General features: G+C 39.9%; 2 protein-coding genes across 4 annotated transcripts in view; both read left to right on the top strand.

The window, feature by feature from the left end:
• ankrd12 (ankyrin repeat domain 12) overlaps positions 1–20,841 on the top strand; it is a 275,819-nt gene extending 254,978 nt beyond the window's left edge. For all 3 annotated transcript variants that reach the window (XM_051928869.1, XM_028803702.2, XM_051928868.1), the window contains 3 exons: positions 285–428; positions 1,218–1,313; positions 18,306–20,841. In XM_051928869.1, coding sequence (XP_051784829.1) covers positions 285–428; positions 1,218–1,313; positions 18,306–18,491 — 426 coding nt within the window. In that variant the 3' untranslated portion in view covers positions 18,492–20,841. The remainder of the gene's footprint in view (positions 1–284; positions 429–1,217; positions 1,314–18,305) is intronic.
• Positions 20,842–40,339: 19,498 nt separating this feature from the next.
• Positions 40,340–123,916, top strand: twsg1a (twisted gastrulation BMP signaling modulator 1a). The gene is made up of 5 exons (XM_028803698.2): positions 40,340–40,486; positions 43,283–43,458; positions 103,967–104,066; positions 113,447–113,716; positions 123,353–123,916. Exons 2-5 carry the CDS (start codon positions 43,336–43,338, stop codon positions 123,532–123,534), a joined length of 675 nt encoding a protein of 224 aa, XP_028659531.1. The 5' UTR covers positions 40,340–40,486; positions 43,283–43,335; the 3' UTR covers positions 123,535–123,916.
• Positions 123,917–144,179: the final 20,263 nt, after the last annotated feature.

Genomic DNA, 144,179 nt, shown 5'->3' with positions numbered 1-144,179 from the left:
AATAAAACTCCTCAATGATATATGATACGTATGTTTGTGAGTAGTATATAAACTGTGTTTACATACATAATTTCAACGAATCTTACCTAATAACTAAGAATGTAAAGGGTTTATGCTGTATAACTGTATGGGGAATATTTATAAACCATGTGGGAGAGTTTATAAGGACTTAAAATATATAAAAATAACCATATAAACATATATGTATGTGTGTGTGTGTGTATGTTAATTGCCACATGATATATGTGATTAGCAGGAATGCTAATTTGTTTTCAATATTTCAGGATAAACTTACTGTATCCAATGAGCAAGAAGTTCTTCGTGTCCATTACCGAGCTGCTAGAACACTGGCTAATCAGACACTTCCTTTCAGTGCATGTACTGTTCTCTTGGATGCTGAAGTTTACAATATGCCACATGATTCACAGGTAAAATTATTTTACTTATAAGACGTTTTGGTTATATTTAGAAGTTTTATGCTATTAACATATTTACTGAATTGATTAGGTGAAAAATTATTTGACTTTTTCCTCTTTCTTAAAATGTGTATGTCATCAGATATTTTTAAAGTGGGGTAAAAGATTCAGTCAGTCATCATCCAACCCGCTATATCCTGTCATGGGGGTCTGCCGGAGCCAGTCCCAGCCAGCACAGGGCGCAAGGCAGAAAACAAACCCTGGGCAGGGCACCAACCCACCGCAGGGCACACACACCCACGCACACCAAGCACAAACCAAGGAAAATTTGATTGCCATTGCACCTAACCTGCATGTCTGTGGACTATGGAAGGGAAACCGGAGCACCTGGAGGAAACTCACGCAGACATGGGGAGAACATGCAAACTTCACACAGGGAGGACCCAGGAAGTGAATCCAGGTCTCCTTACTGTGAGGCAGCAGCGCTACCACTGTGCCACCCTAGGGTTAAAAGATTGGCCTTCCTTAAACTTGACTAACTCGTATACAGCTACTGATTTTGAACGTTTACCTCACCAGTTAGCTTTCAGAACAATGAGATCTACATAAAGAATTTTAATAGTTATTTGCATGGAAAAAATATTCTCTTTACATGTCAGTTTAGATCTGAATAAACACCAAAAATAAGATCAGTTCCAGTGTTTTTGAAGTATTTCAAAAATACCTTATTATTGATATTCATGGCTTCCAGAAGAATGATGTAGCCTGGGTTTTAATTTTTTTTTTCTTTTTTGGAATTAGACTGATGACAACAAGACATCTGTTAGAGATCGTTTCAATGCTCGGCAGTTTATGTCATGGTTGCAAGATGTTGATGACAAATTTGACAAACTTAAGGTAAGTACAAGATATTGTCAAAATAATTAAGTAGACTATAGTCTGGTACACCAGTGTTTATTATTTATCATTTATTTAAGTAGCATTTTATACAAAAAGGGCTACAAAACACTAATTGAATGAGTCTTGTGTGCGTTATTTTTTGCATTTTAACTCTGTCTTGGTTCTAATCTCTGTTCTGAATTTTTTTTTTTTTTTTTTTTTTTTTTTTTTTAAATCTTAAAAAAAATCCTAAACTTAGTTCCAGCAGCAACATGAAAAATCATTCTGTCCTCATACCAGCACTTTATTTTATTTTTTTAATGAATTGCATGTTATTCTGGTATTTATAAACATCACTAATGTTCTGTTGCTTCTTTCTTTTTAAGATAAAATCCTGAAATTGTCTGAGTTTGCTTTCTTTGATCTGTGACAGGCATCTTATTTCTCTTTTTGGTTACTGATTCACAGTTGCAATTTTGTCTCAGCATAAAATTAGTAATGCATTGGAAAGCTTTCATAAAAGAACAGCATTAAAATGCAATAGGCCTTGAGATGCTATAAACAACATAAATTAAATCAGTGGTTGTGAAAATTGACAATACGTCCTTTGTATGCACAGAACTCTTTAAAAGCTAGTCAGCCTTTCTAAAAAAATTCAACACTGCTTTCAAGGTGTTGAGATGTGTTGTGTGAAAAGAGTTTGTGAAGAATATAAGCAGCACCGCACTCAAAAAATGTTAAGACAGGAACAAGAGAGGTAAATGTATCACTCTAGCCAATATTTATCATTATTTATTTTCTGGCTGAATGGCAATAATACAAGCCTTTCAATTAAAAAAATGTGTAAAACTAAATAAAATCTTAATATTTGACCAAATGTAATGAAATGCTGTGGTGCAATTTACATCTGTAAGTTTGTTTAGCCCCCATTTCCCTCATTAGAAATTAGTTAATTTATGGTTGTTTTTTTCTCCTCTTCTGCAGTACTGGGTATATATGTATATATGACTCTACATTTATTTTTAATGGTTAGCATGTAAACAACAGCAACACTCAGAACACTAGTCAAGTTGTGCCCTTTTCATGTACAAATATGGCAAAAAAAAGCACAGCCTGCATATTTTTTCACATATCTGTCATATTTTATTTTTGTAGATCCAAAAAGAACCACCAAAAACTTTGTCATGTGTAATCTGGAACACTCATTTTACCAGTTAGATTAGGAGAGTTAAAATTCAACTCTGTTCTTCCTCTGTGCTGCTGTTTAACCCTAATCGAACAACTTTTTACATAACATCACAGCTTATGTAAAGTAGCAAAAAAGTGCTTACAGTATATTAAGTATAGGAACAAGTACCCTAAGTTCTTGTCAATAAGCCGCGGCTTATCTAAGGAAAAAAGTTGTGAAAATGAAAAAACAGAATATCGGCTTATACATAAGTCCGGCTTATACATCCATCGCGGGGGTTGCGTTCCAGAGCCACCCGCGAAATAAGAATATCCGCGAAGTAGAAACCATATGTTTATATGGTTATTTTTATATTGTCATGCTTGGGTCACAGATTTGCGCAGAAACACAGGAGGTTGTAGAGAGACAGGAACGTTATTCAAACACTGCAAACAAACATTTGTCTCTTTTTCAAAAGTTTAAACTGTGCTCCATGACAAGACAGAGATGACAGTTCCGTCTCACAATTAAAAGAATGCAAACATATCTTCCTCTTCAAAGGACTGAAGCAAACAAATCAATATGTCTGTTTGGCTTTTAAGTATGCGAAGCACCACGGCACAAAGCTGTTGAAGGCGGCAGCTCACACCCCCTCCGTCAGGAGCAGACAAAGAGAGAGAGAGGGAGAGTTTGTTTTTCAGTCAAAAATCAATACGTGCCCTTCGAGCTTTTAAGTATGTGAAGCACTGTGCAGCATGTCTTTTCAGGAATCAGCTTTACAAAAGATAGCAACGTGAAGATAATCTTTCAGCATTTTTAGACGAGCGTCCGTATCGTCTAGGTGTGCAAACAGCCCCCCTGCTCAATCCCCATACGTCAGGATCACAGATAGTCAGCGCAAGAGAGACAGAACAGTAATCCGGGTAGCTTCTCAGCCATCTGCCAATAGCGTCCCTTGTATGAAATCAACTGGGCAAACCAACTGAGGAAGCATGTACCAGAAATTAAAAGACCCATTGTCCGCAGAAATCCGCGATATATATTTAAATATGCTTACATATAAAATCACAATTTAAATGACCGCTACGCGCTCGTGTTGACTCGGCGACGCCCAGAGCAGAAAGAACGCGCTCCGGCCGCTCCAACCGCGCCATGCGGGGAGTGAGAGAGACGGCAATATCTCACACTCTCTCCCCCCTTAAAGAAATTAAATGGGCGCGAGTGAGACCACTGACCTCCCTCCCTTCTATTAGTTATAGGTTATAGTACGTTCGGCTTATCCATGAGTCCGGCTTATCTATGATACGATTTTATTTTAAAAATTCGTATGATTTTTGGTCTCCGGCTAATACATGAGTCCGGCTTATAGACAAGAACTTAGGGTAATTAGATGAGGAGAAAATAATAGCTGCCATTCACAATACACTGAGATCCAGAATCAGTAATTATTTCTTATATACACATAAAAAATGCCTGTCTAATACTGTGCAAGTCTCCCTCACTCCACCAAACAGCTCTTACCCATCAAGACATAGACTCCATAAGACCTCTGGAGGTGTCCTATGGTATCTGGCACCAAGATGTTGGCAGCAGATCCCCAGATCCCTGTACTGTAAGTTGCGAGCTGGGGCCTCTATGGTTTGGACTTGTTTCTCCAGCACTTGTTTTTCCGGTCTATGGATACGTAGCCCCATATGCAGATACACTGTGTATTCTGACACCTTCGTCTCTTGACCAGCATTATGTTTTTCAGAAATTTGTGCTAAAGTAGATCCCACAGAAGAGCCATCGTTCGCTCCCCACATGCATCAGTGAGGCATGGGCTCGCATGACCCTGTTGCTGGTTCACTGATTATCCTTCCTGGGACTATTTTTGTAGGTGCTAACTACTGTGTAACCTGTTTGAATAAATACACTACCTTTTTTGATTAGAATAAAGTTGGTTTTCTGAAAGCCTCTGGACTCTGCATCTTCTCTCAGGTGCAAGACAGTGACGTACACATCAAAATATGTGTATATGTGTATGTGTGTCTGTATCTGTATATACATAAATATAAAATATTGTCCATAAATGTCCATAAATATTTGGACAGAGACAACTTTTTTCTAATTTTGGTTCTGTACATTACCACAATGAATTTTAAATGAAACAACTCAGATGCAGTTGAAGTGCAGACGTGAACAAAACGATTGCTTAAAAATGTGAGGCAACTAAAGCATTTTTTTTTTTTTAAAAAAAACAATCCGCACTGAATTAAAGCTGAAAGTCTGCACTTCAACTGCACCTGAGTTGTTTCATTTAAAATTCATTGTGGTAATGTACAGAACCAAAATTAGAAAAAAGTTGTCTCTGTCCAAATATTTATGGACCTAACTGTGTGTGTGTGTGTATGTATGTGTGTGTATATATATATATATATATATATATATATATATATATATGTATATATATGTATATCTATAATAATAAAAGGCAAAGCCCTCACTGACTGACTCACTCATCACTAATTCTCCAACTTCCCGTGTAGGTGGAAGGCTGAAATTTGGCAGGCTCATTCCTTACAGCTTACTTACAAAAGTTAGGCAGGTTTCATTTCGAAATTCAAAGCGTAATGGTCATAACTGGAACATATTTTTTGTCCATACACTGTAATGGAGGAGGCGGAGTCACGTATCGCGTCATCACGCCTCCTACGTAATCACGTGAACTAAAAACAAGGAAGACATTTACAGCACGAGTCACACGCGGGAACGAAGGTAAATGACGTTAATTTTTGACTGTCTTTTAATACTGTGTAACCATACATATTAACACATGTCCAATTAAACGTGTGCATTTACGGGGTGATTTCTCAGGCTTAAAAGCTCGCCTTTTACTAAAAAGGTAAATGCAAAACTATTTTCAATCAGTTTATTGAAACTCTCCCGTTAAGGATTGCAATAACATATTCGCGAGATAAAAGAACGAAGTAGGGGGAAATGGAGGAACAGCCGCAAATAGCGAAGAGCAAAAAATTAATTAAACAATTGAGAACGGAGCGAGTTAAGCATACAAGCATGTTCATAAGGGAAACAAAGCACGGTGTAAAACGTAAGTTTCAATTAAGTTTATAGAAACGCTCCCGCTGCGGATTGCAATAACATATTCGCGAGATAAAAGTTTAATGAGAAGACACGAGGTGTAAACGAACCACACGCCGTGGCGCAACGTTAGGGGCAACAGTTTCAACCATTCTATGATCTGCTTCTCGCAACTGAAAGACGGCACATGGCAGATGTTAGCCGACTTGCTCACCGCAACATTAGGGGCTTCAACTATGGCGCTGACGCCACATCTCAGTGCCAACACTTTGCAGACTGTACTTAAAAGACACGCCCTCCTCACTGGACAGTTAAAAACATCAATCAAACTAATGATGACATCAAGTATTACCCAATCCAAAGTAGGAAAGGAGGCATCTTCATAAAATGCATGTGGGATGATTTGCATGAGACGCTGCTTTAAAAAAAAAATGATAAAAAAAATACGGGATAAATCCCGTCCAGTATTGATTCAAAACGCGACGCGCAATTTCATTCTCAAACGCGGCACGATTCCGTATTTTAAAGGACGGGTGGCAACCCTACAGTGCCAGGTAACCACCCATACAATCAGATTGTGATTCAGACTAGGAATGCAATGAATGTAATTACCCCGATCTACATACAAGGCGAAAGTCTTGCAACATTCAAAGATGATGGTTTGGGATAAGTACACCATACAACATAAAAGAGCTTATGAAGCCTTGAACCGAAAAAAGCAAGATCTCAGAGATCGTAAAAAAAAAAAATAGGAGGTAATGTCGTTTTACTCGCTGTACATTTTAGTCAAACATTACCAGTTATTCCACGAGGGAGACCAGCAGATGAACTCAACGCGTGTTTAAAATCCATGCTTCTCCCACGCTCGGTTATATGTTGCGTGTTCTCGGGTAGGTGCACCAAAAAATGTATACATTTAAGCATGTAATGGGCAAACAAAAAATGAGGTATACCCGAAGGCACTGCAGTAGTACTTCATGTAACTTTACTTCTTAAATGTTAATGTTTTACTGTTTAATAATTTATACGCTTCTTATATGTTGTTCAAATTCTTTTATCAAAATACCACTGACAGCGCAATGCACGATAACATGGAGTGAATACACCATACGCATCCGCCCACGGCTGCCCTGCTGTGCGCAGATAGGAGTTGATTCTACAATAAAATAAAATAAAGATAAAAAGAGTAAAACAATCATCACCCATAAAGCGTGTGTGTGTGTGTATATATGTGTATATATATATATGTTGATATGTGGATGTGTATATATATATATATATATATATATATATATATATATATATATGTAGATATGTATATATATGTGTATATATGTGTATATGTATATGTATATATATGTTTATATGTGTGTGTGTGTATTTTATATATATAAAACACAGCAACACTCATAACAATGACAACACAATTACATTGACAATCATGTTACGTTATTTTTAAAATGTTTCCTTTTTTTTTCATAACCTCTTTAACACACTACTTCTCCGCTGCGAAGCGCGGGTATTTTGCTAGTATATATATATATATATATATATACACACACACACACAGTACTGTGCAAAGGTTTTAGGCAGGTGTGAAAAAATAATGTAAACAAAGAATGCTTTCAAAAATGGAAGTGTTAATCATTTATTTTCATCAATCAACAAAATGCAGTGAATGAACAAAAGAGAAATCTAAATCAAATCAATATTTGGTGTGACCACACTTTGCCTTCAAAACAGTATCAATTCTTCTAGGTACACTTGCACACAATTTTTGAAGGAACTCGGCTGGTAGGTTGTTCCAAACATCTTGGAGAACTAACCACAGATCTTCTGTGGATGTAGGCTTCCTCACATCCTTCTGTCTCTTCATGTAATCCCAGACACACTCGATGATGTTGAGATCAGGGCTCTATGGGGGCCATACCATCACTTCCAGGACTTCTTGTTCTACGCTGAAGATAGTTCTTAATGACATTGGCTGAAAGTTTGGGGTTGTTATCCTGCTGCAGAATAAATTTGGGGCCAATCATATGCCTCCCTGATGGTATTACATGATGGATAAGTATCTGCCTGTATTTCTCAGCATTGAGAACACCATTAATCCTGACCAAATCTCCAACTCCATTTGCAGAAATGCAGTCTCAAACGTTCAAGGAACCTCCACCATGCTTCACTGTTGCCTGCAGACACTCATTATTGTATCGCTGTCGAGCCCTTGACGAACAAACTGCCTTCTGCTACAGCCAAATATTTCAGATTTTGACTCATCAGTTCCTCCTGAATCCGAGGCTCGACTATCCCTCTCGACTGGCCTGGGAACACCTTGGGATTCTCCCGGAAGAGCTAGAAGAAGTGGCCGGGGAGAGGGAAGTCTGGGCATCTCTGCTCAAGCTGCTGCCCCCGCGACCCGACCTCGGATAAGCGGGAGACAATGGATGGATGGATGGATGGACTCATCAGTCCAGAGCACCTTCTGCCATTTTTCTGCACCCCAGTTCCTATGTTTTCGTGCGTACTTGAGTCGTTTAGCCTTGTTTCCACATCGGAGGTATGGCTTTTTGGCTGCAACTCTTCCATAAAGACCACTTCTGGCCAGACTTCTCCAGACAGTAGATGAGTGTACCTGGGTCCCACTGGTTTCTGCCAGTTCTGAGCTGATGGCACTGCTGGACATCTTCCGATTTCGAAGGGTAATAAGCTTGATGTGTCTTTCATCTGCTGCACCAAGTTTCCTTGGCTGACCACAGCGTCTACGATCCTCAACGTTGCCTGTTTCTTTGTGCTTCTTCAAAAGAGCTTGAACAGCACATCTTGAAACCCCAGTCTGCTTTGAAATCTTTATCTGGGAAAGACCTTGTTGATGTAGTATAACTACCTTGTGTTTTGTTGCTGTGCTCAATCTTGCCATGACATGAAACTGTCTTCCACAACCTTACCTTGGTAGCAGAGTTTGGCTGTTCCTCACCCAGTTTTAAGCCTCCTACACAGCTGTTTCTGTTTCAGTTAATGACTGTGTTTCAACGTACAAAACTGAGAAATCACATGTACATAAGTATTCACAGACTTTGTTGATGCACCTTTGGCAGCAGTTACAGCCTCAAGTTTTTTTGAATATGATGCCACAAGCTTGGCACACCTATCCTTGGCCAGTTTCGCCCATTCCTCTTTGCAGCACCTCTCAAGCTCCATCAGGTTGGATGGGAAGTGTCGGTGCACAGCCATTTTAAGATCTCTCCAGAGATGTTCAATCGGATTCAAGTCTGGGCTGTGGCTGGGCCACTCAAGGACATTCACAGAGTTGTCCTGAAGCCACTCCTTTGATATCTTGGCTGTGTGCTTAGGGTCGTTGTCCTGCTGAAAGATGAACCATCGCTCCAGTCTGAGGTCAAGAGCCGCTAAAAAATATCCCCACAGCATGATGCTGCCACCATCATGCTTCACTGTAGGGATGGTATTGGCCTGGTGATGAGCGGTGCCTGGTTTCCTCCAAACGTGACGCCTGGCATTCACACAAAAGAGTTCAATCTTTCTTTCATCAGACCAGAGAATTTTCTTTCTCATGGTCTGAGAGTCCTTCAGATGCCATTTGGCAAACTCCAGGCGGGCTGCCATGTGCCTTTTACTAAGGGGTGGCTTCCGTCTGGCTACTCTACCATATAGGCCTGATTGGTGGATTGCTGCAGAGATGGTTGTCCTTCTGGAAGGTTCTCCTTTCTCCACAGAGGACCTCTGGAGCTCTGACAGAGTGACCATCGGGTTCTTGGTCACCTCCCTGACTAAGGCCCTTCTCCCCCGATCGCTCAGTTTAGATGGCCGGCCAGCTCTAGGAAGAGTCCTGGTGGTTTTGAACTTCTTCCACTTACGGATAATGGAGGCCTCTGTGCTCATTGGGACCTTCAAAGCAGCAGAAATTTTTCTGTAACCTTCCCCAGATTTATGCCACGAGACAATCCTGTCTTGGATGTCTACAGACAATTCCTTTGACTTCATGCTTGGTTTGTGCTCTGACATGAACTGTCAACCTTACATAGACAGGTGTGTGCCTTTCCAAATCATGTCCAATCAACTGAATTTACCACAGGATGCACCTGAGCTCAATTTTGAGCTTCATGGCAAAGGCTGTGAATACTTATGTACATGTGCTTTCTCAATTTTTTTATTTTTAATAAATTTGCAAAAACCTCAAGTAAACTTTTTTCATGTTGTCATTATGGGGTGTTGTGTGTAGAATTCTGAGGAAAAAAATGAATTTAATCCATTTTGGAATAAGGCTGTAACATAACAAAATGTGGAAAAAGTGATGTGAATACTTTCCGGATGCACTGTATGTGTGTATACATGTGTGTATACATGTGTGTGTGTGTGTGTATGCGCACATGTATTTGCATATTACAAAAACCTGTAAATATTATTGCCACAAATGTTTTTGCCTAAAATTTAAAGGATGTTGCTTACTTCCTCGGCACACTCCCAAATGTTAAATATACAAATCACCTTGAACAAGATTTTTTGTGATTGATTTCTTAAATGTCTGGAATCAGGGGGTTCACATTGTTAAACATGGAGAATGCAATTTTAAATATGTGGTATATGGAAAGGGCACTGAATGGATGTACAGTAATCCCTCCTCCATCGCGGGGGTTGCGTTCCAGACCCTAACCCCCCCCCCCCCCCCCGCGAAAGGTGAAAATCCGCGAAGTAGAAACCATATGTTTATATGGTTATTTTTATATTGTCATGCTTGGGTCACAGATTTGCACAGAAACACAGGAGGTTGTAGAGAGACAGGAACGTTATTCAAACACTGCAAACAAACATTTGTCTCTTTTTCAAAAGTTTAAATTGTGCTCCATGACAAGACAGAGATGACAGTTCCGTCTCACAATTAAAAGAATGCAAACATATCTTCCTCTTCAAAGGAGTGCGCGTTAGAGAGAGAGAGAGAAAAAAGCAAACAGTCAAAAATCAATAGGGCTGTTTGGCTTTTAAGTATGCGAAGCACCGCTGGACAAAGTACTGTAGCTGCATGGAAGGGAGCAAGCATTTTTCAGCATTTTTTAGAGGAGCATCCGTATCCTCTAGGCCAGTGTGCGAACAGCCCCTCTGCTCACACCCCCTCCCATCAGGAGCAGAGAATGTCAGAGCGAGAGAGCGGAAAGCAAACAATCAAAAATCAATACGTGCTGTTTGATCTTTTAAGTATGCGAAGCACCATGCGGGAAGCATATCGCTTGCAAAGCAGCCACATGTAAGCCCAGCAAAGAAGGGAGCAGTGTGAAGGTAATCTTTCAGCGTTTTTTGAGGAGCGGCCGTGTCCTCTAGGGGTGCAAACAGCCTCCGTGCTCACAATATATTTAAGGAGTTTTATTTAATACATAATACGCGCTGTGGTTGGGTAGCTTCTCGGCCATCTGCCAATAGCGTCCCTTGTATGAAATCAACTGGGCAAACCAACTGAGGAAGCGTGTACCAGAAATTAAAAGACCCATTGTCCGCAGAAATCCGCGAACCAGCAAAAAATCCGCAATATATATTTAAATATGCTTACATATAAAATCCGCGATGGAGTGAAGCCGCGAAAGTCGAAGTGCGATATAGCGAGGGATTACTGTAGAGTCAGATTTAGTGGTGTGATGGATTTTAGTTTGGCAGGGTGATGTCCTATAGGTTATTCTGATGTCGCTGCTGAGAAAATCATTCATGAGAGCTTAGAAGTTTAAAAAGTAAATTGCTAGAATTTGTTACATAGACGTTGCTATCTAGGTAAGCCTCCCTACTAGATAATACAAATGAAGTAATTCAGTGGCTTTTATTTAGAATTATTCTTTGAGTAGTCTTCAGTACCATCATATCCTATAAATTATTTTGACAAACTTTAACTTCCATGTCTGTTAAAAGAAGAAAAATCTTTTTTTGAAGTCACTATTTCAGCACAAGAAATTAAAAGCTCCCTTAATGACATTAAGTAGTGCTGGGAGGTTTATTGGTTCATACTGAAAATCATGTTTTATTTTTGTTATGATATGGATTTTTCTTATACCGCAACACCAGTTTAAATAGCCTAAACAACGTTTGGAACGTGGCGCAGTGGGAAACTGTTTAAGGGGGGACCTTTTTCACTGCTACACTGCTAAATACGCATGCAACGGAGTACATGTGTTAGTGGAGTTATTGCACGGTGAAAATGGACAGAGAACATTCTGAAATTGAAGCTGTAGCAGACGATAAAGTTGAACATGATGAAATAGAAGAACCGAAAAAGGGAGTCATGTCTGTTGTCTGGAGATACTTTGGTTTTAAAAGGTCGGATGTGGATCGTTATTATTTTAAAATGTGTAACTGCTGTTTCTATAGTACTAGTTAATACTGCAAGCTGTGACAATAGGGGGTGCTGTCACACCTCCAAATCCGCAGACAACATGTCCAGACACCAGGTAAAAGTATCAGAAATAATTTAAATTTCTTCAATATTGTGCACAAAGCACCTCCACTCCCACAACACACAATAATAATCAATAAATCAACAATAATCAAATCCTTCACTCCACCCAGCAGCTCTGTCGCACTTCCTCCCAACTCCGGCTCAGTCTGCTGGGTTTCCCACAGTCCTTTTTATAGTGCTCGACCCGGAAGTGCTTCTGTCCTTCAGTCCATGTAATTCCATAGCACTTCCGGATCAGATAAAAACTCTTCCTTTTCTTCAGCCCGGAAGTACTTCATTTCTTATGTCCCCGTGACTAGGGAGTACTTATATATATATAAGTATAAGCTATAAGGAAAATATAAATCCCTGTGCCTCCCTGCAGCGTCCCCTGGTGGCCCCCACGGTATCCAGCAGGGCTGTGAAGCTGAACTCCATTGTCCATGATGCCCTGCGGGAATTCGGGGCACCTCCATGTTGCAGGGAGGACTCCATCTAGCGGCCTAGGGGTGTTGGCCAGGATAAACTGGCGGCCATCTCTCACAAAGCCAAGCTTTCCACCACCCCCCGCCCCCTCCCCTCCTCCAATACTTGAATACTGTGTAATGTACCTGGATACTGTGTAATAGTGTTATGATGCTGGTCCCCTACAGACTCCCTCTTCCCACGTGGGTCGACATGTTGAACCAACACTGTCGATAGTTATGACCAAGATGAGCTGACAAATCTCATTGAAGCCAGGGTATGGTGGAAAGTGCTCAAGAGCTTTTATTAAAAACAGTCAAAAAGTAAAACCAAGTGTCCGTTGTGCAGTGTTAACAAAAATACAGTACCCAAATAAATAGCAAATCCATAAAACCAGTGAAACGTGGGGATAAAATCCATAATAAATAAATCTGTTAAAATGCAGTCTCTGTCCTCGCCCTATCGCAGCCCACCACCTTCTGTCTCCCTGGCTCACCCATCACTGGTGTTGCCGGCGGAGCCTCTGCAGTACGAAGTTCTTTCTGCCAACCCCCGGCTTGGCTGCCGCCACATTGCGCAGCCAGACCATCCGAGGTCGGCACACCTCCTGTCTTCCTTTGCACTCACTCGGTCGATTCTGGGATCCATTGGGAGGCCTTTGTAGTCGCTGCTCCACGCCTCTGGGAAAAAAAAAAAAATACAGCTACAAGACTTTATTTAGGAAAGCATATTAATAAGAATGCCACTATTGTTGTTTTATCTCTGTTTTTATCTTGTTTTGTCTTTGTTAAATATTTTTATGTAGCACTTTGAGATTTACTACTAATGTAAAGTGCCTTATAAATAAAATTAATTATTATTATTGCCTTACATCTCGCTCGCCCCACTCTACACGCTTATTAGTCAGTGGGGCTAACCAGCCCCTAGAGCGCCTCAGCCTGCGCTCCCTCACGGAGCCTCAGGTCATGCTGTTTTCTCCTTCCTGGTGTCTGGTTCTTCTCCCATGACTGCCTTTTCCCTTCTTTAACCTCCTTCTGTTTTTTTTTTTGTTTTTTTTTTCTTTTTTCCTTCCCCCTATCCTGCTGGCCCATAAATATGTCTCCGTGGATGCAGTGCCTTAATCACATGCCTTAGGAAGCCGATGAAGCAATTGAGAATGATCGCACTGCACGTGCAGGTGCGACTCGCCCCAATTACCTGTTCAACTCCCCGCAGTCGTGCAATCACGCCCACGGAGACGGACACAGCTAACTGGATTTAAAAACTGGCCATTTTTTTTTTTTTTTTTTTTTTTGAAGCCATGGACCCGCTATATCACAAATAGCATTATAAATATAAGTTGCAGTTGTATTATTTATGTATATAGCTTAACTTGAAGCAAGGTCCATATTAATGCAATTTGCAATATGATGGATCAGTTGGTAAAGATGTCATCACCAAGTTGCATTTGTTTTTTATTTTTATTTGGTGAATACTGTGTAATGTACCTGGGCCTGAAGTAATAGTATTATTACTGGAAGTTGCACTGTTTATTGTATTGATATTATTTATTAGATTAAATATTAAGCAGTTTAATGATGGTAAAGTTGTTTAAAAAGTCATTTTAACGTGTCAGTGGACAGAGATTGTTAACATTATAACAGAAAGTGTAGTTGGTTTACAAAGAATCTTTACTATTTATTCCTTTTCTAAGATAGGTTCAGTGCAATACAACTTTTGACAAGCACCTCTGGATATTTTACTAAGTCTAAATGCCTCTTTGGATGGTTGAAAATAAATTGTCAAAATTATTGTTTAAGTTGTTTGCAAATTTTGTTCAATTAAAAGGTTCTATATTTTTACTGCAACTGTTGTGCAATGTGATTCCTTCTCTTCATTAGTGCCACCCCCTTGAAAACTATCACTTTATGGGGCCATGCAAACCTGTATTAATACTTGTGTGCACATTAAAATGTTTTTTTGTACAATGTACAATTCTCATGACAGTGGAATAGGTTATTCTTAGCCAGTCTACTGCAGTAATTGCAGTAGAAAATGTGGTTAACATCCACTCATGCATGGGAAAAAAATACAGTTGAATACAGTGAAACCGGTATAATTTTGAAAAATACAGTGATATAGAATTTTGGTCATACCGCCCAGCACTAACATGAAGTATTCAGATGACCTAGGGCTGTGTAATTTACCCCCAGAATTTCAGTCCAGCTGTGGGACCAACTATCTGCCCCTTTTTCCAGATGCTTCATTCTTTTGTTAACAAAACATTTCATTACTTAAATAAAATAGACACCCACTAAGGTTCAGTTTACAGACTGTCCTTGATGAGTTCTAGCACAAGACCTTTATAGATAGTGGCCCAAAGGCTGAAAATAGTAATATCAAAATTGCTGTATCTTGACAAAACTGGCTTTGTTCAAACAGAAATGGCAACTGATTCTGTCTAGTGGTTCATGTACAGTACTGTATATCTTTCACAGCCTTTATCCTTTTCCCTAAATGTGATTGTTTTATATCTTCATGCTGAGCAAGTTTTCGCCTGTCTGAATTGTCTTGCCTATGATAAATCATTACGTTTATGGATTTTCGCCCTGAGTTTATTAAGATGGTTGATTCTAGGCCACGGAGAAGAGTTATTTTTGTGTTGTTTCTCTCTCCTTTAGCATTGTTTCTGGATCCTCTGTGCATAGCAGCTTGAAGTTCTAAATAATTTCAACTATTAAAAGTTAAAAAAAAAAAAAAAGTGTACTTTGTTTCATTTTAATAATTTATAGCTATTTTGCAGTAATGCCCCTTTAGACTTCTCTTACATTACAGAATTGGTCTATCGCTGTAGTGCCAATTGGCCCTTATTCAGTTACCAGTTCAAAAAGTTCAGTTCCCCCCCATAATGCCATTCCCTGAACTGTTTCTCTTACCTGCGTGTGAACGTATGCACTTCTAAACAAAATGACCCCTCTTGAGTGTTCAGCCTGGTGAAGAAGCCACCATCACTCTTGATGAACTAACCCTTTTCTCAGGAATGACTTGCTGTCATAAAAATGATTATTGCCACACCTCTGTTTCCGTTTTTTTCTGTTTTCTCTTCCTTTTTCTCAGTTTGAGGTGACTCGACTAATTTTACATTTATTTTAAGCAATGAGACCTAAAGAACAAAGCAGGTCTTCCGTTTACACTGTAAAGTTCACATGATTGGGCATATGTTCTTTGTCTGGCCAGATCAACCCACCCTATACTTGCTCCAAATTTTCATTCACATTTTTTTTTAATACTTTCTCTTTTCAAATATTAAACAATAGACATATATCCCAATGTTACATGTTTGGAGAAACTGTTTTAAATGGTGCATGCAGTCTCCTATCCTGTAACTACTCTGTTTTGTTAGTAATTGACTATAGCAGTAGTTTCCATTTTTTGTTTAAAGTTGAGAAAAGCCAAGCAAAATGACACCTTTTATTGGCTAACTAGAAAGATTACAATATGTAAGCTTTTGAGGCAACTCAGGCCCCTTCTTCAGGCAAGATGTAATTGTTTAAAGTTGGAATGTAGACCTTAAATATTATTTTTGCAAGTTCAGAATGTTTTTCCCAGGATTGTTCCTTTGATTTCTACCTTCTGCTATCCTCTGTACGCACATCTTATGGGGGGTTCCCTTTAATTCTCCTCAGCCCTCTGTCTGGCATCTCCTTTCTTGCCTAATACTTGTAACATTTCTCATTTCCTCTCATATCTTTTTATAGCATTTGATGCATCATAGCACATTTTAATACTTCAAGTAAAGGATTATAAGATGACAATTGTGGGTGTAGATTAGCAAAGAATGAAGATTTCCAGGATGTAATTACTTTTCTACCAGCCTGTGCTGAGGAACATCACTTTCAGAAACGGAGAGTCAAAGTCTTGGCTGCTGCCATGCTTATAAGCTGATGTATACTGTGTATGTATAATACATAAAATAACTGATTTTCTTTTGTGTTTATCTGACTAGACATTTTTAAATCGTTGACAGTTTTCTTTGACTCTAAATGTTTTTTTTTCTGTTTGTCCATTTGGAGGCATTTCAGAAAAGTAAAAACTGTCTTCCTTGCACTCATTTTATTTCTTACATTAAATGAATAGAGCATACTTGACCATTCCTGCTCTAACATCATTACATTACTTACTTTTTGAATGTGACTATCTATTTACCGCTATTATAGGTTTTACATTCTAATATTTGCAGGTTAACTATTCCTTCTAAGCAGCCTTTGACAGTGTGTGTATACCTTCTTTGGGGGAGATAGTCATCACATTTCTCCTTAATTCCAAACAACAGAATTTTATAAAACATATATGTATAAATGGTACAGCTTCAGTTAATTTCTGAATTATCAGCAGCCAGTAGTATATCAGTGACGTTCTTTAACATTTTCTAGGTGTTTGAATGACTTTTGTTAATTGGTAAATGTAAAGGTGAGGTTTTGCATTTATGTGTATTTTAGTATGTTTAAATTAAGCATGCCAACCTAGACTTAATGTTGCATAGTGTAGTAACATACATTAGTGTTAATTTCATCAGAAATAAATTATCCCATCAGCAGTTGTGGTCTCTAAACTTACTGTCATCATAGAAATTATGACTCCCCCCATTCTAGTATACTATGTGAACTGCGTTTTGGCATTTTTTTTTCTTCCTCTTCCCCAAAGAAATGAATTGTGAGAGCCTAGCCTACCTTCTAATCGAGGCCTTAAATTTTCTACACTTGCGTAACGTTAAAAATATAAGCACTTTAAAAAGGTTCAGTCATTCCTCCAAAATGAGCTCCATTTTTCTCTTAATCCATGGTTTTCTGTCTTAAAGACAGTCACAAATGTGCATTGTAGTAAGTATCGTATCTGTGAATATCCTTAGATGTACAAGATATGTCCTTATTTGCTAGATAAATTATCAGATAAACTCTTAAAAGAATGAGAACATTTTGTGTTGTTGCTGTCTACTGTACTTGGTAATAAGTTGTTTTAATTCAGCAATGTGGAGCATAGAAGTATTTGAGATGAAAAGTACAATTAAGGATATTTTATTTCTTACTAAGAATCACTGAACTTTTATTAAATTTGGCTTGTGCAATCAACCGCCTGTAGAATTAATGTTACATTTTTCATTAGCGGTCCTATGTGATATTCCATATCATCTTGGCATAGATGATCGTCACTTTCACGAGGCAAACAGCCATTTTTTACTTAACTGTAGCAGTGATTTTCCAAAGTTTATGTACTTGGTGTCTCACTAATGCCTTAATGATCCACTGACTTGCATTTTTGTCAATTTCCTATTCTTTATGTAGTGTCCTGTCCTGTGATTGCTTGGTTAGCCATAACAACTTGAGATTCACCAGGTTAGCATAATGTGTCTCCACTTTAGCTATTGCTTTCCATATATCACGCAAGTGTTTTCAATGGAAGAACCTTTACCTAAATGAGTACAGTAGTACCGTCAGTTGCTGGAAACAGCCTTTTCATTACACTGATACATCGACTAGAAAGAGGTAGTGCCTCATTTTCATAAAGTAAAAAAGTGTTGTATCATAACTAATGAAATAATTTAGAGGTAATGTGAATGCTGACTGATGCAAGAACAGCATGACCAAGAGAGAGAGTAGACTAATGATGGTGAGGAATTTGCATGTCAAGCAAATGCATAGTAATTCTGGTCTAGGAGTTGCCACAATGACCTATTTTCTAGTATACTGATTATTCCCTTATTATAATTTTGGGTTTTGCTAGTCAAAATGCCCAAGAGTTTCATAGTTTTATTTGAATATGTTTGATGGGTTGGGTAATAAGTTTGTGATCTAATTGTGTTCTGATAATATTTTTGTTTTCCTTTTACTAGACTTGCCTTCTTATGAGGCAGCAGCATGAGGCTGCTGCTCTGAATGCTGTGCAGAGACTGGAATGGCAACTCAAATTACAAGAACTTGACCCTGCAACATATAAATCTATTAGTATTTTTGAGATTCCAGAATTTTATGTTCCACTAGTTGATGTCAATGACGACTTTGAGTTGACACCTATATGATAATGGGAGCCCTACAGAGTGGAGCATATTGTTAAATAACAGTACAACAGACACCACTGTGATGGAAAAGTTGCAGGAAAACTACCCAACTCATCATACCGGAGCCCTTACCACACCCTGCACTGTTGCAAGCAAAATGAGCTTACAGTCCGTGAGCTCCAAGAGTAAGGTTCATGTTTTAAACATCAATCTTTGTTTTTACCTAATGGTAAAAAAAAAAAAAAAAAAAAACACTAAACAGAGTATCGGAAACCTTGCAAATGGGACCTGCTTGCAACTTGCTGAAGGCAGTGGAGAACAGAATACCTACGGCCCTGTAGGCAACAAAAGCACTTGGTTTGGAAGCTGAAGTTTGCGGCGCTGGAAGCTGCTGAATAAGGAGAGCCAGGAGAATGAATGGCTGGATTCAGCCATTAGTAAATGCACATGAGCACCTCGTGGTCAGGTAACTGCAAAAGTGTTTGCAGGATTCCTCACCACAATCAAGTGTCGCTCTATATTGCTACACAAGTTCTAAGAGCAACGAACTAAAAAAAGAAAATTCACTTAGTAGTGAAGATGTTTATAATTGTACAGACTATATGATGTTATCTAAATGTATTCTTTTTTTAAATAACTTATTTTATACATATGATTGTGCATTTGTAAATAAACATGTAATTATTGTTTTTAACTTGTAAAAAAGAGAATAGATATTTTGATTGTTAAAATGTTCAGATTGTCTAATGTTTTAATGGACCAAAGTTTTATATTGGTTGTCTTGTGTTGTTGGCCTAATTTTAAAGCATGTGTTGATTTTTACTTGTTCCATAATTGCAAACGTTTTAGATTTGTGATGTTTATGCTGTGCATGCATTACTGATTTCTACTCTTTCTACAAAGGTGTATTGTTGACTGTAGTGAAGTTTACATAACTATTGTTCCATACATAGTTATTGGTCTGCCATACACACTGAGCATCGTTCAGCTTTTTTTCTCAATTTTGTATGTTGACTAACACATTAAATACTGTAAAATGTTGCCTACTCACAGAGAAAAAGTTACTTTTACAGTGTGATGTGAAATCACAGCAAACCCTATTTTTGAATTGCCTTTGAATGATTGTTCTAAAATGATATGGTCTATTTTAATATTTTAAATTACATGTATATACTTGTAATATATTGAATAAATTTTATTGGTCCTGTGTATTGAATAACAATGAAATGTGTTTTTCATTGAATTGTTTTTATTAACATTGCTAATGTTGCTTTATAAAAAGCAATGTGAAGATCTGTAAACACTATATTACCTCTGCTAAAATCATTTTAAGCAGGTTAACATCTGCAGAGAGTCTTTGCTTTGCCTTGTCAAACATTCTTGATAATTCAGTTACCTTGTTGTCCTTGCAGATCATCCATGGTGTACTGTAGCATTTGTGTTTTGTGTTTGTATTTTTGTTTTCAACCCCCACCATAGCACTCTTGGCCTTTTCCCAGATGTTCACTGATAATGATCATCAACACAATGCATAAGCCCATGTAGTCTTCAGCTAATGTTACAAGGAAGGGATTCAAACCTGTGCTGCATATTATTGTATCTAGCCAACACCTATCTAGCAAATTTGTAATTTGTTAATATTCTTTTATCTCAGGTTTATTGTTTATTCTTGAAATGTTTGCTTTCAGCCCACATTAATGTTGAGACAGTGAACAAAAGTCATGACAAAGACAGTTGTGAAAACAGATCAAAAGTCTTTCTCAAACCAGTAGGTGGCAATATTTGTAAATCTAAACAAATTGCAAGAGTTTTTTGTATACATGAGTCGCTGATGTCTTTTTTTTTTTTTTTTTTAATTTGAACTTTGAAAACTAAAATTAATGTCTGATATTAAATTTTATTTTAAAGTTTTATTTCTTTTATAATTTAATGAGGGAAATGTACCTAAATCAGTTACACTCTCCATCTCTGTCCGTTTGCCTCATCCCAGTAATGAATACATCAAGTAATATCTACCAACAACTAAACCAGTCAAAAATTTGAGAAATGCTTTCCATTTTCTACAGTTTTCTTAAAAAGGACCCTGGGAAATCGGTTTTGGCCTCATTCTCTGCACTGTCCTTTTTACTAGTTGAGTACTACAGCAATTCAGTTTCTCACTTAAACAGTATGAATAAATTAGTTGCCAAGAAGCAGCAGTTAATAATGGTGAAATAGATGTACATTGTCCTGTATTTATAAGATACTGAGAACCTGAAAGGGAATTGATTGGCTTAAAGAGGACTGTCTCGTGTGATTTGTGGATCATAATAGATTTTTGTAAGTGTAATTAAATAATATTTTTTTAAATAAAATACACAGTAAGTAAAAAGTGTATTGCGTCTTATGTTAACTTTTTATTTTTTTTTATTTGCCTTCACAGCACTGTTGCATGAAATTGGGTGAAGTCCATTATAAAATATAAAGTGTTATGACCATAGCCCCTGATGCCAGAAGAAATCCACTGGGACTTGATCTCGCATCCAACCTTGCCATAGCAGTGAGCAGGCAAAACCGCAAGTTGTTATAGTACAGTTTATTAAAGAGGATCTTTATTATTCATAAAAAAGAATGTGAGACAGCATTGAGTTAAATATATAGTTCAGCAAAGTAGCTGTAGAAAAATATAACAATAAATACAAACTTCTTGGAAAATACCCAAGGAGATGGTAGCAAAAAATGAAGAACTCTCATCCAAGTAAAATTTAAATGTTCCCACGTGCAGAAATATGTTTAGGGTTTATTCTGCATTCATATGCACAGGAAATGTAGCTCTCCCAGTCGGAAATTTCACATGACTTGGTCAGCTTTTGATGGAATATTTGTATTGAGTTGTATTTGAAGTTACACAATATACTTTGAATGCATTGAGTTTGCTCTTTATTTTCACCAAACTTTTGTTTTCATTTGCTTTTTGTGCAAACCAATTAAACAAATCCTTAAACTGACATAGGCATGTGAATGTATAAGTACACCTTCCTGCCCACAATCAGCCATTTAAGTGTGATCAGGACATGTCCCAAGAGGGAAATCCCCAGTCTACAACTAAAACTAAGTAAAAGCACTCACTAAGAACAGATTTAACCAAAAAAAAATAGGAACAGTTCTAAAACTTGTAATCTCAATGCTGTGGCTTAGCTTCAGGCCTCTAACAAAGCCTGCCCACATGACGGCATCTTCAATCTTGACTAGCCCTCAACAACAGTCTCTCATTGCCATGTTTTTACCTCTGACGTTTATTAACCCCAGAGTTGCTTTTAGTTTATATACCATAAAATATCCATCTCGTACAGTAGAAACAAAACATTTCAACCTAAATTCTCAGGTTAACAGTGAGGGGTGACATCTGCTATTACAGAATCCCAACAGTAAAAATTACTTTGTATTCACCTTTCTGTTATTTTCAGTTGTGCTAAATCCATGTAAAAGTTGTAGGGCTCTTTCAACCCTCTCTCTCTCTGCCTCTCTCTCTGTCTGTCTCTGTCTCTCTCCAGAAAATACATTACCCAGCAGTTGGAGTTAAAGAGCAGTGTAGTCAATCATTAAGTACATAGGAATGCTCAAGTACAAGAAGTGGAAAGGTCAAGATGCTAGTTTAATGTATCTTGGAGCTTTTACTCAAGTACTTTTATCAAACAGGCTTTGGAGAAACAGAAGATGGGTAGACCATGTGGCCATAAAGTAGTGTGGGGTAGATTTTGGAAGGCTTTAGATTAGCAGTCTAGAAGGAGGTTTATGCATCCAGTTAGCAATCCATGATTTAAGACGTGTTGCTCCCCATTCTGTGTGCCTGCTCCTTATTCTTCGTACAGATTGCCTTACTACACAGTGATGGAGAATGTCATGAAAACACTTCCAGTAACAAATCTGAAGAATGGGGGCATTGAATCTTGTGATACTTCAGACAACTTTAACTGTCTCAGAAATAGCAGGTTCTTTTTTTTTTCTTTTTAACTCCAATGGATTTTGTGACATTTCATTTAGAATCTTGGAATTGGTGCATCACCACCACCACCACCACCTCTGTAACCTGACCATCAAATGTCAGTTTTGTTCCCTTGCCCCTGCATGTATACCGTCATTTTATCTTTTGTGATGAGCCCTGCAGTACAATATTTTTTCTTCTTAATTGGTTCTGCTATTTACATTTATTTTTTGATAGGTTGTGTAGTTCAGTTGCTCATGCTGTATTTGATGATTCCTGTCTGCCATTTTGTACACTCCTGGAGTGTACTGTTGTCTGTTTGTTTGCATAAATAGGATGCTATGGCAAGGAAGGCTGTCACAAGTAGCAGTTTTGGATGGAGGGACAGTAGAATTAGATAGATAGATAGATAGAGAGATGCATACGTTATTAATCCCAGGGGGAAATTCACAAATGCACCTCTTCACCAGACCACTGAGTTTATTACTCACTGTTATTTGTTTCTTTTGCACATACACCAGATATCAGTAGTTACTAAATTCTAGCTTCTATAAGAACAGGTAGAGTACAGAAGGAAAGCAATCTCTTGCTTTTTTTGGGGGGTGGTAGTAGTAGCACATGGGAACTTTCTAGTGTGTAACGTAGAGGTCTGCATTTCCACAGGACCCAGTTCAAGGTTATGTTTATGCAAGACCAAATTTAAGATTAGTGAGCAGAGGCAGATGGTTAGAAAGTTGCTTCTTGAAAAGGAGGTAAGCCATAATCAATTTTCTAATCATTCGTCTTTCATTGTAAAAGCACATGCAATAGGAAAACAAACAGGCTTCTTATATGATGATTAGCACAAGCAACTAAGAATTTTACACTCCTCTCTATACATAATTGGCCAAACCTATACATACATACATACATACAAAAAAAAAAAAGATAAACCTGTTGCCCCTTTGGGCCCACTTACACAGGATATTGAATTCCTGTGTAACTTGTGTAGGTTACAAGCAGTGACCAAATCAGTTCTGTCATTGACATCCTAGGATTTGATGCTATGCATATGGCAGTGTTTGTATTCTTAACAAATCTCTCAAAGAGCTGAAGTGTTAGCATTCTTGTTTAAGTGGGTGGCATTGTATAGTTTCTGAAATCCTTTTTGTTCCTCGACATTTTGCTGTGTTTGCCGTTTGGCTTTGGTTACTCCTGCTTCTTGCCTTACAGTTCCGTTATCTGCTTGTTTTTTGAATTCTGCAGTTCTGAAGTGCATTTAGCATCTCCTGAATTGTTTCCCTTTCTCATAAAAATTCTAAAATGCTGTCTCACAACATTTTCCCTTTCAGATGTCTTAAGGTTTTGATTCAAGAAAAATGCAATATATGTATAACCAGTTCAGATTTATTTTCATGTGTACAAAGTATACTGGAGCTCTTTTGTACACACGTGACCAATACAAACTTCATTGTCTAAAAGCTGCTTTTTCTTCTTTCGGCTGCTCCTGTTATTATCTTATTCCATATATTCTTGTCCTCTGCATCTTGTTCTGTTATACCCATCACCTGCATGTAATCTCTCACCACATCCATAAACCTTCTGTTTGGCCTTCATCTTTTCCTCTTCCATGGCAGCTCTATCTTTCACATCCTTCTCCTAAAATACTTGGCATCTCTCCTCTGCACATGTCCAAACCAACGCAATCTCGCCTCTCTGACTTTGTCTCCCAACCGTCCAACTTGAGCTGACCCTCTAATGTACTCATTTCTAATTCTAGCCATTCTCGTCACACCCAGTGCAAATTTTAGCACCTTTAACTCTGCTACCTCCAGCTCTGTCTCCTGCTTTCTGGTCAGTGCCACCGTCTCCAACCCATATAACATAGCTGGTCTCACTACCATCATGTAGGCTTTATCTTTCACACTTGCTGATACCCGTCTTTCACAAATTACTCCTGACACTCTTCTCTGCCCATTCCACTCTGCCTGCACTCTCTTTTTCATGTCTCTTCCACAATCCCCATTAACTCTGTATTGTTGATCCCAAGTATTTAAACTCATCCACCTTCACCAACTCTACTACAGTATGTAAAATTCACAGACTGTAACGGGCAAAAGAAAGTTAGCTTCCTCCACAATCCTCTTGCACTGAAGGTTCTGTCATTAATGATTTCAGTTAGGTAAAACCATATATAAAAACACCAGAATGATATTACAATATTTTCTACACTCTTGAGAGTATTAGAATACATGTGAAGAAAAGTGAAGATGATATAAAGTAGACGCGGCAAAGCTACATGTGAAGAGCAGAATGCTGAAAGGTGGTGCACTCACAGGAATGACGGGCCAAACAGGGTTTGAAAATGCAACATTAAGGAGTTGATTTTCTTTGCTTGATGCTGACACTCATCTACCATTGCACTGTGGTTGTGTCTAGAAAGAGAGATGCAATTTGAACTTTTCTGTATACCAGGCACTGTTGAGGACAAAAACAATTACATGATTTGAGTGTGATTTTGCCTTTAAAATCGTTACGTCTTTATATGATTCAGTATGTGCACCAGTGTTTCAAAAATACATGATTTGAGAATGCATGTGAGAGCCGATGTGTCCTCGGATGACTTTTGTACAGAGCATCATTTTTTTTTTTTTTTTTTTTACAAGCCATGACAGAAACAGTATTGGAGAGACAAAAAGAAGAAAGTATGTATGGGGACCATTGGTTACTGGTGGTGCACCTGTGGTAAAATCTAATAACAAACAAGACATGACACTTTTATTGATGGTTTTATTTGAACTTTGTGAGTGCTGATGGAAATTGTAGTCCATACTTTAACATATACACACAAGGTTGCCGATAAGGTGGACGGAGGGGTATTATATACAGTGGTGTGAAAAACTATTTGCCCCCTTCCTGATTTCTTATTCTTTTGCATGTTTGTCACACAAAATGTTTCTGATCATCAAACACATTTAACCATTAGTCAAATATAACACAAGTAAACACAAAATGCAGTTTTTAAATGATGGTTTTTATTATTTAGGGAGAAAAAAAATCCAAACCTACATGGCCCTGTGTGAAAAAGTAATTGCCCCCTTGTTAAAAAATAACCTAACTGTGGTGTATCACACCTGAGTTCAATTTCCGTAGCCACCCCCAGGCCTGATTACTGCCACACCTGTTTCAATCAAGAAATCACTTAAATAGGAGCTGCCTGACACAGAGAAGTAGACCAAAAGCACCTCAAAAGCTAGACATCATGCCAAGATCCAAAGAAATTCAGGAACAAATGAGAACAGAAGTAATTGAGATCTATCAGTCTGGTAAAGGTTATAAAGCCATTTCTAAAGCTTTGGGACTCCAACAATCCTGAAGGAGAATGTCCGGCCATCTGTTCGTCAACTCAAGCTGAAGCGATTTTGGGTGCTGCAACAGGACAATGACCCAAAACACACCAGCAAATCCACCTCTGAATGGCTGAAGAAAAACAAAATGAAGACTTTGGAGTGGCCTAGTCAAAGTCCTGACCTGAATCCAATTGAGATGCTATGGCATGACCTTAAAAAGGCGGTTCATGCTAGAAAACCCTCAAATAAAGCTGAATTACAACAATTTTGCAAAGATGAGTGGGCCAAAATTCCTCCAGAGCGCTGTAATAGACTCATTGCAACTCATTGCAAACGCTTGATTGCAGTTATTGCTGCTAAGGGTGGCACAACCAGTTATTAGGTTCAGGGGGCAATTACTTTTTCACACAGGGCCATGTAGGTTTGGATTTTTTTTCTCCCTAAATAATAAAAACCACCATTTACAAACTGCATTTTGTGTTTACTTGTGTTATATTTGACTAATGGTTAAATGTGTTTGATGATCAGAAACATTTTGTGTGACAAACATGCAAAAGAATAAGAAATCAGGAAGGGGGCAAATAGTTTTTCACACCACTGTATTAAATGCTGTTCTTACTGGATCACGAAATTGTCACAACTTGCGAAATGTGTCTTCTTTGAGGTTTGCCGAACTTTGCTCCATTCACTTCATGTCTGCAGATGGCCTTCATTTGCATAAACTGACATGCCCCAGTTCTCTGTGTGAACGTTGTCTGCACTGTGTTAGAATGCACTACTTGCTGGAGCATTATTAAGAACAAATATCAACAAATAAAAATTTTGTCTGCTAATTCTTTTTTTCTGTAACGTCATCAAACTTCAAATAAATCCATAAAGGCATCTTTGAGATTTTGGGATTTTGTGTTTTTTTCTGTTGTTAATATTTAGGAGTAAAAAAAACTAATATATTGAAGTGTCCTCTCTTAGTGGGTACCTACTGCGTTAGATGTACCATCCTGGCAAATTTCATATTTTTAACTTGTAGGTGCCACAAAGGAAGGACAGGCATCCTGACAGTGATAAATGTAGGATTCATATCTGGCCAGGAGGCCATAATAGAAGGAGCTCATTTCCTCCATACAACAGGTGGCAGTGTTCCTTAGGGATGGGTCACTTTAGGACACCCGCAGGGTGGCATGGGAGTTGGAGTCCACAGATGCAGCCATGTCGGGGTCTAGGGGTACCTTCAAAGGGCACTGCCAGGGGAGGACTGCCCTGGTTCATCGTGTATGACCCAAAAATGCTTCAGAGGACTGAGACAGGGAGCTGGAAGCAGTAAAGGGCCAACTTTAAAAGAAAGTCCGCTTAGATGAGTGAGTGTTGGGAGGCAGCAGGCAACATTTAACTGGAGGATGGAAGGAGGAAGATTTAATGTGATTTATTGTTAATTGGCTGATCTTAAAAAGGGTGATTATTGTAGCAATGTTGTGTATGAATAAACATCTTTTATTTTATCCCAGACACATGTTAAGTATTACTGTGTCTGACGTTTGGGCACAAGGGTGCCCTCTGGTGGTTACAAACTAAACAGGAAATAGTGTGTTTGTTAATAAATGAATGAGTCAGTCAGCTTTGCATTTTATTTACATTTAGATCTGATCACAGTCTGATATTTGAGTGGTTACCTACCAGGTAATGCTTGTGGCTGGTTGGCCAGTCGGCAGACATCTGCCGTACCCTCTCATTTGCAAAAAACATCACAGACATGATATATAATACCTGCCAAATAATGCAAAGAATACACGACGTGTGTTTCACCCTAATTGGGGCTCATCAGCTGTATGCACTTCTGCTTCCCTTGTGGGGATCAAACCTTGGATGTCAGCACCTGAGGCAAAGCATATATATATTTTTATTATATATATTGTATATATATTATATATAATATATATACTGCTCAAAAAAAATAAATAAGGAAACACTTAAACCACACATTAGATCTCAATGAATGGAGTATACAAGTGGAAAATCTTTACTGAGTAATACTGTGGAACTCGTTGAGAACAAAATGATGTAACAACATTCAATAGAAACCAAAATCACCAACCCATTGATTCAACATCAGTCAAACATTAAAATCACGGGCTGATCTAACTTGTGTGAGTTTTATCACGGCAACTCAGAATGGGACTCAGTAGTGTGTATGGCCTCCATTTCCTGTATGCACTCCCAACAGTGTCTGATCAGGGCATCAGTGAGCTTCTGGACAATCTGTGCTGCTACTTGGTGGTATCAGATGCACCAATACATAACGTCCCAGAGGTTCTCAATTGGATTCAGGTCTGGCAAACATGTGGACCAGTTAATGGCATCAATGCCTTCATCATCCAGGAACTGCCTGCACACTCTGGGTACATGAGGCTCTGCATTGTCCTGCACCAGTAGGAATCCAGCACCTAACTTCACCAGCGTAAAGTCTGATGGTGGCTCTGATGATTTCATCCCAGTACCTAATAGCAGTCAGGGTACTGTTGCCTAGTATATGGAGGTCTGTGAGACCCTCCAAGGATATGCCACCCCAGACCATCACTGACCCACTGCCAAACCGGTCATGCTGGATGACATTGTGGACCGCATTATGCTTACCACGGTGTCTCCGGACTGTTTCAGTTCAGTCACATGTGCTCAGTGTGAACCTGCTCTCATCTGTAAAGAGAATGGGGTTCCAATGGCAGAGCTGCCAATTGTTTATTCTCTGGCAAATGTCAGTCAAGCTGCACGATGATGGGCTGTGAGCACAGGTCCCACTAGAGGAGGTCAGGCCCTTACGCCACCAGAAGAAACATGCGTACCAGTAGTCGGCAGAGGTCATTTTGTAGGCAGCGCTCATCCTGTTCTTCCTCGCTCATAGGAGCAGATACTGGTACCGGTCTACTCCATGCTCTTGAGACTGTGCTGGGAAATACAGGAAACCTTCTTGCAATGGCACATGTGGATGTGCCATCAAGGATGAGCTGGACTACCTGTGCAACCTGAATCAGCTGCAGGTAAGGCCTCAAGCTACTAGAAGTGACAAGGATGCTACCAAAATACAAAACTACAGAAAAATCAGGAAGGATAAGGAGAGAGCAATTGTCTGTGATCACCACCTGGAAAACCATTCCCTTTTTATAGGTTGTCTCACTTTTGCACCAAAGCTGGTGAAGTTGATTCACAATCGCTTATGTTTCCTAACTGGACAGATTGATTTCCCTAAAGCTTAATTAACTTGGTCTTACGCTGTTCTGATTAATTGTCCCCTTAATTTGTTTGAGCAGTGTATTCACTGATATTCATATGTATAGTAACCAGCAGAGGACACCCCTGAGCTCCAAACCGCAGACACAGTAATAACCAACATGATTCTGAATTTAAAGCAAAGATATTTATGCAGCCAAAGCACCCTTCTTGTAATCACCTGTTCAAAGATCAACACAGTACACAATACAATCAAGTTTCCTCCTCCTTCTGTCCAGCAAGTCTGTTGCCTGCTGCCTCCTAACTCTGACTCAACTTAAGTGAGGCAGCGGGTTAGCCCCAGGAACTGCTTTTGGTCCCCTGTCAAAGTCTTCTGAAGCACTTCCGGGTTCTATAAAAACCAGGGCAGTCCTCTCCCGGCAGCTCCCTCTGGTGGTCTCCAAAGACCGCAACAGGGCTATCCAGCTCCCATGGCACCCTGCGTGAATGAACTGCTCCTGGTGAGCCTGTTTGTCCAATCCTTCTATTATGGCCTCCTGACCAGGTATGAATCTGTCCTTCCTCCCTGGCATCTACAATATATATAAAGTTCCTGCCATGAAACAGATGCACAATACAGCATTAGATGTAGTTTTAAACTTACCATTCATTTTGCTACTCAGAAAAAAAAATGTATGTAATGTCGTTGCAGTTATGCTAAGCTGTGTGTACTGACTAGGAACAGATGCGTCACTGCATCAATATTAAGGCAATGTATAAACTTCATGTACTAATCAGATTTGAATTGCTGGATACAAACATACATAAGGCCGTAGTGTATAACAAAATTCTTTTGATGGCTGTGATTCTCTTTCTCCCCTAGGCTTCATCAGTTGGAAAGCTGTGAAAAATCAGGTAAGGTTGTTGGTGTTTTGAATTTGAACCTAGAGGAGCACTACAGAAGCTCTTGTTTCAAGAATTTGCCATTGTTTTGGGTACCCCAAAAAGAGTGTACTCATCAACAACGCCTCCCAGAAGAAAAACAATACAAAAGAGTGAAAAGGGCTGTGACATCATACATAACATCACTGCCAAAACACGTGAGCAGCCACAAGATTCTTGCTAACAATTATGCCACAGAACCCGGAAGAAGCCTCAAAATGGTACGCAGTCAGGTGATTAAAGAAAATAACAGTTGTCGTGAATTAATAGACTTTCCACCACAAAAAGGAGTTGGGGAATGACCCCGTATATTGTCCAGCGGATAAAGCAAAGAAAATAGATGCAAAATGATCAAAAAAACTTCAAAAAAGAAATTGACAAATGGCAACAGAAAAATGGCATTTTTATACAAAAAAGATTGCTGGAGGAAATGATGTGGCAGGAGATGACGTCATCATTGGGAGACCGGAAGTGATGTTGTTATTGCTGTGACAGGAGTGACGTCATGAACAGGCGACTGGAAGTGACGTTTTCATCTGGGATTGAGTGTGGAAGTGACGTTGGGTGGCCATCTTGGGAATCGGGAAGTTGGTTTGGTGAGTATATTGGATTATTTGTCTTATTTTGGTCTGATCAAAAAGAGAGAGAGGCGTTAGTACCATAAATCAACCCTTCATCTCCTGATGTTTCACTCACCTCAGGGCTTGTTGACTACCTCCTAAGCACACGTGTGTGACACAGTAAAAAAAACGCACATCCAGTAACTAAGTAATTCTTGGAGGCAATTGAATTACAATGGCCTCATATGTTGACATCAGGCGACCATTTCCATACCAGCTTATTTCACAGCATGCACAGCACCACCAGTGATAGAGACACCCAGGTTTTAACTACAGTACATCTTGCATACAATATTCGGTTTACGGAGTTGCCGCCACATGAATGGCTTTTGGGAAGAGTGGACTATTTCTGGTAATAAGCAGATTAACTCTATAAGGCGTCACTGAGCATATACATGATGTGAAAGAAGAACCTCTTCAGGTGTCTCTCGATATCCAAAACAAAAAATTCAAATTATCTGGAAAGTACTTTTTGTGGCACTTGCCCCTGTCTTGACCCATCTTGATGATACCCTTGTCAACCAGGCCCAGATTAATCGAAGCATTTATTACAGCCCTTGGCACCAAGAATCAGTCTAAGGAAGCCAAAAGTAGACATAAATGCTGCCTTTACTATTGAATAAACACAAGGTACGACATGGAGCTGCATCTCAAGTCTCAAGTTCCTGACTCTGGTGGGTGGTTTGTCCATTTCCCACCTACCAAGTAACCAAGTATTCCCTTTCTTCTCTTCTCTTTCTCAGTCTTGATCTCTTTTTTAGTCCACCATTGTTATGATTCTCATTTTTAGGCTTATGATTTAAGATCTTAATCTGGTTTATTTTAATTGTATACAGTACGTGTAGTGGCTTTTACATTTTATCATTATGTTTTGACATCGTTGCAATGCTGTTTTGTTTATTTGATTTGATGTAGAAATTACAACACAATTTTCTACTAGCAGGATTGACTACTGCAATGCAGTGTTCACTAGTTGCTCGAATTGTTCTTTATATAACTTTCAGTTAATTCACAATAATTATTACAAGAACAAGAAAATATGAATACATAACTCCAGTTCTTAAATTCTTACACCTGCTCATGGTTAAGTTTAGGGCAGATTTCAAAATCCTCCTTTAAAAGCCTTAAATGGCCAAGGTCCAGCTTATGTGTCTGAACTTATCATTACTTACAAACCAGAGCACACATTAAGATCTCAACATGCTGGTCTGCTTATGATTCCAAGGATTAATAAAATAACAGTGGGAGGTCAAGCTTTTAGTAACAGGGCCCCGAAACTATGGAATGGTCTGTCTGATACTATAAAAGATGCCCCTTCAGTCTCAGCTTTCAAATCCAGGCTGAAAACTCACTAATTCAGTTTAGCATACCCTGACAAGAGCTGCTGATTAACTGTACAGACTGCATCTCTGTTGTTAGTCATTAATGCTAAAATATAAGTAAGATATTTATTTATAAACTGTTAACAACCCTCACCTACTCTGTTTCTCCTCTCAGTACTCACATGTGGCACTTGGTGCCACTGCTTTTCTGTACTGTAGAGTTGTTTGCCTCTCATGTAAAAGAGCACTGGAATCTTCAGGTAGCAGGGTCCCTTCATCAGATTGGCCAGTCCAGCACTGACTCGGTTACAGAACAGCCAATAGTGGAGAGTCACCAGGACTCTGACTGTGTCTGGCTTGTCTGACTCCTTTTCTACAATCTGGCAGTAGTTCTACAATCTCTCTATATATAAAATCCAACGTCTGTCTGTCTGTATGTCTGTCCACTTTTCACGAGAGAACTACTTAACAGATTTAGATCGGGTATTTTCTATAATTTGCTTGAACATTCCAGTTGAATTTGCAACCTCTCTCATCGTACTAAGTATCATAGTTCGCTTGTGGTACCGATTTATTTGTACGAATCCAAGAGATTCGCAGTGGGCTGAGGGGGGCGGGGCCCTCCTCACTCACACACCAGCCTCGGGGCATATCTTACATATTCGCTTAGCTAACGAATGAGAGACCTACTTAACAGATTTAGATCTGGCTTTTTTCTAGAATTTACTTGAAAATTCCGGTTGATTTTGCAGCCTCTCTCATCGTGCTAAAAATCATAGTTTGCTTACAGGAGCAATGTATTCACACCAATCCGAGACAGAGGCTGTAGGCCAAAGGGAGAGGGAAGCATGATGTCAGGAGCTGGGCAGGGCCCTCCTCGCTGTCCTGTTTCACTTTTACATGGGCGAAACCATGGGGGACAGCTAGTTAGTTGATGAACAAATATTGTTGTTTTTCATTTATGTTAATTAGTTTCTCCTTTGGTTTTGATGTTTTTGAACAAATCTGTACCCACATATGTAACATTTCTGTTTTTAGTGTGTTGTGTAATCTTTTCTTGCATTTTGCCTAGTAGTTTTTACTATTGTATGGTATTTATGAGGTGGCAATGATAGACTGGCCATCTAGCTCTGTGAAGAGGATTACTTGTGTTCTGTTTTGTGTATTGTATTGTATTTACCCCATTTTCTGACATCCAATGCACACCCAACCTGGATGGGGGTCTCTCTCTGACTTGAATTGAATTATTATTATTGTTTTATTTATAGGTGCCTTTCAGAGCACTCAAGGACACCTTAAAAACACATTAATATCAACAGTCACAATATAGAATTAATAAAAAAAAAATACAGTTACAATAAATGCAGTTAATTAAAATGAAATATATCAACTAAAATTTATGTCAAATGGCATAAGTAAGCTTAAAGAGGTGTGTCATAAGGGGGGATTTAAAGGTAGGAAGAAAGTCAATGTTCGGATGTCTTCTGGGAGAGAGTTGCGGAGACAAGGGGCCACTCGGCTGAAAGCTCTAAACCCCATAGTAGTTAGGCAAACAGAATGTATATTAAGGGTAATAGAGGAGGAGGAGGATCTAAGAATACCTGAAGGAGTAGAGATATAAAGGAGATCAGAGAGATACGGAGGTGCCAAAATGTGGAGGGTCTTGAAGGTAAAAAGCAATGCAGTGTTTAACAGGGAGTCAGGGAAGTTGCTGATAGAGGAGTGACATGTTCTGTGGAAGGGGTTCTGGTAATGATATGAGCAGCAGCTTTCTGAACCAGATGGAGTTTGTGAGGAAGGCCAGAAAGGATAGAATTACAATAATCAATATGAAATGTAACCAGATCATCTACAAGAACAGCAGTGCTATTAGCTGTAAGAAACAGGCGTAGACAGCTAATATTACATAGACGGAAATATGCCGACCAAATTGAACATTTCTTCCATTTTTTTCCCTAGAAGGTGTTTTTTTGGGGAGTTTTTTTTTCTAGTCTTCTTAGGGAATCAAGCTTTCAGGGCTGATAAAGGGCATTCCCTGTGTGATTTTGGGTTATACAAGAAATAAATTGTTGTTGCTCTTGATGTGAATATGCAAAGGATGTCAGGCAATGAATCCAAGGGCTGACAGCTATGGGTCACAAAATTTGCTACCAAGTCATCAACTTTTATAGATATATGATTCGAAAAGCTACAAATACAAATCTGGCTTTGCCCCATTTCCTAGACAGGGTTGCTAGCACACTTTGTAATAGACATTTCATTAGAACACCAAAGCTACTCCCGGCCTTCCAGAATTAAAAAGCTTTGCCTAGACTGCTCATTCCTAACACGGACCTACCTTTATGATCAGTCACACGGAAAAAGCAGAACAGAGTGATGCTGTTAAGGAGTGGAATTACAGCCAAATGTTCATGCTACAAAAATAAAATGTTGACATTTTTACAGTGCTGCCCTGTGACGTCTAACATTCACTACTGCACACCACACACAAACAGATTACAGTTCCTCAATACAATCTAAAAACTGTCAGGGAAGTCTTTATGTTATACTCACAGCACAAAAGTAGTACATAAAAACAAGAATTCCCAGCCTTTTTGGATAACTTCTCTAGTTTGTAATCAAAAGGTCTCTACTTAGGTACCTTTTGTTTGTTTTTGTGGGGTGTTTATCGAGACTCATTCAGTTCTTTCCTCTCTGTTTAGTGATTACAACATTGAAATGATGGGACGGTAAAGTCCAACAGGACATTTGGTAGTATAGTATCATAGACCTCTGCTTTCAGCCATCATGGGCAACACTCAAGCTAGACAGAAGTATGGATTCCAAAGCTCACACTTGATTCCTATCATTTATGTCAAAGTCATGGTGTTGTACTATTAAGTAACAAAATGTAATTCATAACTTTACTCTAGGGGTCTCAAAACTAAAAACAAAGTGACAATCTTTGTGTTCCACTGAGCTACTGGATTCATTTTTAACTGCTGCTGTTTGTATACAAATCACTAAATGCCTTGGGTCACTGATGGTCTCGGGAGTCATGCCTTTGGAGGGTTGCACAGACCTCCACGAGATAAGCAATGGTATCCTGACTGCTGTTAGGTACCAGGATGAGCCATTGTCAGACCTTATGCTGGTGCAGTGGGCGCTGGGTTCCGCCTGGTGCAGGACAATGCCTGGCCTGATGTGGCCAGAGTGTGTAGGCAGTTCCTGGATGACAAAGGCATTGATGGCATTCACTGGAATGCATGATCCCTTGACCTGAATCCAATCGAGAACCTTTGGGACATTATGTATGTATCGGTGCATCTGAGGCTGGCAGGTAGCGCCACAGACCGCCCAGGAGCTCACTGATGCCCTGATCCAGGTCAGAGAGGAGATCCCCCATGACGCCATCTTCCATCTCATCAGTAGCCTGCTCAGACGTTGTCGGGAGTGCATACAGGCACAAGGGGGCCTTACACACTACTGAGTCACATTCTGAGTTGCTATGATGAAATTCATGCAAGTTGGATCAGCCTGTGATTTCAATTTTTAACTTTGATTTTCAGTGTGATGTTTAATCAATGAGTTGGTGATTTTGGTTTCCATTGACCGTTGTTACATCATTTTGTTCTTAACAAATTGCACGGTATTACTCAGTAAAGATTTTCCACTTGAATATTTTGTTAATCAAGGTCCAATATGTAGTTTAAGTATTTTGCACATCAATTTGTTTGGTCTTTTCCATGTTGTGGTTTTTAAAATGTTCTAAATTGTAACAGGTATAAACGTGACCTTCAGCCACCTCCTTCAGCCTTCAGCCAGTGACACACTATGTGACTCCTTTCATAATTCTGTGAGGTTGTCATTTCATTTTAGGTTTAATTTTTCCTTTTTTGGTATTTCTCCAGGTTTCTGTTGGTTTGACTCATGCCAAATTTAATTATGTACTTTGTTTTTTACTCTCTGATTCATTTTGAAGGTATTATTGTTTTTTTATGTTCTATTTCATTAGAACATTAGTCCCACCCTACCTGCTGTGTTTCATGGGTGCTGACATTCTGGGATTGTAATCTGATGACTGCAAATCGTGACTCATGATGTCATTGGGTCACTAGTATAAAAGTCGGTGTTGTACACTTTTAGGTGAGTGTGTGATACTTGATTTAAATACCTAAGGTAAAGATGTATTGTGTTTTGAATATCCCTGGTTATAAACATTGGGCCTGGTTTGTGGTTACGATATTTCCTCTGGCAAAACCAAAATTTTTCATTAGGGTTTTCTTTGTATTTTAACCTTTTCTTTGTTCCAGACTACAAGTCGTGTTCCATCTCCTGATACTGAAACAAAATATTTTTCTCCACCATTTTCCATCAGTGGCATAACAGTCTCAGGTCAGACAACATGTCACACTTGATGACTGCTGAATCTCACATTGCCTTAGGGATGTATGATGCCACATCTAGGGCACAACTATATAATAATTATAATAAATTTCCTATTGTGCTATAAAAGTATCACAAGCTGGTCTCATTTTGACATCCAGTTACCGTGCTGCCTGACACTTCTAGTGGCTGTCCGAATGTCTTCCAGACATAGTGACTTCAGCTGGCCTGTGTTTCCCTTTTTTAATTTTGATGCAATACAACAAACGAGATACCAGACTGTTTGCCAGGTCCCACTTTCTTTCATTCCTTGTAGCTGCAATATACACGTTTAACTCCCAGCTGAGTGTCATTTCTTGTCGGGTCTCACAAACACAGGAGCCTAACTGTTTGACTATGTCATGGCAAGTTGCACAATTCTGTAACTGAATTGCTGGGAGTGTCACAATATACAGTACGACTGTGCACCACGACTTTCCGAAACTCACTAAGGTCATTTAAAAAATGGTTACAGCTGAAAATCTCAAAAAGACATCCCTTTCTTCTCTCTAGCACAGGATCACACACATGCACTTTTAGTAATTGAACTGCTAAAGGTCTCACACACTGGATGTTCTTACAGTACTATTTCCATTGTCTTTGGCCTTGTCCTATTTCACATTCAACCAGAAGATGGGTTTGTATTCTGAAGGAATAAACAAATTCTAATTTATAACAAACTAGCTGTGTAAGCCCGTGATGTAAAAAGCCCGGGGTCCTAGAAACTATTGAAATTGTCAGAAAAAAAAACTGAAATGTAGAGATGTCAGGTACTTGAAAGGCACTACTCTGGGCATCTCTCTCCTAGGAGGATTCGTTTTGCCGACGTGCTCGCATCACTTGTGCATTAGCGGTGGGTGGAAAAGTAAAAGGGATACTGTTTTGCCGATGTTAGCGGCTAAGCGACTTTGTCTTTCTTCTGAGGTTTCGTTTTGCTGACTTGCTGGCCTCACCTGTGTTATTAGTGGCTAAGCAAGTTTTCTGTTTCCTTGGAGGTGGAGCCCTTAACCCGACTCCACCTCTCACTTCCTGGCCGGACAGACAGAAACACACACTTCCACACGTAGACGTTTATATAGAACAGTGAAAGGCAACCTTTTTCGAGTTGCGGCGCACTGAGTCCAAAAATTTTCTTTCGCGGCGCACCTGAGGGACTGCCCATAAATAAAGTCATGATGACACAATCTATGGACAATCACCAATAAAAACAGTAGCGTTCGTATTTTCTCGTTCTATATTTGCTCCGCCTTCTTCTATCCGTACAGTGAGCGAGATCTTCTAACAACGAGACTTTTTAAGTCTCACGAGATGTGTTTTTGACACCGCTGGTGTTGATATTATGATGAATGGTGAACAGCAAAAATTTTAACTTGCATTCAAAATAAATACATTCGTTTATTCAACAATCTAATTAACCGTTATCTGTTTTTCCAACATAAAATATTTTTTTTAAACATTATCTTTTTAATCAACCAAAAGTTCAAAAACACTAGCAATTTTTAATATTTTACAAAAGTTTTCGCGGCGCCCCTAGAAAATTCCACGGCGCGGCGCACCGGTTGCCCGACAGTGATATAGAAGATGTCTTTTCAGATTCTACAGATAAGGAAGATTGAAGTTTGGAGGTAAACTGGTTCTTCTCACTAATTACAGCGCCAGAGAGTGTCAACTGAAATGTTATTAAATGAAAATTTGCACAAAGTCACATCATCACTCACCTAAGCTCCTTTCTCTCCCATTGTACTCTCAAGACAATACTATCGTCCCAGTTTCTGCTTTTCATGTCCCCAGGACCAGAAGGGGGTGACACTTCCTTCAGACCTTACTGCTGGGCTTGGTTGCCCTGACTGGGTATGTTTTCTGGGCTGTGGATAAAGGAGAGGAGACCATTAGCAACAGTACCCCCTTCCGGCCAGGAGTGGAATTGCTTATCTCTGGTGAGCTGTTCAGGGTGCACGAGTGGTATATATACTGTATATATCTATCTCTCTATTATATAAAAAAATCCTGGGAGAGACGAGACTTTGTGCCAAGAGATTTAACCACGCCTGGGGGAATTAAAAGATTTGTTGTTTGGTGAAAGTGAAATCCACATATTCGAGTGGCAGAGATGCGAAGTGGCTAGTGTATAGCACAGGCTGGGGGATTGGCAAGCGAAGCGAGCAGGGGGCAAAGCCCCCAGTATATATAAAAGTCAATGTATGTGTGTATGTATGTATGTTCCAGCATCACTTCTGAATGGCTAGAGAGATTTTCATGAAACTTGATACACATGTTTCTCATTGGTTGACTAAAAATACTGTAGGGTGAAATCAACTCTAACCCACCCCCTTCTGGGTAGGGTGGGGGGTGATCTTACGGTCTTGTATGCATGTTATCATCCATTTGACACTCGGAATGATCACCAGAAGGCGAACTGGAAATTACTGCCAGCATTCTTTATGTTTGAGCACCACCGCCCCCCTGTTGCTTTTGAAATTAAATAGAGTTGGCCGGTCCTGAGCGTCAACTGGATGATAACATACATATGAGACTGCAAGACAAGCACATTAGTGAGTCTTCATTGTTGTTAATTTATTTTTATTTTTAAAGTTGTGGGGTTTTTTATTATATTTTTCTCAAACAATTAAAAAAAAAACACTTTATTTTCCTCCCGAGCAACGCTGGGTATATCAGCTAGTATTTATACAGTATATAGTGTATGTATCTTTATCCAATGTAGTGAATTCCACAACAGAATTGTGTCTGTTGTTAAATCAGTGCCACATAACCGCCTGAAGATCCTGGCCATGCATTAATGATTTTCAACCTTGTCTCTTGCTTACAGAGATTTCTCTAAATCTTCTAATGATATTATGTACAATAGATAATGAAATCCCAAAATTCTTTGCAATTTTACATTGAAGAATATTATTCTGAAATTGTTCCACTATTTGCCCACAGTCTTTCACAGGGTAGTGAACCCCTCACCATTTTTGTTTCTGTTAGACTCCGCCTCTCAGGGATGCTCTTTTTATACCCAGTCATGTGACTGACCCATTACCAATCAACCTCATTAGTTGTGAGATGTTCTACAAGGCATGTTTATTAGCATTACACAAGTTTTCCAGCTTCTTGTTGCTGCTCCCCAACTTCTTTGAAACATGTTTGCTGGCATCTAATTCAAAATGAGCCAATATTTTTCATAAAACAATTACATTTCTCAGTTTCAAAATTTGGTATGTTGTCATTGTTCTATTTTTAATTAAAAATGAATTTAAATGATTTGTAAATCATCACATTTTGCTTTATTTACATTTTACACATCATTTCAACTTTGGAAATTGGGTCGTAATTTAAATTATTTTTATATATGTGTTTATTATTACTAGCTGTTCTACCTGTCTTAAGATGTGTTGAAATCTAAATAATCAACATTGACCTCAGTGTTAAGATTTGTGGTGCACAAACATCTATTGGAATGTATTTTGAGATGAATGCAGTAATAAAATGTATTGCATTTGCAATTCTAACGGATGGCACATCACAGGCTTTAACACTGCTTTTATGACTCCCATACCAAGTTGCATATGACAGAAACACATGCATTGCATTTGTAATTCCAACAGGTGGTGCATCACACACATTTATAGTAATAAAATCTGTCGCAATTGTCATTAAAACGGATAACACATCACAAACATCTGTCGGAATGACAAATGAAATGCATGTGTTTGTCATATGCCATTTGATGTTGGATTTGTAAAAGTGCTGTTAATGTTTCTGATGCGCCATGTGTTGGAATGACAGATGTAAAGTACTTTCTTACTATAAATGTGAGTGAAAAACAAAGACATGGCAGATATGCAGGCTCTTCTTCTTTTGTTAAAATTGATAGTTCCAAAAACTAAAACTAAGAATAATATTATTTTATAGTGACATAGTGACAAAGGCAAATGCTCACCTTAACATTTAATCTGAGCGATGGGATGTCCATGTCCAACAAATAGACGCGCCCAAAATGCCTGTTTGGTGTCAGGTTTGTTAATGGATGGATTCCTCAGCAGAGAGCGTTCGAGAAAAGCCTGCGTCTTTAAGGTCGCGCACGCGCAAACCCACACGCTCACGCTCACGCTCGAACTCGCACTGTTCAGGAGCAGCCAGGCACCGCAGCCCCGCTCGCGCCCGCACTATTTCATTTTTGCCTCCGAGGCAAAGGGAACTGGACGCGCGGGCCCATTCGTACCTGTGTCGAGAGGTGAGCCTTTAACATTTAGTGTTTGAGATGGTTGAACGGGACCGAGGTCGCCTTTGTCAAACGGTCTGCATCGAGGTTTTTTTGTTTGTTTTTTTTTTGGCATTCATGCGCTCCGAAGGAGAGGTGGAGAAACCTACCGGGGTTATCTAGTGGGCGATTTCTGGTAAGATTTGTAGAATGCTTCTGTGGAAAAATGTAGTGTGTAAGTTTGAGTTGGGGGCTTTCTTTGTTGTGTAGTGTCCACAGGTCGGTGTGCGTTTTAAGCAGGGCTCGTTTCACGGCTCGAAACAAAAGTGTCGATGGCTTTGGGATGTTTTGGCTCGCCGAATCGCACGGGCAGCATCTCCGGCGTGGAGGTGGAGAGTAGTCTCCCTACCAAAACACGTAACTCGAGGAGGCGAACGGACAAGGTGTGCGCACTGGGCATTACTTCACTTCTTCACGCATCAAGCGACTCCTTTTACTCGATCCTCTGCCCACCTTCTTTTATTTTTTTATTCGTTCTTTTGCGCAGGCACACGGCTTCGCCGCCGAAGTCCTCGCCCATAAACTTTATTTTTTCATTCTCCGGTGCCGTCAAGTTTGCCAGGGCAACCGCTTGAATTGTTCTGGAGGTAATGTACGGCTATTTTTTTAGCGCCTTTCTCTCTACAGTTGTCTTTTTTTTGTGATGCGTAATTTGGAAAATTTATTGGCTTGCATCATTGTGCAAGTTTTCGACGTGTTCCAGTTTGTTGTGTTAAGCTGATTTCCAGAGTTTGATCCATCCATTTTCAAAACCCGCATATCCTTTGTCGTGCTTCAAATCCGGAGATGGACGGCAAAGCATACGAGATCATAAGGACATCATTGGAATGTTATTAGGGTACCAAGAATCCCTGATGTCGGATGTTAACCTGAGGTTGTAAGAACTATATTTGTTATAATATATAGGCAGCATTTGTACCTTTCTTTGTCAGTTATTGTAATATTACATTACCAAACCTGTTTAATACAACTCTGAGTCTCAGGGGTTCATCAAGCGAACACCAGCCCACCATAGAACAAACTTGAGCACATGCCCATTTCCTCTCGCCGGGCCAGGAAAAGCCCCCAAACATGATAATGGTAATCCTTTGCACTTACTGTATATAGTGCTCTATGTAGATTTAGACCACCAATGTGTATCTCCTACCTGGATGATGCTGTGGCAGCCATTATTAATTACTCCAGTGTGCTCACCACACACAAGTGAAAAAGGGTTGTGAGAGAGTTGGCTAATAGGAGGTGGGGGGTGATTAGGGGGCCAGAACGGACAAAGTTGTGATGGGCAATTCAGTCAGGACATCAGGATGAAACCTACTCTTCATGAAATATGCCCAGGGATTGTTGATGACCACCGAAAGTCAGGACTTCAGTTTGACGTCTCATTCAGAGGACGGCGCTGTAGTTACAGCTCCGCATGTGCATCACTGCACTGGGGCATTGGGAACCACACACAGACCACAGGGTAAGCACCCAATGCTGGTCTCACCAACTCCTCTTGCAGGCTTTTTCCTAGATGGTCTCCAATCGAAGTGCTGGCCGGGCCCGAACATGCTTGCCCTCAGCAGGGTGACCTGTTTGGAAGCACAGGTTGTATTCTTTCCCCTCATGGATGATGGCCAGAACAGGACACAAACCCTGAAATGTTGGATCCATGAGGTTGCAGCACTTGCCACTGCTCTATCGTGCTGCCAATATTAAGAGCAATATTTCTATACGGTAATGGCTGATCCTGTGCACCACTGCTTTGGGATGGCGTTCTCTATAAAAAGCTGCTGTAAAGGTTTGTTTGTGCCTTGATCTTGTCTGTTAAGTGATGCAAAAATTCGGAATGCAAAGTTTAGAGCAGGGGTCCTCAATCACGGTCCTGGAGGGCTGCAGGTTTTTGCTCCAACCCAATTGCTTAATAAGAAGCACTTATTACTCAAGTAACACTTCTGCATCACTTTAGTTGTCTCGCTCATTAATATTTTGAACCTTTATTGCTTATTTTAGTCTTAAACAGCTGTATTCTTGGTTTTTTTATTGCTCATAATTAGCAATAACATGCAAATGACGAGACCAGCATTTCTCCATTTAGTTTTTTACCATTTACACCTGTGTGTATTTATCATGCAGTATTTGGTTTAATTACATACTTGGAAGGAAAGTGAAGGACTGAGAATTACTCTTTGTAACAAAGACTAATGTGACAAGTGCCTCACAAATCCTGCATCCTGAGGTCCAATTCAACACTTATGGAGTCTGTAAATTCTCTCTATGATGGTGTTTTTACTTTGGTATCTTGAAAGACTTGAATATTGCATTAATTTGGTGACTCCAAAATGGCTTGTTTGAGTGGGCTGTATGATGGAGTGGTTATTGTAACTGGGAGAACCTCAGAATAAGGTGACAACATCCAAGTACTGGAGAGCACAGTAACAAGATGTACATGCTGATGATGGTTTCCTTTTGAATGCCAAAAAAAAAAGAAAATCCTTCTATTTGTGTGTTAACTCAGTGAATGTAAAGGTTGTGGGCTTGAGCTGCCATCTTTTGTGCTGCCTTCCCAAGGTCATTGAGATCTTCAGCAGCCATCAGGTTGTTCGTTTTTACACAGAAGAGATTCCTGCAGTGTGCTCAAATTAAGCTGATAAATAAAAACAAAAATAACAAAAGCCCAAGTGTGAAGTTGCTTTGTTTTTGATCAGTTCAGTTAATCTTGCACTATACTGTAGACATCTTGGCCTACATTTCTTTTTTTAATCTAGTTTGTTTGTATTTTTTTTTTAGGCTAGTGATTGTGTTACACGTCTTTTGGAGCATCTACTGCAAAGTTAACAGCAATGAGGTCACCTTATGAAATTCTTTCAGTTTCGGCCATTTTGTTTCTTTTTTCTGGACTCTCTCTGACCACTGCCTGCAACAAGGCCCTCTGTGCCAGTGACGTGAGCAAGTGTCTGATTCAGGTATGTGCTCACCTTAGGCTCTTCTATGTATTTAAGGAGTTTGCTTTCCTTTTATTGCCGTTGGATGCTGAGTTTTGCATTGATCAGTCTTAAGTTAATGGACAGATATTGCTGGGTTCCATTTAACTTAATCAGTTTCATACTACAGTAATCCTTTGCTTTGGTGTTAGAGCCGCAGGACTCCTGCAAATACATTATGGTCCCATGATTGTTCTATGTTATAAGTTTATTGCACTAAATAACTTGCAAAAAGTTGTGAGAAGCACAAGGTAGAAGGATCATTGTGCAAGGAAATCACATGCGTGAGGCTGACTGCCGAGACCAAGATGCATGCCATCCCCCCAGACAAAGTGCATAGTTCAGAAATTCTTTAGTGAAAAGTACCTCTTTACAAAATTGAACATATTATAATGAATTTGTGTGTATATTTATGGTAGTAAAAGAGCAAAAAATGATTAATATTAGATTCCAAAAGAAATCCAACAAAACACTAAGCATAAAACGATAAACACTCACAATACAGCCCAATTTTACAGATGCGGATGATGATGGTGTAGTTAGGAAATGACACCCCCTGTGAACAGCCTCCTGAAAGTTATGTACATTTTTGTCCTACCGTGATTCTGGTGTATGTGAAGATCTGTAAACAAAGATGTTTTCTAGCCCAGATGAAATCACACGAACAAGCAGGCACAGGACAAGAACTTAACTCCTGAGAAAACTAATCCGCTGGGTGTAGCTGTAATCCAGCTGTGCAGTGAAGAAGTGCAACAAAAAGACACCACCGATTGCGATCCTGCTGGCTCACTTTTGAAACTAAAGCCCTCATCTTTCACCCAGCGGCCTTGCGGCAACTGGTGAAGCTGCCCAATCATGCAGTACTGAGGGTCTGGTGGGATTTACAGTTCTTTCAAGTAGTGCTGCTACAGCGATGTCTGTGGTTTTCTGCAGTAGGTCACAAAACTTGCAAATTTCTGTTTAATTATTGATGACAAACCTGCAAAAGAGGCAGATCAGCGAATCGTACCCCCAAACTGAATCGTAAGGGTTGACCTGTACTTTTTTTTTTTTTTTCCCCGTTTATTTAAAAAAATCTGACTTTATGTATTCACATTATGTACTTAGTAATTTGTAAAGTTTGCATTTGTATTGGGAACTTGTTATAGCGCTCTGTGCCTGCACTTGATGAATAGCATGGAATGGATACATAAACATGCGAGTCAGTGGTGCACTGTTAGTGAGTGATGGCAAAAACCTGTTCAGGGTGGATTTCACACAAATGGATAGAAGGTTCTTCTTTACACAGAGAACCATAGGCATGAGGACTAGATTGCCAAGCAGTGTGGTAGGGAGTAGCACTTTAGGGACCTTTAAATCCAGACATGTTGTTTTGGAGAATAGGATTGATAAACTTGTTGGGCTGAGGTGGCGCAGTGATAGCATTGCTGCTTTGCCGTAAGGAGATTATGGGTTCGCTTCCTGGGTCCTTACTGCTTGAAGAATGTTTTGAGTATTGAGAAAAGTGCTATATAAATGTAAAGTTTTTTTTTTTTTTTTTTTTTTTTTTAGTAATTGCTCCCTCTTGTCCAAATTGTTAATGTTCTACTGATTGATGTGCTTTCCTTCTTTCATTTCATGCAGTGTCATCATTGTATTTGTGTATTAGCTGATGCTACTAGGTGTTTGCCTAATTTGAATGTTCCCCCCCCCCAGCGTTTTTAGAAATACTCAAATTATTTTCTCTTGACCGCCCTAAATATGCCTAAAGAATCAGTGCAGTAAAACAGGATATCAGCACTGTGTGAACGTTCTGAAGATTGAACAATCCAAAGCACTTGAGTGCTACTCCGTGTCAAGCATCTGGTGTCTAATCAAGGCCTACACTTTATGTAGTAACAACAACCTTTGTGATAATTCAGTGACAAGGTTCTACAGTGAGCATTTTAATATTTAAATACTGCTTTGCATTAAAAATCTCACCTTGTTCTGAACTATACTAAAGCACTTTGGGTAAAAGTTTCGAAGTACAACTTTAACTGGGCTCTATTGACTAAATCTGCCATATCTTTTTGTGCCAGTTCTGTTAACTTTTTTTTTTTATAATAATAATAACTAGCCAACCCACGGCGTACCATAAACCGCATAATAAGGCCGCTTTTTTAAATGATTTTTAAGCACAGGGAGAAAATTAACATTTGAAAAGTGGGAAATGTAATAAATCACCAAGAAAAGTAACATTTCATGTGCCCACCCCCAACTCGTCACCTGAGTCATTTTCTTCTTTGCACAGTCCATATGCACGTGTGAGTCACGTAGAGTTTTCATTGTTGTTTGCGGTTTTGGCTGCTTTTCTATATATAATCCACCAAGTCATCCGACCATGGTAGTACTGAGGGGGGGCGTACAAAGGGCAGGGACATAATCAGTGCGAGCGTATGAGCGGCTAGCCATGTTTTTGAAAGTTTGGTCCTGTGCCTTATTAATTGTCATTGCAAAGGCAAGTCTAACAGGAAATTGTCTTCGTCTTAAAGTAAAAGGCAAATTATCCGCGACAAACTGTTTTACACGCTGCATACCAACTCGCGGTGTAGTATACGCCGCATAATCACGCTGCTTTTTTAAGCAGAGGGAAAAAAATGAACATTTGCAAAATCCGTAACGCTGCTTTCAGTAAGTACAATGCACACGCGTTTAATTTGTCAGCCACTTTTTGCCAGCCGTCTTTTCTGGTTTGGGCCGCTTTTACAGTGTTACCGCTTGTGTATATTAAATCTTGAAATCCTTCGAGTAAGTAATTAACTAACACCCACCCACCCAGCTTGTGTGAAAAAAATTAGCCCATTCTTTCATCATTTTGTTGCAACCTATCAAAGACTTGCTGATCATGTTTTATAGATTCAATATATATTGGCTTTTCACTCGGCGCGAGGGCGCGCATTCATCTCGGATTATTACATCCTGCTAGACTAATCTGCTACACGGCTGCGTTTGAAAAACCGACTTATCCCGGTTGAGTTTCAGCGGCATTAATGATTAGGAATCTGGTTGGAACAAAATCCTGCAGCCAGAGGGGTTCACCAGGACCGAGTTTGGCAAACACTGCTGAACAGAGATGAAACCGACTCAGGGGCGGGCAAAGTAGTTGCAGCTATTGATTATTCAGTGTTGTTTGCCTGGGTGTCTGATCTGCGTTGACTGACATGGCTGTTTTCTGTGTATCCCATGGTTGTCTTCTGGCAGTGTGAATGCCTCGAGAGACAGGGCGTCCTTGTGTGGTGAGTTGTTGCAGTTTGTGACCACGTCGCCGACATTATCCCAATGTTGGCAAACAAAGCCAACAGCCATGTTGCGAAGTTTGAGAGCAATAGTTTCGTCAGTAGCTAAGTTTCCATCCAGTTTTTTGCGACGTTTTGTTATCGACAAACAGAATATACGTAAAAAAAATGTGCGAAATTTGCTGTCTCCAGCCTGTTTCCATCAAACTGGCTTTTTATTGATAAAATGGTGTGCGTGATGACGTCACCCCCCCCCCCCCCCCCAAAACGAACTGTCGCATAACTTTTGTTGTATCGCGAAAAAAATCTGCCCTTGAGCCGTTTCCATACATAATTTTGTGTATGTCGCAAATTATCTACCTTTTGTTTTCCACGTTACACCCCCTCCACTAAACAAAGAAACAAAGAAATGGAGAGATTATTCAGACAGTTTTTTGAAATTTGCCAGCTTACTGTTATTTCAGTTTCACAAGTAATTGGAATTGTACATAATATCCGAAGACGACAGCAGAATGAAGCAGTTGCTTGTCTGATAGCCCTAGAGCTCGAAGAAAGTACCCCAGTGCGACGAAACCCACGGGTATGGGAGAGACGACGGAATAAGACCTTCTGGGAGGAGGTGGTGGAGAGACACTTAACAGAAAATCTCTGGCTGCAACATTTTAGAATGACACGGCCGACGTTTGAGATGTTGTGTGGATTCATCAGTCCTGATGTTGCGCCCATCACAGGTTGCCACCGACCACCGGTTCCAACCCAAAAGCGGATTGCCATTGCCCTTTACAAGCTGGCAACCTGCGCCGAGTATAGAGTAGTTGGAGAAACTTTCGGGGTTAGTGCCCTAGGTTCTTGTCTATAAGCCGGACTCCTGTATAAGCCGGAGACCAAAAATCATACGAATTTTTAAAATAAAATCGTATCATAGATAAGCCGAACGTACTATAACCTATAACTAATAGAAGGGAGGGAGGTCAGTGGTCTCACTCGCACCCATTTAATTTCTTTAAGGGGGGAGAGAGTGTGAGATATTGGCGTCTCTCTCACTCCCCGCATGGCGCGGTTGGAGCGCGTTCTTTCTGCTCTGGGCGTCGCCGAGTCAACACGCGCGCGTAGCGGTCATTTAAATTGTGATTTTATATGTAAGCATATTTAAATATATATCGCGGATTTTTTGCTGGTTCGCGGATTTCTGCGGACAATGGGTCTTTTAATTTCTGGTACTGTACATGCTTTCTTAGTTGGTTTGCCCAGTTGATTTCATACAAGGGACGCTATTGGCAGATGGCTGAGAAGCTACCCAACTTACTTTTCTCTGTCTCTCTTGCGCTGACTATCTGTGATCCTGACGTATGGGGATTGAGCAGGGGGGCTGTTTGCACACCTAGACGATACGGACGCTCGTCTAAAAATGCTGAAAGATTATCTTCACGTTGCTATCTTTTGTAAAGCTGATTCCTGAAAAGACATGCTGCACAGTGCTTCGCATACTTAAAAGCTCGAAGGGCACGTATTGATTTTTGACTGAAAAACAAACTCTGTCTCTCTCTCTCTCTTCCTGCTCCTGACGGAGGGGGGTGTGAGCTGCCGCCTTCAACAGCTTTGTGCCGCGGTGCTTCGCATACTTAAAAGCCAAACAGACATATTGATTTGTTTGCTTCACTCCTTTGAAGAGGAAGATATGTTTGCATTCTTTTAATTGTGAGACGGAACTGTCATCTCTGTCTTGTCATGGAGCACAGTTTAAACTTTTGAAAAAGAGACAAATGTTTGTTTGCAGTGTTTGAATAACGTTCCTGTCTCTCTACAACCTCCTGTGTTTCTGCGCAAATCTGTGACCCAAGCATGACAATATAAAAATAACCATATAAACATATGGTTTCTACTTCGCGGATTTTCTTATTTCGCGGGTGGCTCTGGAACACAACCCCCGCGATGGAGGAGGGATTACTGTATAAGCCGGATTTATGTATAAGCCGATATTCTATTTTTTCATTTTCACAACTTTTGTCCTTAGATAAGCCGCGGCTTATAGACAAGAACTTAGGGTAAAACTACCGTCCATCGATGTATATATGCTGTGTGCACCGCTATTAAAGAAAAATTAATGCGCCGTTATATCAGACTTCCGACTGTAGCGGAGGCCAATGAAATTGCATACCGCAATTCCTTGGTGCATCTTGTGCCACAGATTTACGGTGCGCTGGATGGCACGCATGTGCCTATTCTTCCCCGACGGAAGGCTACCGCGATTACATTAATCGCAAAGGGTGGCCATCTATTGTTCTCCAGGCCCTTGTTGATGACAGGTGCATGATACGAGACATTTGCGTTGGCACTCCTGGAAGTGCCCATGATGCAGCTGTGTTTGCAGCATCGGATCTGTACAGGTGAGCCTACCTTTCAACATCCCTTCACAGTGCGATAACAACTGAATTAGTACTGTAACCTGCTTCCCTTAAGGTTTTTAACTAAAACTGAAATTTGAATTAATACAAAATAACGACGTTTAATCAAAAAAAAAAACTCTCTTCATCAGACCATGCGAACCGCTCCGCCATTCTCGTTTTGATTGCACGTGTTGAAAATGTGACACATTTATTTGCGTTAAAGCCCTTTTTTCCGACAAAAACTGTTTCCAATGTAGTTTTTGCGACATCTGAAGTATCGATATGGAATTTATGCGCTAAAGTTAAACGGAAAAATATTATGTCGACATGTACAACATTTTATCAATAATTAGCATTTCCATCAGCTATATCGGTAAAAAAATTTGAAGCGCTAAATATTTTTTCACAAAAACTCCTTAAATGGAAACATGGCTAATGACATTTTTACATCCAGCTAGTCTGCTAGACTAATGTGCTACACGTCTGCGTTTGAAAAACCGACTTATCCCGGATGAGTTTCGCCGGCATTAATGATTAGGAATCTGGTTGGAACAAAACCCTGCATCCATAGGGGTTCACCAGGACCGAGTTTGGGGAACACTGCTGAACACAGACAAAACCGACTAAGGTGAGGAGTTGGGGCAGGCAGAGTGGTTGCAGCTATTGATTATTCAGTGTTGTTTGCCTGGGTGTCTGATCTGCTCAACAGGATCATAAATAAAAGGAAAACAATGTGAAGGCATGTCACAGGTGATCCTGTGAGGTAACTGGTCCACAGCTCCCCTTCAAAAGCCCATTTTTAAATAAATAATCATCGCACTCACAGTGTAGCGAGGGGCGTGGAAGTGTGGCTGAAACGTTTTCCGGGTAGACTCGTGCTGCGGGCATTTCTCCCCTGTGCAGTGTGTGAGCGAGTGAGGAGAGAGAGAGAGAAAACCGGTACGTTAGAGTGAGCGAGAGCAGGCTCAAAGGCAATGTGTTCCTGTGGTATAGCGGGTCCATAGCTCCCCTTCAAAAGGCCATTTTTAATCAGGCGACTGACAGTAGTGGAGTCAGGCACAGAGAAGGTCAGCTGCAGAGAGAGCGTCTCGACTGTTGCAGGGCCTGAAGCAGGTGAGACGCTAATGAAAAAGAGGCACAGGGCTTATTGGTTTTTAAAGACTGCTTCCTTCATTGTGTTTTAACTTCAGTTTTAAAGGATTGCGCGGCTCTCTCTTGCGCTGCCTGTGTATGCCTCTGTCTCTCTCTGGCGTTGCCTCTGTGTGTGTGTGTGTGTGTGTGTGCGTGTGGCTCTCTCTCTCGCGCGCTGCATATGTGTGCCTCTGTCTCTCTCTGGCGCTGCCTGTGTGTGCGCGGCTCTTTCTCTCTCGCGCTGCCTGTGTGTACCTCTGTCTCTCTCTGGCGCTGGCTCTGTGTGTGCCTCTGTCTCTCTGGCGCTGCCTGTGTGTGCGCGGCTCTCTCTCTGGCGCTGCCTGTGTGTGCGCGCGGCTCTCTCTCTGGCGCTGTCTGTGTGTGCGCGGCTCTCTCTCTTGGCGCTGCCTGTGTGTGCGCGGCTCTCTCTCTTGGCGCTGCCTGTGTGTGCGCGGCTCTCTCTCTTGGCGCTGCCTGTGTGTGCGCGGCTCTCTCTCTTGGCGCTGCCTGTGTGTGCGCGGCTCTCTCTCTTGGCGCTGCCTGTGTGTGCGCGGCTCTCTCTCTTGGCGCTGCCTGTGTGTGCGCGGCTCTCTCTCTTGGCGCTGCCTGTGTGTGCGCGGCTCTCTCTCTCTCTCTGGCGCTGCCTCTGTGTGAACCAAGGTTCCACTGAGGTTGACTAATGAAAAGTCAACGTGGCTCAGAGCTGCATGTGGACTGTGGCACAGACAAACAGAAATGGCGGCATGTTTTCCGAGGCGTCGCGTCCGAGTTAGTGGGCGTGGCTCTGTGATTTTTTTCGTCGTATCCAATGGTCTAAGAGTTGGTGGGCGTGGCTCCTTCCTGCGTGCGCCATTGATGTCTTTCTTGTCGGCGGTTTAGTGAATCCACGCCGCTTTCCATGGGTGGCTACTTGTCTCCCAGCTTAGTGAATTATATATATATAGATAATAATAATGACACAGGAATGGACCAGGAACAGCTTGACTGTGCTGTAGGTAGTGCTGGCCAATGTCATTTCCATAAATACCAGATGCAAATGTGCACTGCGGCTGATTGCACTCCACACCATGATGCCAGAATGGGCCCTGTGTGTTGCAGGCTTATACACAATGGATATGGCTGTTCTCCACCAGACACGTATATGACATCACTTACTTCCAGACAGAACCTGGTTTCATCACTAGAGAGGACAAAAATTCCTCCCTCCAACTTTCCATTTGAGGCATCTCTGTAGTCCTGCTTGGCAGTGATGGTCGAGTGTGTGCCCTGCATGCCAGGGAAAGCAGGACAAAGATCGTTACATTTGGTCTGAGTGGACACTTCTGGTCTGATTCATGCCACAGTTGCAGTTTGGTCTGCCAGAGCCTCCCTTCTGATATGTCAGTCTTGACTGGGCATTGGGTACTTTCCTATTGTTACCATTATCAACTATGCACTATGAACACCTCCTATCCTATATATATTTATATACTGTATATTGTCGCAAAAATGAGACATACACAGATAAAGGTTTAGGGCAGCCACCCATATAATCTGGTATCCTGGCTGCAAAGTCGTTTTTATCGATAAAGAGCACTGACGTGCATACAATGGAGTCCAAAACAAGACTGACAAATAGGGAAAAGGTGTAGACTTTTAAAGGGGAAGACAGGAAGTGAGGTCATAGGGATCTGGCTCATATTCTTCAGTCATTGGTTCGAGCCCGGAGGTGATATCACAGGGGCCGGAGCCGGTAAGGTCTTCTTTCATTGGCTCGGTCCCAGAAGTGACGTCAAGAGAGCCAGGTGAAATCTCCCGGAATTGGTCTACAGGTAAGGGGGGAAAAAAAAGAGTCGGTGCACTCTGCCACATCCCGGCATGCCTCAGAACTGCCTTCACTCAAGCCCTTTAGCTGCCTCCCATGCGCACATGTGTGACAAGATATATAATGATTTATGATGGTATCAAACACAGTGGAACCTTGGTTTGCGAGTGTTTTGCAAGACAAGCTAAAATTTTCAATAAATTTTAACTTGATAAACGAGTGAGGTCTTGCAATACGAGTAGTACATATACGCTTTGTCTGCCGAGCGTCACGTGATCACAACTGAGCTGATGGTTCTCTTCCACGTGTTGTCCCGTTGGGTGCAATCCTACAAGAGTTTAGAAACTCACTCACACCAGCCATGATTCTTTTCAAAGATAAATTGCAGGTTAATTTGTTTTATGTATTTTTACTTAATATTTTGTATTAATCATTTTGAAAAGAATAGTTTTGGGTTGTAAACGAATCATCTGAGTTTCCATTATTTCTTATGGGGAAATTCGCTTTGATATACAGTGCATCCGGAAAGTATTCACAGCGCATCACTTTTTCCACATTTTGTTATGTTACAGCCTTATTCCAAAATGGGTTAAATTCATTTTTTTCCTCAGAATTCTACACACAACACCCCATAATGACAACGTGAAAAAAGTTTACTTGAGGTTTTTGCAAATTTATTAAAAATAAAAAAATTGAGAGAGCACATGTACATAAGTATTCACAGCCTTTGCCATGAAGCTCAAAATTGAGCTCAGGTGCATCCTGTTTCCCCTGATCATCCTTGAGATGTTTCTGCAGCTTAATTGGAGTCCACCTGTGGTAAATTCAGTTGATTGGACATGATTTGGAAAGGCACACACCTGTCTATATAAGGTGCCACAGTTGACAGTTCATGTCGGGGCACAAACCAAGCATGAAGTCAAAGGAATTGTAGACCTCCGAGACAGGATTGTCTTGAGGCACAAATCTGGGGAAGGTTACAGAAAAATTTCTGCTGCTTTGAAGGTCCCAATGAGCACAGAGGCCTCCATCATCCGTAAGTGGAAGAAGTTCAAAACCACCAGGACTCTTCCTAGAGCTGGTTGGCCATCTAAACTGAGCGATTGGGGGAGAAGGGCCTTAGTCAGAGAGGTGACCAAGAACCCGATGGTCACTCTGTCAGAGCTCCAGAGGTCCTCTGTGGAGAGAGGAGAACCTTCCAGAAGGACAACCATCTCTGCAGCAATCCACCAATCGGGCCTGTATGGTAGAGTGGCCAGACAGAAGCCACTCCTTAGTAAAAGGCACATGGCAGCCCGCCTGGAGTTTGCCAAAAGGCACCTGAAGGACTCTCAGACCATGAGAAAGAAAATTCTCTGGTCTGATGAAACAAAGATTGAACTCTTTGGTGTGAATGCCAGGCGTCACATTTGGAGGAAACCAGGCACTGCTCATCACCAGGCCAATACCATCCCTACAGTGAAGCATGGTGGTGGCAGCATCATGCTGTGGGGATGTTTTTCAGCGGTAGGAATTGGGAGACTAGTCAGGATAAAGGGAAAGATGACTGCAGCAATGTACAGAGACATCCTGGATGAAAACCTACTCCAGGGCGCTCTTGACCTCCGACTGGGGCGACGGTTCATCTTTCAGCAGGACGACCCTAAGCACACAGCCAAGATATCAAAGGAGTGGCTTCAGGACAACTCTGTGAATGTCCTTGAGTGGCCCAGCCAGAGCCCAGACTTGAATCCATTTGAACATCTCTGGAGAGATCTTAAAATGGCTGTGCACTGATGCTTCCCATCCAACCTGATGGAGCTTGAGAGGTGCCACAAAGAGGAATGGGCGAAACTGGCCAAGGATAGGTGTGCTAAGCTTGTGGCATCATATTATTAAAGACTTGAGGCTGTAATTGCTGCCAAAGGTGCATCGACAAAGTATTGAGCAAAGGCTGTGAATACTTATGTACATGTGATTTCTCATTTTTGTTTATTTTTAATAAATTTGCAAAAACCTCAAACTTTTTTCACGTTGTCATTATGGGGTGTTGTGTGTAGAATTCTGAGGAAAAAATTAATTTAATCCATTTTGGAATAAGGCTGTAACATAACAAAATGTGGAAAAAGTGATGCACTGTAAGAGTGCTTTGGATTGCTAGCACGTTTCCGGAACGAATTATGCTCGCAGACAGAGGTTCCACTCTGTCTGTTTGTTTTATACAAACCTCCTGCCCACTAATACCTCATTCATTAGCTACCAAACTGCTTCAGATGGTTTCAAAATTTCAGAACATGTTCTGAGAAAGGTAAACAATAAAGAATTAAGAAATTAAAGAAGATCAAGTGAAAACATTAAAAATCCGTGTTCCCATTAGAAATTGTTTTTTTTGGTGGCATTGATTGCTATCCCTTGAGAGGTGGCCTCAATAAATAATAGTAGCAATAAGTAATTAAATAATGCAGAGTATGTCTTTTCAACAAAAACGGCATACTTAAAACATTTAAAATTTGAGCCACATTCACAAATGTCATATAAGATTGTAATGAATTCACATTTCTGGAGTAGTTATATAGTAAATATGTGTTCAGAACACTGCTATTTGCATTGCATTATAAGGTACTAAATTACTGAAAGGGGGTGAGAGCTGTGGGAATGTATTCATTTTATGATAAGGCAGGGATCATGTTATTACCTTCACATCTTAAAGCAAGTCGCCTTGAGCTTTTGAAAGAAGGCATGTCATGTTTGTGAACTACAGTTGCTGAAATCTTGCACTAATCAGTCACTAAAGCAAACCCTGAAGTGAAGTGCAGTGCAGTGCAGTGCGTTTCCATCCTTTCACACCAATTCCAAGTCATGTATTCATTCCACTGTGCATGTAGTGCAAGTTGTGGATTATTTCATAAGCCAATTGATGTAAAGAATGGCAGGGTAAGAGCAGGAGCACTTTGCAGAAGTAAATAACCACCATAGGCCGCTTGCGGGTCATGTGCTTCATCAAAAATTCACCGTGATATAATACATTAATTCAGTTTGTTTCAGGACTGGTGATGCCATGATGCATTTGACTCCCTTTGGAGTTTGTCTATGGATTACTCGGCAGATGATTGACATTACAGGATGGCCCACACCCTGATTTCAATAGTGGTGGAAAATACGGCTCATATTTGTGCATATCCAAAATGTTTTGACAAGTAGAAAGCCCATTCACTTGTGTAATTTCACAAACTGCCTTTGAATAACTCTGACGTGTTGCAGTTGTGGAGCTCATGAAACATCAGGGGAGCCAATGAGTATGCAGGACTCCTGGCCAGTGGGGAATCTTCACTTCTTTAGCTTAATTTCATTTGTCCACACTTCACTGTCACTTAAGACTTTTCCAGAATTTTTGTATTCAACAATATTTTTTGTAAAATTATATGTTTGGGATGATGTAAGCATATGACCAGATTCCTGACATCTGGAATCATAGGCACAAGTAATTTGAGATTTTTTTTCATCCCTGTTTTGATATTGTTTGATGTTCAAGTTAGGCCTCCATTCATCAAGAATTTTGTTATCTCCTTTCTTCAATTAAACATCAGATAAAAACATTTTGTAACTATCGCTATAAACAGTCTAAAGCGAGTCATGGGTACAAAAAGGATCATTTTTAGGTGGAATCTAAATAGCACTTAAACATCCTAGTAATTGTTAAATGCTGCACCTTCTACCATTGTAATCTTTTTTTAATCCTTCACCTTTTTAATGGTGAAATGTTCCCTCAACAGGATGCTTTCTGTTAGTTGGGAATGTGTGGAGGGGTTAATGGTTAGTGCAGCTCCTCAGTCTTAGGCTTACAGTCCAGACTGGTTGCTGTCTGTTGTGGTGTTTGAAACTTCTCCCTGTGTCTGCATGGGGTTTTCTGCAGCTACTCTGGTTTTCCTCCCACACTGTAAAGACATGCAGGTTAAGACCAAGTTGCATCACTTGACTTTTCCTGCAATTTTCAGTCATATAATGTTAGTGTGCCCCAGGCAGTCGTGGTGCGTTCTTGTGATGTAATGACCAGTCATGTTGTGTGACATGCCCAGTGACTCTGTCCATCCAGACTGTAATTCGCCGTGATTTAAATCTAATAGGTTTGATTTCATTTTGAGTTGTGGGATGGGGCTCTGTGTATGAAAGCTGACCAGCAATGAGCTCTCAGCCAAAAGTACAATGCCTATAACTGAGTGGTGACGAATAAGGGAAGTGGGTGTTTTGGATATCACAGTCATAAAAGAGGCTTATTTTTCTGATGTCTCATGTTTTGTTCACCATAAAAGAATCAAAAATGGCAAAGATTGTGCCTGAACTCTCTGTACCTGTAAACCCTTGCATGGCCACCTTCTCTGTAAGGCAGCATGTTATTGGGTTTTGGAAAAAAAGGTTGGACTTGCAGTACTTTGGATATTTGAAACTTTGCAGAACGTCGCCTTACAGATGGTTAATTTGACATCCCCATCGATTTCTAGTCGTGTCAATTGATGTACAATTGATCAGACGCTCAGTTATCAACTTTGACATCCCCTCCCACCAGCAGTCGATTAATGCAACATCGGCTTGAGGTAAATCAGTAACTCTGGCTCTGCTGTGGTTGTTACTTCGTGATAGGTGGGTTCCTGCTTTGTGCCAATTGTTGTCTGAACAAGTTTTGGTCCCAGTGACCCTAAAAGTGCATTTAATAATGGGTAGATTTTCCTTTTAGGTACTCTGTGATATTTTTATTTTTTCCCTTGAGGAATAAAATAAAAAAGCCTGTTTTACATTGCATTTTAATTGGCATCTGTATTCTGCTTCTGTTCAAATCCTCACACCTCCACACTATCAGCTAGGCCGTACTTCTTCTCCACTGCACCTTTCTGTACTTTACTTACGTATGTATATTTAAGTCGGTTTCATGTAATTTTACATTTATTCTTAATTACTATGTAAAGCATCTTGTGAGGGTGTTGTGTAAGAATGGTGCTTTATAAAAGAAAGATATTTATAAAAGGATATTCTGGACTTCAGAGAGGTTCAGTAATGACCATTCTTTGAGCTAACTGTCCATTCTCATCATGGTGGTTCTAATGTTCTACTGACTTGAATTTCAACAAATGTAATGTAGTGCAGTCATTTTTAATATAACCTAGTCAAACCACACCATGATAAAAGTAAATATGTCATATTAGGATATTGCAGATTTGTTCAAGGCTGCTTCTAGTTTTGTTCAGTTTCCATAATGGGGTGATTTTTGTGTTCGGGTATCTTTCGACTCAGTTGATCAAGCTGCCCTGTGGGACATCCTGGATATCATGGCCGGCTTCTACACTGGTACTGTGAGTGCTGTGCAGAGTGGAGGCAGAACCTCTGTTTTTCCCAGATGATTCTGGGGTTCATCAGGGGTGTGTTCTTCCTCCTTCTCTGTTCATTGCTTGTATGGACTGGGTGTTGGGCAGGGTCCAGGGGCTATGGGGCATCTGTTGGTGAAGAAAGAGTCACGGATCTTGACTTTGCTGACGATGCTGTGATCTTCATGAAATCAATGGAGGCTCTGATGAGGGTGCTCAAGAGACTGAGTGAGGAGTCTGAGTGTGTGGGCTAGCGAGTGTTCTGGAAACAAACCAAGATCCAGGCCTTTAATGACCTCTTGGGCACAGCCATCAGCAGTGTGTCTGTTTGCGGAGAGATTGTCAACCTTGGCAGTAACATTCATGTCTCTGGTGACTCTTCCTATGAAGTCTGCAGATGGATTTGGAGAGCATAGGGGGGGGGGGGGGGGGGGGGGATTTTCTGTCCAGAAAATCCTTGGGTACCGTTGGTTCGACACTGTGTTGAATGAGCAGCTGCTCATGGAGTCCCGAATGAGGCACATTACCTACATTGTGAGGGAGCGTCAGTTACGGTACTACGGCCATGTGGCACGATTCCCAGAGGGTGATCCAGCTTTGTAGGATCCTCATCGTTGGGGACTGAGTGGCTGGACCAGGCCAAGGGTTTGCCCACGTAACACCTGGCTGCGGCAGATAGAGGGTCATTTCCAGAGGGTGGGACAGGACCGTGTATCTGCCTGGGGGGTTGCCAACCGGGATCCCGAGCCTTTTCGTTGTGTGGTGGGTGCGGCAATGCACTGTACCAGTGCATGCTCCCCAGCTTGACTTGACTTGTATCTCTGTATATTTTACATTCCATGTTCCTTTTCTTTTTGGCAATCCTATGAGTTTCCACATTTCACTTTGCTCACACTGTTCACCTGATAAAAGTGACCTCTTCCTACATTGGCTACCTACAGCTGAATTAAATGTTTTTTTTTTTTTTACTCCTTTTAACACTTGGAATTTTTACATTTTGTGCAAAATATTATACTATCCACCCTTAGATCAAACCTCAATTTGTCCTCTACTTTTAATCGTCCAGCTTATTAGGATAGCAGATAGCATAACATCCGTTTATCCAGTTCAGTGTCATGTGGCTGCTGTAGCCTATCCCAGCAGCACTTGGCACAATTCAGTAGGCAAACCCTGGACAAGGTGCCAGGCCATTGTAGGGCCACTCATGCAGATGGAGCCAATTTGAATATTGCATGAGTCACTGCAATGTGGAAATCAGAAAACACAAGGAGACTGTGCAAGCTCCAAACAGACAATCACAAAGCACAGCATGTGAACCCAAGATGGTGGATCTATGAGGCAGCTGTGCTGTAATGGGCTAGTTTAATGCTTTGAAACTTTAAATCAACATAGATGAAAGGGTTAAGTCCTACTTTAAAAAGAATGGATTAATTTACAAGGTCAGCTAAACATCAACTGTGTTCTGTAGCTCTCGAATACTCACAATAGTGTGCTTGAGAAGGGAAGATAGAAGAAAAATGATACATTCAGACAATGAGTGGATAGTTTGTTTGGGTTGTTATTGTGTTTTCTTTGTCCTTTATTGCTGAAGTGATTATTAATGTACAAGAGTAGAATTATTGTCTGCAAAATTAATGCACTTTGGTGCGACATGAACAGATGTAGTACTGTTGGTCCTGCTTTGTAATGCGCTCTTTGTAATGTACAGTAATCAATAAAATTAAGGAAGAAGCTCACATCCTTTGTTTTAGCAATATTCATCCTTGAGGTTCTTATTTATGGAGGCAGTCATCAATTGTACTTAAAGAAATCTTTAGCTATGAACATGCATAGAAATAGCAGAACGATGTTAATTGAGCAAAGATTTTAAATGTTCCATAAAAAAGTGCTTTTTTTATTTTCACATCTGTTAAGCAGTAAATGGATTCTTTGTTTTGATTTCACCGTGACTACAAAGGTACAAACTAAATTCATTCCTTAAAAGGCCACATAAAGAAAATCATCTGTTTATTTCAATGCTTTGCAAGCTGAGACTCGCTGCTTAAGTCTTGGCAGGTCACTGACTACTATGCCTTATGGGAACTACAGAACCTGGAAATATTTATGTATAATATATAATAGTGTGTTTTATGTGTATATACTGTATGTATGTGTGTAACATAAAATATGTATAAATACACATACACCCAGTACCATTGGAAAGTTTTAGAACACCTCAGTTTTTCTTCAAATTTAATCCATTGAAATGGAAGAATGAATGAATGTCCAGTTTGCAGAAGTCAACAGCAGGTATTTCAAGACACTATTTTGTCCTTTAAGGAATGGCTTTCTTAATGCCACTCACTTTAGTAAACCTGCAGCACAAAGTCTCCTCTTTATAGTAGACACTGAGACTTAAAAATTTAACACCACTTTTGAGCTTTGCTTGAAGCTTTTGTGCTGTGAGGTGCCTATCAAGCAAGCTGGTGACCCTCAGAAAGTTATCTTCTGATTGGGTTGTGACAGTGGGTCCGCCAGATCTCTTTCCTAACAGTTTGTTCCAGTTTCCAATTGCCTTTGGATTGTATATGATTCCATACTCACTGCCAATTTTTTTTTTTTTTTGCAATTTCTCAAAATGAAAGGCATAAACTTCCAAAGATGATAATACTCTGTCTCATTTTGTTTGTGAATTGTTGTTTTCTTGCATTTATCACTGGAATTTACAACTTTCTAGGGTATAGAGGGTGTAGTAACACAATCTGGTCAAACTTGGCTTTAAGCCCAAGGGTTTTTAAGTAATCAAATAAAGTTTAGCTTAATTCTTTCACAGTATCTGAAGGTTGTAAACTATTAGTTGTTCCCTGAAGAAGGCCCCTTTGTAATCTCTTATATATATTTCTCTTTTGGTTCGTCCTGCTTCCACTTCAAAACCGGTCCCGCCCACACGTAGCCAACACGGCATTTCTCGATTCCTATTCGTCCTCTTCCATGTTATGCACTATACTGGCCTGCTGAGCGTAATACATCCAACAAGTACTCGAAGTGCCGCCACAATGGTAAAGTAGCTTTACCACCTTTGCGGGAGCCACCTGTGTCTTTATAACAGCTTCTTACGCAGCAAACATCAGAAGCTAAAAATTATCGTGAGCACATTTGAGAATACAACTCTTCTCTAGCGTTTGCTTCCATGGGTGCACAGATACCTCAACCTCCTGGCCACGGACCATACTGTTTTAAAATACAAGGGCAAATTTATCACCAAATCTCTCCACTATACGCTAACACTTCTACCTCTCCAGGATATGGACAGTTGTATGTTTTTGACACAGCGCAAGCTGCTGAAGTACGCTTACAAAATAAAGCAAACTCTGCATGCAGAGAAAATTTACTTCTCCAGCTAGATTCCATGCTCAGAACCATCAACCCATTCACTAAATCATACAAACACATGCATGAAATCGCTCAGTCCAATCCAACAGCATCTGTACGAATGGTTTTCAAGGAAGACCTTAGGCAGGATTTACGACGATACAATGCCCCGACATTGCAGCGATTTTTGTCGGAGAAGATGGTGAAACGCCTTCCGAAAGGGACATTTGCATCTATCCCATAGGCAACTCCTGCAGACAGATTTTCACGTTCAATATGAATTGCGATCCTATGGTTTGCCCACTTTTATTACCCACTTTTATTCCCTTACGGAGACATTGGCTGGCACAAAGATTTACAACATGTTCCAGATAAAAGAAGCGCCAAGCGAATAAGGCTTACTCAATGCCAATTTTACTCGTACAGATTAGCAATGAGGAATACATTTAGTATTTTGCACTCCAGCGGCAAACTATTCCAACAGTACGTTGTAGATGCGTATGTTAAAACAGAGGGCGCGCGTCTCAACTATCTCAAATTACATCAACAAGATCTGCGCATGGAACAATACAAAGGACTATCCGACGCACTGCAAGCAAACTATGAAAATAACAATGTACGTGTAGGCAAAATGATTATATTACCGTCCACATTTCCAGGAAGTCCAAGATACATGCAACAAAACTATCAGGATGCCATGACCATAGTACGTTAATTCAGAAAGCCTGATTTATTTATCACTTTCACATGTAATCCTGCTTGGCCGGAAATTCTACACACTGTGTCTTTCAAGAAGTATTAATTTCTTCTTGATTTCTGAATTCCTTTCTTACCGTTTTTCCGTTCCTATTCTCACACGGCGGGCGTCGGCTAGTATTCTGGTATTTCTTTTTTTCAGTTTTTGCTAACCTAAACATACTGATTACTAAGCAGTGTATGCATTACCTTGATACTGCCCTCTGTGTGTAAACTCAGACTTTAAATGTTAAACATTTTAGTTGAGAGTACACCCTGTTGGATGTAGCCGTTCACTGTGGAGTAAAGTCAGTATGTTTTGCTATTTCTATTTTATTTTTTAATTAATTTTCATATAATGTGCCTTTTAGAAAGAGAACCAATTGAAACCCAAGATCTGTCAATGCCAGAAGAAAGTGTCTGATGTAGAATTTTAAGAGCCAGCAACAGATTCAAAACAAATGTTTCAAACTGTTCATTGAAAGTAAAGGCTATTCACAGCCATATAAGAGAGGCTAATATATTGACAGGTGACTGAACATTAGAATCCCAAGAACACCTTTGATTCCTAGTAGTTGTCAGTTGACTTTTAAATGTGTGCAACTTCCTATTTGTGTCAGCTTTGCTATGATCATAAACAAATCACAAGAAAAAAATCGGGGACAATTGTTGGCATTTCTTTATGAACAGATTTTTTTTTCTCTCCTGTGCAGCTTTATATTGCTTGCTCACAAGTGACATCAAACAGCTCTTTGCTTCTATATGCTCCATGAAATACAATAGAAAATGTTGCTTATAAAATAGCAATCGCTAGACATCTGGGGGGTATTTTCCGTACGTCACTTAAATCATCCGAGATCAGATGCCTCATCTTGGATGAGCTAATGCCGGTAAAACTCATCCAGGATAAGTCGGTTTTTCAAACGCAGCCGTGTAGTAGATTAGTCTAGCTGGATCTAATCATCCGAGATGAATGTGCACGCCCGCGCTGATTGAAAAGCCCATATATTTTGAGTCTAGAAAACATGATCAGCAAGTCTTTGATAGGCTATAAAAAAATGACGAAAGAACGGGCACATTTTTTTCACACAAGCGGAGCAGGACCTTTTATTTGAAGGACATGAAGAATTTCAAGATTTAATATGCTCAAGGGGTAACACTGCAAAAGCAGCCCAAACCAGGAAAGACGGCTGGCAAAAAGTGAACGACAAATTAAACGCTAAGTAGTGTGCATTATATTTACTGAATGCAGCGTTTCATTTCCTATGTGTCAGATTAATTATTATTTAATATGTCATAATTCCAGATCAAACGTGAGCACAAGGAGAACATGGGAACAGGTTAAAGTGAAGTACAAGAATATACTTCAAACTGGTAAATATTGGTATATAATTATTTAAAGAATTGTTGACATAATCATATATAATATAAAAAACATTAATTTTAAAGCTAATAAGAAGGCAGACAAGCAGAAAACAGGTGGAGGTCCACGTGGTCCAAACCTAACCCCTGCAGAAGAGTTGGCTATCCAGCAAAATGCCCATCACCCTGTTTCTGAGGGCATTCCAGGGGGAAGCTCCTCCCCAGAACCAGTGGCAGGATGCAGTGGTCACTTCATTTCAGGTTAAGAATGGTCATTGCATATATTTGTCCTCAATGTGTGCCATAGGTATGTTCCATATAGCCCCCTTTTTTTTTTTTTTTTTTTTGTTGAGTCAGTTGCAGGGAATGTCATATCTTTAGAACTTGTGTCTGACCAACGAGATATTGACGAAGGTCAAATATTTGATGAAGACAGTGTCTCATTATTCATCAGGAGGAGAGGTACATTTTCCAAATAATGTTTGATCAAACACCACTCTGATCAGTCCCATGTGCCCCAATCACATTTGGAAATCCTGGGTAATGAGAATGTTAGGCTGATTGTGAGATTCTTTATGGAACTGTGGGTGTTTTTGCCTGTGTATTACCTACCTGCAATGGCATGAAACGCCTCTTTTATTGTCTGCACACGCAGGTGTCCAGGAAACACTATGAAAACCCGAAGGAAATATTTCCGAGCCAAACAGACTTTACGAATTGCCTGGCAAACTGCACTTTTAGATAGATTTTCCACATCGCCTACAGTATATAAAAAAAGTGCCGCTTGCAAAAAACCTCAAAGCAATGCATACTGTCTGTGTGGTTGTGAGAGCCCGACTTCGCCTAGTTTGACTTCGAATATACGGTGCTAATAACTCTTTGAGATACAATATTCCCCCTTGGCTAAAGCGGTATTTTTCGAAAAGAATTTCCTCCGGGAGCAATAAAGGATCTTGCTGATCGCGCAAAACCCTCTCTATATGAAATTCTCTTCTTATAATTTGCGCATCGATATCAATTGGTCGCTCATTCATGAACGACAAAGCCATGACTGAATGAATTCCATGCACAGACACTGATTTAAGTGTGTGAGCTAATCCTTGTTTACATAGAACAAACCTGCTCAGAGCAGGTTTGAGGATTTGGATGTGCTGCTATGACAACACATCCAGCAAGAGTTTTGAAAAACAGATCCAGGATCATGCCAATCCGTCAATTACATCCGGCTAAACGAGTAATCCACGTACGAAAAATACCCCCCTGGTGTTTATTCACCTCACTTGAATTTTTATATGAATAACAGTATTTTTATTTCAAATGCATTGTAATATATTTGTATTTATAATGACCATATGCATGATAAAGTTTAATAAATATTTAGGAAAACAAATGCTGTTTTGTCATCTACAGTTTTGAAGTAGTAATGTACCCGTCATAGGTAGGTAATTCAGCTAGTCTATAATAATGAAAAAGAAAAAACCACTTGATTTACTTCTCGCACACAGGAGCCATTGAAGAACATGCTAGTTTTTAGGTGAGGTTGTTACAGCGTACTCGCTAATCATGTTGTCAGAGAGTAGCGAGGTCTTATGTGCCAATTAACATGTGTATGTAATAATTTGAATGTACTCTGTGCTAGAGTTGTGCAGTATACCTGTACTGGAGAAGTACCAAAACACACACATTTTAAAACAGTATCAGCATTTTGGGATTTTTGGTATCAAAAGTAAACATCAGCTTTCCGCTCAAAAACCCCCACATCACATTATTCGATATTGCAGTTGATGAAAAAAGTCAGTTTTCATAAACTTCACAAAAAGAGTACACGCTTCAATGTCCTCACAGGTGGCGCAGTGGTAGTGCTGCTGCTTTGCAGTAAGGAGACTGTGGAAGATTGTGGGTTCGCTTCCTGGTTCCTCCCTGTGTGGATAGCGCTTTGAGTACTGAGAAAAGCGCTATATAAATGTAATGAATTATTATTATTATTATTAATGTGATCAGGAATTCAAGACTTCAAGAGGGAAGTAGTGTGGCAAGATGGCACAGTGCACCAGGGAGGCTGGAGTGAGACGTGGCTTTGGAGTAATCCATTGTTTGCCTTTGAACCATTGTGGTACTGGTACTGAGGTCTGAAAGATGGTATCAAAATTGAAATCAAAATTTTAGTACCAATCCTAAACTTCTCATGGTGTATTGGCAAATGAAAACTGAAGGCCTTGCTTAATCCAACACCACTCTCTGAGGAATCTGAGTTTAAAGAAGCAGCAGTGTTTCTAAAGTTTTAGTCATTGTTTAGTTGTTTGCATTTCTTTCCTTTTACAATGCCTGCATTATTCATCACTCATAGCCCTGTCATAAGCCTACACATACAAGGATTCAAGTAGTTTCTTTTTGCACAACTCCGTCTTCCTGTTTAAAATTCCTTTATTAAAAAAAAAAGACAATCCATTCTGAAGATCTACAGTTGGCCCTGTCCACCACACCCCTGTGGGTTTCGTTTTAAATTCTGTTCAGCATCCAAAAGTGTGTGGTCTATATTATTATCACAGTAGATGAGTTCATTTATATCTGTCCTTTCTCATTCTTTCCTGAAATATGAGTTGCTTTACCCCAGAACCATTCACAGAGTACTACTGTTGTCCCAAAGAGATCCTGTGGTGGTGGGTCTCCTGGGCTTTGCTGTAACATATCGACTGCTTTAATTCCTCTTTGTCTGAGTTAAATGGACACTCTGTAGTGTGTATATGATCTGACAAACGATTTGTACAATTACACAGTCTGAAAGCTACTCTCCAAGTGAACCTTTTGTCTGAGTTAAACACAAGACCTTTATAGAGAAGCTAGCTGTTTAGTTGGAAGTATTTAATCCTGTGTGTGCTTTCTTTCTTCTGTTTTTTCTCATCTGGTTTTGAAAAAAGTTTGAATTTGGTGTTTTCAGACATTCTTAATCTGACTTAGGGTTCAAGGGGACAGAAATGTCATCTGACAGCATTATGCCCAAGGTGGGAAACATTCCTGGAGAGGGCACCAGTCCATAGCAGGGATTGCACCCACACTGTCGCTGTGCCAACCTAACATGACTGTTTGGTTTTATGAGAGGTTGGCTGGTGTGCTCTATGAAGGAGATTTTTATCCTTGAATGACATTGTACTTTCTTGTAATCTCACTTTAGTTCCCATACAAATACTGTAAGAGAGAGGTCAATTACAATTTTTTTTTGTTTTTTTTAAAGAAAAGGTAAGCAGCTACTCCTCTCTGGCACTCACTCTTCACCTCAGTCATGCAAGTAGAAGAGAATATGAAAAAAGAAAAATAAGAGAGAAACAAGGGTAGCTATGAAGAAGGGAGACACTTATGCACACTTCAGGGCCAAAAAAGGTCTGACGTGGTGGCAGTGGTGCCAGAGAGAAAAGTTTTCACTGTATTGCAGTTGGAGACAAAGCAAAGAGGAACAGGTGGAGAAAAATATTGGGAAGAATGTGCAGGAAGAATTGAGTAAAGAGGGTCAAAGCCAAAGGTTTATTAAGGAGAAGTAACAGTGGGCAGTGACAGAGTAATTATGCACCACTTCTGAAGCCCCCACCAGCCTGATTTGGGCTTACTCCAGATTTTCACAGTTATACCTGACAATGCCATTTTCATTTTAAAGGTTTTCTGGCTAGTGTTTTCAATCACGTTCCATAAATTTTTAATTTAAAGTCGTGTGATTTGAAAGCTGAAAGAGGTTTGTTTGCAGAACAATCCTAAAATAAATCAAAATGACAAAAGAATAAATGGGAAAAAACACATAGCACCTGGAAAAGACACCAGAGTCGACTTTGTCTGGACAGAGAATGAAGTAAAATCAATTTTAATGATTACAAAAGAGTGTAAGATTGCCTTAGCCTTAAAATATGGAGCTGGGAGTCCTGGTAAAATAAATACAGTGAAATATTTGAGTGTTGCAAGGTGTACAATACGTTATGGAAGGACTGTCTCAGCAATAAAGGGGAGATCACAAAGGATATCTTCACAAGAAAATGGAGGTTGGTGTCTCATCACATGACTATCATACGTCAAGAGTTTTTGGAAAGGTTCATTTTCCTGCTGTGTGAGACCTGGAGTTTACAATTTTATACACATTGGGCAACATTTATGAATATTTAAACTTTCCTTGGTCGAAAATACTGTGTCAGTGAGGATGAAAAGCCAAAATGAATTAAAAAAGATGTTTTCAGATTGTCTATGTTAGCATGGACTAAGTCTTTAATTGGGAAGTCTGTATGTGGGTGATTGAACTTTTATAGGTTTCTGCAGGTTTTACCAGTTAAAAGCTTTTAAAGATCAAATTACTCAAGCACCAAGAATGCCCCCTTGATTTGTGACCTGGAAGGAGGCTATGAACCTGTGCGTTATACTTCTAGGGAAATGTAGCCTTCAGTGTACGGCATGTGCTTAAGCGATTGTTGGCATGCAGAAATTCTAATGCATCTAAAGGGAAGAATGTCAACATTTTTGTTTTTATTTTTAGTCCACTTTCACCATGGCTATATATGGACTTTTCTTCAACTGATGTGTTTTGTCTAATTTTCAGATAGAGCTTGTATTTTCTTTACAGTCCCCATACTTCTTAAATTTACATAGTTTTCTTTGTTTTGTCTAATTTTAGTTAATAAAATGTATAGTTGTACTGTCCTTACTTTGCAAATAAAGAAAACTACATATTGACCATGTTGATGAAATTTCAAAGTCACTGACTTCTTTATATCTGATTGCTCAAGATCTTCGCTTTTGGAGCAAACATTTCTTCCGTTTTCAAAATTGTCAGCTTATAACTAAAATTCATCTGTGTTACTTTCTGTATTACCTTCTCTTGGAAATATTAAATTTGATTAAAACATTTTAGTCTGTAGCTTTTTTGCCTTTTTGTTCAGTTAGCCTTAACTTAATATACTGTTTCAAAATTTGAGAACTGGAAAAACAAACATTAGTAGTAGTATAGTAGGAAGGAATGTTCTTATAAAAAGCTACCCCACAAAAATGATCCAAAGGTGGATGATACCACTTGACCACTCACCAAGCCAAAGACCTCTTCTTACCTCCCCCATCTCTTTACCATTACCTTTTGTCAGTTCTAGTCTGTGTTCCTCCATTTATCCATTGATCTTCTAAATCTGGTTTTGGTAAGACATTATTCAGTTTAAATCCCCTATTAGTGTCCCATCCTAGATCAGGGGCCACCTTTCTTTTTCTTCAGGGATGTCAGTTTATTAACTCTCTTTGCAGCCCCTCATCACCATAGCATTTGTCACTGAAGCTGAATCTGTGCAGCCTGCCTTAGACCATGTTACATGACATTGTGCCACAATTCTTCCACCATTCTTCCTGGCCTTCTGCTATTGTGTTTAAGTGGGTAACATGGTCCCTTGTCTTTTTATCAGAAACTCATCCCTCATCAGAGGGATGAATACTTGACATCCTTTTGTCCATCTTTTGCTGTACTCATTGTGTCTTGACAATTTTAAAGCAGATTCTGGGCCAAGTGTGGAAAATACTGCCATTTTACAATGACCTTTATTAACTTTAATTTTAAGAACTAATTTTCATGTGAATGGATTGCTGTCCTGTTAGTTTATATATATTTATTTTAAGAGAATAGAACTGACAAGTCATGCAGCATCACAGCTTGTAGAGTGTTCTTTGTAGTATCATAAACATTATTGAACGAGCAAGGTGTTCAGCATTGATAAACTGCACATGGAGTGCAGAACTGAATATGACCCATCTACTCATTTATTCTGTTGCTAATTTGCTAATTCAGATTAGAATCTAAGAAAGCCAGTGCCCTTCCCAGCAACATTAGGCATAAGGTGGGGGCCCACTCTGGATGGGGTGCCAGTCCAGAGCTGGCAAACCTTCGAACACACCCACACTTGATCATACAACGTCAATTTAGAGTCTTCAGTTAACCTAAGCACACTAATTCCTATTCATAGAGTCACGGCTTCACGTATTTCAGCCTAATAGGCATTGTCTTACACAGCCATTGTTGTTTGTGGCGCACTTCTCTAAAACAACTTGGTTGTATTCTCAGTTTGTAAAACTCAACTCATTTATGCACCATCTTGTTGTTCAGTTTTTAACAGCCGTTACGAGTGCTGTTTGAAAAACAAAACATCCTCAAATCCGGGGTGTCTTCAAGTATGCATTTACAAGTAAAATCTTATGGTGTGAGCTTCTTGCAGTGTTCCAAAAAGTGCAGTCAATAATTAGTATTTTGACTTCATCTTTAAGGCATTGGCTGTAGCTTTTATTCATTTTTTTTCTTCACCTAGTAATCGGGTGAATATTAAAATCTTTGCTTCCATCTCCTGAATACCTTTGCTGTTCTGTATGCCTTATTCAACATTTCTGTAGTCTCCTGGCTAAATTTTCTGTGTGTTACACAAAATTCAATTGCACATTTTTGTCGCGCAGCTGAGGAAACATCACTTGTGGTCACCAAAATATATTTTCAACTTATGTGACAACTTAAATGAGAAAAATGTAAAACCGACTTGGATACAGTACATTTTTTGTTTGTGTGTGTGTTCACTTTCTGGTGTGTTTTGACATCATTACAGCTTCTTGGTATTTAGAGGATCTAACTTGTCGCTACTGTCTGGTAGGCTCCATCCTGAATCCTGTAAGCTTGGCCTTATCTGTACATGCTACATGGTAGCAACAGTCTCTTCCAAGGTGTACAGGAATTTGAGGCATCTTTATGCAAATCTGTCTTATTTATGGGCAGCAAAAAGTGGCATTGAATCAGCAATTCTAAGCATCTTGGAATCCATTATCAAGTTTTGCACTTGGTGCCCTCTGAGTACATGGTGGTCAAAATGACAGCTTAAGGCCACGTGTAACACGGGACATAATAGAAATATTAAATTCACTAGAAATACATCTGTTCTGCAGTCTAAAAAAAAAAGTGTGTTAACAACCACTATACAGAAGTTTTACAAAACGAGTATTTAAATCATTTCCCCTCAACATTTATTGATTAATGCTAAGCCTGTAAAGTAACATGCGTAACGTGGCAATTACCCAGCATCGCTCAGCATGTAAAAGTTGTTGTTGTTGGGCTGTATTGCTAGACAGAAGTGTCAACTGCCATATGTTAATCTTTTAACAAGTCTTGTTTTACATCATGATTACATTTTGTCTATTGCTCCTTTCATGTCTTTCTTTGGTGCTCAGGTTTTCTATTTTCATCCAGAAGGTGTATTTATTTGGTTAACTGGCATTTCCAAATTCGCCCTGTGTAAATGTGGGTGTGTGCCCGAGTGGGCTGTACAACAATGTGGCACCATGTCCTGGCACCTTGACTCCTGTCTTGTTCCGGTGCCATTTGGGCAAACTGCTGTCCCTGTGACCATGAATTGGGTTAAACAGGTTTAGTCACTGTCACACCACAACTTTTAGTAGTAGCCTTGATTTACAGAATCAAAACAGGTTGTTCACAGTAGTGTTACTCACCTGTGACCACTAGTTGGGCAATATAACATCCCCAGCAACTCGGTTATAGCGCTTTGCAATTGATTATAGCAAAATCAAACAGGTTTGAAAATCTCAGTGTTTGTAGGGACAGGCTCTTTAGTTGTCAACTCCTGGTCACTAACAAGAACTCAGCTGCAAGTACAATACAGTGCAGCCACAAGGAAAGCAAAAAGACGACTGGCTTGTCTGTCCAGTGTCTTGTGTTTGTCATAAAGAGAAAGACGGGTTCGAATTGTGGCTGACCTGATCATACCATGAAAACATTCATATAACTCATGTTGCTGTTTAAGCCATGTCTTATTTGATGATTTTTCTAGCAATTGTAGGTCGTAGCCTTCATTTGCATTTGTGGCAGATGGTGACATGCTCCCTTGAAGCTGGTTGTGTAATGTGTCAAACCCAGTGACTCAGTCTGGTGAAATGAAATTGGTTTGATTTTTGTCTTTAGTTAGACAGGTGGTCTCTGTGTGCATGAGAGCTGACAACTAATTAATGCTCGTCTGGAAGTACAATGCATAGAATGCAGTGATGAGGAATAAAAAACACAGGGACTTGTGTAACTCATAAACAGAAGAAAAACTTGTTTGTCTCGTATCTTGTGTTTTATGTACCATGACCTGGTTTTGTCAAGGGGTACGAAATTGTGGCTGACCTTGCCATACCTGTTAACCTTTCGTACTGCACTGGCTCTGTCAGGCAGCATTTTATTGGCTGTCAGTAAAAGGCGCTAGTTCAGCTATACTGGAAGGTTATCATAGTCACAAAATTTGACATGCCCACTTGTTTTTGAGTTGTATAAATTGACATGGTGACTAGATCAGCAACTGCAGGCGGCAAGCCTGACATCCAAAACAGCTAGAAGTCACATAATGTCCATTGGCTTTAGGCAGCATTTTCATTAGCTATGAAAATGAGGCAACCTTGTAATACTTGGGAAATTTGAAACTGTGCTGAGGAGTCCTGAGGGAGTCATGTATTCCATCATCTCCTGCTGTCTGTAGTCATGTAATCTGACATCTTCAAGGCAACAAGATCCAGAAACAACATTTGTGAAGTGTGACATGCTCTCCTACTGAAAGATATGTGGTTTGTCTCCAGCCTTAGAGAATGTTATGTCATACTACTATTAGTTTTAAATGATGTACTGACCCTGAGATTTTCCTTAACCCCTTAACCGCCCTCTGCCGGATATATCCGGCACCGTTGTTTTATTGCTAACGCCATACTGCCGGAATTATCCGGCACATTTGCCTGTGGTTATATGAATGCCTGGCAAGTAGTATAACTGACGGTTTGGCGTTGGTATTATTACTACGTTGTATTTCGACAAGTCTGTGGTTGTTTTGGCCGGTCATGTGACGTGATTCGCATGTAACAGCTGTGAATATGGCGAAACGTAAACTGACTTCAAGTGAGGCTTTGCAGGCGATTTTGGACAGTTCTGATCATGATTGTAGCAGTTCTGAAGAAGATTTTAGCGACAGTGATGAGCAGCAACGTGCGCTGCATGATACTGTGAATGAAGACGCATCGGATGACGGCGCTGAGTGGGTGTATCCCCAGCATCTCAGCTGGGCTGCTGCCCGTGGTGAACTACCTTTTCTGCATTCGTTTGAGGGAACGTGTGGCTTTATTGTTGATGTAAACAATTACACTGCTGAGCAGTTTTATGAGCTGTTTGTGTCACCTGATTTGATCAGACATTTTGTTCATCAGACAAATCTGTATGCAGCACAGTTTATTGAGAAAAATCCCAATTTACCTCCACATTCCCGTGTTCGTGCTTGGTTTGACACTGATGAAAACGAAATTAAAAAATTCATTGGGATTTTGATGTTGATGGGAATAATCAGAAAACCAGATATTGAGATGTACTGGTCTACAGATCCTATGTATGCAACACCTATTTTTGCAGCTGTCATGACACGTAACCGATTCTCTTTGCTGCTGAAATTCTTTCATTTGAATGACAACGGAAACGAGCCAGATAAGAAAGATCCAAACCGCGACCACTTGTTCAAGCTACGTCCTTTGATTGATCATTTATTTGAAGCATTTCAGTTGCCCTACATGCCAGGACCGTCAGTTGCAGTTGATGAAAGTTTATTGTCGTGGAAGGGCCGCTTACAGTTTCGACAGTATCTACCATTGAAAAGGGCACGGTTTGGTATCAAGATGTTTTGCTTAGCTGAGAATTCAGGTTACATTTATAGATTTCGTGTATACACTGGCAACTTGCACAACATTTAGTGGTCAATACTGCTTGAATAAATGTAAAAAATGTAAAAAAAAATGTAAAAAAGTAAAAAAAACGAAAATTGTTCAGATTTTGCCTGGCGTGGGGAATATTTAGGGAGTTGGCGGTTAAAGGGTTAAACATTTTGCTCAGACATTTCATTGTAAAGTTTTATTTTTTCAGTGTCACTGCCTTATTAGTTTCTAGTTGTGTTGGGATCTTTTGATGAGCCCATGTAAAGAAAACAATATGTTGTTTTACATTAAAAATTAACCTAATTAGTGAACTTCAGTTCATAACAAAATGTAATAAGTGGTTAACATATTTAAAGATGGGGCCCATTCCTAGTGTGTGTTTGTGGTAACGAGTTCATAATGTATTGGTATTTCGTCATTTACATTTACTTACAAAGCTAAAAAATAAGATTTTCTTGACTGCTTCTGATTGGTTAAGTTCTATTTTGCTGCACAGCAACCGTTTCTGGTTTATTCTCACTTGCTTTCTTTACCACAACTGCAGTCAAACCAGAAATTTTCTGTTATGAACTACTGTAGATGTTCACCTGGACCAGTTAAGTAGCCAGCCTAACGAAACTACAGCCAGATTATAGCCATGTAAAAGTATGCGGAAAAGTCCAACTACACTGAGATCAAGTTACCGTTGCCTGCACGGACAATAGTTCTTATTAACTAAAAGTTAAAGGAGTTAGCAGTGGCAGGATGATGTATTTGTACATACTTCATATACAGATTTTTTGCTACTTAATATCCACAAAAAATTGTTTTTAGCCAGTATGGTTAACAGAAAGCCTTTCAAGTTTGTACAACAGTCAGCATGTCCTCAGTGGCTTATGAAGGAAATGTTATGGCATATCAGGCTACACGTTGCATAACTTCTAACGTCATTCTCTACTTGCCTCATGTCATTGGAACTCAGACCTTGAGTAAACAACTAAAAATAAAATCAAAAAAATATTTATTTGGTTTTTTTATGCTAAAGACTGCCTCAAAACAATCATATTCACAAACAAATCTCAAAATTCCAGCTGCCTGTTGAGATATGTTAAGTTTCTGTTATAGCAATATATACTGCACAAGCCTTTTTTTTTTTAAAACCCAGATTTAAATAGATATTCACAAACCCTTGTCATTCAGTTCAGGGTCATTGGGGAGCAGAGCCTATTCCTGCAGCATTGTTTGCAAGGACGGAATCATCTCTGAAAAGAGTGCCAGATCATTGCAGGGCCCACTCACACACACATGCACACATACACACATACTAGTAGTTAAGCTAACAAACACATTTTGGAGATGTGGGAGATAAAATAGAGTATCTTTAGGAAAACCCCAAATAAATACTGGGAGAGTAGGTAGAGTTTGCACAGAGGATTGCGATTACACATTTTCTTCATTCATTTCCAACAATTGATTGTGCTTCTAGACTGGTCTGCTATATAGTATTTAGAACAAATTAGCATATCTAGAAGGATTTCTCCTAATGGTTTATTGTAATGCAGATATTATGTGAACATAGATAATTAGCAGTGGTGTAATGCTACAGAATCTATGGTTCACATTCACAAATATAAAAGAACTAGACATTAAGCCCGTTACAATAATGGGCGCTATAATAGTAGTGCATAAACATTAGTAGGAACAGTCTATATTAAATGGCAAAGGACCGTCTATTTTCTGTTACAGTAATACTGGCTTGTATGTGGCTGTAATATGCGTCACTGTATTGTGTGCCTTTAATTTTCTCTCACAGTAATACATCTCTCCAGCAAGTATTTTAATCTGTGCTGGCGTGCAGCTGATTATTGTATGTATGGCGTCTCCCCAGCAATGGATTTTATGTGCACGAAAATAAATCTTTTAAAAGTCATCCTATTGTAATATCATGAAAATTCGTATATTTAGAAAAACACTTTACTGGGCCAACTTTGTTAATCGCAAATCTGACATCCTCAGAGTGAACAAACAACACTAATCCCACCTCTTTGGCTGGTCTCAGTACCCGATTGGATTTTTTGTGCGTTATGTTTTAGGTCTTACCTCATTTACCGAAATCCGAATGGATCGGCCGCACGATATTTTATAGGTCCCGCCCTCTGTCTTGTGTGACGCGTCAGGCAGTCTTTGAAGCATCGCACCGTGCCCTGCGCATGCGCACTTCACCAGAAGACACACAGACACATGGACGCACACAGGGATTTTATTAAAGAGGATAAGAATTAGTAGTTTAGCACTTTTATTGAGGATCAAGTATTTGTTTGCATATCAGATTAAAACTAAAAAAATGCAGGAAGAATTGTGGAAATTAACATAAACCCCCTTTGATTTACGGTTTCCATTCTTCTCTGAACAAAATCTAGTAGAAGGGTTATTGGAACACTGTTTAAACTCTGAAGCAAGTAAGGGTGAGCAGACAACAGGAATTCTGCATTTTGCATTATTAATGTGGGTGTTCTGTATATAACCTTTCATAAAGAGCCTTCGAAAAAACCCTTCATTATTACAATACAGTAATCCCTCCTCCATCGCGGGGGTTGCATTCCAGAACCCCCCGCGAAAGGTGAAAATCCGCGAAGTAGAAACCGTATGTTTATATGGTTATTTTTGTATTGTCATGCTTGGGTCACAGATTTGCACAGAAACACAGGAGGTTGTAGAGAGACAGGAACTTTATTCAAACACTGCAAACAAACATTTGTCTCTTTTTCAAAAGTTTAAACTGTGCTCCATGACAAGACAGAGATGACAGTTCCGTCTCACAATTAAAAGAATGCAAACATATTTTCCTCTTCAAAGGAGTGCGTGTCAGGAGCAGAGAAAGAGACAGAAAAGCAAACAAATCAATAGGGCTGTTTGGCTTTTAAGTATGCGAAGCAAGCGGCACAAAGCTGTTGAAGGCAGCAGCTCACAGCCTCTCCGTCAGGAGCAGAGAAAAAAAGAGAGAGAGAGACAGAGAAAAACAATTAATCAAAAATCAATACGTGACCTTCGAGCTTTTAAGTATGTGAAGCACCGTGCACCATGTCGCTTCACGAAGCAGCTGCACAGAAGGGAGCAACGTGAAGATAACCTTTCAGCATTTTTAGACGAGCGTCCGTATCGTCTAGGTGTGCGAACAGCCCCCCTGCTCAATCCCCCTAAGTCAGGATCAGAGAATGTCAGCGCAAGAGAGAGAGAAAGAAAAGTAAGTTGGGTAGCTTCTCAGCCATCTGCCAATAGCGTCCCTTGTATGAAATCAACTGGGCAAACCAACTGAGGAAGCATGTACCAGAAATTAAAAGACCCATTGTCCGCAGAAATCCACGAACCAGCAAAAAATCCGCGATATATATTTAAATATGCTTACATATAAAATCCGCGATAGAGTGAAGCCGCGAAAGGCAAAGCGCGATATAGCGAGGGATTACTGTAATACCAACAGAAAGCAATAATTTCTCCAAAGTACTTTCTATGAAATTGTAGGATGTATGAAGGATCTCTGATTCACCATCCAGCCAGGAGACCAGAAATAAGTAGAGATCTATGCAATTTATGAGTGAGGTTCATAAATCGGAGAAAGTTTACATTAAATAGTTTCACTTGCTCAGTTGTGGTTCAGACATGGTGATGGAGTTCTTTTTAACAAATAACCTAAACATACTTGTTGCAGTTAACCAAATTATACAATTTATTTATAACATAAGGATAACACTAGATGTGTACAAGCAAGTGTATACTGTATATTATCACACTTGGGTTACACAGTTGCACAGATTCATTCAGGGTTTTCAAGAAGCATAAACTTTATTCGTAAACCGCATAATAAAGCATAAAGACCAAAAGGACAGCTGCTATACAGACTTTTAAATGTTCGAAGCGCCGTGTGAGAAGCAGATCACGCAGCAGGAGCGAGGAGGTAAAAAACTATTTGTTTCCCATTGTATTGCCGTTTAAGAGGGGGTTTTGGAGGAGCAACCGCATCTTCTAGGGATGCGTTCAAGCCCTTCACAATATACAGTTGAACCCCATATCTGAGAATTTGGTTTACACCGTTTCTGTTCTCTGCGGTTTGCTGTGGTCTGAAAATATTAAATTGAAAATTCCAAAAATAAGTAATCCATGCATTCCATGTTCAGGGTGGCCCTTTGTTTGACGTCATTTTCTCCATGCTGGCAAGTAAAGTACAGTATAAACCAGCCTTTAGTCTCTAGCTTTCTTGTTGTCCATATTCATTGCCGGGTTATTGTAGTGTTGTGTAACTAAACCCTTAACAATGGCCCCAAAGCACCGAAGTACATATTGTGATTCTGGCAGTTTTTCAAGCCTATGAGGAGCCATAAAGTGCTTCCCATCAGCCAAAACAACAAAGACTGGAGAAGCCGCTGAGTACCACAATGGGCTAAGATATTTTGTAAGAAATAAATGTAAAAATGTGTTTAAATTGTGTATAATTACAAGATATTTTTCATTGCTTCATCGTCCCTTGAAGGTTAATGTAAAAAGTCAGAATCACGATTCATTATAAAGAGAGAGAGAGAGAGCGTGTAAGTACCTGTATAATAATGTACAATGTGTTACTATTTAATGTTTGTAATGTCTTATTGTGCATAATTTATCAATGAAAGATAGTCATAAGATTCACTAGTCTCCATGGTTTCAGGTATGTGCTGTAGGTCTTAGAGAGACAAAAGTTTTGAGAATGACTCAAGTATTAGTTTTCACAAAGTTTACTGCTTCAGTGTTTTTTAGATCTTTTTTTCAGATGTTCCTGTGATATACTGAAGTATAATTACAAGCATTTCATAAGTTTCAAAGACTTTTATTGACAATTACATTAAGTTTATGCAAAGAGTCAACATTTGCAGTGTTGGCCCTTCTATTTCAAGACCTCTACAATTTGCCTGGCATGCTGTCAATCAACTTCTGGGCAAATCCTGACTGTTGGCAGCCCATTCTTGCATAATCAATGCTTGGAGTTTGTCAGAATTTGTGGGTTTTTGTTTGTCTACTCGCCTCTTGAGGATTGACCACAAGTTCTCAATGGGATTAAGGTCTGGTGAGTTTCCTGGCCATTCACCCAAAATTTCAATGTTTTGTTCCCGAGCCACTTGGTTATCACTTTTGTCTTATGGCATTGTGTTCCATCTTGCTAGAAAAGGCGTCGTTCGTCACCAAACTGTTCTTGAATGGCTGGGAGAAGTTGCTCTTGGAGGACAATACCAAACACCACAAACAATAAAATTACAATAGCTTAGTTGAACTTTTTCTCTCCTATAGAAAAGGGCCTATAACTTATGCATCTTGATCACATGAATAGAAAGATCAGAATTTATAAGTTCTTTAGATAGCTGTAAAATTCCTAGTGTCTGCACCATGATGGTAGCAATGATTTTCTCACAACTTGTCAGCAATGGTTTAACCTCATCAGAACATGCAGTTTGTGTGTGTGTGAGATGCTGCTCTGAACTTTCTACTGCATTTAAGGAGATAAATCTATAACAGCTAAATAACAGCTTTCTTTACAAAGGTTATTACTTTCAGTTGCAGGGAGACCAAAACAATGATACCTTGGCTGAATTTATTCTAACTACTAAGTTGCAATTAATAGTTCATGGAATCAAGTATGTGTACTTATGGTTTGGTTAGGTGGTGCTTTGCTTCTTTCCTGGTCGGATTCTCTGGCACACATGTAAAGATCTTCAGCATGGTGTTCTCCTTCTTTACCTAATGTCGCATCTTCTGATTATGGGCGATAGTACAGTTTTCTCTTTGAGGTTTTACTCGCACAGTGTCCTCTTTTGGTAGCAAAGTTTACAGTATGTTTGCTGGGCAGTTGGTGATCAAGACGTATGGTCTCTCTCATGCTTTTGCATTTGCTGTTCTTTAGCAATGTCTGGACTTATGGCACCCTCATCTAACTCCAATACAGACAAGTTTTTTTAATCTTTCAGTTCTGTGCCAGGTTGCCCTTCAGAGTAAAGGGAATTGCTCTAGCCTAGGCAATATGTCATGCTATATGGAGCAGAAATGCTCACTGCTCTCAATCTGTCTGTGTATAGAGAGAGCATTGGTCTGGTACTTGAATTCATTTTTAAAAGAAGTACACATTTGGCCATTGGCTTCTTGGGTGCACATAAGCCCAACCTTTTGTTTGAATATTGGTACAAATTTTTGTCTATCAAGGTTGCCGGTGTTTAGATGGTGCATTGAGGAGACATCACTGGAGTGTCACTTTGGGATTGATCATTTTATCAGATAAGGCTCTGTGAGGAGAACTGGCATTTGAGCTGGAACTAGGAGCGTCTGTCAGTTTGTTTTAGGAGAGACTTGTGTTCCAAGGCATAGAAAACGGGTAATGCCAATATGTCTTACAAAATTGAGATGTGCAGGTTACACACGGTCAGTGTGTGTGTGTGTATATATATATATATATATATATATATATATATATATATATATATATATATATATATATATATAATATTATGAAAAGAAATCCTGTCCTGGAAAGCAAAAAGCAAGTCTTCGATACATGATCTTCTCGGGAGACATTTTAAAGACCCGCGAGACCAAAGACATGCCCTACTTACAATCTGCCTGTGAGACCAAAGACACACCCTACTTACAATCTATCAAATAGGACAATAGGCAGCAAAGCATTCAGTCTTGTGAAGGATTTGAGCACACACAGATCCAGGGCTCTCAGCGCATATAAAGCGTATAAGGACAGTACGTTATAAATTAAATGTCGACATATAAGCAAAGAAGAAAGCAGCGTGGAGAAAAGAGACTCAAATGCGTTGGACAGAAATTGGGCCGTGCTTTTATTACAGTAAACATTTCTGCCCACCAGTGAGTTGCTCACCAGGTTCCCATCACTTAAAGGTTTTTTGAATTTTAATAATATCAATGTTTTCAGGATTACTTCTTGCTTGATTGATTGCTTCAGTGTTTTGTTGTCTTATACTTTCTCATTCTTTGTCACTTTATCAGCTTCTGCACTTTGCTCGACACTCAGCAGATGTTGCTGCTCTAACGTCGTCACTTCGATTCCATAAACACACAACCACTAGTCATTTCCTGCTTTATGGCAACTAGATTGTTGCCCTCTAAACTGTTACTAATTTCCAGAACCTAACAATCATACATTTTCAATTAAGATCAAGGTTCTTGCCCCGTTAGTTTGTGAGTATTCAAATGCCAGACCAACACACCTAAGCATTTTATACATCTAGATTACTTGTGTGAAGATGCATTTCTTTTCTTTTAGTGCCATAGTCATTTATGCTGTTAGATGCAGTTGTATGTTAAAACAGAAAACATCTGTTCTGAGATATTTGTCTCTGTTCAGCTTTGTTTCTGTTGTTATGGGAGTTGTATGGTGCTAAAACATATAGGGCATCTGTGAGAATCTCCATTGAGCAAAATGCTTTAAAAGATTGGACAGTAATAAATGAACAAAGTGAAACTTGTGTAATTTAAAATATATAATTATAATATTAATTATATATTATAAAATGTATTATTCCAAGGTGGTACAGTATTAGAACAAGTAAGTTGCCTAAAAAAATATATCTCAAGATGTTTCAGTGTCTGGCTACACAGTGGTGAACAAGGGTCTGTTGAAGTGCAAATTGGCTTTGGGTCTGAAAAGTCTGAAAAGGAAAAATGTGCCCGAGGCCAGGAGACATGGAGGGTGTGCCCAATCAATGAAAAACAGGTAATCGGGGTCATGAAAGTACTAAATGAGGTGGGGGCAGGGGTGGATATTCATGAAACCCTGAGGCACCAAAAACAAGGTTCAGGGTGGTATAGACTTCCATATCCTTTGTAATACATTAAAATATATTTTTATTGCACCCTCTGTGCTTAGTGGAACAGGAAGGTTAACCCAAAGAAAAATTCTGTACATAGCAGTGCAGCCCCTACATTAAGTTAGTTTCATATAATCCAAGGTTTGTTGGGATATGTAACAGGCTAGTGTGGTTCAGATCTTTTTAGCTTTTTCTCCAGATGACATAATATAGAAAGTGGGGGTGTATAGTGTAACTGCCAAAGATGATATAACATTAGAAATACTAGGGATGCACCGATACCGAAATGGGTATCTGGTATCGGCCTCGATACCACATTTTGTAAAGTACTCGTACTCATTAAAAGTCCCCCGATACCGGGGACCGATACCACGGTCTGAGAAATGTCTATGTTTGAGCGGCGTGTAAGGGGTTAATCACAGGCGCCGAGTGCCCGCCCCCAGGCCCCGGCTGCAGCTCCGAGGCGAGACATGTCAGCCGTGTGGAACTATTTCAAAGTGAATGAAGACGACAAAACAAAGGCGGACTGCAAATTGTGCTCAGCGAAATTGTCCAGAGGAGGCTCAAAAGGTAGCGCATTTAACACAAGTAATTTAATCAAGCACCCAAAATCCCAACACGACAATGAGTACAAAGAGTTTACCCACGCTTCTAAACCAACACAACCCACGCTGCAGCAAACTCTTGCAAGACGAGAGAAAATGTCCAGAGACAATCCACGTGCTGTGAAAATAACACAGGCAATTATCGAGTACATTGCATTGAGTGACCAGCCACTCTCGGAGGTAGAAAATGTGGGATTCCTGCGTCTCCTCCATGTTCTGGAGCCCAGATATGATGTCCCAAGCCGCCGCTACATGACTGACACGGAGCTGCCTAAACTACACGACTCCGTGAAAAAACATATCCACAGCCTACTGCAAGCCTCCTCTGCGTTTAGTTTCACCACGGATATTTGGACAAGCAGTGTTAGCCCCGTGTCGCTAATTAGCCTAACCTCCCAGTGGATAGACGAGAGTTTCTTGTTTTTTTTGTTAAATTATATAACTAAAGCTGTTACCTGTAAATTTAAATCATGTTTTTATTAAGTACTCGGTATCGGCAAGTACTCGGTATTGGCGAGTACTGAAATGCAAGTACTCGTACTCGTTTTCCAAAAAAGTGGTATCGGTGCATCCCTAAGAAATAGTCAATTCTTTCACAGAGGGTATATCCCTAGTAAACAATGTGAATGTTGATACTTTGAGCCTATGGGAAATAGGGGGTTAGGTTCTAGCAAATACCAAAAACTGTTATCTTTTGCTTGAAATTGCTCAAAATACTTTTTTCCTCATGAAATTCTTTACAACAAAATACTATTTTTGATAATATGCTTTTTCAAAACACAGTAACCATGAAATAACCCATAAAATGCAGTACACAAAATACAATTGGTAACATGAAAGAAACATTTCTTCTCACTACTCATTCCCTTGAATTCTGTGACCTTTTGTTCTAACATTTCAATTTATATATTAAAAAAAAAAAAACACTTTTGTCATTGTTGGCGAGGTCTCGATATTTCCACTGACACTTTTTGTCCTTTGGAGTATTGGAGAACGTGGAGGACACACCAGCTTGAAACAATCCCATCAATGATGTCTGCTTTGTGCACCACTTGAAATCCTTAAGGGTCTCAGCATATGGGAACATAGTAGAGGTAAGTTCATGTTTAACCTCAAGGCTGCCATCAATGATGGGATCAGCAGCCTTGATGTTTCAAACCAGTTGATGGATTCATTTATAACACCTAATTTATAAAGGCCAACATTCCAACATAAAGTTTATTTAACATCTTCTAACTAAGTGGCATTACTGGTTGGTGATGCTTGGTCTAAGAGCCCAAGGGACTTGTACTACACTTTGGGGGCATAATTGCAACACACAACTTGATTTTGTTTATTTTATTTATGTGTAAGCAAAAAAATCTGCATTGAATGCACAGAGAGCTCTTTACAATGTTAGGGTGAACAAGACCGGTATTACATCCAATTCAGTCCTCCGTTCCCCCTAGCAAAAATTTCTGACCTATCCCGATCAGGGCTTGCACAGAAGTCTATACTAGACCACATCCTTCCCTACAGATCAGTGCAAGGTCCAAATTCCATTCTTTAAAAAAAAAAAAAAAAAAAAATTCTTACCGCATCCTCAAACCTGTATACCTCATTTTTTCTCTACTACGCATAGCTGCCAAGCCCACAAAGGTGCAAGATTGCCAACATAAAAGTAAAAAAAAAAAGGTACAAATAAAAATTGTGCAACTACATGAAGTCATGAAAGTTAAACATGTGAATGTTGAGGATTGACTGTGTGTGCCACAATACAGATTTGGATTAACCATTTATACTGGTGGAGAATGGAGTGTACATTACAGTAATCCCTCGCTATATCGCGCTTCGCCTTTCACGGCTTCACTCCATCGCGGATTTTATATGTAAGCATATTTAAATATATATCGCGGATTTTTTGCTGGTTTGCGGATTTCTGCGGACAATGGATCTTTTAATTTCTGGTACATGCTTCAATTGGTTTGCCCAGTTGATTTCATACAACGGACGCTATTGGCAGATGGCTGAGAAGCTATCCAACTTACTTTTCTCCGTCTCTCTCTTGCGTAGGGGGATTGAGCAGGGGGGCTGTTCGCAAACCTAGACGATACGGACGCTCGTCTAAAAATGCTGAAAGATTATCTTCACGTTGCTACCTTCTGTGCAAGCTGCTTCCTGAAGCGACATGCTGCACAGTGCTTCGCATACTTAAAAGCTCGAAGGGCACGTATTGATTTTTGCATGTTTGTTTTTCTCTGGCTCTCTCTATCTCTCTCTCTCTCTGTCTCTCTCTCTCTCTCTCTCTGCTCCTGACGGAGGGGGTGTGAGCTGCCGCCTTCAACAGCTTTGTGCCGCGGTGCTTCGCATACTTAAAAGCTAAACAGCCCTATTGATTTGTTTGCTTTTTTTTCTCTATCTCTCTGACATCTGCTCCTGACTTGAAGAGGAAGATATGTTTGCATTCTTTTAATTGTGAGACAGAACTGTCATCTCTGTCTTGTCATGGAGCACAGTTTAAACTTTTGAAAAAGAGACAAATGTTTGTTTGCAGTGTTTGAATAACGTTCCTGTCTCTCTACAACCTCCTGTGTTTCTGCGCAAATCTGTGACCCAAGCATGACAATATAAAAATAACCATATAAACATATGGTTTCTACTTCGCGGATTTTCTTATTTTGCGGGTGGCTCTGGAACGCAACCCTCGCGATGGAGGAGGGATTACTGTAACTATCATTGTAAAAGTTTTTTTTATTATTATTATTATTATTAACCCTTCAGAGTTTCAGATTCTGCATTATTTTAGCTCCCATGAAAATGTTTATTTTGACAAATAATCAGAATGATTGATTTTGCACAGGCTTAAATGTCAGGTTTATAGTGCATCTGGGGTTAGCACATTTTGTAACTTAATTTTTAAGTTTATTTTGTTATAAAAAGTTCTACATTTAAGTTTAATAATTTTAGTGCTTTATTTTTTTATAAGTTTATTGCATTACTACAGTGTAAAATTTTTGAAATATTAAAGCTACATCACACTATCTGACAGTAAGCTAATAGTTAACTCCAGACAATAAAAACTTGCTTTTCAAGTCACATACTCCTTTTAAAGCATGTTGTACTAAAGTTATGAAAATAGGGTTAGTGTTATGATACATAGTACCTTGTTGCCGTAAGGAAACTGACTTCATGGTCAGTGACCAGTTTAACAAAATGACAGTTTGTCTCCTTTTGCTTTCTGTGATGTCCTGTTTTTCCAAGGGAATTTTATTGCCAAATATACTGTAAGTGGAAATTACTGCATGCATAGTTTCCTCTTCATTTTTCACTTCCTCTAATCCAAGGCCGTAAAGCGTGCTCTTGATGGGATTCTGGCCACCTTATGGAGCCCAGGCTTGAGCAACAGTTTAGTGGGAGACAGAGGCTGCAAAAAATCCCAAGCCACACCTCAGTTTGCCCAAAGGCACATGTTTTCTCTTCAAAATGTTGAAAATCAAAGTAACTGTTTTAAATGTATACAAATAGTTAAATTCTACTTGCTTTTTGTCAATATGGATTTCAGTTGAGTAATTAATTTTATTTGGAGCGATGACCATTTTCTCATGTTACACTTATCTTCAGCAGTGAAACTATAAGTTGCTTAAAATATTCATTAAGTACTATAGAAGGGCTTCTTTTAACAAACAGGTTTGTAGTGTTCTTTCACTTCAGCTTTATCCAATGCTAACGAGTAAGCTGACGTGTATGAAGTGCCAAGGACTTGCCATATTTTGCTCAGTTGTGGGGGTTTAGATAAGTTATAAAAAATGCTAAAATCAGCACAGCGATGCTGTGCCTTTCAAACAAAAAAACGTAAATGATATTAAAAAATGTTTTTTTTGCTACAGATGTGAAAGGACCTGTCAAAGCCTACTGACATTTTAGATATTTTAACTATTTGGCCAGATAAGAACTCAAAATTCTTGTTAAAATTGTTGAAGGCTGCCGGCATACTTCTGAATTCCGTATTTGCTGCAGCCATAATACTACGCAGAAAGCAAAATGTTAATGGCTCGGCTTAAACAATTTTTTTCTTCTTCTGCATTTTTAAGAAATATATTGCAGGTGCTCCTGGTTATAAAACATTCCTTCCCCCAGCACCTCTCCTGGGAATAATAATCATCTTAATTACAAAGGTTTGGTGTGATGGTCACATGTTTTCAAGATTCAAAACAGCTGGGGGTCTTAAAACAGGATGTGTAAGCAGAAGAAAAATCCGTTCAGTGAATGGCTTTAATTACTTATGTGATTGAGGATGTGCACGAGAATTCAAGAATCTGGAAAGTGCTTTTTAAAATAATAGTACTGTAATAGTAATTATTAATTTTGCTAGTTAAGGGTCAGTTTCAAAAGCTCCTGGTGTTAGAGTAGCCTTCATATATAAGGAAACTCCTTACATACTTTCTATTTAATCTTTTTTTTTTTCCTTCTCTGATGGCAACTGTCTTTTCTAGTATTGATAGTAGAAACAAGGCTTCTTTTCTTTGTATGCTAAAATGAAACTTGTACTTTCATACTCACTTAATGATGACACATTTTGACCTTGTATTCACACGAGTTGAGTTTTGAGTATATTTATATAAATGAAGTGAAAAAGGGTTTTAAACTTGAACTGTAGATTTAAATTGTAATAAGAGTACTTATGAGAGGGTGAGCAATTTTGGAGCTGAAGTTAACAATCCTGGAATTAATCTGTTACCAGCTTACTTGTATAAGGTGGTAAGAACCTTGAGATATTGGATGAGCGGCTGAAGATGGAGAGAGTGTGGAAAAATAATCTTAGCCAACACACCCAAAGACACTGTTTTTGGAATATCCGTAATAGACTCCAAAAGCAGTGGGTTACAAACTTGAGGAATAAATTCTCCTTTTAATGAGGCATTACATGAGGGATTTACACAAGTGTTATTCTTGTAACTGTTTTTTTTTTTAACATGGAACGCCTTTTTTAAATGTCCCAGTCAAATTTTACTTCAGGTCTGTTTTGAAAATAGCAGATACATTGCTGAAATACTTTGAAAAAAGGGAAGAATAAAAAGTAAATTTAAAGTCTGTAATAAGTGTGTTTGCCTCTTCTTTTGCAATTATACAGTGGCTGCTAGTCCTTTCTCAGATGTGTTATTTCTCTGTGTAGATTGTAGTAAGCTCCCCATGACTCTGGAGGCAAAGACATAGTAGCATCCGATCTTGAAGCAGACTGAAAAAAATCACAGCAATGTGATAAATTCAGAGGGTCTCACTGCTACCAAACTGTGTCTGTGGTGTGTGTATGTTGACTTTCACGTGCTGTTCCTGTTCATATTTCCAGTTTTATTACATCAAATGGCTACCAAGGCCACCTGACCTTGCACTGCACGTGTGACATAATGCATGTTTTGGCATCAGTGTGAAAACTCACAAACAATCTTTTAATTATTCACATATTGATATTTGTGTGGGGAACATCCAGTGCCCCTGCCCAGGATTTGTTCCTGCCTTGCTCCCTGTGTTGGCTGGGATTGGCTCCAGCAGACCCCCATGACCCTGTGTTAGGATATTGTGCCTGATGAGTTGTAAGATATTAGCAAGTATAGCCCTTAAACCAGACATGCCTTCAGTGTAAAACTAGTGAGCCGTTTCGATATGTAAATCTGATGTTGCCTTTAGGCAATAACATGATGCATAGGCCCCAAAGCAAATATTCAGTGGTTTAACTTATAATGCAAAGCAAACAGTGTTCTCACCCACTGTTTATAATATGATTCAATTAAAATTTTATATTTTAATTTTTGGTGAGTATTCTTTTGTTGTTGTTCAAAATTTGTTGTGTTCCCATTTTTTTTGTAAAAAAAAAAAACAACAACCAACGTCGCCCTTTATTAATTTTCTAGCCAAGACACTAAATTGGAGAATAACCCTTGTAAAGAAAGGAAGCTGAACTCACGTTTAAGAATTTGCCTTTTATGAATAGATTATTAGTAAATTATTAAATGATTTTAGTGGAGATATGCTCACGAGAGGAGAGGAATGAAGGTCAGTAGGAACAAGACAGAATACATGTGTGGAAATGAGAGGGAGGTCAATGGAATGGTAAGGATGCAGGGAGTAGAGTTGGCGAAGGTGGATGAGTTCAAATACTTGGGATCAACAGTACAGAGTAATGGGGATTGTGGGAGAGAGGTGAAAAAGAGAGTGTAGGCAGGGTGGAATGGGTGGAGAAGAGTGTCAGGAGTGATTTGTGACAGACGGATATCGGCAACAGTGAAAGGGAAGGTCTACAGGGCAGTAGTGAGACCAGCTATGTTATATGGGTTGGAGATGGTGGCACTGACCAGAAAGCAGGAGACAGAGTTGGAGGTAGCAGAGTTAAAGATGCTAAGATTTGCGCTGGGTATGACGAGGATGGATAGGATTAGAAATGAGTACATTAGAGGGTCGGCTCAAGTTGGACGGTTGGTTACACAAAGTCAGAGAGGCAAGATTGCTGGGTATATTGGGAGAAAGATGCTTAGGATAGAGCTGCCAGGGAAGAGGAAAAGAGGAAGGCCTAAGCGAAGGTTTATGGATGTGGTGAGAGAGGACATGCAGGTGATGGGTGTAACAGAGCAAGATGCAGAGGACAGAAAGATATGGAAGAAGATGATCTGCTGTGTTAACCCTTAACGGGAGCAGCCGAAAGAAGAAGAAAACAGTTCAGTTGTAGCGATGCCTTTCTTCTGTTCCTTATTTGTTTAGATAATTGCAGGTGAGGGGACGCTGGCGCACGGATGTTGTTGCTGCTCCTCCCTGTTAACAACACTTTTCGCAAAATTTGCCTTAATTCTACACTTACGCTTGTTTTATTTTTTTTATTATACGTATAGTTCGTGGATACAGCTGACTCGAATTGTATGGATTTGGCTTAATATTTACAGATTTTATGGACGGGCGGCACGGTGGCGCAGTGGTAGTGCTGCTGCCTCGCAGTTAGGAGACCCGGGTTCGCTTCCCGGGTCCTCCCTGTGTGGAGTTTGCATGTTCTCCCCGTGTCTGCGTGGGTTTCCTCCGGGTGCACCGGTTTCCTCCCACAGTCCAAAGACATGCAGGTTAGGTGGATTGGTGATTCTAAATTGGCCCTAGTGTGTGCTTGGTGTGTGGGTGTGGGTGTGTTTGTGTGTGTCCTGCGGTGGGTTGGCACCCTGCCTGGGATTGGTTCCTACCTTGTGCCCTGTGTTGGCTGGGATTGGCTCCAGCAGACCCCCGTGACCCTGTGTTCGGATTCAGCGGGTTGGAAAATGGATGGATTTTATGGACTCTACTTTGACTGGGAACAGCTGAGTCTGTGGATCACGGGATGAGACCTACGAACATTTCTTTGTACCTGGCAATCTAGGACCTCGGGATGATCTGTCTCCGTGATTATATTAAATTCGCTATGCTGATCTGCTCCCGTTTCATCTTATAGTACTCTACGACTGGGAACTGATCTGATGTTCATACTAATCTGGCTTATGGCTCCGGGGCGATCACGCCTGAAATTACCAAGCATTACTGTTTGTGGCTGTGTATTGGAACCTCCAAATCCTGCTACCTCCTCCTGCTATGCTTTCTGCTGCTTACTATCGCTGCTCACCTACGCTACCACACCCGCCTGTCCTACCGGTTCTGCTGTGCTGTGCTGCTTCTCCACTGCTATTCAGATAAGTATTGCCCAGTATCATGCTAAAATACTCTCATGACAAACTCCTTCTTATAAAACAGTTTGTCCAGAGCAAATGGTCTGACTGGAACATCCTAAAGGACGCCGGTATTTTGCAGCGCCCGAAATATATACATCGCGGGTCAGGTCGCCGCCACCGCCGGGCTGCGAATGAAAAGACCACCGGCAGCATTTGCTCAGGAACACGCCATCCTTCACATGACCCTGGAAATAGAAGTGTCCTTGCGCCAAATTTACATTATGTGGAAATAAACCCTGATCGCGGCTCTGTGCAAAAAGAAGCCTCATTAACTAATATTGCACTATTTAACTCGAGGTCTCTTAATGGCAAAGCATTGGGGCTGTCAGAACTAATCACTGACACCAAACTTGATATTCTGTGTCTAATGGAGACTTGGCAAAAACCAAACAAATTTGCGTCTCTCACAGAGGCGACTCCATTTGGTTTCACTTTCCACACAGAGCCTCGCAGCTCAAGACAAGGCGGTGGGCTTGCAGTAATTGTCAGAGCAGAAGTAAACATTAAATGAATCCCAATTGACTGTCCATTGTCTTTTGAGTGTCTGGCTCTTCAACTAATAACGAAATCAGGTCCCGTCTCACTCATTGTTCTTTATCGTTCCCCAAAATACAGTGCATCCTTCTTATCCGATCTGATTGAACTTTTGACCCACCTAAGCTCTTACTCTCAGAGAATTATCCTTCTTGGTGATTTCAACATCCATATTAACACCCCCATATCTAAACTGAGAAATGAATTCCTATCCTTACTGGACTGTTTTGACTTGACACAGCATGTTGATTTTCCAACCCACTCTGGCAGTCATATATTGGATCTGATCTGTACTTCTGGACTATCTGTTGCCAACATTTACAGCACTGATTTGGGACTCTCTGACCATAAAGCAGTATTTTTCACTGTTTCACTGCCTTTCCCTCCTCTTACCTGTAAACAACAAATTTCTTACAGAAACCTTAAAAATATCTGTCCCTCTATCCTTTCTGGATCCATTTCTGATCTTTTACTGTCTTCACCTATTCCATCAACACTAGATAGTCTTGCTGACCACTATAACTCAGCCCTTCATTCAGCATTAGATAAAACAGCTCCTTTAAAACATAAGAAGGTTTCCTTTAAGCGTTCAGCTCCTTGGTATAATTCAGAATTGCGATCTATGAAAGCAGCTGGCCGACGCCTTGAGAGAATGTCATGTAAAACTGGCCTCACCGTGCACATCCAGGCTTTCTCTGACCACCAAAGAGCTTACAGAGAAGCACTAACTTCTGCCAAGAACACCCATTATGGCAGAATAATAGAAAGTGGCCATGATAACCCAAGGGTTTTGTTCTCTGTAGTTAATAAACTACTCGAACACGCATCTATTCCAACTACCTCTTGTACTGAAGTCTGAGGAATTCCTCCACTTTTTCCGTAACAAAATTAACGATCTAAGTAATTCAACCAACATAAATACGTCATCTGTTTATATCTCTCCCTGTTTTCCCACTCCATCCAGCTCCTTCTCTAAGTTCTCACCAGTCACATCTGCGTTTGTTAATAGATAGATAGATAGATAGATAGATAGATAGATAGATAGATAGATAGATAGATAACCTGCTTTGTAAAATGAGGCCAACTACTTGTGTACTGGACTCAATCCCCACCACACTACTTAAATCCTGCCTTCATGCCATAATCCTGACTGTTACAACAATAATAAACTCATCCCTTGACACTGGCTCTGTGCCGCTCACTTTTAAAATTGCTTCTGTAATCCCAATGTTAAAAAAGTCTGGTCTTGATGCTGACAATCTTAACAATTTCCGGCCTATTTCCCACTTACCTTTCCTGTCAAAAGTTCTTGAGTGTGTTGTAGCTTCCTAACTCACCAGTTACCTAACCTCTAATAATTTGATGGAACCCTTTCAGTCTGGTTTCAGGGCGCGGCACAGCTGTGAAACTGCTCTGCTACGGGTAACCAATGATTTGCTTATGGCAGCAGACTCTGGATAAACTAGCATATTAATTCTGTTAGACCTCAGTGCAGCATTTGACACTGTCAGACATGACATCCTACTGTCCAGAATGGAGAACATGCTGGGTATCTCTGGTACTTCCCTCCACTGGTTCAAGTCCTATCTGACTGATAAGCAAGAGTTTGTTAGTCTTGGCAACAGCAGATCCAGTTCAGCGCCAGTCACACAAGGAGTCCCTCAAGGCTCTGTCCTTGGTCCTCTGCTTTTCTGTATTTACATGCTTCTGCTTGGCCATATCCATAGCTATGGACTGGGTTATCATTTTTATGCAGACGATACTCAACTCTACTTCAGTGTTAAAAGTGGAACATCAGAGCTTCCTCAGCTCACAACCTGTCTTAGTGAAATTAAAACCTGGATGGAGCAGAACTCTTTAAAATTAAATTGCAATAAAACTGAACTCCTGCAAATTGGGACTGAAATGCAACTTAATAAAATGAGCTCCTTCCCAGTCTATCTTGGCGGTGATCTCATCAGACCTGCCTCTACTGTAAAAAATCTTGGTGTCATTTTTGATTCCTCTCTCTTATTCCGCCCACATAAATCACATTAAGAAACTTTCTTACTTTCACCTCCGTAACATATATCCGGACACGTGTTCGCTCCTTCCTCTCCTTCTCTAATGCTGAGAAACATGTCCGTGCTTTTATCACATCCCGCATCGATTATTGTAATTCCCTACTGGCAGGTACCCCTTCTAATCTTATATCACAGCTCCAGCTTATTCAAAACTCAGAATTTTTCAGAATTCACTGTCTTAATCTTCTTTATTTATGTATCTGGTTTGTACAATGCTATATACTGTATACACTGCCGTTCTTTATTATCTCTATATATAATCTTCATTTGGATCTTGATCTTTGTTTGTCCGCAAATGAATTAGAAGAAGATGCACTAGATGGCAGTAGAGAGACAGCTAAAACATAGGCATTGCATTAAGAATCTCCTCCAGGCTTATACTACTGAAGACTGTAGTACTCCAGTCACACCTCAAAACACAGATATTCAAACTAAACAAATTGTTGTGCTTTAAATTAACTAATCTTTATATATAATCTTCATTTGGGTCTTGATCTTTGTTTGTCCGCGAATTCCACGCATGCATAGACCACCTTCCAGTTTAGTACATTGTTGTTACTCACGGATGTCAACAATGTGCCAGAATAACGGAAGGGGTGGTGGACAGTGTTATGCTAGTTAGCGCCTGAGGCCTGGTTAGAGAATGAGATTGCCGAAGATAAAAGGTGCGTGCTTACGTAACATATGAAAGAAAAAAAGACAGTGGGTAAAATGAATGACAACGTAACAGTACGTTCCGGAAATTATTATCGTTACGTTGTAGCCGGCGAGTGCTGCGCGTCTCACAGTTGTACCGTGGCTTGCTCACATGTCAGTGAAGTGATCCCTATTTATGCTTTAAAGAGCCTGGATACCTATGTGTCCCCCTTTTATAAACATTGCTCCGTGTATATTGCCTTACTCTTTGGATTGCCACAAAGCAACCTGCGAGATTGGAGAAAGGTTGAGAAGAGATCTTGAGAGGAAATGACAGCGTCGTGAAAACGAGACGGACTGTGAACGGAGAGAAGCAGAAATGCTCCTACACCACCACATAATTACTATTCGGACAGTGATTCCGTGTAGGCCATTCCTATCGAGTCAATGTCCAAGGGTTTTCTTTTGTAATTTTGTTTCCCTTATAAAAATCATAATGCTGTGCGATGAAGGGCCCCGTTCATGACTGGCAGCCGCATTTAACACACTCAACGTAGTTGGGCGCACATGGCTAGTATTCTGTAAGTGCCTTGAGCATGGGAAAGGCGCTATATAAATAAAATGTATTATTATTATTATTATTAGATTTCCTATTCCTTGTGGACACACCTTTTTTGGTAATCAATAGGTGCTTATGTCATCCTCAGGAATGTGTAATGTGTCTTTTTATGCAGTGTGTTGTACCGAATAGAAGTCTAATTTCAGATATATTTTGCTTTTTCTTCGGCCACCAAGCATTGCATCAGAATAGAGCCGACCAGCATTCACCTCTAGCAGTAGTTTGGCTGTTCTAACAGGGTCTTTATAGATAGTTGCATGTAAATGTTACAAGCCACTGACTAATTTTTTATTTATAACTTTTTTCAGCAATCAGAAATGACATTTGTTTAATTAGTTTGTGTATAATCATATCAGTAAAATTTGATTGTTGTGATACCGCGCCCACATATCTTAGTACTTATTCATTAACCATAGTAAATTTTTCACTTAATATACAGTATTTTCTGTATGTATTGTTACAAAATAGCAAAGCCCAACTAATGCACACAATACATGCTAGATATTTATTTTATGTATTTCCGCCATGGTGTTCTTTCATTGTCTCCCATTGAAGGTTTCACGGTGAACTTGGACATGGCTCTGCTACATTAATGGAACAAGCATGGGAAAGGTACTATAAAAAAGCATGCATTATCATTGAAAAACAAGTATTGGAGCAGACAGAATAACTATGTAATAGTGCAGCTAAATATCTTGGAAGGGATGGAAGTCATTGGTATGTGCCTCCTGGTGTAATGAATCATGGCAGGCAGATGGTGGATTTAAAAATGCCACTACATCTCACAACCAAATTCTAGTCCCAATTCCCTACTTCTCCTTCTGTCACCTGTAAAGCTGTCTGTTTTCCTTACATTAAATATGTAGTCTTTTTAGAGAGAAAAGTTTTTATACTGTGCCTTGGTTAGTTTCAATTATTTGTGCTTTCTTGGCCATCCACGGTAATCCTTGCTTAGAAACTCAGATATGTGCATCCTGCTACATCGTAACTATAATTATAAATAAACAATCATGGCACAGTTAACTCAGTGTCCATAGTCCAATAACAGTTTTTAAATTAACGTTATCTCTATCCACACTAGTGTTTTTACATTATTTACAAAAGTATCTCCATTATTACTAAAAGGACAGAAAACACATTAAGTAGACATTCACCTACATTGGGGATGCATGCACTGCCAGAAAAAAATCCTTAAAGTAGTGGTAGTGCTGCCAGCCCAGTACTATAGCAGCCAGCTAATTATTTGTCTTTTGCTCAAATATGTAGCATTCAAACTGTACAAAACATAATTTAGATGCATACAGTTAAGCAGCACAAGAAGTGCCGTGGACTGCAACTCTTCTATGTTTTCTGTGCTGGAATTTTCTTTTTCCGTGGATGGTGACCATCCATGGAATGAAATGTTGTAATGAGCAGAAGCCAATCAAGGAAGGGCCACATAATAAGTACAAACCAATCAGAGTGTGATTAAGAGTCTGAGTTTTCAAACAAATCTTTATTTTCACCTGTCCACATTACAATGCTGTGTCTGTGCATTCAGAAGTACATGGCCCTGGAGAATGTTTTCAAAAGTGTTTATTTTCAGGGGCTGAAAACACTGGGGTAGTGTGGACAAAATATGAAAATAGAAATTAATGTCTATGTTTAAACAAAAACTTGGTAGAGTGGATGGGGCCACAGCTGCAGTCAGATATTTTAACTCTGTTATGCTGTAACTTCATTTATCATTTGCATCTTTTACTTTGAGGTCTGGACTTTCAAGGCTCTTACGTAAGCTGCAATCCTTGTATTGTGTAGCAATAATAGGAAATGAAACTGGTACATTAAGACATAACTATGCTGATAACCACCATTATCTTCATCGGTTTAATGTCAATTTTCCAAATTAGCTGGTTTACTCCAAATCAACTTTATGAGGAATAATGTGTGTGTTTTAATTAAACTGGTTGTGTGGGAGCTCTTGGTTGGTGATGTTTTATTTTCATGACTTTATTGTACCGATTAAGTGCAGTAAGTAAAATTAACACCTCTGAGGCCATCACTTTTTAGTGAAATGCTTTCTCCCTAACAATTCTGCACATGTTGTGTTTCCTCCATATTATTAGAAAGTGGAAACTTTTTCTTGACTCCTGAATCAATCCACTTTGCTTTTAGTAAAAATATAGAACATTTGCTTATGCTGAAGAAGTTTATCATTCAATCTTGTATGCATTTACTGTACTTAATTCTCTCTAAATGCATTCAGATACTAAGTGCGTTACAAATGTTAATCATTAGTACACTGCTAACAAATTCTCATTCGAGATAGAGAAGTTAACACTATTGTTTTGTATCAATAAATATTTCTCCACTTTGTTTCACAAAGTGTTTAAACATGACAAATTTAAAGCCATGAAATTTAATAACTATTTTTTTTTAAGATATGAGCATACAAAATTTAAATGGTTTCAATATTTTTTGTAAGTGTAGCATAAAATATATCGTTCAATAAGTAATTGCTTCCTCGCCACGTGTCTACCCAAAGATGTACATCTCAGTAACACCTCCTTGAAGGTCTGTAGAAGCCTTAGTAGCGCTTGGTAAATGTTGTGATTCTTCTTGCTACTGCATTTGTTTACATGTAAGCTTTTCAGGTGAATGTGATTTTTTTTTTTTTTCTTTTTTTTTTTTTCTGTCTCAATACAAATGTTGTCATGTCTGTCTATCATGGAGAAACCGCTTGTGGCTGTAATGACAGGCTCTCTGTAGTGCATGAGCTTTAACTGCCGTGTCGTTAAAGGCGCAGCCAAGCACTGGCCATTAATAGGGTGTGGTAGCAGTTTTAAATGTCGAAAATGATAGCCCAGCAGGGGCATGTCTGCACACATTTGAATGAGAGCTTCTGGGGGGAAAAAAAAACTTTCTCACAAATAAATGCTACTTTCCTTTTTTGTTCCTAGTAGACTTTGGTGTTTTCTCTTTCGTGAGGTGCCAAGACCTCGCCCCTTAGAAGAGCTTTATTTAGCTTTTTTTTTTTTCTTCATTTGTTATTCCATCAATATAAATTAGAAAGCAGTCTTTTATCACCTCAGTGGTCAATACCAAAGTAAAAATCACTGACGTATAAAGTATCTCTCCTGCCTTTTTAAAGAACTCTCTGGGCTAGAATGTTTTTTTTTTTAATTTTTTTTGTATATTTTTATTAAAATGAGTTAAATTTCAATCAGGCTTATTTAACGTAAGGAGTTTGCCTGAAGGGGAATCAATCCCCAATTTTAATTTTTTTTTTTTTTTTAATAATGTACCGAGCGGGTGTGGGTATACTTATTGCCCCCCGACTTGGAGCCTGTACATTGGGGTTTACCCCGGTAGACGAGAGGGTAGCCTCCCTCCGCCTTCGGGTGTGGGGACGGGTCCTAACTGTTGTTTGTGCGTATGCACCGAACAGCAGTTCAGAGTACCCACCCTTTTTGGAGTCCCTAGAGGGTGTGCTAGAGGGCATACCTTCTGGGGACTCCCTTGTACTGCTGGAGGACTTCAATGCTCATGTGGGCAATGACAGTGAGACCTGGAAGGGCGTGATTCGGAGGAATGGCCCCCCCGATCTGACCCCGAGCGGTGTTTTGTTATTGGACTTCTGTACTCGTCACGGATTGTCCATAACAAACACCATGTTCAAGCATAGGGGTGTTCATATGTGCACTTTGCACCAGGACACCCTAGGCCTCAGTTCGATGATCGACTTTGTGGTCGTGTCGTCGGACTTGCGGCCACATATCCTGGACACTCGGGTGAAGAGAGGGGCGGAGCTATCAACTGATCACCACCTGGTGGTGAGTTGGCTTCGATGGTGGGGGAGGATGCCGGTCAGGCCTGGTAGGCCCAAATGTGTTGTGAGGGTCTGCTGGGAACGTCTGGCAGAGCCCCCTGTCAGAAGTAGCTTCAACTCCCACCTCCGGCAGAACTTCGACCATGTCCCGAGGGAGGTGGGGGACATTGAGTCCGAATGGACCATGTTCCGTGCCTCTATTGAGGCGGCTGACCGGAGCTGTGGCCGTAAGGTGGTCGGTGCCTGTCGTGGCGGCAATCCCCGAACCCGTTGGTGGACACCGGCGGTGAGGGATGCCGTCAAGCTGAAGAAGGAGTCCTACCGGTCCCTTTTGTCCTGTGGGACCCTGGAGGCAGCTGATAGGTACCGGCAGGCCAAGCGGAATGCAGCTTCGGTGGTTGCTGAGGCAAAAACTCGGGCGTGGGAGGAGTTTGGGGAGGCCATGGATAACTACTTTCGGACGGCTTCGAGGAGATTCTGGTCCACCGTCCGGCGTCTCAGGAGGGGGAAGCAGTGCAGTGTCAACACTGTATATGGTGGTGATGGTGCGCTGCTGACCTCGACTTGGGACGTTGTGAGTCGGTGGGGGGAGTACTTCGAAGACCTCCTCAATCCCATTAACATGCCTTCCAATGAGGAAGCAGAGCCTGGGGACTCGGAGGTGGTCAAAAAACTCCTTGGTGGCAGGGCCCCGGGGGTGGATGAGATACGCCCAGAGTTCCTCAAGGCTCTGGATGTTGTAGGGCTGTTTTGGTTGACACGTCTCTACAACATCGCATGGACATCAGGGACAGTGCCTCTGGATTGGCAGACCGGGGTGGTGGTCCCCCTCTTTAAGAAGGGGGATCGGAGGGTGTGTTCCAACTACAGAGGGATCACACTCCTCAGCCTCCCTGGAAAAGTCTATTCGGGGGTTCTGGAGAGGAGGGTCCGTCGGATAGTCGAACCTCGGATTCAGGAGGAACAGTGTGGTTTTCGTCCTGGTCGTGGAACAGTGGACCAGCTCTACACCCTTAGCAGAGTCCTGGAGGGTGCATGGGAGTTCGCCCAACCAGTCTACATGTGTTTTGTGGACTTGGAAAAGGCGTTCGACCGTGTTCCTCGGGGGATCCTGTGGGAGGTGCTCCGGGAGTATGGAGTACCGGACCCCCTGATAAGGGCGGTTCGGTCCCTGTACAACCGGTGTCAGAGCTTGGTCCGCATTGCCGGCAGTAAGTCGAACCCGTTTCCAGTGAGAGTTGGACTCCGCCAGGGCTGCCCTTTGTCACCGATTCTGTTCATAACTTTTATGGACAGAATTTCTAGGCGCAGCCAGGGTGATGAGGGGGTCCGGTTTGGTGGACTCAGGATTGGGTCACTGCTTTTTGCAGATGATGTTGTCCTGTTTGCTTCATCAGGCCGTGATCTTCAGCTCTCTCTGGATCGGTTCGCAGCTGAGTGTGAAGCGGCTGGGATGGGAATTAGCACCTCCAAATCCGAGACCATGGTCCTCAGCCGGAGAAGGGTGGAGTGCCCTCTCAGGGTTGGGAGCGAGATCCTGCCTCAAGTGGAGGAGTTCAAGTATCTCGGGGTCTTGTTCACGAGTGAGGGAAGAATGGAGCGTGAGATCGACAGGCGGATCGGTGCGGCGTCCGCAGTGATGCGGGCTCTGCATCGGTCTGTCGTGGTGAAAAAGGAGCTGAGCCATAAGGCAAAGCTCTCAATTTACCGGTCGATCTATGTTCCTACCCTCACCTATGGTCATGAGCTATGGGTAGTGACCGAAAGAATGAGATCGCGAATACAAGCGGCTGAAATGAGTTTCCTCCGCAGGGTGTCTGGGCTCTCCCTTAAAGATAGGGTGAGAAGCTCAGTCATCCGCGAGGGGCTCAGAGTAGAGCCGCTTCTCCTCCGCATCGAAAGGAGTCAGATGAGGTGGCTCGGGCATCTGATCAGGATGCCTCCCTGGTGAGGTGTTCCGGGCACGTCCAACCAGGAGGAGGCCCCGGGGAAGACCCAGGACACGGTGGAGGGACTATGTCTCCCGGCTGGCCTGGGAATGTCTCAGGATTCTCCCGGAAGAGCTAGAAGAAGTGGCCGGGGAGAGGGAAGTCTGGGCATCTCTGCTCAAGCTGCTGCCCCCGCGACCCGACCTCGGATAAGTGGAGGAGAAAGGATGGATGGATGGATAATGTACTTCAAACTCCAGTGTGATGATGAGTTGAGATACCAACCAAATATCAACTCAGGGGAAAAAAAAAAAAACACATCTCCATTTTTGCCCCAACACTCAGATTCTCAGTCTCACTAAGCAAGATTATGATGGCTTATAATGTGTGTTTAAAATGTGACTCATTAGGTATGATGATGAAATCCATTATTGATTCTGATAATTTAGGCTGGTTAATATGGAAACGGCCTTGACTGAAGACTAAATTTCCAATTAAAGACTTTAGAGTTGCCATGTACTTTCCCCTGTCCATTTATTGCCATTGTCAACATTTGTTCTCATTTTGCTTTATATAATCAGGGTATGTTGGATAGGTTAAATTAACTGATGTGAATGTTTACTGTAGGCAGTTTGCTTAGTTCATACAATACAGACAATGAACTGTAAATAATTGGATGACCAAGCAGCAAGCATGGCAAGTGACATAATACTGGGCTCAACCCTCCCCCTTTGGAGCCTCTTAACACATCATGAGGTGGCATTTTACAGATGTAGTTTTCAGGAAGCAATTGTACATACTCGTTCATAACAAGTTAGTTTAGAATTGCCTGTTTACCTGGTTTAACACATCAAATCAAATAAAAAATATTTACTTTTGACAAATGTTACTGTCTTGCATGTTGTTTGAGCCTGCATACTATATGATTTCACATACATGTTACACAGCAGAGTCCTGCAAAGTATGATGTCGCTCAAAGCAGCCAATTGCATGCATTGCCACATTGGACTGCTTACAATATGTGTTGCACTGGTGCTTCCTTTTCAATTGTCTGTTGCTGCACTTTCTCACATGTATTGTTAGTGTGTACTATAGAGAGACATATCACCCATTTGACATCGTGCCATGCCACTGCCACCAAGTTTTCTGCCCGCATGAAAACCGTATTGTCACCTCTCCATCTTCAGCCTGTCTGGCTTCAACTGTGAAGCCATGTGTCTCCTGTTCACCCTCACTATGCCACAAGCTCCAATTTCCCTGCTCTGTAGCTCCATGAACAATTCTGGTGATGTATAAACATTGTCCATGTACACAACATGACCCAAATGTTCATAGCCCTGAAGCAGCTCCTGCACAACCTGACTTGTCAAGGGACAGTTCTGTCTTTGAAAGAAATACTTTCCTCTATATGTAGTGTAGTGTTTGCTTCTGCCAGTACAAAATCCTTTATGCCATACTTTGTGGGCTTATCTGGCATATATTGGTGTCCCTTCTATTTTATTATTATTTTATTATTTCATAGATTCATGCACAGACAAATCACAGCCAGGCTGATAAATTTGTTTATATGTTGGTTCCACAATGTCACGCAGGGGCTGAACTTTATACATGGGGCTTGTAGCCTGGCTCACCCCTTTGGATTTGCTTCTGGTTATCACAGAAGTGAATAAAACTTTGCAGCGGCATAATCTGTCTAAAGCTACCAGGGGACAAAGCAAATTTGGACCAATGCTCCCTGAAGTTATATCACCAGTCTAGTCCCATCTCTATTTGTAATGCCACAACGCCCTTCATCTCGTCTTTTGTTGTGGGTTTCCACTTTGAAAAACGAGAATGTGGTACAAGCGCAGCCCGCGATTCAAAAAATTTCTCTGCCTACCTATTTGTCTCGTCTGACAGTAGCTGAAAAGCAGCATCAGGAGAGAACAGCCTGAAAGTAGTTCAGTGGCTAGTAGTCTGTCGTGTCCCGCAGCAAGCCATGCTGTCTTGTGAAGTCCGGTAGCCAGTATGGCTCCTACAGATCAATGTCTGGGTATTCCTCCCACACGAACCTTGCTGTAGGTGCATCAGCTGCGCAGATGCACCCAGCTGGCAGCCAATCAGCCGGGGCTACATCGGCTGGAGTTCGATCAGCTGGGGCTGCATCGGCTGGAGTTCGATCAGCTGATGCCAGTTCCTCACTCTCTTGTTCTATCTCCTGATCACTGTCAACAGAATCCGATTCTGAAAAATCAGAGTCTGACTGCGCGATAATGTGCAAAACATTGTCTGCTGATTATTTTCTTTTCTGCACTTGTTTCGCTCCCTTGTGAGATGTCAGTGCCATCTTGCCTTTGTTTACATTTCGTAACACACACACACACACAGAAGGATTAGATGCAGAGTCAATGAGTCTAACATTCCTCCAAGCAGAGAGGGAATGCCTGTAACGTAACAGTAAGTTTTGTTGCCATTAACAGCTCATTGTCTCCCTCTACTCCTGGATGTCGACATGCGCCCTCAACCCCTCCTGTCGACAAAAGTCGACATCCACACTAAAAGAGTGTGGTACCCGGCTGGGGTTCATGCCCGGCCGGGATGCCCAGGAGGACAGGAGGAGGGCTTGTGCCTCCTCCAGAACACGAGGGGGCGCCCGCCCTGGTTGCTTTGGGGGCCACGGGTACAGAGCTTGGAAGCTCAAACCTGTTGGTGCCCGTGGTCACCGCCAGGGGGCGCCCCGATGCCTTGGGAGCCCTGGACCTCAGCACTTCCGCCACACCTGGAAGTGCTGGGGGGAAGAGGATTGGGGACACCTGGAGGACTTCCGGATACACAGCCAGAGCTTCTGCCACACAGGGGTGTGGCTACAGAAGCTCCTCGGGTTGTACCTGGAGTCCACCCAGGGTATATAAAAGGGGTCACCTCCCTCCATTCATTGGCAAGAGTCGGGTGGAAGAAGGACGGAGCTCAGAGGAGAGGAGTGGAGGCGGACCAGAGACTAGAAGGCATTGTGTTGTGTGGGCCGGAATATTTAGCTGGCCATTCATCACAAGAGTTAAAGAACAGCGTTAAATGGATGAACAGTAATAATTACAAACATGTTTCCATGAAAGCTGCAGGATTATAGATGGGCATACAGTAGCTGTATAAGACTGTCTGAATCAGAATGTAATGGTCGCCTGTGTGTGTGTTGTGACCAGCTCCTACCTGTAAAAATGAAATTTCAATCCTCCTGACCCAGTTAGTCTGAAGATTTCAGTGTCTCCCATATCTTTTTTTTTTTGTTTTTATATAATATATACTGTGTATACTGTGTATGTATGTATGTATGTGTGTATATATATAATTTCCTCACCCAGTCCAACTCCAGGCATTCTGATTTTCCTCCCAGCTACGAAAGTTGTGCAGATTAAATTAATTGATGACTGTAAATCAGTGTATTGTGGATATACATGTGCTTAATGTACCCTGCAATGCACTATAGCCATGTGAGAGGGTTGGTTCCTGTCTTGTCTGATGTAGTTGGGAGACACTCAATCCAACCATCCCTAAATTAAGCTAAGTGTGCTCAAAAGATGGATGAATGGGTTCTAGCCTTTATGTCATAAATAGTAAAATTAAACAAATATCATAGTGGAAATAAGTTCACCAACTCCTATATCACCATGTGGAAAAGCAATTGCCCTCTAACCTTAACACTTGGTTGTGCCACCTGTAGCCACAACAACTGCAGTTAAATGCTTCCGGCAACAGGATATCATTCTTTGGCATTACTGTGGAGAAATTTTGGCACACTCTTCTCTACAGAATTGTTTTATTTCAGCCACATTGGAGAGAATTCAACTATGATCTGCTCACTATGATCCCACCACAACATCTCAATGGGGTTCAACTCAGGACTTTGACTAGGCCAAAACTTTTTTCCCCCACAGTCATTCAGTGGCTGTGATCTGGGTTGTTCTGCTTCAACTTCAGATTGACGACTGGACGTTCCCCTTTGGTGCTTTCCGTGCTTCTTTCAATTCTGGTAAGTCATCCAGGCCCTGAAGCAGAGAAGCATCCCCACACCATCACACTTTCACCACCATGTTTGAATTTGGGTGCGATGTCCTTCTCGTGGAAAGCTTTTTTTAGCTTTCTATCAGATACCGGCACCATTGTCTTACAGAAAGTTCCACTTTTGACTCCTCTGTTCAGAGAATGTTATCACAGAAGTTTTTGGAGTAACCAATATGTTTATTTGACAAATGTTAGGTGATCCTTTATGTTCCTCATTTTTAGCAGTTCCTTTCACCTTGCAACTCTCCTACAGATACAATAAAGGTGGAATCACAAATGTTGACATTGACTGAGCATAGAGGCCTGAAGTTCCTTAGATGTTCATTTAGGCTCTTCTGTGACTTCCTGGATGAGATTTCAATGTGCTCTTAGATTAATTTTACAAGGCCTGCCATTCCTAGGAAGATTAGACACTGTTCCAGTTTATCTCCATTTAGACATGATGGCTCTCGCAGTGGTTTTCTGGAGTCCTTTCCCAGTTGACGTATTTCAACAAATTTCTTTCTCTGGTCTTCTGGAATTTGTTTAGATCGAGGTTTAGTGTGCTGCTTGTTGAGACCTTTCAGCCAATTTCCCATTGCTGGAAAGGTTTATGTGATATTTAGATTTAATAGGGCTGGCATTCAAGATTGGGTGTGTCTAGTGTCTGATTTAAACTGCTGTCATTTTAAGTTTGGTTCATTAGTTGATTGTTGGAGATTTTCGGGTTGATGATAGTCTGAAAATGAACTCCCAAACGTACTGCCAATTTCTGGAAGATATTTTCTTCAAGCAGTGGTACAGGTAGAAATCTGTTGCACTCCAGAAGGCACAGTGCTCCTACGCATGCATCCAAATACTCCACTGCTTAGCTGGCCATCATAGGTCTTTAAAGATGACTAAATATTAACTTGGCCCCATTCCTCAAGTAACTTAAAGAACTTTAAATGTGAGATTTATTGTAAAGGAAGACAATACATCTCTTTGAATAGCATGTGGGAGGCTGTGAATGCTGCTTCAATGCAAGTTCATTGTGACCAAGAAAGTGACAGACTTTATTTGGTGGGTGGGTGGGGGGGGGGGGGGCTCATGGCAGTTACTGAAAAGGAAGATGGCTTTATTGGTCATGGAATATTTTTAGAAGGGCAAAAATATCAATGTTATGTCAAATGTTATATGTCATTTTATGCTGCTTATTTGAAAGACAAAGCTTACTTTTCTTTGTTAAACATTCAGGTTTGAAGTAAAGTAAAATTTTGAAATGACTAACAGATTTGTAGTTGTTGAACAGTAAAATGAATCCTGAGGAAATACCATTTGCCTAATAATTGTGAACACAGAGGTTAAGAGATTTTAAACATTCTTGTTTGATCTGAAAAGAACACTATTTTTAGATGTGGTTTTAAAACTACATACTGATTTCATTTAATAAAAAAAAATAAAAAAAAGGGGGTCTGGTTTGTAAAATAGTCATTGGTTTAAAATGGAAGACCGTGCCTTGTCAGAGGCTCTATGATTTACTGCGGATGACTCAAGAGTATTTAGTTATTTCCATTTTTATCTCTCTAACCTCATCCATCCCCTACCCCCCCCCCCCATAACACACACACATTTTAATTTATAGAGTTTTCTCTTGTGCAGGAGTTATGTCAGTGTCGACCCACAGATGAAAACTGCTCGTGCTGTAAGGAGTGCATGCTGTGTCTTGGCTCTCTCTGGGATGAGTGCTGTGACTGTGTAGGTAAGTGCTTCATTTGTCATGCCTTTTTGCATCTTTTTAAGTCTTTAGTATTTACTAAACAAACTCTATAAAATGCAATTTTATTACTGTTGCACAGGCAGCAATGTTGATGGATTTCAAGGAATAAAATATCCAGAAGCTAGTAACTTTATAAAGTGGTCTTTAATTTTTTAGACAAAATGTAATTATATATAATATAAGCAGATTATAAAAGACGTAAACCAACACTCTACTTCTAATTATAGTAGGAGGCTACTTCCATGAAGTGCAGTTGACTTTGTGTAAAACTATACTAGAAAGGCTGTACTCAGTTTTGGTAATTTGAGAAAAAAGTGTATATTCTGGTGTACTGGGCTACCACCACAGTGTTTTGGCAGCACAGTAAAGGATACAGTAAGGTGTAAAAAAAAAAAAAAAAAAAACACTAAAAAACATGTGAAATTGTGGAATACTTTAATTACTCGGTTGGCAAATGTGGTTAATTTCAGGGGTAGAAGTTCAACTCAAGTTATGTGGTAAGAGTGCCAAAATATCTGAGTTAGTCAGGTGTTGAACAAGTCTATTACTGTGAATTTGTGACTTTTCAATTCAACAATAGCATATGTGTGCTTTAAAATAATCACTGTAAATATTACAGCTGCAGCAATCGATTATTTGAATAATTGAGTGTTCTGCTGAATATTCTATTTATTAATCAGGTAACTGGATGAAAATACTTTTGCTTTTCTTAAGAGCAATAGTAAATATACAAAAAATAAGACATCTCTCTCAAAATTAACAGCTAGTTGATTTCCTATTAAGAAAAATATTTTTATAGCTTAAATAAAATCAGTAAAAATTATAAAATTTAAATTATTTGTTAAAACTATACCCATTTAGTGCATTTAACTGCCATATTACATTCTGAGTTTTAAAGAAGACATTGCCTGAAATGCAAAAATTAATAAATTAAAAATAATACATCAATTACTACTTTAAAAAAAAAATTGCATACATACAGCCTTAAACTGAGGCATAAATTAATAACGCATAAGACACACTTTAAAGAGTTAATTTTTTTCATTACATTTTCTGTCCTATTCTGTGGCCTGTCTGTTCGCTTCACCCAAATCACATATTCACGTCATGTATCCACAGTGTAAACGTGCGTGCGACTCTAATAATCATTGTGTGAAACACAATGAGCTTGTTGAGGTGTAGTTACATGGATTGAATGAAGCTTCAATGCAAAGAATTTGCTTCAATTATTTTTAGTAGTCGAATTACTCGAGTTTCACAAGGAATTGTTTCAGCCCTAGTAAATATTGTCAGCTTAAATATTGGAGTGAAGTTGTCCTAATACAGCTGATGATTAAGTGTAGTGGAAATGCCGGATTTTTGTTAAAACTTCAAAAAAATTCAAACATTTAAGTTACTTCTGGGACAGTTGTATGTTCTGCTATGCTGTTATTTCTCACAGTAAAAACTTCAGTTTTAACTTGTAAGAGAATCAGATTTTAAAAAATTTTCTTTTTCTTCCTTTTTTTTTTTTCTTCAGTGAAACAAGGCATACTATACTTTAGGGTGAGCAACTGGTCAAAGCTATAATTACGATGATGTGGAAAAATAGAGATACATTTTATCATACATTATTTTACTAAACCATTTTTAATACACACCATTTTTGTTGTTTTAATGCTCTTACTGTTCATCATTTTGCAAGTAGTGTCAAGATTAACACTACGCTCTCACAGACCAGTGACCTGGGTTTGAATCCTGGCTCAGCCTCTCCATGCCCCAACGGATATTCTTAAGGTTAAGTGGAGGCTTGAAACCAACTCAAAATGGATTTAAGTTATCAGTAAGATATTTTAACTGATGGAAGAAAAAAAGAGTGATCGTTAACTGATTTGAACAGTTCTTAGATATTTATAACATAAAGTATGTCAGCATTTCATTATGGAGATAGACCTCTGTTTGTTTATTTGGTAAATTAGTAGTGGGGCACTCAAGGACACTTGCCCCCTCAATGTAACTGACCTCTCATTGGCAGGCTGTGGTGGAGTGTTAAATGAGTAATATCTAGCACAGGGGTAGGCAACGTCAGTCCTGGAGTGCCACAGTATGTGCAGGTTTTTGTTCCAACCCAGTTCCTTAACGAGAACTCAATTATTGCTGATGAAGCACATATTGCTTAAGTGACATTTTGATGCTTCATTTTAGTGGTCTCGCTTGTTAAGGTTCTCCAACCTTAATTGCTTATTTCAATCTTAAACTGCTGCATTCAGTGTTTTAATTGCTCCTTATTAGCAATAAGATGTAAAAGACAAAGCAGCCAGCAGTTCTCCAGCTAGCTTTTTTCCAATTACATCTGTGTGTGTTCATCATGCACGGTTTGATTTAATAAAACACTTAATAGAAAAATGTGATAGACTGAAAATGATCTGTTTTAGGCTTCAAATCATTTGGATGATATCCTTGGAAAGGAAAAAAATCTATGATATAAAAGCCTTACATTGCACAGACTAACAAGCCATAAAATTAAATAAGGTCTGAGATTGGCAGTGATTGGTTTCTAATTAAGCAATTGGGTTGAATGAAAACCTGTAGCCACTGCGGCTCACCAGGACCGACATTGCCTACCCCTGTTTTACATCTTATTGCTAATAAGGAGCAATTAAAACACTGAATGCAGCAGTTTAAGATTGAAATAAGCAATTAAGGTTGGAGAACCTTAACAAGCGAGACCACTAAAATGAAGCATTAAAATGTCACTTAAGCAATATGTGCTTCATCAGCAATAATTGAGTTCTCGTTAAGGAACTGGGTTGGAACAAAAACCTGCACATACTGTGGCACTCCAGGACCGACGTTGCCTACCCCTGATCTAGCAGATACAGCAGGTTGATGTATATTTTGTATGCCTTTATTTATAATGTTAAAGAACCAGGAGGCTGGTCAAACTAGTTTTCTATCCCCAGAGTTTCATTGCACCTTCAGAGGCAGTTTTATGGTTTAATTGTTTCATTTTTTGTTTTGTTTGGAACTATAGAAAATTCTAGACCTGGGGGGGGGGGGTGCACTGTTTCATTAGTTAATATTACATCCACATATTGTAAAGTAACTGAAGGGAGTTGTACTTGAGCTGTTTCATTGGAGAATGATATCAGGAAGTATCTGTAGAGCATGTGTCAGGATTTACAGTGGGCCAATAACCAACACTACCATTGTACTTTTATTTCTTATAATTTGGGCATATTATCAGTGATGCATAATGTAATTGAATTGAATTTGTAACTTCATTCCTGCCTGTTGTTTTACTATATCTTATTGCCCGAGTTTATAAATGTAAAAGGGAAGGGGGAGGATGTGCTAAACTACAGTACCTGACAGTGTGGGAAGAGTATGGGATTAAAGACATTCTGGTAAAGTCTACATAATAGAGTATAAAAGGGAGAAATAGTCACTTCAGATTCTGTATGTCAAAACACAGACTGATAACAGAAATCTGCTCAACTTAAGTTTATTTTAGCCCATACACTGGGTTTTCTCTGAAAATATGAAAATGCTTTTAAAACTTGGCAGGTATCTAAAATTGGCCCAGCAAATTCAAACAAACCTGTTAAACTACACAATTTTCTCCTGACTGTTTGTGTCTATTTATTATTTATGCATACATTTTATACTGTGAATGTATGACTTTTTTCCTGCAATGAAATCCAGAAAATGTTAGCATGTTTTTGTGGGGGATGGAAGGGAAACAGTTAGAGCCCTAAAATAATCTTTTCATAGTAATATAAAGCATATGCATTTGTTGTGAAAAGATTTTTACAAATTGAAATGTTGAAAACGGGAACAGTTTTGTCTTGAATACTTTCCTGGAGTTAGTCTGTCAAGCCACTGACTAATGTTTTTAAAATATTTCCTGACGTTGCATGGATTTTTTTTTTATAAAAAGCTTATCTGTAGCTTTTAAAAGGAAGAAATGCTTTTATTAAGACACATTTGTGTTTTTTCCCCCTCCATATCCACATCTGTGTTTATTTTAGTGAGTGTGTGTTGGAAAAGAACTCTTTTCAGGTTGTCAGCAGAATTCACTCTCCACCAAAGCTATTTCCTACATTGAGGATAGTAAGATTTTATAATATTCCTAGTTTGTGGATTTTTATAAGGTTGGAGAGGTGCATATTAAAGGCTTATTTAATCACATCACCACCAACCATTTTGATGGCCATTGTCTGGGTTTACCCAGGTTAGCCAGTTGCTGTACTAAATCGTTTTATTCCACCGTCCTGTGCTTTTAGGGTGAGATTCACTCATTCCATATCATAATACACAACCTCTTTCAATATCTTCTTTGATTTCCTTTCTGGCCTCTTCTGTATTTGTGTGTGTAATATATATGTATGTATATATGAACTGTGTGTGTGTATGTATGTGTGTGTGTATATATATATATATATATATATATATATATATATATATATATATATATATAAATATTTATTATACATACATATACGGTATACCAGTGTGGACCCGAGAGTAGGAGGGTGTTATCAACAGTGCCACTAGGAATCGTATTCCTACACTTTTGCTAATCATTCTGCCAAGTGGCATTGTGCCGAGTTGATCAAGTGCGTAATTCTGTCATTTATTCTACAATTGTTAATGTGAAAAAGCATGTCAGGAATTAAAAAAAAAAAAAAAAAAAAAGTGATTGCATTTTTGTAAATTGATGGTGATGGACTTGTTAATAAAGTGTATGCCTTTGAACTGACTGTTTCTCAATAACATTACACTGAACTGCTGAGACACTTTGCATGAAAGCATCAGGAAGAAAACAGCTGAAGCAGCGGCACTCGCAAAACTGCATTTTGCACCAAAACCACACACCTGCACAAACTTCATTGACAGTTTTTGACAGATGCTTTGCACCCCCTGAATCTGCCAGAGATTGCTCCTTGTGACTTCTTTTTTGTTCCCGAAGTTAAAGTTGAGACTTGAATGGAAATTGAGTAGATGACGATTTCTGACCATGAAGAAAATTCAGAAAAAAATCATAGGACGGTCACGCTCTAGATGTGCAAGAGAAATGTTTCTAGGAATGGAAGAAGTGCTGTGGAAAGTGTGTTGCATTTCACAGGGAGGACTTTAATGTTAACTAAAATGGAATCGGTGTATAATGAACTGTTTGTTTTTATTATAATCAATTCGGTAAATTTTTAGGTTCCCCCCCTCGTGTATGTGTATACATTTGTGTATATATATTTGCTGTGCTACCCATTGAAAACCTAAGTAATCAAGATAGACCTCATGTTATTTTATTTGATAGATTGGTTGTCCATTTTGTCTAGTACAATAATACACACCCGATGAGCTGCCCAATTTTGCTGCTTCCTTTCCTTATTGTCAAACTGATCACTCTCATTGTAGGAAGTGTTTTGCTGAGAAAATGTGGCAGTGGTTGCTACCACAGTGACTCTAGCCTAGTCTTTTTGACACTTCAGTTTCTTGATGTGCATGTTGATTTATTGTTATTTTGCAGTCATTCATTGCCCACTTATCATTCATTAGCATTACAGCTATAAACATTTATCACATGGCCCAAGGAAGTCACTACCACTCTGCTGTTGCTGGCTTATAATGTTTACTTTTTTCTTTTGTGGATGGATACACAGATACAGACACTTTTCCATTTATAAAGGTGGATATATACGGTAATAGTTATATATGCCAGTATATTTTTGTGTGTGCCTAATATATGCAGTATATACACATGTCTAAACACATACTGAACATACAGCTTTGCACAGATGAACAAACACACAAATCTGTAAAATTTGTCTTTTCAACTGAATTTCATTAATGTTTAACCAGGAACTTCCATTTCTTTTAGTTCTAAATGAAGCAAATTAGTTGTAATGCAAATTAATAAGTAGAAGCAGTTACTAAAGCTGAGACTTAATATAGTACACGATGAACTTTTTTTCACTGTTTTCACTTTCTGTATGTTAATATCAAATTTCAAAAAGCTGTTATCAAAATTTTAAAAGCCTCATATCAAGTCTTACCCATGTAGTATTTGTTTTCTGGTATATTCACTCTTGTACTATCTTCCTCCTTTTTAATTTAGTTCTGATTTCCTGACATATTTGCGAGAACTTTTACCTTTTCAAATGTAACTACACATTGGGTATATATGTAATGCTGCTAATTAGAAATTAGTTAATTAGTGCAGGTGTTACTGAATTAATGTTATCAGTGACTATGTACAGCAAGGGTACTTGCATTTGATGGTTCATTAGATTGAGCCTTTTTCTAACATGTGGATGGTCAAAGACCAAAGAACTCAAAAGTGTAGAGTCTTTGAAATTTTGCAGCCAGTAAGAAATCTTGTCTTTTACAAGATCTGTAAAAATGAGCTCACTCAGTACAGGAACACAACTGTGAAATTTGAGCACCTGAAAAGCAAACACATGGAAATAATGGTGATCCTCTCTTACTCACTGTTAGTGAGAGTGCACTGGACTATCCCCACCACTTTCATATAATTATTTTCAGCCACCATAACACAGTGCAGAATCCAAGTCATCAACCATATTCAAAGTTTCTGTTTCAAAATATTTATTTTAATAATGGTGAAAGCTGGGATTTGATGCCATACTGTAAAGAAAAAGAAGGCATGAAATACATGTCGGTCAGTTCCTCTCACAGTCTTTGTTTCCATCTAATTAATACAATCAAACTCTATGTGCACTTTGCCTTAATGCATATACGCAGTGTATAAACATAAATATATATTATAAAATACAAATATGCATCCATAGTGCACATACGTATAATTATATATATATATATATATATATATATATATATATATATATATATATATATATATATTGGTTTACAAACATGTATATTAGTTAGTTTTAAGTTCATATTTTGACTATTCTAGATCAGCTACAGTATATTCTGAAATGCATCACTCTGCATACAAATGATAATTTAATTTGGACTGACAGAATGTGAAAATGGATCCATCATTTGCATTGACAAAAAAAAGTGACAGATTTACTTGTGGCTAGCCAAAATAATAACTTTAAGTAACCATGAAGAAGTATAAGAAAGCAATATTTATAACTTCCGCAGTAATAAAGAAGAATAAATCTATGCTGATTATAGCTTAGTACAGTAGTCAAAGTCCTAAATCCGCAGTATATGCACATTTAATTGACAGCCACTCTTTAGTTGTTGCTTGTATAATAAAAAAAGTTGTATTTTATATGGAGAGACGAGCCTCTAAGGACTTTAATCTTTATTTTACTCTGCTTGTAATGTCCATCCAATTCAAACAAATCTATCAATAAATAAACTCTGTATGCAAAGAAAGAAAAATCAAGGAGGTCTTGGTAAGTGACATAAATTACTCTAGGTGGCCCATGTCAGGGGATCTTACAGCTACAAGTTTTAATTGACATGATACTATTTCTGCCTTTTAATGTTAGATTTCATAAGTGAGCTTCTTCTTAATGGTATACGAAGTGAGACACAAAAATAACCGGATTGGTTAAAAAAAAAAAAAAAAAAATTATTGATGAATTGCAGCATTCTAAACATTGTCACCTTCTGTACTCTCCTCCTCCTGATCTCTACACCGCTCCATACGTATCTTCTATTGATTGAAACAGTGCTGGAAGTCTTCTTGCTTGTGGCTCATCATCATGCTTGCAGTTGCTGTCTTCACATTATCCATTGAAGAAAAATGTGTTCCCTTCAGGTCACTTTTGATTTTCGGGAACAAGTAAAAATCACAGGGAGCTAAATTGGGCAAATAGGGAGGATGATCGAGGACTGGAATGTTTTTGTCAATCAAAAAACTGCTTTATGGAAAAAGCATTGTGCGCAGATGTGTCGTCTTCAATCGCTGTTCGCTTTTTTCAAAAGACATTGTTGCGGCAACTCGTGTAGCAAATGTAGTGGAAATACTGACTGAGCTATTCATGTAAAATAGGTTCTTCCCATTAATCTTTTATTAGTGCCTCAAATTAAAGGAAATTCCATATACTGATGAGCAAACCATACTGAATTCTCTTTGCATTGAGTTTGAATAATTTGTTGAAATGCATTGAGGTCAATGGAGAAGAAACGGAAGGAATTTTGAGTGCATTACAATTGTGCAGTGGTCTTCAGTGACCCTGGGGTTAGAGAAGCATTTGCCACAAATGCTGGACCAGTTAAATGTGACCTCTGCTGTGGGGCGGTAATCCTAACCACTATTCCTTTCTGAGGTAAAATCAACAGAATTAAAAATTAAAACGGTAACATTTCTTGTGTACAGGATGCATGAATTCACCTAGGTTTCCCCCAACAGATTCAATAGCAGGTACTCCCCTCTCTCGAACATAAGTTTTCTCTGACGCTTTTACTCATTCGCTGCCACTGCTATCAATAAGCACAATGCTAACACACATGGATTCTGCAATCCTTCCTGTTTGCATCAACTTCACAGCACTCTAGGTAATATTATTAAGAGTAGGCTCACATATTTCACACAAGTCACATGAAAGTCCTTACAAAAAGGCTTTACCTTTACGACACAAATGCACCGTAACATTTACAGTTTCCTCCACAAGTTTTCCACTACTTTTTACCCTGTTTTATACTTGGGTTTTGTGGGTTGTGTTGAAGGAGGCTACTGACCCATTCAACATTGGCTCTTTTAACTCTATAATGTCATGCTGGCCTTGCAGAGCATCATGGAAGTCTTGGAGGAAATGGCAAATTTCCAACAAAATATTCAACAAGCAAAGTCACCGCCAATTACAACATATTAGCTGCATGAACACTTCATTGCATTTTGCAACTCAACATTATTCAGTAGTAAATAAACCTGGAAAAAGTCTCATGAATCCCATGTTTCCTAGCAGAAGTGTCACTTGTATATCCTCAGTGCAAACTGCATCAAGAAAACATCTGAAACAATTACAGTGCAGAGGCAGTCTATTCAGTTTCTGGCAACTGCTGTTCCCTGGCGGAGCACAACTTAATAGGGATTGCAGTTTAAAGCCAGTTATCTACAGTATATGTAGACATTAACTCGATTAAACCTGGATGATACCGTACTTTTTCACGAGTTTGAACAGTCCAAAAGTCCGGCTTCTTGTATGTTTTCATCATCAATGTCCACATTGCACAGATTTTGTCTTACACGCATCTACCCATCACGTAGCAAAGCATCTCAGGCTCCTTCCATCAACAAAGCTCTTCATTTTCTAAATATGTGGGCATTTTTGTAATTTACACAATGTTATACCATAAGAACCCAAAAGTGTTGGTGGTTTTGTGTGTTTTTATGTTTAGGCTTCTTTAATTTTGTTTTTCATTTTTATTCTGTTTAGGGATGTGCCATCCTAAAAATTATACTGACACTCCTCCAACATCCAAGAGCACAGTGGAGGATCTAAAAGATTCAGTCCCATCACTTTTCAAGGCATTAACTGAAGGAGATGAATCTCTGGCTAATTGGAGTATTGTGTCATTTCCTGTGTCAGAAGAGCGTTCTCACCATGAAAATCTGGTCTCATTTCTTGAAACACTAGAGGAGTCTCAGCACAAGGATGTTTCCCTGCCTGGTAACAGTATCCGCTCAGGTTATAACCCTGACAAGGGTAAGTGTGCAATGTATTATGGACATTAATAAACAAACTACAAGATAACCTAGGGCTGTGTACTCGTCAGGTTTAACTTCATTCAGGACTGAGTTGGTAGATGTGTGTCCCTGTCTGCTTGGCTGTAACTCAATTTTATGTTTTACTTTTTTACTTTTATTTTAGTTTTTAAGAAAAATAACAGGTTTGATGATGCAGAGCAAGACACTTTGCTCCTCTTTTGTGTTTTTTTCCCTCTTGTGTCTGATGCAAAGCTATGATACAGAAAGCCAAAGCATTAAAGAAAATAGAAATTGATAAATCAACAACTTTTAAAGGTAAAATAAGTGAATATATGTGGTAATTATAAGACTGCACCAACTTCAATGCAGTGCACAAGGTTTTTTTTTGTTTTTTTTTCCTTTTTTTAAGTAAACTTTGGCCTCATTGTTGAACTCTTGGCTCATAGATATTTTCCTTTCAAACAAGAATCTCATTAAATTGCTCCCCAGCTGAGACACTTCTGCTGCTTTCTGAGATCATAATGTGTTTGACTTGAACTTAAAACTCGGACTGTGACAACTGAATCTAATGTCTTGTAACATGAGATGACTCTCCTTAACTTCCACCATAATACTTTTGATTGATTGATTAAATAATGATATCAAAGGAAGAGTATTCTTGACTTAAGTATCTTCTTTGTGCATCAATGTCTGTTTAAAATATGAAATAAATAGTCTATAAAAACAGTTTTGCACAGTCCTAAAGAGCAGTTGCTCTTTATTCCAGAAACAGATGGACTGCCTAGAGCTTATTCATACCACATGTAGCAGGCCAAAAAGAGACATTCTGCTTTCCTGTTACTCCAAAGGCATACAGAATGCAGCCAGGTTTGAAGATAAGTAAAATATTAGAAAAAGAAATGCTTCAGCTTGCTTGTTTACCCATCAGCTCAACAAGCAGTGTAAGACAACAGTTCATTTCAGGGAGCGAGATGATCAAAAAGCTTCCCAGTTGCCACGCAGCTGATGTACCCTTTCAGTGATCCGTGACTTCTCAGTGAAGCACTCAGATTTCCACAGATGGGTTTTTTTTTGGTAAGAAATGATTACTAGAAACTGGGAAATAAAGAGCAAGAACAACTAAGCACAGTGGAGCATATTTATTGTTTTTTTCTTAATTCCTTATGAAATTATGAAATGCATTTTTTCCTCCTCAGCAGTAGAGATGGACATACTTCAAAATGTATATAAAAAAAGTTACTTTTTTTTGTGATCAGATTTTTTAATTGAATTATAAGAGCCAACATTTTAGAGATAAACATCAGCCATTTAAACAATAATTAAAATAAAACCCAGTGATTGTACACCCCACCCCTTCACACAGGGGTCTCCAACTGTGGTTAATTCACTTCCTTTCCCATCTTTTTAATTGACTTTGGTTTTTTTTAATACTCAGTCCTCTGAATTGCTTCATTTTTTCCTTCAAAAGCCAGTCATATGTTGGCTTGTTTTGTTTATCATTATTGTTTTGGCTGCTAATTAAAGAGACCCGAGTCGTTAAAATCAAGTCAAGTAAAATTAAGGCAAGAGACGTTAATTAGCAGCAAAAACTGGTTACTAAGAAAGGGTTAGAATGAAAACCTGCAGCCACAGTAGAAGTCCAGATTCAGAGTTTGAGACCCCTGCCTTAACACAACCCAATTACCCAGCCCTGCCACTGTCAAATTAAGAACAACAAAGCGCACAAGAGCCCAAGCGGACCTGCAAGTGAGGGAACAGTAGAGCAGCAACCCCATTAAGAAGAAGAAAAGCGAAGGATTAAGGATGTGGTCACAACCATATGGCATCTGTATTCAGACCACCTGGATCATATCAGACCATTTAGCAATGTCAAAGACAGAGGCTCCACCAATCACCGCCGTTGACCATTCCAAAATGATCAAATTAAAGAGAGTTTTTTAATTTTATTCCCCAGATGGAATTAGAAAAGGAATTGGGTAATTTCCAGTGTTGAGACAAGTTCAACTTTTGCAGAAATTGTTCCTAAAGCAAACCGCATCTGCTGGATAACAGACAAATAAGTGAGAAAAAGCGTAGAAGTGGAAAAATATGGGGAAGCAAAAGAATGTTAATCAAGAGAAACAAAATAAAAACATTAGACACCCTAGACCAGGGTGTCCAACTCCAGTCCTGGAGGACCACAGGGCTGCAGGTTTTCATTCTAGCCCTTTTCCTAATCAGTAACCAGTTTTTACTACTAATTAACTTCTTTTTCCATCATTTTAATGTTGAGGATTCAATCCTCTGAATTGATTCTTTTCCTTATTAAATGGCAGCCAAACAGAACAGAGGTATGAAATGAGTTAACAGATGACCAGATAAATTGGGGCTTCAAACTCTGTTTGATTCTTAATTAAACAAGTTATTTAATTTCATGGCTTATTGCTGCTCTCATTCAGTCACAGCAGGCATTTCCAGAACTTAGATTTTCTTGTTTTTTTTCCTAAGAACACAATCGAAATGTTGTGGTGACCTGAGCAGATCAACCTTATTGAGACCTTCACCTTTCTTTATTTTCAGATACTGTAGTTAGTTGGTCATGTGGTAGCTCATTTGATGTCTTATTATTGTGTGTCTGCTAATTAAGGAAAATGAAACACCCAAGGGGTGTTAGTCAAGTTAATTAAAACTAAGGTAAAAAGTTAATTGGCAGCAAAAACTGGCCACTAGTTAAGAAGATGGTTAGAATGAAAACTTGCAGCCACTGCGGCCCTCCAGGACTGGAGATGGACACCCCGCTAGACCTAAAACTGAACACAGAAAGGCAGTCCAAAACAAACACGTAAAAATACCTGGGGTGTACATGGAACAAAAGTGACATTTGGAGTTCATAGACTATCTCCAGGCATATCACTTAAGAGGAGTGGAATATAATTGACTAACAAATTTAATGCCATTTTTTTTTGATAGTTGTGATTCATTGATACCAGAGAGACATTTTTAAAAACTAAACACCATGAAATAGAAGTGGTAAAGATCTCGGTGTCTGCCAGGCTTGATTGATAATAAGCAATGGGGTGGCTTTTTAAGCATGGCCTAATTTTGATACTGGTGTTCGACAAGGGGAAAGAATAAGCGAGCAATTATACAAGGGAGAGGAAGGAAAGGTAGAAGAGAATGGATCCCCACAAGCTTTAAAGACAGATCTAAATTGCAAGTAAAAGCTCATTTATGACATGTAAAACGTGTTCCTTTACAGTGTGCTCAAGGCCTCCTCTCATTGTACCAGTCTTCACCGTGCCCATTTATAATTAACAGGCATTTTAGAAAACATACTATTTCTTTAGGGATGCTACTCACTTAATGTACTCTGGGTATATTTATGTACAGCTTTGGGTTTCAAGAGAACATCTCCAGTACACTATTGAGCAATATGAATGCTATACACTGCTATTTAATTTTCAAATATTAATTTCAACAGAATGACTTACACATGTTCCATATGCGCAAGTACTGTATATGATGCCTATCATAGCCATTACCTATCATGACACTGTACTGCACAGTGTAAAGTGGTATACAAGTTTTTCAGTTGACAAATTGTAAACGTCAGCAGTAAACATCCTGTTTTCCAGTCCATCCTGTACCTAAAACATTTGTTTTGTTATGGTCCTGATCATTTTTCATGATAGGCTTAGAACCCTTGTAACATATCAAGATGAAAAAAAAAAAAAAAACTTGACCACAGAATAATAGGTCTAGTTTGTCAAAACTGTTGCAGACATTTAAGTTAAATTTCTCAATATACTGTACATAAAACTGTAATTCAGGTATTCTTGAAAATGGACAGATGTGCTGTAATTTTCTCTGCAAACAGCTAACATTAATGTCTTGGGCACCAACTGACACATTAGGCATATTTGTAAACATGCATGCTGCATATCTTCAGAACCCTGGACGTAGTAGAAAAGCAGAGAATTTAAACAAAACTCAGTGGAATTGTGAACAATGCTGCACATCCTCTCTCTAACTCATTAACACTGTGGACTTTCAGCCAGTAAATCAGCTTACAGCAATGCGTCTGTATAATGTCTCACTGTGACTGCCAGAAATCAGAAGTTTTCTTTTTTTTTAATTTTCTTCCTTTTTGTCATTCTGGTGTATATATGTCTGTGTGTATGTATACAGTTAGGTCCATAAATATTTGGACAGAGACAACTTTTTTCTAATTTGGTTCTGTACATTACCACAATGAATTTTAAATGAAAAAACTCAAATGCAGTTAAAGTGCAGACTTTCAGCTTTAATTCAGTGGGGTGAACAAAACGATTGCATAAAAATGTGAGGCAACTAAAGCATTTTTTTAACACAATCCCTTCATTTCAGGGGCTCAAAAGTAATTGGACAAATTAAATAACTGGAAATAAAATGTTCATTTCTAATACTTTGTTGAAAACCCTTTGCTGGCAATGACAGCCTGAAGTTTTGAACTCATGGACATCACCAGATGTTGGGTTTCCTCCTTTTTAATGCTCTGCCAGGCCTTTACTGCAGCGGCTTTCAGTTGCTGTTTGTTTGTGGGCTTTTCTGTCTGAAGTTTAGTCTTCCAACAAGTGAAATGTATGCTCAATTGGGTTAAGATCAGGTGACTGACTTGGCCATTCAAGAATTTTCCACTTCTTTGCTTTAATAAACTCCTGGGTTGCTTTGGCTCTATGTTTTGGGTCATTGTCCATCTGTATCATGGAATGCCGCCCAATCAATTTGACTGCATTTAGCTGGATTTGAGCAGACAGTATGTCTCTGAACACCTCAGAATTCATTCGGCTGCTTCTGTCCTGTGTCACATCATCAATAAACACTAGTGTCCCAGTGCCACTGGCAGCCATGCACGCCATCACACTGCCTCAACCGTGTTTTACAGATGATGTGGTATGCTTTGGATAATGAGCTGTTCCACGCCTTCTCCATACTTTTTTCTTGCCATCATTCTGTTTTTCCAGAACTGTGCTGGCTTTTTTAGATGTTCTTTAGCAAAATCCAATCTAGCCTTTCTATTCTTGAGGCTTATGAGTGGCTTGCACCTTGCAGTGCACCCTCTGTATTTACTTTCATGCAGTCTTCTCTTTATGGTAGACTTGAATATCGATATGCCTACCCCCTGGAGAGTGTTGTTCTCTTGGTTGGCTGTTGTGAAGGGGTTTCTCTTCATCATGGAAATGATTCTGCGATCATCCACCACTGTTGTCTTCCGTGGATGTCCAGGTCTTTTTGTGTTGCCGAGTTCACCAGTGCTTGCTTTCTTTCTCAGGATGTACCAAACTGTAGATTTTGCCACTCGTAATATTGTAGCAATTTCTCAGATGGGTTTTTTCTGTTTTCGCAGCTTAAGGATGGCTTCTTTCACCTGTATGGAGAACTCCTTTGACCGCATGTTGTCTGTTCACAGCAAAATCTTCCACATGCAAGCACCACACCTCAAATCAACTCCAGGCCTTTTATCTGCTTAATTGATAATGACATAACGACGAACTTGCCCATACCTGCCCATGAAATAGCCTTTGAGTCAATTGTCCAATTACTTTTGAGCCCCTGAAATGAAGGGATTGTGTTAAAAAAAAATGCTTTAGTTGCCTCACATTTCTATGCAATCATTTTGTTCATCCCACTGAATTGAAGCTGAAAGTCTGCACTTCAACTGCATCTGAGTTGTTTCATTTAAAATTCATTGTGGTAATGTACAGAACCAAAATTAGAAAAAAGTTGTGTCTGTCCAAATATTTATGAACCTAACTGTATGTGTATGTGTGTGTGTGTGTGTGTATATATATATATATATATATATATATATATATGTGTATATATATATATATATATATATATATATATATATATATAATATAAAAAATCTTCTGGGAAGCAAAAGCAAGGCTACGATACGTGATCTTCTCGAGTGACATTTAAAAGACCCGCGAGACTTGCCACAGTGCGTCTCGCGGGGACCGTAAACATGACAGCGGCTGTACAGGGTTTAAAAAGATCGAAGGGCAGTGAGACAACGCGAGCAGCATTATACGTCCTGCAAGAAACAATTTAACCACGCCCGCGGCCAGAAATAAAGGAAAAAGGATTGTTTTTAATTACGTCACGCGAGACCAGGCAGTGAGCCATCATTTAAAAGGAGTCTACAGACCTCTAACCAAGCAGTTGTTGGATTGCTTGTGGCAGACAAGCATCATGTGCTCCCAGCTCTTAAAACAACAACATGCGACAAGCAGAAGAGACAGCTCGCAAGCAGCAGACAGACAGCAAATGATCCAAAGACATATCCTTAGCATGTATTCAGACGCCCTCCCCCTCCCCCTATTCACAACACGAGCAGCATTATACGTCTGGCAAGAAAGAGATGTAACCACGCACGTGGCCGAAAATAAAGGACAAGTATTGTTTTTACAAAAGTTTTTAAAGTAAAAGTGAAAATAATGCATATGTAACAATTCCCAAGAAAATAACAATCTTTTTAAATTGTAGATTGCCTCCCTAAGGTAAAATCATCCCTCATGACTGGGGACGTGGGAATGAGGGGTCCTTTAATCAGATTAGCGCTATTTCAGATGTGGAATGGCAAAATGGGGGAGGCAGTTTGATTAATGAGGTCTCCAAGTCTTAAAACAAATCCAAATCATATTATGTAATATCATCTAATGTGAAATTCTACTCCGTACTTCTAATACTGTATTGAGGATTTATTCTGTTCTGTGTATTGTACTGTATTGTATTGACCCCCTTCTTTTTGACACCCACTGCATGCCAAACCTATCTGGAAAGGGGTCTCTCTTTGAACTGCCTTTCCCAAGGTTTCTTCCATTTTTTCCCTCCAAGGTTTTTTTTTTTTTTTGGTTGTTTTTTCTGGTCTTAGAGGGTCGTGGCTGTGGGGCTGTCAAGAAGCAGGGCCTGTTAAAGCCCATTGCGGCACTTCTTGTGTGATTTTGGGCTATACAAAAATAAATTGTATTGTGTATCCGGTAAACCGAACACGGGGGTGGGCAAGCGAAGCGAGCCGGGGTCAGAGCCCCCTAGTGTGTGTGTGTATATGTATATATGTATGTATGTGTATATATATATATATATATATATATATATATGTATGTATGTGTGTATATATATATATATATATATATATATATATATATATATATATATATATATATATATATATATATATATATATATATGTATATATATATATGTATATATATATGTATGCACTGTGCCATGAAGCTCAAAATTGAGCTCAGGTGCATCCTGTTTCCCCTGATCATCCTTGAGATGTTTCTGCAGCTTAATTGGAGTCCACCTGTGGTAAATTCAGTTGATTGGACATGATTTGGAAAGGCACACACCTGTCTATATAAGGTTCCACAGTTGACAGTTCATGTCAGAGCACAAACCAAGGATTGTCTCGAGGCACAAATATGGGGAAGGTTACAGAAAAATTTCTGCTGCTTTGAAGGTCCCAATGAGCACAGTGGCCTCCATCATCTGTAAGTGGAAGAAGTTCGAAACCACCAGGATTCTTCCTAGAGCTGGCCGGCCATCTAGTCAGGGAGGTGACCAAGAACCCGATGGTCACTCTGTCAGAGCTCCAGAGGTCCTCTGTGGAGAGAGGTGAACCTTCCAGAAGGACAACCATCTCTGCAGCAATTCACCAATCAGGCCTGTATGGTAGAGTGGCCAGACGGAAGCCACTCCTTAGTAAAAGGCACATGGCAGCCCGCCTGGAGTTTGCCAAAAGGCACCTGAAGGACTCTCAGACCATGAGAAAGAAAATTCTCTGGTCTGATGAAACAAAGATTGAACACACACACACACACACACACAGTGAATCCGGAAAGTATTCATAGCACATCACTTTTTCAACATTTTGTTATGTTACAGGCTTATTCCAAAATGGATTAAATTCATTTTTTTCCTCCGAATTCTACACACAACACACCATGATGATGTGAAAAAAGTTTACTTGAGGTTTTTGCAAATTTATTAAAAATAAAAAAAACTGAGAAATCACATGTACATAAGTATTCACAGTTTTTTGCTCAATACTTTGTTGATGCACCTTTGGCAGCAATTACAGCCTCAAGTCTTTTTGAATATGATGCCACAAGCTTGGCACACCTATCCTTGGCCAGTTTCGCCCATTCCTCTTTGCAGCACCTCTCAAGCTCCATCAGGTTGGATGAGAAGCGTCGGTGCTGTATGTCTCAAAACTAAAAAAGAGCAGTATTGCATGTCATTAGTGTTGCACCTAAAAGCTTTATGGGTGAGAGGAATGTTAAGTTAGAAGATGACATAACAATCGGGTATGTTCAGATGCTTGGGTAACTGTTTTAAAATGTGAAGATTTTTAATTTTCATCAAATACAGAGAAATCAATTTTTTTGTTAATGTAATATTTTTGTAAAGTTGTATTCAAAAGTAACAGTGATAATGGAAAGTAACAACATATGTATGATAGTAGAGTACATAAAATTCATGTTTTGTAATGGCATTTAGTTAAAAATAGCTGGCCACCAGCTTTTGCAGACTACAGATTGCCACTTGTGTATTATAAAAATTGCATCAATTGGTACTCCATTGTTAGTTGTTGGCTGTGGAGAGTCTTTGGCTAATTGAAGCATGATATTTATTAAGCATAAAATATCCAAAAGAAGTACGCAGTGGAGTGTTAAAATCTGTGTCGAAGTCTGCCTCTGCACTTTCCAACAGCTGATGTGACAGCTTGTTTCCAGCTGTGTGAACACGCAACAATGCTAATATCTTAACTTGAACTTGGGATATGCTTTACCATCAAGAGCAGCTAGTAGTGGGATATGACAAACTTACTGACTGCAGATGGTTATGTCGACGTCAGACCATACAATTTTTGGCAATTGTGTGTTGACCTTCCAGTACAGTTGTGTGCTTGACCCCTTTTCTAATGGCATAATAACAGAGCTGTGCTGTACAAAAGGTTACCAGGCAGAACAGTTTCAGCCACAATCTCTGCCCCCACTTTTTTTTTTCCGGTACATAAAACACGACATTAGACAGAAACAAGCTTTTCTTATGTTTGTGAAGACCTCCTGTGTTCCATATTCCTTGTCGCTGCATTCTGTGCAATGTACTTCCAGATTAGAATTCATTCGTTTTTAGCTCTCATGCACACAGAGCTCACCCATATGACTAGAGACAACATCAAACTGGTTTTATTTACTGTGATTGAGTCGTGGACTAGTTAACCTGTCTAAAGATAAATTTGAAAGATTAAATGGATCTGTAATGAAGGTCACACAGAATGTTTGTATGTTTTAAGACCATTTTGAAAACACTTTGATTTAATTTGTACAGCATGTTGACCTTTATCAACATAAACTGATGTTTTCCAACAAATTCTCTTGTAGAATACTTAAAACTATCCACTGGCAACAAGGTGGTTTCAGACAGACATATGAAAGGGCAGGTGAACGTACTCCAGAATAGAGAGGAATGCAGGAATCATTGAGAAATGTTATGTATCTATGACCTGGTTCAAACATTTACTCTGCAAAGTCACATAAAGGACATGTTTTTGTTTTTTTTTCCTCCTATCTCATTTGGTGCCTTTTCTTTGTTGTAGATCGCATGTGCACTGTGGTTTACTTCGATGACTGCATGTCCATGCATCAGTGCAAAAAGTCCTGCCAGTCAATGGGGTCATCCAAATACAGATGGTTTCACAATGCCTGCTGTGAATGCATTGGACCAGAGTGCACTGATTATGGGAGCAAGTCTGTCAAGTGCGTGAACTGCATGGTGTGAACAGGACTGTTTACATGGTGGGGCTTCAGCAAAGGCTTCATCCACTCAATTTGTATGTGCGTATGTACAGTATATATATATAAAAAAGGGACTGATGCTGTTTTTGTAAGATTATTTTATAAAGAAGTTGTAAAATATTTGCCCTGTAACAGATAACTTTTGTAGTTTTTTATGGTGTATTTTTATAGTTTTTATAAGTTTGTAAAGTTGCATATTATAGCAGTTCAGAAACATCATCTGCTAAATCTTTCATTTTTAACAACACTACGTCAGAGAAAAGTTCACTGTTGAAATGTGTACTTCTACCTGCTTAACAGCCTTGATCTTAAACTGTAACTCATTTTAACACAACCCCAATTAAAAGCTCTTCTCATGTGTTTTATCTTACTTTTGCTCTACCTTTCTTTTTCTCTGTATATGAAAGGTTTAAGCCACGATTTATACATAAAACTTCCTTTAAACATTCTGAAATGAACAGGATTGTGGTAAGTTTTGTAGACTCTTTAGCGTTATGTTAACCCCCGGAAAAATAAGCCAAAAAATGTTGGAATTTTTTTCCACAAAAATAATAATGGTCTGTAATGGAAAGATGCTAATACCCCAAAGGTGTGCTTGTCAGGTTAATCTGCAGTTCTGATCTGGCCCAGTGGGAGTGTGCACATGAGTAGCCCTGATGTGGGCTGGCTCTCTGCTCAGCTAGGATGCAGAACGAACCCTAGTGACCACACAATGAATTGAATTAAATGCGTCTCAATATTTTAAGGGTGCAGCCACCTACCATTGCAAACATTTCAACATGTGTACCTTTTTAATATCTCGAGGGTATTGCCTAAGCCCGTATTTGTGGGAAGTTACAACAAAATGGTGTTATAGTTGCATAGTAGCACTGGTGCCACACACATGCAGAGCCATTGGTTCAAAACCTGCACCCTAGACTGGTGTCTCTGGTGGTCTGAATATTCTCTCCTTGTGACTGCTAAGGGTTTCCCCAGGGGCATAGCCCTGTAGTGTGTGTCCAAGTGGGCTCTGCTGCTTTATAGCTCCACACGTCTGGGTTGGAATCTGATCCCAGATATGATCTGTACTGGACTGATGTCTCATTCAGGATTTGTGCCCGATGTGGTCATGATTGCCTGTACTCCACCACCCTGGACTGTATAAACAGATTTGATAATGAATTGATGGGTGAACAGATTGAAAAACAATAGTAACTGATTCTTTACAACTGAGTGTATAAGTAAGATGTTGGCTCTTCATGGTGATATGCATCAAAAGCAAGAAGGCTAAAGAAAATTTAACAAGACCATTTTTAATATAATTATTAGTGGGATTTCTTATTTCAAAAATGGTTACAAAAAATCAGGGGCATTTTCCTTCTTCTTCTAAATAACAAAAATCTTAACAGCTATGCAATCCACCAAACGAGTGTTCAAGCACTTCTTAAACATATTGACAGAGTCAGAATTTCAGATGTAGGTGGGTGGCTTGTTCAACCAGGCAAGAGCTACACATGAACACTCAAGAGGTGGCATCACATGACCTAAGTGGTCGAGACATATACACAAGCACCAGGTACTGTTTTCTCCAAAACAGTCTGAAGCTTTTAATTAGACAAACAGCACAACTTTATATTTAAGCAAATACTTCACTGAAGATGGTAGCCCATAAATAAATACTTTAGCAACTACAAGTTATAACTGCTTATAAAAGTGAATCAAATCTTAAGACTCAAACTTGGAAAATGAAGGATGATGCATCAGTTGAGCAATACCATTGAGATGATTGTGTATCATCAAATTGCTCATTTTAGACAATTTAATAACTACTTTTTTGAATGAATTCAAACTGCAGACATTACCTATGGCCTTGAAATAATAATCATATTCGGTGTCTGTCCTTTTATCTTGGGTGCATTCGCGTATAATGCACAAAGCACCTATTGTGATTGCCCATGTATGTATGTCTGTCCGTCTGTCCCTCTGTCTGCATGTAGTCTTGCTGAAGCCAAGCATATAATACGTATATGTGGCTGGAGACAACCATGAGTGAATTTGTTTAAAACTGCGTGGGAACAATTGGATGGCTCACTGAGTGTCACAATTCTAAACCAATCCAATGCCTCAAGACAGCAGTGCTTAGTATAGGGGCGGTGATTTTGAACCACAAAGATCAGAGTTGCTCTCGTTAACCTGATCCTACAGACAGCAAGCTTCTGTTTATGGTGAAATGTCTACAGTCGGAGTCTCCTTAAAAAGACATGCAAATATGTGTCGCTAGTACAGAGATCACATTGCACGTTTTAAAAATAAACAGAACCTGTTTTAAAAATAAACATAACCTGAAGCAAGAGAGAAACCTTTGTTACATGAGATTATATATTGGCACTCAATGGTGTCAATGGATGAACAGCAAACGTGAATGATACAAGTTTGGCGCAGGTGCCGTGTGTGCTCTGTTGTTCAGCATTACGATGATAGTGTAGGAGTCATGCAGGTGGCATTGTGAGACGACATCATGCTAAGAAAACAATGTCTGGCTTCACTGTGTTGTGAGTTGAGGGACACTGTACGTGTAGCCTTTTGCAGTGCAGGATTTTGCCGCTATTCACTACACATTTTTTAACGGGTTGTTCCCAGACAAGTATTCTTATTTGAGAATCGCATTTGGCCCCCAGAGGACCAGTTTTGCTGAAATGTGGCACGTATTCTGAGGAAATTTTTTGAGGCCGTTTATTTTTCGCTGAGATATCATGAACAGAACGCCCTATACAGCGTTTTGAAATGTCAAAATCTCCCATTGAAAAGTATTGGTGAGTCCACAAACTCATCCATCTTAAAACAAAGAAACATTCTGCACAACTTAATGAAATTATTTTACTGTTTCAATTTTACCTTGACGGCAGTTACACCAACTGGTGTATTTTGTATATTTTCCTCTTTTTTATTTTACCTCGATAGAGAGGTTTGTGATCAGTAGGAGCTATCTGACTGTATATGTGGGTAGAAAGTTTACTCGCTGTCACTGACTGTTTCCGCGGGCAATCTAGCATCTGTAAATCCAGTTAGGCCTGCTTTCATCAGCATGTTTGTGCTTTATGAAGTCTTCCGAGCAAGTGTTTATCATTGACCGGTGTCGGTCCGCAAAAAAGCAGATGCAACAAGAGTATTAACTCTGTTATTTCCTACTGCCAGTCTGCATAAAGCTTACAAGGAAATATTGCCGGACCGTGGAGCTCCACCATTAGTAAACCTGGAAGCAGGCTGCTCTTTTATTTATTGTTAATTGATCAAGCTGCTCAAAACTCCATGGAGGATCCCCACTCTTCGAGTGAACGTTAACCATTTGAGCTGACATTTTGAACCACAGAAGAAATTAATTACTAAAGTTTTATATTTATTAATTTAACTGCCACTTGAATATTGTCTTTGTATATTAATATTGGTGTATGTGTGCTTGTGTGAGTGATAGAACAGCCTCTGTGATTGACTTGGAGTCCCACCCAGGCCTGTTTTCACCCTTTTGCCCAGTTCTGGTGGGGTAGCCCATGGCCACCCCCCCCCCCCCCCCCCCCCCCGAAATTGATTGAGAAGGTCCAAGAAGCTACCTTCTGAACTCAGTCCTTGGAGGGCTACAGTGCACAGCCCTCGAATGCACTTAAGTGTTGCACAATGTGTACATTTTGTAACTTATTTTACCTCCGCTTACTAACAATGCAGCATCTTTTTCTATGCGGATGTTAGAAAAAAATTATCCATGACATAGACCAGAAACTGTCCAATCATTAGAAAGAAACGTAAAATTAGATCAACTTTATGAACTTGAAAGCTTGTGGGGCGTGGGTAAAACTTCTTTGCTGTTGAATGGTCCATGGAAATAGCGTTGGAGACTCTTGCATGTTTAGTGCTCTGGTGTTCATTACATTTGTATTTGTATCCTTTCTCATTTTTGAAATTAACATTTTAATTTCTAGTGCATGATTACATTTTACCAATGCAAGGCACTGTAATTCGTTGCTAAAATTTTGCCACTTCAAAAAAAAAAAAAATTTGGAGAGCCCCATTGCACACGAGCATGAGGTGCATTACCACGCTGCGCCTGTTAACTGTCTACCAGTACATGTCTAGTAGAAATGGATGGATGCACATAGTGTGATGGGGGGAGGATTATAAGGCTTAGATTGAATTAATGAATTTTCTTGGAGCACAATTTACAGAAAATAACCTCGCAGTCTCAGCTCTTGAACATACTTAGCCATTTATGTTGTCCGTTTTCTTTCTCAAATACTATGACGAAGAGTGCTTTGAGGCTGGAGAATGTAATACACTTGGCGTTTTGTAAGGTAGATACTTTCACAGTTACTTGTTTTTCTAAAGTGTGCTGGCACTGATCTGAATTCATGAGAGGATGCTAACATTGGCTTGGTCAGAGACATATTATGGCTTTTGATTATAATTGCAAAGATTTTAGGGACCTCTCCAGCCTTCAAACAAACACACCACAACTTTCCATTTATAACTTTATTTTGGTTCCACAAAATAAAGCCTCATCATGGAAAAAAATGGTCAGGAACTAAAAACAGCATGAGGCTTGGCCAGTTCAGTCAGAGTATTCATTTCCCACGCAGTAAGCCCAGAAACGCAACGTCCTCATGCAGCTCATTACACATTTGAGGGAAGAATTTGGAAAAATTTAGAGTATTATGCTCCCAATAATGGAAGTAAGGCAAGATTATAAACTTCCCAATACAACTTCAGTTTATAGGTCCAGAAGAATGAGAAGTGAGTAGTGACCAGACATGAGTCCCAGTGCTAGTCGAACATCAACCACTTGGCATAGCAGGAGATATGTGCGATTACAGAACTCTGGTAAATGCTCCACGGAATGGTGGCAAGCACTCAGTGCTATTCAGATAAGCTGTGCAACAGGATCTTTGACAAAGTCAGTGTCGGAGACGTCTGTCACCCCTGCTCTGTCAGGTCGAATGATGCCATTTTTGCTGTAAAGTCCTATTAAATGTGCCTTACCCATAAAGGGATGGGGCTAGGCTGCTTTGGGATGGCTTGATGCTGCAGAAAAATTGGGAGATATTGTTAACGATAGTGCCCCCTCCTGCCTTGACGGCCTTACATAAGCCTCCCAGATGATCTATTGAATGTACATAAAGGAAGAGCTTGAGCAACAGTTAATGAACAGTAGCCTAGTCGTTTGATACGTTAATCATGAAGAACATCCAGGCCATATGCCTTGTCGCCTTACTTTGAGTACTGCATATGTATTTGACAAACCATGTGTTTATAAAGATGTATTTGCCTTCCTCTAAAATTTCATTAATCTTTTATTTGTGGTAATATAATTTGGTCAGGGCTCTAGAGATAAAGTTTAGATGAATGAACACTGACACTACGGTGTAACATGACCTAAGGGCCTGGCTTGGCAGGGGTATTGGAGACTCGACGTTTAAGGTGTTAAAAGGACATCTATGTGATGTCAGATGAGGAATGCTTCTCAGGGCTGGTGCATACTAGGAGATATTCCCGTGTATTATGACATTAGGAGTTTGGGTGCCCTGTCATGCTTAATGATGGCCAGTCAGACATAGGCATATACTATGCGGTTTTATAGGCTCAGAAATGGCTGGAGGTCTTCTGAGCAATCTCACATGTCATCACATGCTGACACTCAAGGTACCCTCAAAAATCTGACACTGATATTTTGCTGCATCTCTATATTTACTGTAGGCTAAATGAAACTAAATTTGCTTTCTGTTTTCTGTAGATTATCCTACAACTTGTAACTAGCAAAACGGAGATAAAAGAAGCATTGGGTACTAGCAAGTAAACCCTGCTTAATGCCTGTTGTTGTTTGGACTGTTTGTTTTTTAAGAAAAAAGAAAAGAAACTCTGGGCATGTCAATGCGGCAAAGCTTTGATAGCACTTCATAGAGTAGCACTTTCTCCAAAGGCCTGGTTGTGACTGTTGACATCCTCCTGGTGTTGATGGGCAGATGTGACCTCATTAGTCTTCCAGATGGTTCTCCTCCATTCTAAGGCAAACACAAACTGGGTTAGTTGTGATGTCACATTCCTTCCCTGTAATAGTAGACAACCCAACACCCATGAGACCCATTCTACACCCTTGTGCTTGTCATCTGTTATAAGCTGTGCGTGAAGTGGGTCATTACACACCAGTACTCAGGATCAGCACTTCTAGATTTTGCCATTTGGAGTACCAGGAAATTTTTTATGTATAGCAGCACCGTTTGTAGTCACTTGGTACACACAATACTCAGTACCAGCACTTTTCAACACCTGTCGGGACCATAATACCATACTGTACTTGTTACTCAGCTTTCATCTCCTTGGAATTGGATGAGATGGAAAACTCCCCTCAGTTGTTTCCCACGTCTTAACGGTACTATTTTGGAGGCTGTGAATCTATGAGTAACTTATATACTTACAGTATATACCCTCCCAAGTCTGCAAGCATAACATGTATCCATCCATTGGCATTTGGCTTACAAAGCAGAAACACTATGACAACCATCTACAGACATGCAGTGCTACAGTATACCAGGTGATTGCAGCTGTAACGGTCCTCAGTATTTCTTATATGAAGGCCCAATCATGTTATTCTTACAAGAAATGTCATACAGTGGATGGTTCTGTAGCCACAAGTCATCTCATTTTTATGTGTCACACAAACGTTTCACTTCCGTACTTGCAGAAGTGTAAACCGTCAATTTCCTGATTAGTTAACTCAAAGTGAAATGCAGAATCAGCTCACATGATTTGCCATTACTGACAAACCCAAGCTGATGGTACCCAATTTGTTTGTGACAAAATCCACTTGAAACCCACCCGTAGGCCACTTGGATCAGGAGCATATCTTAATAACTTACAAGCAGCAATATTAAGACTTTCTCACAATTTTGAGCCATTTTGAAAATCCTCTTGGGAGCCATGTTTTAGTTTGACAGTCAAGCCAGTATGTACTCCTGTAGTCGAGAAAAAAATACTTCCCTACGGTACTGATAGTCTACAAAAATTAAGTACTTTGGGGTAGAAGGGGCACTGAAATGCAGTGCCATGTGTAAGGCAGGCATGAGTAGGATGACTCTAAGCAATACGGACATTGGTGGTAGAGACATTCTGTACTGGGGAGGCAAAGTTCAGAAGAGTGTGCTCATTATGATGTTACCCGACTGTGGGAGGACGAGAGCTCTGCCGAGAGTTTAGGCTGCTTCCTGCTTTGTGCGGCTTGTTGCTGGGATAAACTTGGGCTTTTCATGATTGCAACCAGGACAGAGTGGCTCTGAACATGGAAATATGCTAATGATTGTTCCCAACTGTTACCCTAATTATTAAAAAAAAAAATGCTTTGACACATGGACGTTAGAATATGTTTCTAATTGTCAGTGCTTTGGAGTCTTGAGATTCAAGCTGTGTAATAAACGAGAGATAAAAGACCAGGCCAAACAGCTGGGACTTGATAGGTTACATTTGCTTGCATTTTTTATCCATTTATGTTTCGCCATCTCAAAGTAAAACATCTTAACTCCAGAAGGCTTCCCAAATGAACCCTATTGAAGCATGTGGAAGAAAAAAAAAGGCCCATTAGCTGGTGACACAACTCGTCAAGCATGCTGTTTCGTGTGCATCTTCACCCAGCTCTAATCAAATTTTCTATGTGTGAAATATTTATTTGCAGAACCACCAGGCAAAATTATTTAGATCCTTTCAAAGTTTTAAAATGCTGGAATATACAGGATCTTTTTAAAACTGATATTTTTATTGCAGTTCATATTCTAAAGAAGAAAAAAGCTAAAAGTATTTTTACCATATATACTCAAGTATAAGTCCGGTCTCCAAACCCGAAAAATCGATCATAAAATCAGACTGACTTATATGCCCATTCAAAAACGTGACACTTTTTTTTTTTTTTTTCTTCTCTTCTTCTTGCCTCCTCCCAATCTCACACCAGCTTCTCAGACACATTGAATTTTGTTGTAGCGGCTCAGTTACCAATTTCATTCGCCACTTCAACGATTTTTAATTTAAAACCAGCTTCATATCGAACGCTCCATCATAGATAAGGGATGCTGTTATGATAAAGGTATATGAGGGTGTGAGATACAAAAAACGCAAAACAGTGCAAACGTTGCTTTAGAATAGTTTGGGTATTACCATGTGGTCACATAGGCACAATAGAGAGAGAGAGGTTAGGAGCACACACTAACACAGTGCATTGCTGCACCCACATAGAAAAAAAAGGCCGTGTACTTCGTGATTACTCTCTCGGGTGGGCATTAGCATGTCATAATCTCCTGGACCATTCCATATTCGACTTATACAACCGACATTATAAAATACTGGAAATTATACGGTAAAATCAAGTCCCGACTTATCCGCGGGAGAACTTATCCGAGAGTGTATACGGTAGTTACTAAGTGGTGCTATGTCTCTAAGTAATCAACGTAGACCTAAGACAGTGCAGGTTGGCTTCATGGTACCTGTTCCATCCAGGAGCCTCTTGAACCAGCCACTGTCACATTTGGTGGCAGCGGTGGGATGACCCGAAGCAGTGCAGAACGAAGAATGGTGGGAGAATCAGCAAGTAGGTTAGGGTTAGGTTTAGGGTAGGGGATATAGCCAGGAGGTTAGGTATGAAGCCATGAGACTCAAGCTTGAAAAAGAGGTTTTTAGATTTTTGAAATTTTTAATGGACTATTTATTGATTGCTGGTTTTATGGTCTTTTAAGGTTCTTGTTCTTTTAATGTCCTGTTTTTAGAAGGGGGTGTGGGTTCTGTTTTAAGTAAGGGTTTGATTTTAGAGGTTTTATTGCGTTTAGTGCAGTGTTAGGACCAGGGCCACCAGTTGCACAGGGTTAAGAGAAGGGTGGAGCCCTCCTGTGCAACTAGTGGCAATGTGGAGGGAGGTGTGTGATAAGTGGTCCTTGGCGCTGTGCTGATTTTAAATATATAATCGCACCCCGATTGGGTGGGTGTGTGTGTGTGAATGCACTTCACTCCAGTGACGGTTGTGTGTCTGGGTGATTGTGTATGCACATACAAGTGCTAGCATCAGTCTGGTGCCTCATTATTGCCTCTGAGGGAGCGGCACTTCACACCTGCATCCAGTTAGGAAGGCCATGTATAAGAGGATCCTGCGTGGTAGACGGGAAGTAGAGAAAAAAGAGAACCAATCGAGAAGAGAATGATGGAGGTTAAAGGACAGGAGAAGAAGGCAGGACAGGCAGCCAGGAGGAGAGCCCCTTGGGGACGTGTGAGGTCGACACTTCAGGCTACAAGGGTCACTCTCACTGCGCGTTTCCTGGGAGTGTGCAGGGAGACGAGACTCTCTCATGTGTAAGGCCAGGGAAGGAAGCAGGAGCTGAAGGTTCGAGGTGAGGTGAGGTGCACCCTGCTAGGGAGTCCTGAACAGCAGGGACCTGGGACTGGAAAAGGTTGGCTGTGCCTGTTGATTGGGTATCTCATCTGTTGCAAGGCCTCATAAGAGGTGAGCAGAGAAGACGTTAGTTTAAAAGGGATGTACCAGGGATTGAGTTTTAAAGAAGCATTTCCTACTGTGGAATTTTACTTCATTTTAACGGAAAATGTATTGACTTATTTTTAGACTCCACCATCACCGAATTTTATGGGATTATTTATTTATTTATTGAGGAATTGCTGCACTATATTTATCGAACACTGCTTTTTTTTGTTTTGATTTTAATAAAAGCACCGATTCACTTAGCACCTACCCCTTGTATTAATGTATGTGTTCTCATTTGCCCGGCTCAAGACCTCACGTCTTTTATTTGATACATGGGTTGTCCATTGGGCCTGGTATAATAATCTGCACCCGATCCCCTCTCACAACACAGCCTTTTCCTCTTCAGACAGCGTCACCCATTTTGCCACTTCTTCTTAGCATTGCTCATTGAACTGACCACTCTTAGTGTTGATGAGTTTTGTAGGGAAAATTAACTGGGGGTCGGTACCACATTAGCCTGGTCAGAGATTCTAGTCTAGTCATGTTGAGGCTTTGCTTTTCCAATTTGTGCACAGATCAATCATTATTGTCATTCATACATTGCCCACCACAAGGAGTTATAATTCATTAGTGTTACAGCTATAATCTTTGCTCACGTGACTTGAGCAGGTGCAAGAAAGTCGCTACCACCCTGTTGTTGCCAGCATATAACAGCCAGTAAGACCAGCTTCTTATTTTTAGACCCCTATTTGGTATTTGTATTATCATTTTAATGTTTTTTCCTTCTTTTACATGTTTTGAATATTTTAAAATCTTTCGTAGCAATCTTTATTAAGGTGGATTTGTCAGCAGATATCTTAAAGTCAAAAGCTACAAGTATTGAGACTCCTGCAGTTTTAACCATTCTCTTGAATTGGCCTCTGCCTGAGAATACTGAGGTCACTCGCTGGATTAAAACTCATTTTCCCCCATTGTACATACAGTCGGCCAGAAGTAAAACTCAAAAATGAGACTTGACGGTATAAACCACCCAAATAGTATACTTTTTATATGGTACCCCAAGAAAAAAATGTAATCTCATCCTTTTATGATATGATTTTATGATATAATAGAAGTCAATGCTGTACAATGGCAAATGAAAAACAGCCATGGAAAAAAGAAAACAAAATCCTGTTACCAGGGTCGCATAATAATAGTAATAACAACTTTATATACCACCTTATCATACATTTATATGCAACTCAAGGTGCTTTTCACAGATTAATCAACAAAAACATTTAATTAAATTATTATCATTAATTAATACTGTGGTAATTTCTAAGAAATGTAAGTATACTAAATACAAAATCAGCCAGGTATTGTTATGCAAAGTTTAACTGCTAAAGTACAGAACAAACCTTCACTCATACCAGAAAAAGGTTTTCTAATTAAAATATTTAAACATTAAGTTTTAACAATAGAACAACCAGATCTAATTAATTAATATATATATATCTCTACTATATATATATATATATATATATATATATATATATATAAAATCCGAAGCCTTTATGTCACTTTTTTTGTCACGCTTTAAATTGGGCTTATTTTAAAACCTACATATATATGTTTGGTATCATTCTCTTCAGAATTTATCGAACTTTAATGTGATGTTGTTTAATGTGATGTTGTTAGATTTTTCAGATTCTAATTCCGTTTTTAAATGATAAACTAAAAAATATCAAGAACTCACGTCTCGCAAGATGGGACTTTGTGCCAAGAGATTTAACCACGCCGGAAATAAAAGACAAAGAGTAGATGACAAAGACAGCTGCTGTACAGGCTTTTAAATGTTTGAAGCGCCATGTGAGAGGCAGATCATGTGGCACTGCAGCAGCAGCAAGCCAGCAGCTGATCAAGCAAAGAGGAGGTAAAAAAAGCTGTATTTGTTTCCCATTGTATCACCGTTTAAGAGGGGGTTTTGGAGGAGTGACCGCGTCTCCTTGGGGTGCGTTCAGCCTCCCTCTTCACAACACAAGCAGCAGAGACACAAAGTGGCTGGTGAGCAAAGCAAGCAGGGGGGAACCCCCTGGTGTGTGTGTGTATATAAATAAATATATATATATATATATATATATATATATATATATATATATATATATAGGTAAGTATATACAGTATACAGGGTGAGTCTAAATTATGTTAACACTAATAGTACTGCTATGTATATACTTGTATACAATTTTAGTAGGACAATTTATGTGCCATATATGGTACATATGTTGAACATGATGGCGAACAGGTTGAGACATTCCTGTAAATCATCTTGCACATATGAGCTATGTTATGTGAATAACTTGTTTCCGCCATTCAAATGTTAACATAATTTTGACTCGCCTTCTGTATATCTACATTTTACCTAGACATATATATATGGCAACCCATTAAGTAGAAAAGGTTTGATATTATTAAAGTTAATTTTTTACTTTTATTTTTGTTTCCTGGATGTGATTAGTTGATCAGCTGACACCAGCAAAATCCACATGTCAATTGCAAAACACCTGATATTTTCCTAAAATATTATGTAATTACTTTCCAATTTATTCTGAATTGAAGACAGTACTCTTGATCAACAAATAAAGGGGAGAGATATGTTTTCAATTTGAATTTTTCAATTCAAAAAGTCCCATCAGGCTTTGGGTTTCTGTTTAGGATGTGCGCTGATAATTTCGGAAACTCTTATGTGCTCTTCACCAGCATGTTAGCATGATTGTGAAGAAATAACTTAAGCTTGAAAAAGGGAGCTTATCCTTTAATGTAAATGCTGCCATAGGTGACTCCGTTTTTGATTTAACAGGTGAACATGTTTTTACACAGCTTTTATGGACACTTCTGATAACCGTTCTAAATGTGCTTTTGTCAGGAACACAGCCTGAATCACACTTATGAATTTATTCTGAACGATGCCTCTGCTTCCAACATTACCTGCTAAAGTAGACAAAGTATTGGTGGCACGGGCCTGTGCTTACCTTCCTTACTCTATTTGCCATTGTATCACAAATTTTAGAACTATTTTAGATTGTGAGGAGCGTCAGAAGATTTCCCCAAGAGTGAAATTAAAATGTTTCACATTTCCTTAGTGATCTAGTAGAACCTGACATACTGTACGATTCGTCTTAATGAAATGTCCTGCCTCACTTTGAATCACTCAAATCATCATGCTGCTGACTGGCACTAGCCTTAAAATGCATAAAATCATTAATTCCCAAAATGACGGCCTACTTGAAGGATGTTATCATCACAGGATCACATAAGTAGTGAGTAATTCCGTGAATATTAGGGGAAAAAAATGCTGTTTTTCAAAACATAAGGGAAAGAAGAAATGTTGCCACCTTGGCGTGAGATCACAACAGCTGCAGGTAACAAATGATCTAGGAGTTAGTAGGCCCCGGAACATCCTGCAATATGTTCAGTCTCAGTAGGAAGCTGAATTTTAAATATACAGAGTACCTCTCCAGACGTTCTGATCACAGTTCCTGCAGTGATCACCGTTTATGTGACATGATCCTGTGGACTCGGGCTCACCAGCTCCACCAGAAGTCCCTTGTCAGCTAGCTGGCCTACAGTTCTCTTTGAAAGTTAAGTAGGACAGATGGTGGTAGACTGATGGCTTCCTGGGCTCCCAAAGAAGATCCTGCAGCACTGAAGGATGCAGCAAGAGGAAGTTAAGCCTGGAATACAGAGAAGTCCTAATATTATTTTGAGATTGCTTGTGTATTAGTAGAATATTCAGATGAATGTCAAATATTTTGTATGCTTCTCCTTGTGATAATATTTCCCTCAGCTAGTAATTTTAACTGAAAACTGAAGTTTATGCATACAGTGGATTCAAGGAGTATTCCGACTCCTTCACTTCAAGCAGACTTTATTGTGTTGTTAATTTCATTTTAACTGGATTCATTTGTCATGTTTGCCCATCAATCTACAATCAATAATCCATAATGACAAAGTGGAAGCATGTTTTTTTTAGAAAGTTTTTTATAGATTTATTAAAAATCAAAAACTGAAATCTCTCATTTACACTTTATAAGCATTCAGACCCTCCACATTGTGCTCCTGTTGGTGCCTCCTGTTTGCTTTAATTCATTCTCCTTGAGACGTGTCTTGAACTTGATTGGGGTCCACCTGCGGCAAACCGATTTGACTGGACATCGTTCAGAAAGACACACACCTGTGTATGTGAGGTCCCACAATTCACACTGCATGTTGGGAGAAAAACTAAGTCATGAAGTCCAAGGACCTCTCTGCAGACCCCCATTGTGGTCAGGTAAAGAGCATAAAACCATTTCTAACTCATGGAGTATTCCCAGGAACACAGTGGCCTCAATAATTGTGAAATGGAAGAAGTTTGGAACCACCAGCACTTTTTCAACAGTTGGCTGTCCAGCTACTCCGAGTAACTGGGCAAGGAGGAACTTGGTCAAGGCAGTGACCCACTCTGACTGAGCTTCACAAGTTTTTTTATCGAGATGGGAGACCCTAACACAGAAGCAAGAATGTCAGCAGCACTGCGTTTGTTGCAGAGAGGATACACTCTGGTGTAAAAGGCATATAATGATGTTTAAAGGACCCTGGGAGCACGAGGAACAAGTTTCTCTGGCCAGATGAGACAAAAATGGAACTGTTTGGGCACAATTCCAAGCACTGTGCCTGGTGAGGAACAGGCAATGCTCATCACCTGCCTAATACCATCCCTCTGCTCAGGCATGGTGGTGGAAGCTTCATGTTTTGGGGGAGCTCCTCAGTGGCAGGGACAGGCAAATATAGATAAGTCCTTGAAGAAGACCTGCTCCAGAGTGTAGACGACTGTGATAAGTGGTCTGTGGCATTAGGCAGATTTCAAATAAATAATCGCACCTCCAAAAGTGCAGGCTCAGAATGGGCAGAGGTGTGTGCAATATGGTGTCAGTCTGGGGTTGATTGCAGTAGTTTGGCAAGTGAATTGGTCAAGCGCTGCATTCATGCCTTGGATTGCACCTGCGCCCAATCAAGCCAATATAAGGAGCCTGCAGGAGGGACAGCAGAAGAAAAAGAATGAAAGAAAGAACAGACATAGAAAAGGAGGAGAAAAGAAAACAGGCCGGAGGGAGAGAGCCCAGCTGAAACTGAACAAAGGTAGGTGCTCAGGAGAGGAGCCTCAGGGCAAGGCGTGTGGGGCTGAAGAAGGGGCGCTCCTATTGAGCACTCACCAGGGAGTAGGAGCGGCGCGACATGCAGGGTCTCCCCCAGACGCAGAGGAACAGGCAGTGGGCGACATGTGCGGTTTCTGTGGGCCCAGCAATGGAGACTGTGAAAGAAAATTATGAATACAGACACCCCCCACTGGAATGCCCTGATTTAAGCAATAAAACACAGGCAGGAGAAAGCGTCAGTTGTTATTCTTTATCTAAATCTCTAAAGAGTTAAAAAGTGCATTACATGTTAGCCACATGCTACAAAGAAAAAAGTGTCCTCCGCGCTCTGTTTATATGATCCATTGATTAGGTCACTACTCAAAAAAAAGGAATTCATTACGTAATCCGAAAATTTTTAACATGATTGGTTACACCTAGTAGCAAGCAGGACATGGCAGATGTCGATCCTTAAATGACCACAATGTGATTTATAGTCCTGTTTGCTTAGATGTATTATTTTTATTCTTCTTTTAGGAGATGTGTGAGTTTCTCCACACACACCCGGTTTCTTATGGTCAAAAAGAAAAGAACAATGGCCTATATACAGTGCATCCGGAAAGTATTCACAGCGCATCACTTTTTCCACATTTTGTTATGTTATAGCCTTATTCCAAAATGGATTAAATTCATTTTTTTCCTCAGAATTCTACACACAACACCCCATAATGACAACGTGAAAAAAGTTTACTTGAGGTTTTTGCAAATTTATTAAAAATAAAAAAACTGAGAAATCCCATGTACATAAGTATTCACAGCCTTTGCTCAATACTTTGTCGATGCACCTTTGGCAGCAATTACAGCCTCAAGTCTTTTTGAATATGATGCCACAAGCTTGGCACACCTATCCTTGGCCAGTTTCGCCCATTCCTCTTTGCAGCACCTCTCAAGCTCCATCAGGTTGGATGGGAAGCGTCGGTGCACAGCCATTTTAAGATCTCTCCAGAGATGTTCAATCAGTCTGGGCTCTGGCTGGGCCACTCAAGGACATTCACAGAGTTGTCCTGAAGCCACTCCTTTGATATCTTGGCTGTGTGCTTAGGGTCGTTGTCCTGCTGAAAGATGAACCGTCGCCCCAGTCTGAGGTCAAGAGCGCCCTGGAGTAGGTTTTCATCCAGGATGTCTCTGTACATTGCTGCAGTCATCTTTCCCTTTATCCTGACTAGTCTCCCAGTTCCCGCCGCTGAAAAACATCCCCACAGCATGATGCTGCCACCACCATGCTTCACTGTAGGGATGGTGCCAGGTTTCCTCTAAATGTGACGCCTGGCATTCACACCAAAGAGTTCAATCTTTGTCTCATCAGACCAGAGAATCTTCTTTCTCATGGTCTGAGAGTCCTTCAGGTGCCTTTTGGCAAACTCCAGGCGGGCTGCCATGTGCCTTTTACTAAGGAGTGGCTTCCGTCTGGACACTCTACCATACAGGCCTGATTAGTGGATTGCTGCAGAGATGGTTGTCCTTCTGGAAGGTTCTCCTCTCTCCACAGAGGACCTCTGGAGCTCTGACAGAGTGACCATTGGGTTCTTGGTCACCTCCCTGGCTAAGGCCTTTCTCCCCCGATTGCTCAGTTTAGATGGCCGGCCAGCTCTAGGAAGAGTCCTGGTGGTTTCGAGCTTCTTCCACTTACAAATGATGGAGGCCACTGTGCTCATTGGGACCTTCAAAGCAGCAGAAATTTTTCTGTAACCTTCCCCAGATTTGTGCCTCGAGACAATCCTGTCTCGGAGGTCTACAGACAATTCCTTTGACTTCATGCTTGTTTTGAGCTCTGACATGAACTGTCAACTGTGGGACCTTATATAGACAGGTGTGTGCCTTTCCAAATCATGTCCAACCAACTGAATTTACCACAGGTGGACTTCAATTAAGCCGCAGAAACATCTCAAGGATGATCAGGGGAAACAGGATGCACCTGAGCTCAATTTTGTGCTTCATGGCAAAGGCTGTGAATACTTATGTATATGTGCTTTCTCAATTTTTTTATTTTTAATAAATTTGCAAAAACCTCAAACTTTTTTCATGTTGTCATTATGGGGTGTTGTGTGTAGAATTCTGAGGAAAAAAATGAATTTAATCCATTTTGGAATAAGGCTGTAACATAACAAAATGTGGAAAAAGTGATGCGCTGTGAATACTTTCCAGATGCACTGTATATATATTATGATCCAGCTGGGTACTAAAACAGGAAACTTAGTATTATAGAAGAAAGGTTATGCCATAAATATAACATGTTTCTCTTAAGGGGTTATGTAAAATAGCAAGAAATATATTTATCATAGAGAATAATAAAATAACAGCGTCAGCTTTTAAGCATAAGCTCTGAAGGATATGAGACGCAGACACATGCCAGGTGCACATTGGACCAGGGTTCAAATTCAACTCTTACAAGACCTGAGCCCAAATATAATGGTGGACTGCACCTGTCGGCGGGCAGGATAAGTAGAGGAGACACCAGATTTTAGAAGGAAGCATAGGGGCCCGTGAGTTTTAAAGAACTGCCTCATTTTTAATGGAATATATTGATTGAACTTTTAGCCTCCACTGGAGACTGTGTTTTTATCTTTTTAATTATTTATTTATTTGTGAAACATTTCACTGCTCTGTTTTGGAATTGTTTTCAATAAAAGCATGTAACACTTTTTGCACCTCTCATTTCGGTTATGACTATTGATGATTCAGGTTCAAGAGGCCCCCTGGACACAACAGGGACCATGGAGTCGACTCGGAGCATCACAGGAGCGATGGCTCACCTTTCAGCATGACGGTGACGTGAAGCATACAGCCAAGACAATGCCGGAGTGACACTAGGACAAGTCCCAGAGGGTCCAAACTTAAACTCTATGGGACATCTGTGGAGAGACCTAAAGATGTCCAATGTAATGGAGCCTGAGAGAGGATCTCCACAGGAAAAATGGGATAAACTGCCCAAATCCAGGTGTGCAAAGCATGTAGAGAATTTCTCAAGAAGATAAAAACTAATTGCTGCCAAAGGAACTGTGACAAAGTACTGAATTAACGGCCTAAATACTTACGCGAATGAGAGATTTCAGTTTTTGATTTTTAGTAAATTTGCAAACCTTTCTGAAAACATGTTTCACTTTGTCATTATGGGTTATTGTGTGTGGACTGATGGGCAAAGGTGGCAAACGTATCCATTTAGAATTAAGTCTACAACACAATGAAGTGTGCAGAAAGTGACAGGGTCTGAATACGTCCACTGTACACCTTGCAACATACTTTGGTGGTCAACAATGAACAGGTGAATCTGTTGCTGCTGTTAGCAGGGCGTAGTGTCACTGTTTCTTCTAAAAAAAAATAATATATCCGCTCGGAATGCACAGACAGAAAAACATTGAATAGCGCCATACGCTGGAAAGATAAAGTACAATAAATGAGATGGCCACAATATTTTCAACAGACCACAAAGGCAACATACAGTGCCAACACTCTTCAGTGTTAAAGAAACCACAGATACCACCTAACACTCACAGATCAAAAGGTTTATAGCTGGTTAATGGAGAAGAGAAGGGAAGGGAATCTTCCTCATACACTTTATACTGCTCTCTTTAGTGGGCAACCTAAATAATTAATAGAATGTGATTTGGTGAGCTGAGCTCCAGGATAAAATGCACCAGAGATGAAAACTAATTAAAGAAACCTGTTTCAACATAAGGCAAGGAAAAAGTGGACAGCTGTACTATATGCATAATAATAATAATAAAAGCCTCTTAATGTTGATAATTCTGCCTTCCTCCTCTCAGCCCAGAAGTGAATTCTTTCTAACACACATGTTGATCACCACATTTTCTATAATGGATGAACAGAAACAAAAGTGTTTTTGTGTGGCTTTGCCGAGGCGGCATGGAGGGACAAAGCAGCCTTTCTCTCATTTGTCACTCGGCTGGGAAGCTGCCAGACCTGCATGCTTGTGCTCGGCTGTCCAGAGTACATTGCAAGTTACTGATGAAGACAAATCAGATGATGTCTGAGCGCTGCTCTGGACTTCACCAGCTAGGAGTTTGTAGTTTCCCACATCATTAACAGTCACTGATGGTGCCCTGTACCCTCTGGCTTAATCTTCCTGTATGATTCACACCTACTCTGTGTGGAGTTTGCACGTTCTCCCTGTGTCCGCATTGGTTTTCCTCCCACCACCATAAAGATGTACATGCTGGGTTGATCTGCGACGCTAAGCTGGACAGATTTGAGTGTAGTTTTGTGTGACTGGCACTCTGCCCAACGCCGGTTCCCACCTTGCACCCCAATGCCAATGGGATAGGCACTGGATCATTGTGACCCTGAACTGGATAAGCTGGTCAGAAAATGCGTGGGTTTATAAAGTTATTTTTATATGATTAAGTATTTAATTGATGCCCTTTTTTCTCTACTGCATGTATTATCTTGTGCCTTTGTAGAAGTGTATTGTGATGAAATCACCTTGTAAAACTAACTGGTTGGATAAAGAAAAAAGAATTGTTGCCTACCAAACAGCCTCCGGGCTGATTTTAACACTTTTGTTTATTCCTGATAGAAGTAAAAGTAGAACAAGTAGAGATCTGCTGGGGTGACTGAGTGAAGTTCTGCAGGAACAAGACGGCTCTCAACGTGATGTCTAATGTGCAGGACGGGCTATTTAGGCCAGGAGGCAACTGGGTTTTCATTTGCTCTTATGTGTTACGTTTTCCTTCTCATTTGTAGTAACTGATGACGAAGACATAGCTGCTAAAAACACACCCAAAAAAAAAATGTTGTGGAAAAGTGAAAAGTCCTACAACACATTTATACATGTTTACAAATAACTTGTATTTTTATTTTCCAAGATAAGGTTGAGGGAGGCCTAAAGCCGGTACCAGAAGCAGGGGTGAATATAAGCATTACTAGTGTGCACGCGGCTGGGGGTGGTACCCAGCCAGGACGCCCAGAAGGACTGCCCTCCTCCAGACCACGAGGGGGCGACCTTTCTGGCTGCTTTGGGGACCACGGGTACAGAGCTTTGAAGCTCAGCCCTGTAGGGGCTCGTGGTCACCGCCAGGAGGCGCCCCGATGCCTATGGAGCCCTGGACCTCAGCACTTCCGCCACACCCGGAAGTGATGGGAGGAAGAGGAGCAGGGACACCCGGAGTGTTTCTGGGTGCGGAGCTGGTACTTCCACCACACTGGGGAGTGCCGGTGGAAGCTCATCGGAAGACACCTGGAGCACACCTGGGTGTGTATAAAAGGTGCCGCCTTCCTCCATTCAAGGGCTGGAGTCGGGTGGAAGTGGACAGAGCTCGGAGGAGAGGAAAGAGGTGGAAAAGGCATTGTTTTTAGGGCCTGGACTGAGGGTGATTGGTGCTGTGGCACTGGGTTTTGTGCGTGTTGAACTTTGTAAATAGTGTAAATAAACGTGTGTGGTGACTTTAAATCATGTCTACCTGTCTGTGTCCGGGCTGTTCCCCACACTAGATAAACTCAGCCTTGAGCTACGAACAAACCTAATGTGCCGCTTTTAAAGATGTGGAGAAAGCTCATGAGGAAGTGGGGAGAACTTACAGCGACCAGGCCAACATCTGAACTAAGGACTTTGAGGAGCAGCAGTACTCATGGTGATGTCCATTTTTTTAGAGACAGCTTTTGGTTTGAGCTCATTGAGGTCCCAGGCCTTTAGAACTTTGATCCAGGTTGGTATGAGGATGTTATCTCCAGTTCTGAATATGCCTGACCAATTCTGAAGAATCTCTGCACAAAAGCAGCTATGATATGGAGGTAGGAAAAGCTGCCTGCAAACAGATATACTTTCCATTTTCCTTTCATTTCACACTTACTTTGTCTTTACTTGAGATTGCTCAGCTTACTGTAAATATAACATTCAGATTTGATGTAGGCTGGAAACCATGGAGCTTCAAGCTTGGACACCTAAGTTTGTAGAAGTGAAGCAATGCCTATTGGCTGACTATA

The sequence above is a fragment of the Erpetoichthys calabaricus genome, chromosome 6, assembly GCF_900747795.2.
Source record: "Erpetoichthys calabaricus chromosome 6, fErpCal1.3, whole genome shotgun sequence".
Lineage (NCBI taxonomy): Eukaryota > Metazoa > Chordata > Cladistia > Polypteriformes > Polypteridae > Erpetoichthys > Erpetoichthys calabaricus.
This window is presented reverse-complemented; position numbering and strand designations above follow the sequence as displayed.

Coding starts and splice junctions, on each gene's coding strand:
- twsg1a (XM_028803698.2), top strand. CDS start 43,336: ATGAGGTCACCTTATGAAATTCTTTCAGTTTCGGCCATTTTGTTTCTT. Junction 43,459..103,966: donor TGAGCAAGTGTCTGATTCAG/GTATGTGCTCAC, acceptor TCTCTTGTGCAG/GAGTTATGTCAGTGTCGACC. Junction 104,067..113,446: donor TGAGTGCTGTGACTGTGTAG/GTAAGTGCTTCA, acceptor TATTCTGTTTAG/GGATGTGCCATCCTAAAAAT.